Source organism: Struthio camelus, chromosome 5, assembly GCF_040807025.1.
Source record: "Struthio camelus isolate bStrCam1 chromosome 5, bStrCam1.hap1, whole genome shotgun sequence".
In the NCBI taxonomy this organism is placed as follows: domain Eukaryota; kingdom Metazoa; phylum Chordata; class Aves; order Struthioniformes; family Struthionidae; genus Struthio; species Struthio camelus.
In genome coordinates, this window is record NC_090946.1 from 7120702 (window position 1) to 7242597 (window position 121896).

The following is a 121896-nucleotide window of genomic DNA, read 5'->3' on the forward strand; positions in this document are numbered from 1 at the left end:
AGACACAGACACTTGCAATCAGGGCAGAGAACCAGCCCTGCATCCCAGCTACCAAGCTCTGGAGCCTGGCCATGAGGCAACAGCAACTGAGCAGGACAGGGAGCCCAGCACCCTGCTGGGAAGCCCCAGGGGAGGCTCTACTGCCCGAGTCCTGCACTGGCATCTCTGGGACTGCAGCACTTCAGCCTCCTCCTGGCTTTGGCTACAGCTCAGCACCTCTTGGCCATCTCTGTCCTGCTGCCCTGGCAGCATGTGGCACCTGAGATGGTGGTTGCCTCACATCTCTGCCTGGGGCACTGAACCCAGTAGCAGCCTTGGTGCCCAGCTGCGGCATCTTCCCACCACGGGCTAAGAAAGGCTCTGAGCCTCACCGCAAGGATGGGGGCACAGGATCTCCTCCCTTGGGCCACGGTGGCATCTCTCACTCTCTGCTGCTGTGCAGGCCTCTCAGGAAGCCCTCCTGGGCGCTGCCAAGTTCCTGAAATGGCAGCAGCTCACCTACCTCACCGAGACAGGACAGACAAGGCGCATCAGCGAGTACCTGGTAAGCACAGCCCCAAAGCACCCAGCCTGCATAAGGCCTGGGCCCCTCCAGGCCCAATGTATAGTGCAGGCAGCTGTGCCCCTCACTCACCTCTGGCATGCTCAGGCAACTCCAGCCCACCTGGCACCTCATCATCCCTGGGCAGCACCGGGGCCTCTGCTCCCTCCAAACCCGAGCGCTACGCGCCTCCTGGCCGGGCACCGTGAACGCCCTGGCAGGGGAAGGAAGGGGAGACTGCTCCTAGGTGGAGGTGCTGGCCAGCTGAGTGGGGAGGCTCGGCACCAGCCACCAACCCTTGTGCTCTCCCCAGCTGGCAAAGGAGAACAACAGAGCGGAATACCTGCGCCAGAGCCTGCGCTACCTGCAGAGCCCGCAGGAGCCCTTGCAAGAGGAAGCCGTGAGGTTCCTTGGTGAGCCACAACCCCTCCTGGGGTCCCTCTCTGTCCCAGGGCAGCTTGGCCCCAGCCCTGGCTTTTGGGCTGGCAGCCACAACCAGCCCCGGGGCTGCCACAGCCCCACCTGCCCCGTGCAGGAAGCCCCGTGCCTGGCAGCTCCATGTCACCTTCTCCCAGCCTTGTCCACACCAGTGGGAATAGCGGGAGCCTTGGTCAGTCCCTTACAGCCTCCTTGAGTGTTACGCTCTGGAGAGCACCCTGCAGTCAGCCCTGCCTGCACAGAGCAGGGCCCGCGGCCACGCCAGCAGGGCTGGGAAGGAGCTCTGCTGCTGGCAGTGTGCTGGGGAGTGGGATTTGTGACAGGCTGTGTGTGTGCCTAGGGCTCATTGGACGGCAGATGAGGGAGCAGGATGAGGAGAAGCTGCAGCACATTTGCAAGGGTGAGTGAGGGCAGTGGCAGGTCAGCCAGGGCTGACGGGGAGGAAGACACACCCTGGGCAGTGAGCACCCCACCCCACTGCTCTGCTCCCCTTGCGCAGCAGGGGCCTTGGGGGGAGAGGAGAGAGAGTTCAGGGGCCCTTGGGACATTCCTGGCCAGACACTTGCAGCTGAGCCATTTGTCCCCCCACTTCCTCCTGGCCATGGGAAGAGCTAGGTGGGACTAGCCCCGGCAGCAGGGGAGGGGAAGCCTGGGGTCTGCACAGATCCAGAGGGGGTTGATCTCTGCTCTGGTCCTTGCTCTTTCAGCCCTTGAAACCTTGCAGAAGAGAGCCAGGCCCTCCACTTGTTCGCTGGTGGCCCAAACCATCCTGATCCTGAGAGCTTCAAGGACAAAGTCTCCAGCCAGAGCCAGCCAAGGAACCCTCTCCTCCTGGATCAGGAACAAGTGGCAGAGGTGGCAGCGGCCTCTAAGACACAGCAGCCTTTGCTGCTGCACCTCTGCTCACTTCTGAGCCTGGCCTGCTCGGCCCATGGCGGCCACCGGAGCGTGCAAGGAACTCTGGGGGCTTCCTGGCCTCTCTGCCACTGCCAGGCCACCCTGTGCTTGTTAGAGAAGGACATGGTAACTCAGATGGTAACTAGCTTAGCACAAGTCTAACCCTTGCTTAGCACTAGCATCTCAAGTAAATGAAGCCTGCAAGCCTCCAGGCCGAACTGTCAACAAACTCGAGAATCATTGCTGACCACAAAACCACAAGGTCAGTTCAAATCAGCTAATGAGGACACACAACTACCTAATGAGGACATACAACAGGATGCATGCAGGAGACAAGACGGGATGCACCTGGGTGGTGGTTCACCTCTGAGAGGACAAGGGACCATGGAAGACAAGGACATGGCAACCAGCCGGGGATGTAGGCCAAGACCAATCAGAAAGAGAGAGACCACCAACTCAGTAGAAACTGAACGAGACCTTCCCTGGCAGGCAGGGAAATAAGACTGTAAAGAATCTCTTTGTTCGGGGTCCCTCCTTAGAGGCATCCACCTCAAGCTCTTGCTTTGCTGCACCACCAACAAATAATCAATTCCTTTTGCTGCTAGACCTGTGCGAGACTCTGCTCCTTGGAAACCTAGGCTCAAACTGTTTCCATAGCACTGCTACACTTTCCCCAAAGCAGCAGCCCTGCCTCTTCACCACATGTCGGGATCTTTTCTTGGTGGAAACTAAACGGCAGAAAACTCAGGCCCTGAAGGAATCAGGATCATCCCGAGAACTAGGACACGCACTCTTCCTGCCGGAACACACTCACACACACACACACACACAGTGTCTTTGCCACAAAGCGCCAGCTACTCTGCTGGGGTGCAAAACCAAGAGGCAAGGAGAAGAAAAGCTTTCGCGTCCCCTGCTCTCTCCAGAGACATGGTGGAGCAAGAGCAGGCCTCGCGCTCTGCAGGGCTTACCTGTCCCGTCAAAGGGTCTCTGGGGTCTGAGATGCAGCTCCAGACCTTTTCTAGCACTATGGCCTACAGCGCACAGGCCCTGGCATTGCCCATTTGTTGCCTCAAGCGCTCCATGCTGAGATGGAGGGCAACCAAGGCAGATCCTAGTGGAAACGTCCTCCCACAGGGTCAGTCCCTGTTCTAAGGGGGTCCCCCTCACCTTAGGACATGCAAGAGCATCTTTCTCCAGCTGGCCTCTGCCTCAACGCTGGAGAGGAGAAGCTGGCAACGAATTGTAGAAGGACTTTTTCCAAAAAGGGGCCGCAGGAGCAGGTGAACTGGTCATGCTGACCTTGTTGAACCATAGCTGATCTACTATTAGCCTCTTACCTTCACTGCTACCTGGAAAGCTGAGGGCAAGACAACACAGCTCTTCAAAAGCTACCTCCTTGCTGATGTGTAGACTATCTTCAACAACAAACACAAGCTAATCAAGGTTGGTTTCCAACACTAGGGAAGAGAATCTTAGGCTCAACATTTTCAAATGTTAGCTTAGATGTTTATTATGCTTCTGCCATCATCAGCCCCTCTCAAAGTAGGCTTATTTACAGATGTCTCCAACCACTGCCACTTTTAGGGCTTCCAATGCATGTTTCCAGGACCTAGCCCCTACAAGGACAACTCCTTAGCTGACGTTTCAGACACATCACTGCAGAGGGTATTCAGCTAGAGACATACATACAAATACACACCCAGAAACCAAGACAAACAACTTGAAATGAATACAGAGAGCTTGTTTTCTGCTCGTTAACATGTATCCTGGAAGAAGGACTGAGGGTGCCAGCACACTAAGCAAAGCTTCTCTACCAAGAGAGAAGTCTCAAAGCATGGCTGGGTACTAGGTCACAATATCTCTTCCAGTGCTGCCTCCTTAGCAAACAGGAGAGAATACGCCCGTTTTCCCCCCCCACCCCCCCCAGGGAAGAAGTCCTGAAACAAAGAAAGTTGGATTATTTCTTACTAGAAAATTCTACCCAATGGGGCACGTTTGGCTGAGAGCGCTCAGTTCCAGGAACTCGCTTGCATTACTTTTTGGCCTTAGTACTCACGTACACTAGAGGATAACACTATTCCTTTTCGCTTTAGGGCTAATCACCACCAATATCCTTGTATGGGTGAGAGAAATCTCATCGGAATACTTTCTACTAGTAGCACTCAAATTTCACTGCACCTATTACCATCTCACTACTGCCCCCTTTCCCAAAATTCCTCCACAATGCCTTCCAAAGGAGAAGGCACAAAGAAAGTTAGCTGCTTTACTTATCACACAGCTTGGAGCCCATCTGTGAAGGATGACCAGGGGTCAGAGGATCTTCCCCCCCCCCCCCAATACACGGGAGGAATGCTGTCAAGAGAAGCAGAGACTCTGCGCCCTTTAGGGCTCACAGGAGAGGATGGAGTGATTTACCATAGTTTTGGCCAAGGAGCTAACATCACCTCAACAACAAAGGACACTGCAAGATGCCTTTGTTCTAGACAAACTGCCTACATCAGCTAAGTGTAAACACTCCTCCTGTAACTGCCTGGCCCACTCCTTCTAGGTACAGGCAGCTATTGATGACTCTCAACACACTGAAATATAGGCCCAGGACAACAGCAGTGGCTTTGAGAAGCAAAGGCACAGAGTACAACTTAGAGAAGTGCAGGCCTGAAGCGATAAGGGATGGGACGCAGACTCGGCACTGGAGACCTCCTGGCTATAAACTACTCAGCCAGGCGAGGATGGGGAGCGTATACGTGATTCAGCCCAACATGACGTCTACAAACCCAACAAGGAACAAAGGAACTCTGAAGAGAGCAGCAGGCTTGAGCTGCTTTCAACCCCCATTTTCCTTCCTGGCCACTGGACACACTCGGTGTCGCGACAACGAGGATATTCTAGAGACCGGTCAGGAGACTGATGCTGGGATTCAACTGGATATTGCAATTGCTGTGCTCTGCTAAGCGTATATTGTTCTTTCAGTGCACTGCTGGGACACTGCGCTCAATCAAAATCCTGTGCGACTTCAACACAATTCAAATAAGTACACTTCCTATTAAGCATTAAACCCTCCACATGTGGAATATTAAAAAAAACCCAGAGCATTGGACTCTGACATGAAGTCAGAAGTGTGCAGCTGCACCCATCTACAATCCGATTCAAACACGTACTCAGGCTCAGAAATGCTCTCAGTCATGATCGGGGCCAGTTTGGAACAGGTTACACATCAAGTAGCACGCTCTGCAAAACCCCATTCGGCTCTAGTAGGGTCACGGGGGCGTACTGGTCCCAATGACTGATATGCTTTCCATTTCTTCCGTTCCAGTTTGGACCGCCTCTTTGTGTTCTCATTTCCACCCCCAGGGTTTGCCTTCCCATAAGGGCAAACATAATGGACAAGCACTAAGAGAAAACCCAGGCACACGCTTCCTCCAGGAGCCTCAAGCTCCCATCAACTGTTGCAACCTCCTTCCTTGGTTGGGCCATTTGCAGCTCTCTCATTTTTCTGGACGCGTCTGGAGGAATCCCTGCACTGCCCACTATCCACCAAGGACCTAAACATTTGACTCCCCTCCTTGGTCCCTGACCATTTTCAGGTGGAACCTCAATTTCTGCTTTCTGTAGTGCTTGCCACACTGCTGCTGCTGCTGCTTCCACCCCCCCACACACACTTTCTCAGGGGAAGGTCCTCCCATCAGAACATCATCTCTCTATTGGTGCAGTTTCCCATCTGGAGGCAGTGCGACTGTCTGTACAAAGTTCAGCAAGGGCAGCAGGAGCAATCGTGGGGGAATGCTTGTCCCCCTCCTTGGGGGGGTAGGGGGGGGTCTGGTAAAGGTATATTGCATTCCCTCCCCAGGGAAGGCCAACTCCTCTTTATCCTCTTCCTGCAAGGGGACCAGAAAGAACATCTCCTTCCTGGCTAGCGCCACCATCCAGGGGCGTGCAGCTGCTTGTAATAGAGCTGTTAACTCTGCACTATTTGGTCCAGCAGCTGTTAAGGGGGCCCTGATAACTCATTCCCAAACACCACTTCCCCTCTGCTTTCCCAACTGGCCACAGAGGCGGGTCATATGGGGAGTGGGCTTTGGAGATCATTTGTCCTTTCTCCAAATCAGCTCTGGCTTCAGAAATCCCATTGCGCGCCGCAGCAGAGACCGGCTACTGTTGTCCGTCAGCGATTTCTCAATCGGAGAGCGCAGGGCTGGGCAAAGTACACACACTACAGCCTCCCTCTTTCTACGGGGCTTAGTACCCATGTTTGAGCTGAAGGAACACACACCACCAGCCGGCAGGCACCACGTTCATCCCTTTAAAACATCAAAAGTTCAAATATATTCCAAAAAAGCAAGTAGTCAACATGCGCCTCTTGCCCGGGAGCCATGAATTAACCCTTGGCAGTTTGGCACACAACACTCGCTCCCTTCACACCAGTAATTCTAACTCTGCCCTCTGGGTCACACACCCAGCTCCTAGGCACCTTGTGGGGTCAGTATTGACATTTGTGCTCCTGTATCTATTACAACTTCACCAATTGTCCCTGAGGACCAACTGCAATCTAGATACATGGGCCATTATCACTTCTCCACTCATAAGCCTCCCCTTGCCCAACAGGCAGACCCAATTGCCTTCTGGGCATTGCTTGGGGTTTTCCCCTTTTTTCGTTTTTTTCCTCTTTTCTTTTTTCTTTCATGCCCTGCAATTCCTCCCTAGGGGAGGTCTCTCTCTCTGGGAGCTGGCACTGGAGGAGTCAAAGTACACCCCCCCACACCTTTGGCCATTCTCTTGTTTCTGGGATGCTTCAAGCACACTCCAGACAACGCCAGTAGGCCCACCTTGAATCCTGAGGCTTTCCTCCACAGCCCATTGCTCAGTTCCCGATATCCTGTTCACGGGTCTGGAGGCTTATTTCCCTTTGACTTAGTTCCTATTCCCAGGGGGTGCCTATATCACTGGTCTCACCCTATGAACTCTTCCCCCCGGGGCTTCAGGTTCCCTTTTTTAGCTGTTAGATCGGTCCCAGCCCTTTTCATGCCTGGGCTTAACCTTGCCATGCATGAATTCGGCCCATGCAGGGAGTTGCCTGGGCGGGTATTCTGCAGCTGTTCAGTTGTCAAAGGCAACAACAACTCAGCTGCCTTCCTACCTTCCAGTTCTGTCTTTAGCTCCTGCTCCTTTCTACTCCTAGTCTCCCTTTCTGGATATGCAGCTTCTAAACAGATACCTCTTGCCGAGAATGCCTCTCCCTTGTCTATCCCTTGTGTGGCCCCTAGTTACCTTCAGGTATTCTTCAGCAGCTTCCCAATTCTGCTCCTTGCCACCGAGCCCACTCTTCTGAGAAGGGACTTGCGTTCACTCCATACCTCCATCAAGAACTGGCGATACTACTGCCCCGTGCACATATTAGAAAATAGCTGAGCACACCTTCCCGCGTCTTCCCTCAACCCGGGCTTCTTGCTTCCCTGCAATGCTAAATCACTCGGGCTCCAGCCTTGCTTAGTAAATACAGGCAGCACTGGAACAGGTGGGGGAGCTCCCCCTGCTACGCCCAGCTATAACGCTGCCAGATTAGGTAAAACATTGGGACCCCTAGGGGAGAGTCCAGCAGCTGGCAGAGTAGAAGTAGGAGAAAGAGAGAGAGAGCAAGTGACAGATAAATCTCTAGGAGGTGAGAGCAAAGGGGTATAGGGTGGAGCGGTTGCTGTGGGTACATTGTGCGGGATACTGGCGCCTACTATGGCCAGAGTCACTCTTTGCGGGGTTCCCCTCTTCTTTTGCCTCAGGTGCTGGCGGTCCCACGCCCAGTTGTCCCACACGGACCAATCCTCCATTGGAATGAATGAAACATATGGAACAGCACTACAGACTCTTCCCATCAGTTACTCAAGGGTCGATGCAACAGATCAGTCTGGTGCTACGCTCCCCCTGCTGAGCTCACACATCCCCAACACACTACTGCCAAAACTACAACATTTGAAAAGTACTGTTACCTAATAGACATTCATATCATAACAAACAAAACTCTCAACATGATTGGCCACATCATCTTACCATCCTTTTTTTCCCCCCAAAGAGATCCACAACTGCTTCTTCTGATAAGTTCATGCAACGAGCATCAACAAGTAGCTGGGCAACTGGACTTCACCGACAGAAGCTTGAGCATCAACAGCATATCCAATGATCTCTGCACTCCTCAGTTTCTAAAGCTGGCTACTCTGCCACACTGCAAAGACATCCATGGACAATAAGCACATACAAGTAGAAATACAGCAAAGCACACATGCTAACTCTATTGCATGGCAGCACTACAAACATTCTCAAAGGTCATCCAAGCAGCAGCAGCACAACTCACAAACTGGGCTGTAAGAAAAAAATAATTCACACCTAGAGATTACATTTCAGAGAAGGACATCACTTAGGGTAGACTCAGGACAGGTCACACGTGGAACAGAGGGAAGCCATCTTGCGGACTCCAAAGCATACCAATTCTGCCCAACGCTTGGCATTTCAGCATCTCGAGTCGAGCTTCTCACATTACTCCCCAACTAGCCTTGCAGTGAATAAACACGGTCCCACAAAGAGACGTTAAACGTTCCTTAACCCGAGAGCTTCAGGTCTTTCAGGATAACTGAAACAAACAGAGCTGGGAAGGAGCCACTCAGAAGGTTCACCAGGCTTACCTCAAAATCCTGCTACAGTAAAAGAAAGCTGGTATAGCAATTAATGCGCCAAGTCACACTTACAATTCCTTGCAGTGGCTTCGAGGACAGATGCCTCAAACTAGGGCATCATTTTAAAAAGCAAGCTATCGGATTCCCTGCGCATAAGGAACCTTTCCTAGTTACTCTCTTATTTTATAGTCTAGTCTTCTAGCTTAAAACGTCAGTCTTGGCCACACTAACATGCTAGGAGGGAACAAAGAGTCATCGGAAGGCTGCACATAAACGCTCCCTGCATTTAGTGGTGGGGAAAAATCACCACTTCCTCTCTGAAGGACAGGTCAGGCTACTGAAGCTGAAACATCAGCATCCCGAGAATTAAACAACTCGACAGCATGGCATTAACTTCCAGTGCCAAACTCACAGCACTCTATGCTTTTCAAATCTCTTGTTTAGCTATGCCTTACTAAAACTACTAAACGGGAGCCACCTTCCTCAAAACCGACCCCGTTCCTCCTGGCCACCCCTCTACGGCCAACGGATCACCCACTGCATTTTTCCCACCAAAAGAAAACACTGATGACCCTCATGCTGAGGAAACTCCATTTCCTCCAGCACACATTCCTGGCTGAAGGCTCAGCAGCTCCTGCAGCTCCTCCATCCTCCATAATCCTGCAGCCTGGACCTCTCTAGCCTTTGCCTCCAGCTTCCAGCAAGGCAAGGCAAGGCAAGTTTCAGGCTCCACTTTATACACCTCGGTGGAACCATTCCCCAATTAGACAGGTAAAGGCACAGCACGAAGCTTTTATTAAGTCTCCACCTACTAACACAATACACACGTTGCCTCTGATTTACAATTACTAGCCTGCAGATTCATAGTGGCACTTCAGACAAAGCTGGAGGGCAAAAGAGGCTTCCTACATCCATTCACAGTGACAAGCACTCCTGCCTCAGACCACTGCAGGAGCAGCTACACGGACAGATGCCTTCTGCTCTAATGTTCATCTCCCACCTTCGACAGGCACCAAAGACACGCACAGGAACCGAGGTAGGCATCTCAAAGCACTTCTCAAATTGTTATGCTCCACTTCTCCTAACATTTCACTGCACCAAGCTGAGGAGGCCTACCTGGGAAATCAACTCTCTTATCAAGCAAAGGGCAAAAGATCACTCACACTCAACTCTCTCCAGTCCTGCCTACTCAATACAACCTTCTTCAAGAAGCATCATTACAGCAGCCAGTACAAAAAATCATTAGATTTGCATGGGAAAGTACTCACGTCCTAAACGCAACCCTGTTCCACAGGGGGGGGGCACAAAATAAAGCCTAATTGGCAATGCGTACCTATGCACATGCTCAGCCTCAAGTCCACCCAAGTATATTTCCACTACTTACGTTCACCAGCTACACTGACTAGCCAGGCAATCCCAGATGCTAGCTTGATAACAGCCAATATTTCCCTCTTCTGCCTTTCCTGCAAATATTTACCTGCTCTAATACAATTGGCACCCTGCACACAACTCTCTGAACTGATAAGAACCATCCTGCCATCTAGTCCTCACCTCCTCATGCACTCATACCAGCACCATATACATCTCCAACAGAGTTTCACCAGGAAGCCACAGTATTGCAGAAGTTAGTCCTTTTTTTTTTTTTTTTTTGGTACCAAAATAATTTCCAGCAGAATATGAAGAATAAAACCCCCACAGGAAAGCAGGAAACTCTCTCCTGGACAAAAATAACTACTGGTAGCTGCTGTTAAGACTCTAGCGAACCTCACCTTGTACCCCCTCCCTGACAAAGCTACTCTCATGCAACATCCATACCCTTCAACCAGCACTCACTTTCACACTACTACTCACTGAAGGACTGATCCCCTGCTGAAGGAAAGTTCTTCTAGCCCCAAACACCTGCTTTTTTTTTTTTAATTTTATTTTGTCCTGCTCAACAACTGACCCCTAGAGACCAGCAGAAACGAGGAATTTCTATCAAGCCCTTGCTGACATTACAAACAAACACTACACAAGTTGTAAACCAAGAGAGAGCATTCAGGCAGAACTAAGGTGAAACGCAGGCATGTCACTAGTCTGCTTTCAGGCACAGTCATTTCTTCCAGAAAGCCTGCACAAATGCCTAGAACTACAACAACATGCTATTATGTCTATTACATCCAATGAACCTGAGCATCAAGTGGCAAGTCATGCATGAGGCACCTGCAACCTCTCTAGCCCATTAATAAGGCTTCACACCTCCATGTCCTCTCTCCCACGCATCATCTTCAGAAGCTGCTACAAAACTCTACTTTAAGACGATACGTGCATGCAACAAGGCAGCAGTTCAAAAAGCAAGGCTCAGCCCTCAACATCCTTTCTTTACTTTTCTCCCTCCCTACAGGTAAAGCCACTTAGGTTTCATAACTGCTAGCCAATGGAAATGAGACAACAACTACAACCACCACCACCACGAACCATGCTTTACATGGGTAACTCACAGCTTACAACCACTAAGGCAGCAACTGTGCTTTAAGGCTTCAGTCAGGTCGCTTCAAGGCCTGAGAGTCTACAGCACTACTTCCCTACTCTCCCACATCTACTAACATGTCATTTAGAAACTGCTTCCAACCTACCTACTAGCCAAACACTGCTCTGAGAAGCTCACACTTGTCAGGCAAATCCTCCTGCATTTACTGCCCCATGACAAACCCAATATGCTACCTTGGGGTCTTGGGTCATACAAACTTTGTACTTCCACTACCATTAGGAGAGCAGGAAGAGAGGAGGGAAAAAAAAAAAAAGGGAAACATTTTAGTTTCTCTACACTATAAAAGCTATAGAGAAACCTCTAACCCACAACAGACACCTTCAGCTATAGAAAACTCAAAGTAGCTCAAGTTCTGCCAGTGATATAGCCACACACCTCTCTTGCTAGCAGTTGACTTCCCCAGGAATCACAATTCCAAAACCAACATCTGCTAGTGTCCAAACAGGAGAAGCATCTCATGTTACACCAGGTCACACGCCTACAGATCTCCAAGAACCTTGACCCCCTTTTTAAAGCCAGTCCTGAAACTTTTTCTTCTACCTTAGGGCAATCCAAATGTTTACTACAGAGCAATGTTTGGCAGCTCTTACTTCACTAGAACCACAGGTGAAACCACTAAAAAACATCGAGGGCAAGTATTTCATTTGTGACTCGCTAAAACTGATTTCTGTTCAACAATGACAGCACTGGGCAATATCTTAAAGTTACTGCTTTTACACAGGCCAGTATACTCAAGTAACACCAGGAGACAACAGTCCTGTCTTTCCAAACAAAGTCTAAATAGTTCCTGTCACATTAAAAAAGCCAAGAGGAAAAAAAAAAATTGTTGCCTAGCTACAATACTAGTTCCTAAACCATTTCAGCAGCTCTAAATCCTGATGATAGCCTGCATTGACTCAGAGCAAGAATAGTACATGCAGCTGCTAGTCATTGGCTGAGACAGAGCCAACTCTCACAGGATCTCGCCCAGCAAACCCCAGTGAAACTCCACAATGGCACAGGAGACAGGAAACACCTAACAGCAAAAGAGTTCCTCTAACATCATAAAGGGTAAACGCATTTTAACCATTCCAGATCTCTGCCTTTCATCCACGATGCCTAACACACCCTTTTTCAGGCCATTTCCACATTCCAAGCCCAAACCGCACATAATCTGCTCCAAGTTATGAACACTGACTAACAGTCGCCAATATTCCATTCAGGTTTTCCTCGGAAAACACAAGCAACTGCTTCAGCATTGCTTCCCTTTTCACTCCTCCTTCCCATACAAGGAGCCCATAGCTAACAAACACAACATATTTGCATCACCCACTGTGTGAGTGGGTAATGTGTCAAACACAAGCCAGCTTGCTTGCCTATTAGCAAGTCATGCTCAAAAGCAGCAGATCTAGAGACCTTCATTCCACCAATATCGCAATGGAAAGCTACTCTACTCCCAAGACCTCAAGTGAAAGATCCATTTCACACCCAAACAAGCAGCAAGTTTAAGCCAGTCCAAACTGGTCCCCTACTGCAACTTCCCAAATGGACACAAGTTGCTACACATCTTCTCTTAACCTTCCAGGAAAATCAGCTGCTCCCCTCAACCCTTTCCACCCAAAACCTTCCTCCTACAAAACACAGTTCTGCAAGGATCACAAACACAAAACATGACCTAGACACACCAGGTGCAAGCAACAACACAAAAAGACTCCCCTTAGTCATTGCCTAACTTCTTGGCCTTCAGCAGTAAACACATTGCCTCCACTTTCTTGGGCAGGCACACAAAGTTCAACTTCAGAAGGGTCTTCCAGAAAACTAGTTCTAGCACAAACCCTCTCTCTAGCCTGGCCTTACTTCCCCTCTATCAGGGAACACACAACAGTAATCAAACCAGGTTCAATCCCCCCCATCCCCCCACAAAAAAACCCCCCAACAGACAAAGTAACATGACCCCACATCAGGAATAAGCCTCTCAACTCCCATAGGCCAAGCACCACTGCCCACCCCTCACTTCCAGACACAGCCACAGGGCAACCACAACTACTCCACTGCCTTCACCCAGAACCTCCCTTCCCCCCCCCCCCACTAAACAAATGCACCTGACCCAGCTCCCTCTCAGCTCCACCCATTTCAAGTCCACCAGCTGAAAAGCAGCCCCCCCAGACACCTTCCCCATCACTTCAGCTCACCTCCTTTGACACCTAGTCCAAAGGCATCTTCCACCACATGTACTTGCACACCCTCTCCCACAAACTCCTGCTCACTACTGCACTCGAGGGAGCAACATACACCCAGGCATGAACAAGACACGCTGCAAGAGCTCTTGGAGCAATCCTAGGCAGCACCCTGACAGAGCCAGTTTCAGCCATTCGTTATAAGCTGCAAACACTTAGCCAGTCCCTTCCTTTCACCAGCATCCATGCAAAGCCTTGCCCAAGGCACACACCTCTCTGCCATCACTACTCCCCTCAACACCAAACATCACATCAGCTGAAAGCACCCACTCCACTGCTGCTCCTCAACTCCCACCAGGCAACCGAGCTCAAACAATGTCATCAGGCACAGTTCAAACCAACACACCCCCATCACAGAAGTACACACACAAGAGGCAACACTGCTAGCACGCACCAGTCGCGCTGTGTCGACCTTCAGAGCTCGACGCACCAGCCACCGCTAAAGGTGACTAGCTGGAAAACCCACCTCTCGCTCCAGCTTACCCAGCTCTGTCTCCGGCGCACACAAACACCACTTCAACACCACCCACAGGACAGGCGAGCTGGAGCCAGGCCACACACGCTCACGCCGCCCCCGCCCCGCCCCAGCAGCCCCCAGGCCGCCTCCTGCCCCCGCCCCGCCCTCCCCACCTCGCCCTTCTGCCCGCTCTCCTCCTCGCCCGCTCCGCTCCGCGCTCCGCCTGCCCGAGCTCAGCAGCTCCTCGCCGCCCGCCCCCCGCCCCGCCTCGCTCTCCAGCCTCCCGCCGCCGCCGCCTCCCGCCCAGCGCCCCGCAAACGCCCCGCGCTCCCACCCCCCCGCCCCGCCCCGCCTCCGACCCTGCTCCTACTTCCCCCACCCCTTTCCCTGCCGCCCTTCAGCTCCCTTCCCCAGGCGCCGGGCGAGCAGGCGGCGGACGCAAACGCTCCCCCGTCCAGCGGCGACGCACCGGCCTCCTCAGCCGGGCGCCGGGCGACACCGAAGCCCCGCTCGGCCCCGGCCCCGGCCCCGGCCCCGCCCGACCGGCCGCCGCAAACCCTCCCCGGCCCGCCCGGCACCGACCCCGCCGCCTCCCAGCACCAGCACCAGCACCAGCCCCGCAGCCGCCAGCACCTTCGCGCAGCCTCCCGGCGCAGGCGCCGCCGCCCTTCGGGCCCCGAAAAGCCCCTTCGCCGCCCCCCGCCCCCTGCCCCTGCCGCTACCGCCCCCGAGCCCTGCCCGCCCGGCTGCGCCACGACCCACCGCGTGTCCCGCAGCCTGCCGCTCTCCAACTGCGCCGCGCCGCGGGGCCGGACGGGGCGGGATGGGGAGCCCTCCCCTTCCGCTCCGCCATCTTCGCCGCCGCCGCCATCTTCGCCGCCGGCCACACCCTTCCGCCCGGCCAGAGGCGGGAGCGGGGCGCCAATCAGCGGCGGGCGGCGCGCAGGCGCCCTCCAATGGCCGAGAGGCAGCTGGCCCGGCCGGCCAATCCCCGCGGCGGCCCGGGCGGAGGGCGGGAGGGAGCGGAGAGAGGCCGGAGATGGCGTCCGGCGGCCGTGGGCGCCGCCGAGCGGGCGGGCGGGCGGCGGGGCGGGGTCTGCCGGCGCCAGGGACGCGGTCCCCGCTGTCCCCCCTCAGTGTCCCCCTCGCTGTCCCCTCGACCCCGTCCACCCCTTGTGCCCGCCCGCCTTGTGCCGCTCGGGTGCCTCGGCGGAGCTGCGGCTCTGGTGGGGGCGAAGGGCGAGAGCGGGCCGAGGGGCCCCTGGCAAAACAAGTGGGCCGGGAGCTGCTGGGCTCGGGGGTTGGTGGCCCTGGGCGAGGCGGCCAGGAGAGCAGGGCGGTCGGCTGTCGGTGGCGGCAGAGGGCAGCGGGGAGGGCAGGGGCTGCGGGCAGGGCAGGCAGGAAGCGGCGGTGGCTGGCGCGGGCCTGGAGCGGCCGGTGCCGGAGGCCAAGTGCTGGGAGCAGGTTGGGCTGTGCGCAGGGTGCCGCCAAGCGAGGCGGGAGGGTGCGTTGCGGGGGAGCGCTGCCCCCGAGGCGCTGCGTTGTCCCGCGAGGCCCGAGGGGGTGGGCTGCGCGAGGCGGGGTGTCGGCGAGGGCGGCGAGGCTGGAGGAGGCGCGGGTCGGGGGGCTGCTGTCCACGGAAAGGCCCGGCCGTGCGAGAGGGTCCCTAGGAAAGCTGCGCGTGGCCTTGTTGTGCTTGGTTTTGGCAGGGGGTGCGGTGAAGCGGAGCGCTTGGAGGGGGAAAGGCGGCGTGTGGAGCCTGTGGAGAGCGGGTGCCGGAGAGGCGGAGGCGGCGCTGGAGGTGCTGGTGCTGGCAGGGCCGTTGAGGGCAGAGGTGGCTTGAGGTGAGGTGGGAAGCAGAGGAAGAGGCTGTGGCTGGGTGTGGGACGTGTTGGGCTGTAGAGCTGCATTGCCATGTTGCCTGCTGCCTGGAGAGTGGAGGTTGGCCGTGCTGATGCGAGGGCTGGGGGGCAGGGGCAGTGTGGTGCGGGGCGTGGGGGGGCTGATGGAGCCTGGTGCCAGGCGTGGGGACTGGGGAGACATGGTACGGGCTGCTGCCGGGCCTGGTGGGCTAGGGAGAAAACTCGGCCGGGGCTGAAACCACTCCATCAGGACTTAAACCACTCTGCCGAGCCTAAAACCACTCCGTGAGCCCGAAAACCACTCAGTCAAGCCTAAAACCACTCAGTCAAGCCTAAAACCACTGTGTCGGGACTGAAACGACTCCGTCGGGGCGAAAACCACTCGGAGACCTAAACCACTCTGCCGAGCATAAAAAAACACTGTCAGGGCCAAAACGATTGCGCCAAGCGTAAAAAAAATCCATCAGGTGGAAAACCACTCCGTTGGGGCTGAAACCACTGTGTCAGGCGGAAAAACACTCCGTCGGGGCCAAAAACCACTGTGTCGGGGCCAAAAACCACTGCACCGAGTCTAAAAGCACTCCGTCGGGGCAGAAACCACTCCACAAAGCCTAAAGCCACTGCGACAGTTCAAAAACAACTGCGTCGGGGCAGAAACGACTCTGCCAAGCCGAAAACCACTGCGTCGGGGCTGAAACCACTCCGCCAAGCCGAAAACCACTCGGCTCACCTTAAAACCACTGCGTCGGGGCCAAAACCAGTGCATCGGCCAAAACCACTCGGCTGACGTTAAAGCCGCTCTGCCAAGCCTAAAACCACTGCGTCGGGGCTGAAACCACTCCATCAAGCCGAAAACCACTCCGTGGTGGCTGAAACGACTCCGCCGAGCCGAAAAGCACTCTGTCGGGGCTGAAACCACTCCGCTGAGCCTAAAACCACTGCATCAGGGCTGAAACCACTCCATTAAGCCTGAAACCACTCCGTCGAGGCTGAAACCACTCCACCAGTGCTGAAACCACTCTGCCGAGCCGAAAACCACTGCGTCGGGGCTGAAACCACTCCGCCGAGCCGAAAACCACTGCGTTGGGGCGGAAACAACTGCGCCGAGCCTAAAACCACTCTGTCGGGGCGGAAACCACTGTGCCAGGACCAAAACCACTCCGTCGGGGTGGAAATTGCTGCGTCAGGCCGAAAAGGACTCCACCAGGGCCAAAAACACTCCGCCGATATTAAAACCACTCCGCTGAGCCTAAAACCACTGCGTCGGAGCTGAAACCACTCCGCTGAGCCGAAAAGCACTGCGTCGGGGCTGAAACCACTCCGCCAGGCTGAAAACCACCCAGCTCACCTTAAAACCACTCCGTCAAGCCTAAAACCACTCCGCCGAGCCGAAAACCACTGTGTTGGGGCTGAAATCACTCCGCCAAGCCGGAAACCACTCCTTGGGGGCCGAAAGCACTCCTTGGGGGCCTAAACCACTCCGCCGAGCCTAAAACAACTCCGTCGGGGCCAAAACCACTGGGCCGAGCCTTAAACTACTCCATGAGGTCGAAAACCACTGCGTCGGGGCTGAAACCACTGCGTCGGGGCTGAAACCACTGCGTCGGGGCTGAAACCACTGCGTCGGGGCTGAAACCACTGCGTCGGGGCTGAAACCACTGCGTCGGGGCTGAAACCACTGCGTCGGGGCTGAAACCACTGCGTCGGGGCTGAAACCACTGCGTCGGGGCTGAAACCACTGCGTCGGGGCTGAAACCACTGCGTCGGGGCTGAAACCACTGCGTCGGGGCTGAAACCACTGCGTCGGGGCTGAAACCACTCCGTCGGGGCTGAAACCACTCCGTCGGGGCTGAAACCACTCCGTCGGGGCTGAAACCACTGTTCCAGGGCCAAAACCACTCCTCCGACAGTAAAACCACTACATCAAGCCTAAAACCACTGCGTCGGGGCTGAAACCACTCCGCCGAGCCTAAAACCACTCTGTCGGGGCTGAAACCACTGTGCTGGGGCGGAAACTGCTCCGTCAGGCTGTAAACCACTGCGTCAGGCCGGAAAGCACTCCAGCAGGGCCAAAACCTGAAAGCGTTCCACCAGGGCTAAAACCACTCCGTCGACATTAAAACCACTGCACCAAGCCTAAAAGCACTCCGCCGAGCCTGAAACCACTGTGTCAGGCCTGAAACGACTCCGCCGAGCCTGAAACCACTGCGTCAGGCCTAAAACCACTCCGCCGAGCCGAAAACAACTCCGTCGGGGCAAAAACCACTCCACCAGTGCTGAAACCGCTCCGTCGGGGCTGAAACCCCTCTGTGAAGCCGAAAAGCACTGTGTCGGGGCTGAAACCCCTCCGTGAAGCCGAAAAGCACTGTGTCGGGGCTGAAACCCCTCCGTGAAGCCGAAAAGCACTGTGTCGGGGCTGAAACCCCTCCGTGAAGCCGAAAAGCACTGTGTCGGGGCTGAAACCCCTCCGTGAAGCCGAAAAGCACTGTGTCGGGGCTGAAACCCCTCCGTGAAGCCGAAAAGCACTGTGTCGGGGCTGAAACCCCTCCGTGAAGCCGAAAAGCACTCTGTCGGGGTTGAAAGCACTCCGCCGAGGCCAAAACCACTCGTCTGACCTTAAAACCCCTCCGCCGAGCCTAAAAGCACTGCATCGGGGCTGAAACCACTGCGCCAGGGCCAAATCCACTCCGTCGGGGCTGAAACCACTCCACCGAGCCTAAAACCACTGCGTCAGGTGGAAAACCACTCCGCCGAGCCTAAAACCACTGCGTCAGGTGGAAAACCACTCCGCCGAGCCTAGAACCACTCCACTGAGCCTAAAAGCACTGCATTGGGGCTGAAACCACTCTGCCAGGGCTAAAACGACTGCGTCGGGGCTGAAACCACTCCATCAAGCCTAAAACCACTGCGTCGGGGCTGAAACTACTGCGTCAGGCCCAAAATAACTCCGTCGGGGCCAAAACCACTCCACCAGTGCTGAAACCACTGCGCCAAGCCTGAAACCACTGCGTCGGGGCTGAAACCACTCCGCCAGGGCCAAAACCACTCGGCTGACCTTAAAACCACTCCATCAAGCCTAAAAGCACTGCGTCGGGGCCGAAACCGCTCCGTCGGGGCCGAAACCGCTCCGTCGGGGCCGAAACCGCTCCGTCGGGGCCGAAACCGCTCCGCCGGGGCCGAAACCGCTCCGCCGGGGCCGAAACCGCTCCGCCGGGGCCGAAACCACTGCATCAGGCCGAAAACCACTCCGTCGGGGCTGAAACCATTCCGTCGGGGCCGAAACCACTGTGCCAGGGCCGAAACCACTGTGCCAGGGCCAAAACCACTCCTCCGACAGTAAAACCACTACATCAAGCCTAAAACCACACCGCCGGGGCAGAAACCACTCCGCCGAGCCTAAAGGCAGTGCGACAGGGCTGAAACCACTCCGCCAAGCCTAAAACCACTGCGTCAGGTGGAAAACCACTCCGCCAGGGCCGAAACCCCTCCGCTGACATTAAAACCATTCCGTCAGGGCTGGAACCACTCTGCCGAGCCTAAAACCCCTCCGTCGGGGCTGAAACCACTGTGCTGGGGCGGAAACTGCTCCGTCAGGCTGTAAACCACTGCGTCAGGCCGGAAAGCACTCCAGCAGGGCCAAAACGACTGCGTCGGGGCTGAAAGCGTTCCACCAGGGCTAAAACCACTCCGTCGACATTAAAACCACTACGCCAAGCCTAAAACCACTCCGTCAGGGCTGAAACCACTCCGCCGAGCCTGAAACCACTGCATCAGGCCTGAAACCACTCCGCCGAGCCTGAAACCACTGCGTCAGGCCTAAAACCACTCCGCCGAGCCGAAAACAACTCCGTCGGGGCCAAAACCACTCCACCAGTGCTGAAACCGCTCCGTCGGGGCTGAAACCCCTCCGTGAAGCCGAAAAGCACTGTGTCGGGGCTGAAACCCCTCCGTGAAGCCGAAAAGCACTGTGTCGGGGCTGAAACCCCTCCGTGAAGCCGAAAAGCACTCTGTCGGGGCTGAAAGCACTCCGCCGAGCCTAAAAGCACTGCATCGGGGCTGAAACCACAGTGCCAGGGCCAAATCCACTCTGTCGGGGCTGAAACCACTCCATCAAACCTAAAACCACTGCATCAGGCCGAAAACCACTCCGTCGGGGCTGAAACCATTCCGTCGGGGCTGAAACCACTGTGCTGGGGCGGAAACTGCTCCATCAGGCTGTAAACCACTGCGTCAGGCCGGAAAGCACTCCAGCAGGGCCAAAACCTGAAAGCGTTCCACCAGGGCTAAAACCATTCCGTCGACATTAAAACCACTACGCCAAGCCTAAAAGCACTCCGCCGAGCCTGAAACCACTCCGCCAGGGCCAAAACCACTCCGCCGAGCCGAAAACAACTCCGTCGGGGCCAAAACCACTCCACCAGTGCTGAAACCGCTCCGTCGGGGCTGAAACCGCTCCGTGAAGCCGAAAAGCACTGTGTCGGGGCTGAAACCCCTCCGTGAAGCCGAAAAGCACTGTGTCGGGGCTGAAACCCCTCCGTGAAGCCGAAAAGCACTCTGTCGGGGTTGAAAGCACTCCGCCGAGGCCAAAACCACTCGTCTGACCTTAAAACCCCTCCGCCGAGCCTAAAAGCACTGCATCGGGGCTGAAACCACTGCGCCAGGGCCAAATCCACTCCGTCGGGGCTGAAACCACTCCATCAAACCTAAAACCACTGCATCAGGCCGAAAACCACTCCGTCGGGGCTGAAACCACTCCACCGAGCCTAAAAGCAGTGCGTCAGGGCTGAAACCACTCCGCCAAGCCTAAAACCACTGCGTCAGGTGGAAAACCACTCCGCCGAGCCTAGAACCACTCCACTGAGCCTAAAAGCACTGCATTGGGGCTGAAACCACTCTGCCAGGGCTAAAACGACTGCGTCGGGGCTGAAACCACTCCATCAAGCCTAAAACCACTGCGTCGGGGCTGAAACTACTGCATCAGGCCCAAAATAACTCTGTCGGGGCCAAAACCACTCCAGCAGTGCTGAAACCACTGTGCCAAGCCTGAAACCACTGCGTCGGGGCTGAAACCACTCCACCAGGGCCAAAACCACTCAATCGGGGCTGAAAGCGTTCCACCAGGGCTAAAACCACTGCGCCAAGCGTGAAACCCCTCCGTCGGGGCTGAAACCACTCCGCCGAGCCTAAAAGCAGTGCGTCAGGGCTGAAACCACTCCGCCGAGCCTAAAAGCAGTGCGTTGGGGCTGAAACCACTCCGCCGAGCCTAAAAGCAGTGCGTCAGGGCTGAAACCACTCCGCCGAGCCTAAAACCACTGCATCAGGTGGAAAACCACTCCGCCAGGGCCAAAACCACACCGCTGACATTAAAACCATTCCGTCAGGGCTGGAACCACTCCGCCGAGCCTAAAACCTCTCCTTCGGGGCTGAAACCACTCCACCAAGCCTAAAATCACTCCGTCGGGGCGGAAACCACTGCGCCAGGGCCAAAACCACTGCGTCGGGGCTGAAACCACTCCACCAGGGCCAAAACCACTCAAGCGGGCCTGAAAGCGTTCCACCAGGGCTAAAACCACCCCGTCGACATTAAAACCACTACGCCAAGCCTAAAAGCACTGCGTCGGGGCTGAAACAACTCCGCCGAGCCTGAAACCACTGCATCAGGCCTGAAACCACTCCGCCGAGCCTGAAACCACTGCGTCGGGGCTGAAACCACTCCGCCTAGCCGAAAACCACTGCATCGGGGCTGAAACCCCTCCGCCAAGCCGAAAACCACTGCGTCGGGGCTGACACCACTCCGCCGAGCCTAAAACCACTGCGTTGGGGCTGAAAGCACTCCACCAAGCAGAAAAGCACTCCGTTGGGGTTGAAAGCACTCCACCAAGCAGAAAAGCACTCCGGCGGGGTGGAAATTGCTCCGTCAGGCCGATGAGGACTCCACCAGGGCCAAAAACACTCTGCCGATATTAAAACCACTGCGCCGAGCCAAAAACGACTCCGTCTTGGCCGAAATCACTCCACTGAGCCTAAAACCACTCCGTTGGGGCTGAAACCACTCCATCAAGCCTAAAACCAGTCTGTCGGGGCTGAAACCACTCCGCCGAGCCGAAAACCACTTGGCCGACCTTAAAACCACTCATTGAAGCCTAAAACCACTCCATCAAGCCTAAAAAAACTGCGCTGGGGACGAAAGCACTCCGCCAAGCCTTAAACCACTCCTTCGGTGCCAAAACGACTCCGCAAGGCCTAAAACCACTCCGCCGAGGCTAAAACCACTGTGTTGGGGCTGAAACCACTCCGCTGAGCCGAAAACCAGTGTGTTGGGGCTGAAACCCCTCCGCCAAGCCGAAAACCACTGCGTCGGGGCTGAAACCACTCCGCCAGGCCGAAAACCACTCCGTTGGGGCTGCGACCACTCCACCAAGCCTAAAGCCACTGCGTCGGGGCCAAAACCACTCCACCAGTGCTGAAACCACTGCGTCGCGGCTGAAACCAGTCCGCCAGGGCCAAAAACACTCTGCCAACATTAAAACCACTCCGCCGAGCCTAAAACCACTGCGTCAGGGCTGAAACCACTCCACAAAGCCGAAAACCACTGCATCAGGGCTGAAACCACTCTGCCAGGGCTAAAACCACTCGGCTGACCTTAAAACCACTCCGCCAAGCCTAAAACCACTGCGTCGGGGCTGAAACCGCTCCATCAAGCCGAAAAGTACTCCGTCGGGGCTGAAACCGCTCCATCAAGCCGAAAACCACTGCGTTGGGGCGGAAACCACTCCACCGAGCCTAAATCCACTGCGTCGGGGCGGAAACCACTGTGCCAGGACCAAAACCACTCTGTCGGGGTGGAAATTGCTGCTTCAGGCCGGAAAGGACTCCACCAGGGCCAAAAACACTCCGCCGATATTAAAACCACTGCGCCGAGCCGAAAACCACTCCGTCGGGGCCGAAATCACTCCACTGAGCCTAAAACCACTCCGTTGGGGCCGAAATCACTCCACTGAGCCTAAAACCACTGTGTTGGGGCTGAAACCACTCCGCTGAGCCGAAAACCACTGTGTCGGGGCTGAAACCACTCTGCCGAGCCTGAAACCACTCCGTCGGGGCTGAAACCACTCCGCCGAGCCTGAAACCACTCCGTCGGGGCTGAAACCACTCTGCCAAGCCTACAACCACTCCATGGTGTCGAAAAGCACTCCGTCGGGGCTGAAAACACTCCACCAAGCCGAAAAGCACTGCGTCAGGGCTGGAAGCACTCTGTCGGGGCTGACACCACTCCGCCGAGCCGAAAACCACTGCGTCGGGGCTGAAACCACTCTGCCAGGCCAAAAACCACTGCGTCGGGGCTGAAACCACTCTGCGAAGCCGAAAACCACTCCGTCGGGGCTGAAACCACTGCGTTAGGCCAAAAACCACTGGGTTGGGGCTGAAACCACTCCGCCAGGCCGAAAACCACCCAGCTCACCTTAAAACCACTCCGTCAAGCCTAAAACCACTCCATCAAGCCGAAAACCACTCCGTCGGGCCTGAAACCGCTCCATCAAGCCTAAAACCACTCCGTCGGGGCTGAAACCACTCCACCAGTGCTGAAACCACTGCGTCAGACCTGAAACCACTCCACCAAGCCGAAAAGCACTCCGCCAAGCCTGAAACCACTCCGCTGAGCCTAAAACAACTCCGTCGGGGCTGAAACCACTCCACCAGTGCTGAAACCGCTCCGTCGGGGCTGAAACCCCTCTGTGAAGCCGAAAAGCACTCTGTCGGGGCTGAAACCACTCCGCTGAGCCAAAAACCACTGCGTCGGGGCTGAAACCACTCTGCCAGGGCCAAAACGACTCGTCTGACCTTAAAACCAGTCCGCCGAGCCTAAAAGCACTGTGTCGGGGCTGAAACCACTCCGCCAGGGCCTAAAACCATTCCGTCGGGGCTGTAACCACTGTGCCAGGACCAAATCCACTCCGTCGGGGCTGAAACCACTCCACCAAGCCTAAAACCACTGCATCAGGCCGAAAACCACTCCGTCGGGGCTGAAACCACTGTGCCAGGGCCAAAACCACTCCGCTGACATTAAAACCACTCCATCAAGCCTAAAACCATTCTGTCAGGGCTGGAACCACTCCGCCGAGCCTAAAACCCCTCCGTCGGGGCTGAAACCACTGTGCTGGGGCGAAAAATGCTCCGTCAGGCTGTAAACCACTGCGTCAGGCCGGAAAGCACTCCAGCAGGGCCAAAACGACTGCGTCGGGGCTGAAAGCGTTCCACCAGGGCTAAAACCACTCCGTCGACATTAAAACCACTACGCCAAGCCTAAAACCACTCCGTCAGGGCTGAAACCACTCCGCCGAGCCTGAAACCACTGCGTCAGGCCTGAAACCACTCCGCCAGGGCCAAAACCACTGCGTCAGGCCTAAAACCACTCCACCGAGCCTAAAACAACTCCGTCGGGGCCAAAACCACTCCACCAGTGCTGAAACCGCTCCGTCGGGGCTGAAACCCCTCCGTGAAGCCGAAAAGCACTGTGTCGGGGCTGAAACCCCTCCGTGAAGCCGAAAAGCACTGTGTCGGGGCTGAAACCATTCCGCGAAGCTGAAAAGTACTCTGTCGGAGCTGAAACCCCTCCGTGAAGCCGAAAAGCACTCTGTCGGGGCTGAAAGCACTCCGCCGAGCCTAAAAGCACTGCATCGGGGCTGAAACCACTGCGCCAGGGCCAAATCCACTCCGTCAGGGCTGAAACCATTCCATCAAACCTAAAACCACTGCATCAGGCCGAAAACCACTCCGTCGGGGCTGAAACCACTCCGTCGGGGCTGAAACCACTGTGCCAGGGCCGAAACCACTGTGCCAGGGCCAAAACCACTCCTCCGACAGTAAAACCACTACATCAAGCCTAAAACCACTCCGTCGGGGCTGAAACCACTCCGCCGAGCCTAAAACCACTCTGTCGGGGCTGAAACCACTGTGCTGGGGCGGAAACTGCTCCGTCAGGCTGTAAACCACTGCGTCAGGCCGGAAAGCACTCCAGCAGGGCCAAAACCTGAAAGCGTTCCACCAGGGCTAAAACCACTCCGTCGACATTAAAACCACTGCACCAAGCCTAAAAGCACTCCGCCGAGCCTGAAACCACTGTGTCAGGCCTGAAACGACTCCGCCGAGCCTGAAACCACTGCGTCAGGCCTAAAACCACTCCGCCGAGCCGAAAACAACTCCGTCGGGGCCAAAACCACTCCACCAGTGCTGAAACCGCTCCGTCGGGGCTGAAACCGCTCCGTGAAGCCGAAAAGCACTGTGTCGGGGCTGAAACCGCTCCGTGAAGCCGAAAAGCACTGTGTCGGGGCTGAAACCCCTCCGTGAAGCCGAAAAGCACTGTGTCGGGGCTGAAACCCCTCCGTGAAGCCGAAAAGCACTGTGTCGGGGCTGAAACCCCTCCGTGAAGCCGAAAAGCACTGTGTCGGGGCTGAAACCCCTCCGTGAAGCCGAAAAGCACTGTGTCGGGGCTGAAACCCCTCCGTGAAGCCGAAAAGCACTCTGTCGGGGTTGAAAGCACTCCGCCGAGGCCAAAACCACTCATCTGACCTTAAAACCCCTCCGCCGAGCCTAAAAGCACTGCATCGGGGCTGAAACCACTGCGCCAGGGCCAAATCCACTCCGTCGGGGCTGAAACCACTCCACCGAGCCTAAAACCACTGCGTCAGGTGGAAAACCACTCCGCCGAGCCTAAAACCACTGCGTCAGGTGGAAAACCACTCCGCCGAGCCTAGAACCACTCCACTGAGCCTAAAAGCACTGCATTGGGGCTGAAACCACTCTGCCAGGGCTAAAACGACTGCGTCGGGGCTGAAACCACTCCATCAAGCCTAAAACCACTGCGTCGGGGCTGAAACTACTGCGTCAGGCCCAAAATAACTCCGTCGGGGCCAAAACCACTCCAGCAGTGCTGAAACCACTGCGCCAAGCCTGAAACCACTGCGTCGGGGCTGAAACCACTCCGCCAGGGCCAAAACCACTCGTCTGACCTTAAAACCACTCCATCAAGCCTAAAAGCACTGCGTCGTTGCAGAAACCGCTCCGCCGGGGCCGAAACCGCTCCGCCGGGGCCGAAACCGCTCCGCCGGGGCCGAAACCGCTCCGCCGGGGCCGAAACCGCTCCGCCGGGGCCGAAACCGCTCCGCCGGGGCCGAAACCACTCCATCAGGCCGAAAACCACTCCGTCGGGGCTGAAACCATTCCGTCGGGGCTGAAACCATTCCGTCGGGGCTGAAACCATTCCGTCGGGGCTGAAACCATTCCGTCGGGGCCGAAACCACTGTGCCAGGGCCAAAACCACTCCTCCGACAGTAAAACCACTACATCAAGCCTAAAACCACTCCGTCGGGGCAGAAACCACTCCGCCGAGCCTAAAGGCAGTGCGACAGGGCTGAAACCACTCCGCCAAGCCTAAAACCACTGCGTCAGGTGGAAAACCACTCCGCCAGGGCCGAAACCCCTCCGCTGACATTAAAACCATTCCGTCAGGGCTGGAACCACTCTGCCGAGCCTAAAACCCCTCCGTCGGGGCTGAAACCACTGTGCTGGGGCGGAAACTGCTCCGTCAGGCTGTAAACCACTGCGTCAGGCCGGAAAGCACTCCAGCAGGGCCAAAACGACTGCGTCGGGGCTGAAAGCGTTCCACCAGGGCTAAAACCACTCCGTCGACATTAAAACCACTACGCCAAGCCTAAAACCACTCCGTCAGGGCTGAAACCACTCCGCCGAGCCTGAAACCACTGCGTCAGGGCTGAAACCACTCTGCCAGGGCCAAAACCACTCGGCTGACCTTAAAACCACTCCACCAGGGCCAAAACCACTCGACTGACCTTAAAACCACTCCGCCGAGCCTAAAACACTGCGTCGGGGCCAAAACCACTCCGCCAAGCCTGACACCACTGCGTCGTTGCTGAAACCACTCCATCAAGCCTAAAACCACTCCGTCGGGGCGGATACCACTGTGCCAGGACCAAAACCACTCCGTCGGGGCCGAAATCACTCCGCTGAGCCTAAAACCACTGCGTCAGGCCTGAAACCACTCCGCCAGGGCCAAAAGCACTCGGCTGACCTTAAAACCACTCCATCAGGCCTGAAACTACTGCGTTGGAGCTCAAACCACTGCGTCGGAGGTGAAATCACTCCGCCAAGCCTGAAACCACTCCGTCGGGGCCAAAACCACTCCATTGGGGCCGAAACCACTCTGCCGAGCCTAAAACCACTGCGTCGGGGCTGAAACCACTGCGCCGAGCCTAAAACCACTCCATGAGGTCGAAAACCACTGCGTTGGGGCTGAAACCACTCCGCAAAGCCGAAAACCACTCCGTCGGGGCTGAAACCACTCCGTCGGGGCTGAAACCACTGCGCCGAGCCGAAAACCACTCTGTCGGGCTGAAACCACTCCGCCGAGCCTTAAACCACTGCAACGGGGCTGAAACCACTCTGTCTAGCCTAAAAACACTCCATCAGGTCAAAAACCACTTGGTCTGGGCTGAAACCACTCCGTCAGGGCCGAGTCTAAAACCACTGCGTCAGGTCGAAAACCACTCCGTCGGGGCTGAGACCACTCCGCCAGGCCGAAAACCACTCCATCGGGGCTGAGACCACTCCACCAAGCCTAAAGCCACTGCGTCGGGGCCAAAACCACTCCACCAGTGCCGAAACCACTGCGTCGGGGCCAAAACCACTCCACCAGTGCTGAAACCACTGCGTCGCGGCTGAAACCAGTCCGCCAGGGCCAAAAACACTCTGCCAACATTAAAACCACTCCGCCGAGCCTAAAACCACTGCGTCAGGGCTGAAACCACTCCACAAAGCCGAAAACCACTGCATCAGGGCTGAAACCACTCTGCCAGGGCTAAAACCACTCGACTGACCTTAAAACCACTCCGCTGAGCCTAAAACCGCTCCGTCGGGGCTGAAACCGCTCCATCAAGCCTAAAACCACTCTGTCGGGGCTGAAACCGCTCCATCAAGCTGAAAACCACTCCGTCAGGGCTGAAACCGCTCCATCAAGCCGAAAACCACTCCGTCGGGGCTGAAACCACTCCATCAGTGCTGAAACCACTGCGTCGGACCTGAAACCACTCCACCAAGCCGAAAAGCACTCCGCCAAGCCTGAAACCACTCCGTCGGGGTGGAAACCACTCCATCAAGCCTAAAACCACTCCGTCGGGGCGGAAACCACTGTGCCAGGACCAAAACCACTCCGTCGGGGTGGAAATTGCTGCGTCAGGCCGAAAAGGACTCCACCAGGGCCAAAAACACTCCGCCGATATTAAAACCACTGCGCCGAGCCAAAAACGACTCTGTCTTGGCCGAAATCACTCCACTGAGCCTAAAACCACTCCGTCAGGGCTGAAACCACTCCATCAAGCCTAAAACCACTCCGTCGGGGCTGAAACCACTCTGCCGAGCCGAAAACCACTGCGTTGGGGCTGAAAGCACTCCACCAAGCAGAAAAGCACTCCGTTGGGGTTGAAAGCACTCCACCAAGCAGAAAAGCACTCCGGCGGGGTGGAAATTGCTCCGTCAGGCCGATGAGGACTCCACCAGGGCCAAAAACACTCTGCCGATATTAAAACCACTGCGCCGAGCCAAAAACGACTCTGTCTTGGCCGAAATCACTCCACTGAGCCTAAAACCACTCCGTCAGGGCTGAAACCACTCCATCAAGCCTAAAACCACTCCGTCGGGGCTGAAACCACTCTGCCGAGCCGAAAACCACTTGGCCGACCTTAAAACCACTCATTGAAGCCTAAAACCACTCCATCAAGCCTAAAAAAACTGCGCCGGGGACGAAAGCACTCCGCCAAGCCTTAAACCACTCCTTCGGTGCCAAAACGACTCCGCAAGGCCTAAAACGACTCCGCCGAGGCTAAAACCACTGTGTTGGGGCTGAAACCACTCCGCTGAGCCGAAAACCAGTGTGTTGGGGCTGAAACCACTCCGCCAAGCCGAAAACCACTGCGTCGGGGCTGAAACCACTCCGCCAGGCCGAAAACCACTCCGTTGGGGCTGCGACCACTCCACCAAGCCTAAAGCCACTGCGTCGGGGCCAAAACCACTCCACCAGTGCTGAAACCACTGCGTCGCGGCTGAAACCAGTCCGCCAGGGCCAAAAACACTCCGCCAACATTAAAACCACTCTGCCGAGCCTAAAACCACTGCGTCAGGGCTGAAACCACTCCACAAAGCCGAAAACCACTGCATCAGGGCTGAAACCACTCTGCCAGGGCTAAAACCACTCGGCTGACCTTAAAACCACTCCGCCAAGCCTAAAACCACTGCGTCGGGGCTGAAACCACTCCGCCAAGCCGAAAACCACTGCGTCGGGGCTGAAACCGCTCCATCAAGCCGAAAACCTCTGCGTTGGGGCGGAAACCACTCCACCGAGCCTAAATCCACTGCGTCGGGGCGGAAACCACTGTGCCAGGACCAAAACCACTCTGTCGGGGTGGAAATTGCTGCGTCAGGCCGAAAAGGACTCCACCAGGGCCAAAAACACTCCGCCGATATTAAAACCACTGCGCCGAGCCGAAAACCACTGCGTCGGGGCTGAAACCACTCCGCCAAGATGAAAACCACTGTGTTGGGGCTGAAACCACTCCGCCAGGCTGAAAACCACCCAGCTCACCTTAAAACCACTCCGTCAAGCCTAGAACCACTCCGCCGAGCCGAAAACCACTGTGTTGGGGCTGAAATCACTCCGCCAAGCCTGAAACCACTCCGTCGGGGCCAAAAGCACTCCTTGGGGGCCTAAACCACTCCGCCGAGCCTAAAACAACTCCGTCGGGGCCAAAACCACTGGGCCGAGCCTTAAACTACTCCATGAGGTCGAAAACCACTGCGTTGGGGCGGAAACCACTCCGCCAAGCCTGAAAGCACTCCGTCGGGGCCAAAACCACTGCGCCAAGCCTAACACCACTCTGTCAGGTCGAAAACCACTCCGCCAGGGCCAAAATCACCCAGCTCACCTTAAAACCACTCCGTCAAGGCTAATGCCGCTGCGTCGGGGGTGAAATCACTCCGCCAAGCCTGAAACCACTCCGTCAGGGCTGAAACCACTGCGCCGAGCCTGAAACCACTGCGCCGAGCCTAAAACCACTCCATCAGGTCGAAAACCACTCCTTCGGGGCTGAAACAACTCCGCCAAGCCGAAAACCACGGCGTCAGGGGGAAAACCACTCCGTCAGGGCTGAAACCACTCCGCCAAGCCTAAAACCACTCCGCCAAGCCTAAAACCACTCCGCCGAGCCGAAAAGAACTTGGTCAGGGTGAAAACCACTCCATCGGGGCCTGAAACCACTCCGCAAAGCCGAATACCACTGCGTCAGGGCTGAAACCACTCCGCCAGGGCCAAAACCACTACATCAAGCCTAAAATCACACCATCAGGGCTGAAAACACTCCGCCGAGCCTAAAACCACTGTGTCGGGGCTGAAATCACTCCCCTGAGCCAAAAACCACTGCGACGGGGCTGAAACCACTCTGTGAATCCTAAAACCACTGCGTCGGAGCTGAAACCACTCCGCCGAGCCTAAAAAACTCCGTCGGGGCCAAAACCACTCCGCCGAGCCGAAAACCACTCCGTCGGGGCTGAAGCCACTCCGCCAGTGCCAAAACCACTCGGCTGACCTTAAAACCACCCCACTGAGCCTAAAACCACTGCGTCGGGGCCAAAACCACTCCACCAGTGCTGAAACCACTGCGTCGCGGCTGAAACCACTGCATCAGGGCTGAAACCACTCCGCCGAGCCTAAAACAACTCCGTTGGGGCCAAAACCACTGCGTCGGGGCTGAAACCACTACGCCAGTGCCAAAAACACTCCGCCAACAGCAAAACCACTCCTCCGAACCTAAAACCACTGCATCGGGGCTGAAACCACTCTGCCAGGGCTAAAACCACTCGGCTGACCTTAAAACCACACCATCAAGCCTAAAACCACTCCGTCAGGGCTGAAACCACTCTGCCGAGCCGAAAACCACTGCGTCAGGGCCGAAACCACTCCACCAGTGCTGAAACCACTCCACAAAGCCGAAAACCACCTCATCAGGGCTGAAACTGCTCCGCCAGGGCCAAAACCACTCGAGTGACCTTAAAACCACTCCATCAAGCCTAAAACCACTCCGTCAGGGCTGAAACCACTCTGCCGAGCCGAAAACCACTGCGTCAGGGCCGAAACCACTCCGTCAGGGCTGAAACCACTCCACAAAGCCGAAAACCACCTCATCAGGGCTGAAACTGCTCCGCCAGGGCCAAAACCACTGCGTTGGGGCGGAAACCACTCCGCCAGGGCCAAAAGCACTCATCTGACCTTTAAACCACTCTGCCAAGACTGAAACTACTGTGTCGGGGCTGAAACCCCTCCGCCAAGCCTGAAACCACTCTGTCGGGGCCAAAACCACTCTGCCGAGCCTAAAACCACTGCGTCAGGCCGAAAACCACTCCGACGGGGCTGAAACCACTCCACCGAGCCGAAAACCGCTCCGTCGGGGCTGAAACCACTGTGCCAGGACCAAAACCGCTCTGTCGGGGCTGAGACCACTTTGCCGAGCCGAAAACCACCGCGTCAGGGTTGAAACTGCTCCGCCAGGGCCAAAACCACTCCGTCGACATTAAAACCACTGCGCCAAGCCTAAAACCACTCTGTCAGGGCCTGAAACCACTCCGCCGAGCCAAAAAGCACTCCATCGGGGCTGAAACCACTCCGCCGAGCCGAAAACCACTGCGTCGGGGCTGAAACCACTGCGCCAAGCCTAAAAGCACTCCGTTGGTGCTGAAAGCACTCCACCAGGGCCAGAACTACTCCACCGATCCGAGAATGGGCAGCCTGCGCGTGTCGTAGACTAGGGAACCTCCGTGTGCCTTTTGGCGCCTCGGGGCAGCCTCGGAGTGTCGTTGTAGGAGGCCGGAGAGCCTCCACATACCTTTTGGTTCGGCCAGGCAGCCTCCACGTGCCTTTGTGAGCGTCCGGGCAGCCTCCGCAGGCCTTTGGGTGCGGCCGGGCAGCCTCGGAGTGTCGTTCTAGCAGGCTGGGGAGCCTCCACGTGTCTTTCTAGGAGAGCGGGCAGCCTCGGGGTGTGGTTGTAGGAGGCCGGGAAAGCTTCACGTGCCTTTGGGTGCAGCTGGGCGGCCTCTGTGTGCCTTTGGGTGCGGCCGGGCAGCCTCTGAGTGTGGTTGCAGGAGACTAGGGAGCCTCCACTTGTCTTTTGGTCCGGCCAGGCAGCCTGCCAGTGTGATTCCAGGAGAGCGGGCAGCCTCCGAGTATCGTTCGGGGAGGCCGGGGAGCCTCCGCGTGCCTTTCTGTGCAGCCGGGGAGCCTCCTCCTACCTTTGGGTACGGCCGGGCAGCCTCGGAGTGTCAGTCTAGGAGGCCGGGTAGTCTCCGTGTGTCGTTCTAGGAGGCCGGGGAGCCTCCCCGTGCCTTTGGGTGCGGCCAGAGATCCTGTGCGTGTCTTTAGGTGTGGCCGGGGAGGCTCCGCACATGTTTCGGTACGTCCAGGCAGCCTTTGAGCGTCGTTGTAGGAGAGCGGACAACCTCCATGTGCCTTTGGGGATGTCCAAGCAGCCTCGGAGTGTCGTTGTAGGAGGCCGAGCAGCCTCGGCGTGTCGGTCTAGTGGAGCGGGCAGCCTCCGCGTGTGGTTGTAGGAGACTGAGCAGCGTCTGAGTGTCGTTTTAGGAAGCCGGTTAGCCACTGCGTGTCTTTTGGTAGGGCCGGACAGCATCTGAATGTGGTTCAAGCAGAGCGGGGAGCCTCCGAGTGTCATTGTAGGAGGCCGGGCAGCCTCCACGTGCCTTTGGGTGCATCCGAGGAGCCTCCTCGTGCCTTTGTGTGCGTCCGGTTCAGCCAGGAAGCCTTGGCGTGTCGTTGTAGGAGGCCAGGCAGCCTCCGCGTGTTGTTCTAGGAGAGCGGGGAGCCTCCGCGTGTCGTTGCAGGAAACCGAGCAGCGTCCACGAACCTTGCAGTGTGGCCAGGGAGCCTCCGAGTATCGTTGTAGGAGAGCGGGCAGCATCCGCGTGCCCTTGGGTGCGGCCAGGCAGCCTCCGCGTGTCGTTCGAGGAGGCCGGGCAGCCTCCGCGTTCCTTTTGGTGCGGCTGGGGAGCCTCTGCCTGCCTTTCAGTGCGGCCAGGGAGCCTGCGAGTGTCATCCTAAGAGGCCGAGGAGCCTCTAAATGTCGTTCTAGGAAGCTGAGGAGCCTCCGAGTGTCGTTCTAGGAGACCAGGGAGCCTCCGTGTGCCATTGGGTGCGGCCAAACAGCCTCTGAATTTTGTTCTAAGAGACCAGGAAGCCTGTGAGCGTCTTTCTAGGAGATTGGGGAGCCTCCGTGTGCCTTTGGGTGCAGCCAGGGAGCCTCCGTGTGCCTTTGGGTGCGGCCAGGGAGCCTCCGCGTGTCGTTCTAGGAAGCCAGGAAACGTGCACGTGCGTTTGGGTGCAGCTGGGCAACCTGCGAGTGTTGTTCTAGGAGACCGGGCAGCCTCGGAGCGTCATTCTTGGAAGCCAGGCAGCCTCCGAGTGTCATTTCAGTCGACCGGTCCGGCTCCGCGTGCCTTTGGGTGCGGCCGTGCAGCCTCTGAACTTCGTTCTAGAGACCGGGGAGCCTCGGAGCGTTGTTCTAGGAAGCGGAGGATCCTCTGTGTGCTTTTTGGAGCAGCCGGGGAGCATCTAGTTTTGTTCTAGGAAGCCGGGTATCCTCCACGTGCCTTTGGGTGCGGCCAGGGAGCCTCCTCGTCCCTTTCGGTGCAGCCGGGGAGCCTGTGCATGTCGTTCTAGGAGACTGGGCATCATCCGAGTGTCGCCTTCGAGTCAGGGGAGCATCTGCGTGTCGTTGTAGGAGACCGGGCAGCTTCCGAGGATCGTCGTAGGAGACCGGGCAGCCTCGGAGTGTCGTAGGAGGCTGAGGAGCTTCCGACTGCCTTTGGGTGCGGCCAGGGAGCCTCCGAGTGTCGTTCTACAAGATCGGGGAGCGTCAGAGTGTCGTTCTGGTGAGTTGGGGATCCTCCGCGTGCCTTCGAGGGCGGCCGTGGAGCCTCCGCGTGCCTTTGGGTGCGGCCTGGACAGCTTCGTATCAGGCTCTGCGTGCTCGGACGGCCTTGTGGTAGGCTCTGCAGGCTTGGGCGAGCTTGGAGGGGCTCTGCGGTCTCATTGGGGCTCTTTTGGAGGTGGCCCGGCCGAGGCCCTCCGTGTGCCCTCTGGGGTGCCGCACACTCCTGGGGGTGGTTTTTGGCCCCATCCCAGCCCCCTTGGTCTGTCTGTTGTGGTGCCTCTGAGTCATTTGGTGTGCCTTTTGGGGCACCTGCGACCCTCGGGGTAGCTTTGGGGGGTGCCCAGACCCCATGTTGTGCTTTTTGCGTTGTCCTTGACCCCTCGGTGTGCGTTTGTGCCCGCCGCAGGGCTCTTCAGGTGCCCCGTGGTGCTGCCCAGACCCATCGCTGCCCCTCTGGGGACGCCCCAGAGCCCTCGTGGTGCCCGCTGGTGCTCCCCAGGGCATTCGGTGTGCCTCTGGGTGCTGCGCTGGCGTCTTGGGGGCCTTTGGGGGTGGCCCGGCCGTATGGGTGTGCTCTGGGAGGGCAGCCGGAGCCCTCGGTGTGCTTTGTGGTGTCCGCTGGGTGCCTTGGTGTGGGGTCGGTGGCTGCCTGGAGACCTTTGCAGTGCCGTTAGGGTTGCCGATGGCCCTTGGAAGGGGGTTGGGGCGCTCGTCGGAGGCCTCGTTGCCCCTTTGGGGGTGTCCTGGGCCCTCGGGGGTGTCTTTTGGTGCTGGCCAGGGCTTGTGAGGTGCGTGTGGTTGCTCGCAGAGGCCTGGCTGTGCCTTGTGGTGCCTCTGCGGCCCCTGGTTGTGGCTCTCCTGGTGGCCCAGGGAGCTCGATGGGCGTGTTGGTGCGTCGCGGGTGCCTGCCCGTGCCTTTTGGTGCGCCCAGGGCCCTCGGGGTGCGTGTGGGGGTGCCGTGGAGCCGTCTGGTGAGCCTTTTGGGGTGCTTAGAGGTGCTGAGGGTGCCTTTTGGTGTGCGCTGGGCCCCTTGGTGTGGCTTTTGGGGCAGCCCAGGGCTGTGGATGTGGCTTTTGGGGCACCGCAGAGCCATGTCGTGTGCTTGTTGGTAGGTCCCAGGGGGGTCGTTGTGGCTTTTGGGGTGCTGCGGAGGCCTTGTTGTGCTTCTGGGGGTGCCCTGGGCGCCTTTTGTCTGCCTTGCGGTGTGTCCTTGGCTGCTCGGGGTGCGTTTCAGGGTGCCCCAAAGCTTGGGTGTGCCTTGTGGGGTGCCAGCCCCTGCTGAGGGTGCCTTTGGGTGCTGCCCTGTGCCCTTGGTGTGCGTTGTTGTGCTCCGCAGAGCTCTGGCTGTGGCTTTTGGGGTGTCCCAGGCCCATTTGTATGCGCAGTTTGCTGTCTGCTGGGCTGGAGGTTGTGGCTTTTGGGGTGCCCCTGGCCCCACGTTGGGCCTTTCGGAGAGGCCTGGCGCCCTCAGCAGTTTTCTCCTGCTGCCCCGGGCTCCTCGGTGGGCGTTTCGGTGCAGCCTGAGCCCCGAGTGGGGCTGTGGTTGCTCCCCGGTGCCCCCGTTGCACGTTTGGGGCTGCCCTGGAGCCCTCGGTGTCACTTTTGGTGCCCCGCAGAGTGTTTGCCGCGTCTTTCAGGGCTTTCCTGGCCTCTCGCTGTGCTGCTTGGGCCGCGCGGACCCCCCGGTGTTTCTTTCGGAGTGCCTCAGCCCTTCGGTGTGCCGTCCAGGGTGCCCAAGGTCCCTCGGTGTGCTTTTTGGGGTCACCCAGACCCCTTGGTGTGCTTTTCAGTGCCTGCTGGTCCCCTTGCTGTGCCTTTTGGTGCGCCCCAGAGCTTGGGATGTGGCTTTTGGGGCACCACAGACCCATTTCTTGTCCTTTTAGGTATGTCCTGGGCCTGTTGGTGTGTATTTTGGGGTCCCCTGGGCCCCCTTTGGAGTGCCTTTCCTTGCACCCCAGAGTGATTGGGGTACCTTTCAGGGTGCCCCAGACCCCTCAGGTTGCCTTTCAGGGGGCCTCTGGAACCTCAGCTTGGCTTTTGGAGCACCCTACACCCCTGGGGGTGCCTTTTGGGGCACCCCAGAGCACTTGGGGTGCTCTGCAGGGTGCTCTAGCCACCTCGGGGTGCTTTTTCTGGAGCCCCATAGTAGTAGCTCTTTGAGAGCCCTCTAGGCTTCGGTTTGCCTTTTGAAGCGTCTGAGATGTTTCTGCTCGCCTGTGGGGATGTGCTGGAGCCCTGGGGTTTGCTTTTTGGCTCCCCAGAGCCTTGGGGGTGGTTTGTTTGTTTGTTTGTTTGTGTTTTTCCCCTTCCAGAGCACCTCGGAGCCCTCCGTTTGGTTCCTCGGCCCGCCGCTCGCTTCTCCGTGCGCCCCGGCTCCTCGGGTTGCCTTTCGGAGCGCCCTCGATGCTTGGATTGTCTTGTGGGGCACCCCAGAGCCCCCCCCCCCAACACTGCACCCTGCTGGCTTCACCCCAGCCAGGCGGGGAGGGGCTCGTGCAGCACCTGCAGGCAGGCAGGAGGCAGAGGAGTTTGGCAGCGATCCCCTTGCCCTGCCCAGCACCAGGAGGAGGAAGAGGAGGGAGCCGCGGTCCTGTGCCCGCGGAGCCCTCTCCGGCCGGGCAGCGCCCGGCAGCTCAGCCGTCAGCAGCCGGGCAGAGGACGGGCCACCAAGGGCTCTTGTCTTTCCCTTGCAGCCCGCCCGGCCCTGCGGCAGCGCCAGCGGAGTCAGCGAGACGGCCGGGCCCGTCCCCCAGCCCCCAGGGACCCGATCCCAGAGCCCAAGGGGGAGAGCAGCCTCCTCTCCAGGGAGAGCAGCGTTGCCGGCCCGGCCGGGCCCCCAGGCGGTGGAGAAAGGAGCCACGGCCGCTGCGGGGCCATCTAGGTCCCCGGGGCCCCGACCTTTCCGCGGCTGGACGTGGGCGTTCCTCGTGACAGCCAAGGTTTGGGCGTCAACTCGGCTGGGGGCACGTGGCCGAGCAGCGAGGGCGCCCCAGGCACAGCGAGGCCGCGGCGCTTTTTTGCCCCGAGCAGCTCCCTGGAGTGGGAGCGGCTCCAGTGGGGCCAGGCCTGCCCCTGCCCCCCGGGGGAGCCGGGCGGGTTGAGGCCGGCCCCCGACACCCACCCCTGCCCTTAAAGGCAGGCTTGGGAGACTGTCAGAGTCTTCAAGCCTCAGGGTGCTCTTCAAGTAGCTTGGAGTTCCTTAATTTCTTCCCAAGTCCCTCAGTGTAACTGGAAGACCAACCTCAGGGACTCAGCCCACCTGGGAGACCTCTCTTCTGCAGGGCTCCCAGGTCAGCTGCGTTCCTTACAAGTCCCTAGGGGCTGTCAGAGTCTTAAAGTCTCTGGGGGCTCTGAAGGGAACCAGGAGGCACTGAGGAAGACATTAAGGAGCTCCAAGTACCTGGAAGACCAACCTCAGGGAGTCCGCCCACCTGGGAGACCTTTCTTCTTCAGGTCTCCCAGTTGGGCTGAATCCCTGAGGTGGTTCTTCCAGTAACTTGGAGAGCCCCCAGAGACTTGAAGACTCTGAAAGTCTCCCAGCCCTGCCTTTAAGGGCAGTGGTGGGCGTCGGGGGCAGGCCTGGACCCGATTGGCTCCCCCGGGGGGCAGGGGCCGGCCTGGCCCAATGGGGGCCCTGGAGGCCCCTGGGCTCCCTAGCCTGAGAGACTTGTGTGGGGGCAAAAAAGCCTTGCTGAATTTCTGTCCCCACACAAGTCTCTTAGGCTAGGGAGCCCAGGGGCCTCCAGGGCCCCCACTGGCTCCCGGGGGGGGGGTGTGGCCCAATGGGGGCCAGGCCTGGCCCCCACGCCCCCCACTGCCCTTAAAGGCAAGGTTCCATGAAGAGCACCCAGAGCCTCTCAACCTTGCCTTTAAGGGCAGCAGGGGCAGGCCTCAGCCCAGACCCCCCCCACTCCCCAGCCTCAGGGCTTTGGTGGGGGCACAAAAAAGCCCTGCCCAGCAGCTGCCCCCACACAAAGCCCTGAGGCCAAGGAGCGCTCGCTGCTCCCTCGTCGCCCCGGCCTTCCCCGCTGCCTCCCGGGCTGGAGCTGGGCTGCCAGGGCCCCTGCTCAAAGGAAGGGCCAACCTGGGGGCCAGGAGAAACAGCCCCTTGGGACAGGAGCTCTCACCTACTGCAGCGAGATGGCCCTGGCTGCCGGCTGCCCCCTCTCCGCTCCAGCGCTGCAGCCAGGAGCTCTTCCCCGAGCAGGGAGAACGCAGCCTTCGGCAAGCTGCGAGCAGGCGTGAACAGAGACCGCGCACAGAACACAGCACGTGGCACCTCGCCTCAGCTGGGGCTCGCGCCAAGCTTTATTGCCCAGAGCCCAAACACCTTCGCGCGGTGCCACCGTGCCCGAGTCCCACTTGGCGCTTCCTGGGGAGCAGGACGAGCTGGCAGGCGCAGGCCGCCTTCCTGCTGCGGCAGCTCCTGGAGGGGTGCGTGAAGGCCAAAGCCGGATTCTTGCTCCTTCGGGTGGCGGGGGGGGGGGGTCTCTGGGAAAGCAGGTCACTTCCTCAGTGCAGCTGGAGTCTGAAGCTGGGGCCCCAGAGAGCTGCAGGAGGGGTGGGCAAGAGATGAAAGAGCAGCTCTTGCCAGCAACCAGCACCTAGGAAAACAAAACAGAGCTCTTAAGAAAGAGCAGGACCAGGCACTTTCCCTCTCTCAACACTCGGGCCCGACCCCGCGTCCCCCCCTGGGGAGCGGGCGCTGGGGCTCTGCGCGCTGCGGCTCTGCCTTCTGGCCTTCAGTGCATCCACAGAGCACGGCTCCTGCTGAAAACAGAGCAGAAACGCACACAACTAGTGGCCCCAAATATGAAAAAACAATAATAATAATGAAATAAATCAAAACCAGAGCCATAGCTTGTCTGGCACCTACCAGGCCTCAAAGGTCTCGGAAGGAGCCCGAGCGCCGCTGCTCTCTGCGCGGTGCCAGGGATGGGCAAAAAGCCTCTTCCTCCCATACGCAGCTCAGGCCCGTTTCTCCTCCTCCTTCGTGTGCAAGGCGACAGCGCTGAACACCAAGAGGCCTGCCTTCAGGGAGAAGGCGCCGGCACAGTACAGAAATGCCGAGGGGACACAACGTTCCTACTGCGTGGGCTGCAGGGGACGCCCAGACACCTAGAAAAGGAGAGACCCTCTCTCGAGTCTGGCACTGCACCACAGCACAGCAACAGCATCTCTTGCACACAACTCACACTCCCTCTCCTCTTTAGTGCCCCTTGCTTCACTAAAAAGGCAAGGGAGCTCCAACAACTCCAAAAAGCAAAGCCAAAGAGAAGCAAGTCCAAAGTCCTCCAGTCCCTCCTATGCTCCAGTGCACTGCAGCCCAGCCAGAGCTGTCCCAGAGAGCCCCTTCCCCTGGCACGAGACATTCCCACCGGCCTTACCTGCGGAGAGGAGCCCCGGGGAGCGTAACCCAGTCGGTCATGACCTACTGGGAACTGAAACACCCCACAGCCCTCCGGCAGCGGGAGCTGCACGCCCCAGTTGCCCCCTCAGACAGACAAAGCGGCCACGTTGAGCTGACCCAGGCAACAGAAAACACAACCGAGAAACACAACCGAGCTCTCAGTGAGCACATCAGCTCCCAGCGGCCACAAAGGAAGCAGACAGAGATCTTGCAGAGACAGGACACAGCTCCCACTACGCTTCTCAGCTCCCCAGGCAGCTGAAACCCCAAAACAGCCTCGCCAGTAAAACACATCTTCTACTTATACGCTTCACAGGCAAGAAGATGGTTTTTCCCCCTGGCCAAATGATACGCTCCGATTCCACTTTCTACAGCAAAGGCTGAAAGCTCTGCACGGGCAGACAGACAGACAAGGAAGGACCCCGCGCCAGCGCCACCACACGCCGAGCCACCACCAGGCTCCAGCGGCTCCCACAGGGCTGGGAACCAGCCTGCCAACACCCGCCCCCGAAGAAAGCCCGAGGGAGGGCGGCAGCCGCGCTGGAAACCTGCCGCCCCCGGCAGCAGACGAGCCCCCGGCGGGGCGGGAAGCGCCACCCGGCCGCCTCGGGGCCGCCAGGGAAGCCCTTGCCCGAGCGCTGCCCCCTCCCCGGCGCTCCGGACAGCCCGGCTGCCGGCTGCCAACGCTCCCTCCTCCGGCGCCGCCCGCAGCCCGCCGGGCACTCGCTGCACGGGCCGGCAAACAGCGCCCGCAGACACCCAGCGCTCCGCTGCCGGCGCTCGCTCCTCCGCGGCGCCCGCCGGTGCTGCCAGCAGCTCGCGGCCGGCACCATCGCGCACGTCCCGCTCGGTCCCGCCGCGCTGCCAACGGCGCTGCCACAACCGTTGCGCGTTGCCCAGGCGAGAGCGACCGGCCGCCCCGACCGCCTCCCCGCGCCCGGCCCGGCCCCCCCGCCGCCCCCGAGCCCGGCTGCGCCACGACCCGCCGCGCGTCCCGCAGCCTGCCGCTCTCCAGCAGCGCCGCGCCACCGCACCAGACAGGACGCGACGCGACGCGACGCGACGGGACCCGGCCGCCGCCGCCAGGCGCCACCACACAGCCAGCCACCCCGCCGCCATCTTCGCCGCCGGCCGCTCGCTCCCCCCTCCCCCGGCCAGAGGCGGGAGCGGGGCGCCAATCAGCGGCGGGCGGCGCGCAGGCGCCCTCCAATGGCCGAGAGGCAGCTGGCCCGGCCGGCCAATCCCCGCGGCGGCCCGGGCGGAGGGCGGGAGGGAGCGGAGAGAGGCCGGAGATGGCGTCCGGCGGCCGTGGGCGCCGCCGAGCGGGCGGGCGGGCGGCGGGTCCGGGCCTGCCGGCGCCAGGGACGCGGTCCCCGCTGTCCCCCCTCAGTGTCCCCCTCGCTGTCCCCCCTCAGTGTCCTCCCGCCCGTCGCCGCCCGGTCGGCTGTCGCCGGCGGCAGAGGGCAGCGGGGAGGGCAGGCGCCGTGCGCGGGCAGGGCAGGGGCTGCGGGCAGGGCAGGCAGGAAGCGGCGCTGCCTCGTGTGACCCACGTCGAGGCCCCGCCGAGCTCCTCCCGGCCCGGGTCGCCCCCGACGGGCTCGCCCGGTCCCAGGCCGCTCTCCCCCAGCTCATACAGTCCTGCCCAGGCTCGTGCGGGCTTGCGCGGAGCTTGTCCAGCCCCTCGTCCAGCCCGAGGGGCTCCTACGGCCCCGCACGGGTCTCCGCGGGCTTGTGTAGTCCCGCGTTGAGCTCGGGGGGGCCCGCGCCCGGCTCCACAGAGTCACAGCATGGTTGAGGTTGGCAGGGACCTCTGGAGATCATCTAGTCCAACCCCCCTGCTCCAGCAGGCTCCTCTAGAGCGTATTGCCCAGGATCGCATCCAGTCAGGTTTTGAATGTCTCCAGCGAAGGAGACTCCACCACCTCTCTGGGCAACCTGTGCCAGTGCTCACTCACCCTCACCGTCGAGAAGTTTTTCCTCAGGTTCAGGTGGACCTGCCTGTGCTTCGGTTTGTGCCCGTTGCCTCTTGTCCTGTCACTGGGCACCACGGAGAAGAGACTGGCCTCATCCTCTCGACACCCCCCCCACCACCACCACCCTTCAGATACTTGCACACATTGATGAGATCGCCTCTCAGTCTTCTCTTCTCCAGGCTCAACAGGCCCAGCTCTCGCAGCCTTTCTGCAGAGGAGAGATGCTCCAGCCCTCTAATCATCTTGGTAGCCCTCCGCTGGACTCTCTCCAGTAGTGCCATGTCTCTCTTGTCCTGGGGAGCCCACAACTGCACCCAGTCCTCCAGGGGAGGCCTCCTCCCCAGGGCTGAGGAGAGGGGCAGCATCACCTCCCTCCACCTGCTGGCAACACTCTTCCTCAGGCACCCCACGATCCCATTGGCCTCCTTGGCCACAAGGCCACATTGCTGCCTCATGCTTCACTTGTTGCCCACCAGCACTCCCAGGTCCTTCTCGGCAGAGCTACTTTCCAACAGGTCAACCCCCAGCCTGTCCTGCTGCCTGGGCTTCCTCCCTAGGTGCAGCACCTTGTGCTTGCCTTTGTTGAATTTCAGGAGGTTCCTCTCCACCCAGCTCTCCAGCCTGCCCAGGTCCCTCTCCATGGCAGCACAGTCTTCTGGTGTGCCAGCCACTCCCCCCCAGTTTAGTATCATCAGCAAACTTGCTGAGGGTGCACTCTGTCCCTTCCTCCAGGTCATTGATGAATACATTGAACAAGAGTGGACCCAGGACTGACCCCTGGGGGACACCGCTAGCTACAGGCCTCCAACTAGACTCTGCACCACTGACCACAACCCTCGGCGCTTGGCCATCCAGCCAGTTCTCAGTCCACCTCACCGGCCACTCATCTAACCCCCACTTCCTGAGTTTACCTGGGAGGATGTGATGGGAGACAGTGTCAAAAGCCTACGAGTTTCTATGGGCCTGAACAGGGCTCTACGGGCTCGTACGGGCCTGTGCTGAGGTCATACAGGCTCGCGCCAGGCCCTGCAGGCTCATTTGCGTCCATGCCGGGCTCTGCAGGGTCCTACGGGCCCCCACAGGGCTCCACGGGCTCGTACAGACCCACACGGGGCTGTATGGGCTCCTCCAGGCCCCCGCTGAGCTGGTGTGGGTCCCTGCCGGGCCCTAGGGGCTTGTGCAGACTTGTGCTGGGCCCTCCAGGCTCCTATGGGCCTGTGCCAAGCTTGTACAGGCCCGTGCCAGGCTCTACAGGCTTCTAAGAGCCTGAACAGGGCTCTAGGGGCTTGTACAGCCCTGTGCCGAGCTCACATGGGCTTGTGCCAGCCCCTGCAGGCTTGTACGAGCCCTTGCTGGGCTCTGCGGGCTCGTACAGACCCCCACGGGACTCCACGGGCTCGTAGGGGCCCATGCCAAGCTCGTAGGAGCCCGCGCCAGGCCCTAGGGGCTCGTATGGGCCCTTGCCAGGCTCTGTGGACTTCTATGGGCCTGCACGGGGCTCTGTGGACTCATACAGAGCTGTTTGGGGCTGTATGGGCTTGTACGCCCCCATGCTGAGCACATATGGGCCCGTGCCGAGCTCTGTGGGCTGGTATGGTCCTGCACAGCGCTCTACGGGCTCGTACGAGCCCACACCAGGCTCTGTGGGCTCGTACTGGCTCACACTGAGCTTGTTCAGGTCAATGCCAGGCCCTGTGGGCTGGTACGGGCCCGCACTGGGCCCTAGGGACTCCAACGGACTCGTGCTGGGCCCTACGGGCTCATACGGGACTGCTCTGAGTTCGTGCGGGCCCATGCCGGGCACTATGAGCTAGTATCAGTTTGCCGTTATCTTTGCTGCCTTACATCTGCCTTAGGCCTCCTCGCTGCAGTCTTTCTCCTTTCCCTTCCTCCTCTTAGACACGTCCTGTGTGGTTTCCAAGACATGTTAACCCCATCTTCTGTGCCCGTAACTGAGGCTCGAAAGGAAGGCAGACAGCAGGAAAGGAAGGCAAAAGGAAAAAAAGCGGCTTTTTGCTATGAAGCCAACAGTCTTAAAACCCATTAGGCTAGTAACTGGGGTGGAGTTATCTCATCTAACTTTAGGAAGCCAAACTTAAGGTCTGAACTGCTTCTCCAGGCTCCCTCCCTAGGCTGTGGAGAAAAACGGGCCCTTCCAGAGAGCCCTTCACCCAATCGATCCCAGAGAGCGGTGGGACTGCAGAAGGACTGCACGTCTCTAGCCGTTATGTCTGCCACCGGAGGAAAATGATAATCCTGTCTAAATGTAGTCTCACGTGTGCAAGGGGTGTATCAAAGCATCTGGAAAGGACTCTCACCACGTGGTGAGCCGAAATCCCGAATTCCAATTGTGACTCTGTGAAATACTGGGGTGCCAGAGGATTTCCTGGAACTGAGAAGGATGTAGAAAAGCATGAGCAGACTAGTCAAAGAGATGACCCTTTCCGTTAAAGGAACGGGAGCCTGGAGGAGGGCTCTTCAGGAAGGAAAAGAGACAGCTGAGAGAGGTAGGAGAGAGCTGCCTGGAACGAAGTACTGTGGGAAAGGGGAACAAGGCAAGTCTCGGTGTCCTTCAACAGCAGCTGGAGCTAGGAGGTGCCATACTTGAAGAGAGAAGAAAAGGAGGTATTCTTTCAGCCCCAAAGGGTTGGAGAATGGAAGCAAATTAAAGGGCGTGCTTGATTTGTGGCCACTTGGAGACAGGAGAGCGAAGTAGAATTGCTGCTCTAACTTGTGCTGTTGTTGTTGGTGGTGGTGCTAGAAACAGATCCCCTCAGGTGAGGCACGGCGACACGAAGAAGTCATTGCCTAGTGAGGAGAACAACAGCTTCTTTGACTACTCCCTCAAGAAAAACATAAAATAAACACACTCCTTTTATTTTGGAAACACTCTCTCATCTTCTTTTTGCTTCGAGCCTAATTAGGAATAGTAGGAAAAAATGACATCACATTCCCCAAGAAAAAACACTGGTATTTACTGCATTTGTTCCTTTAATGATTGGAGATGGGGGGGGGTGTCTTATTTAGGCTGTGTATTGGCTTTGGTACATCAGGAAAATGGCAGACCAAGCTGACCAAACAGTGTGTGTCCACTTGGCACGTTGTGAATAGCTCTCGAGATAACACTGACCTTAACGACTATGTCCCTAGTGAATAGAAAAGGGCACCTGCTCACACGCAGTTTTACACACGCACCGCCCCCCCCCCCCCCAAATTAAGATGTAAATCTTAAATCCTATCCTGGGGATCATCTTAATTATCTGCATGGCAGACAGCTACAGTTATTTTGGATGCCTTAGTGCATCATAGCGAGTGGGGAACCCCAGGGGTCGATACTGGCTTCAATCGTGTTCAAGTTGTTCCTCAGAAACTTGGCTGAAGGGACAGCGTGCACCCTCAGCGAGTTTGCGGCTGTTATGAACTGGGAGGTATGGTTGCAACCCTGGAGGGTCGTAGCGCCGTTCAGTGGGAGCTCGACAGGCTGGAGAGATGGGCAGAGGGGAAGCTCATGAAGTTCAAGCCAAGGAAGGGCAGAGTCCTGCCCTGCAGGAGAAACACCCTGGTGCAGCAGTACAGGCTGGGGAGTGAGGTGCTGGGAGCGCAGGTGGCCAGCAAGTCGAGCACGAGGCAGCAACGTGCCCTTGTGGCCAAGGCGGACAACGATCTCCCAGGCTGCAGTAGGCAAAGCATTGGCAGTAGGTTGAGGGTGGTCATCCTCTCCCTCTCCTCAGCCCTGGTGAGGCCTCGCCTGGAGTCCCGGGTGCAGGGGTGGGCTCCCCAATACAAGAGAGACATGGAGCTAGTGCAGTGAGTGCAGCTGAGGGTTCCTCAGATGCTGAAGGGATGGGGGCATAGGAGGAAAGGCTGCGAGAGCTGGGCCTGTTCAGCGTGGAGAAGAGAAGACTTGGGGGGTGGGTGGGATCTGACCAATGGGTAGAAATATCTGAAGGGAGGGTGTCAAGAGGATGGGGCCAGAGCCTTGTCAGAGGGGCCCACTGACAGGAGGAGAGGCAGTGAGCACAAACTGAAGCACAGTCAGGTCCGTCCGAACCCGAGGACAAACGTCTTTGCTGTGGGAGTGACGGAGCGCTGGAACAGGCTGCCCAGCGAGGTCGTGCAGTCCCCATCCGTGGCCATAGTCAAAAGGCATCTGGCTAGGGTGCTGGGCAACCCGCTCTAGGTGACCCTGCTGGAGTGGAGGGGTTGGACTAGATGATGTCCAGAGGTCCCTTCCAACCTCCACCGCTCTGTGAGTCTGTGACCAGAGCCCCATGGAGGCGCAGAGGCAGACAGAGGTGGCCGAGGGGCAGGCAGCCCTGCGCCCCTGAAGGGATGTGCCCTGCCCCTCCCTAGGGCGGCGGGTCACAGCAGGGGCCTTTGTGACCCCATGGCGCCCCATGGTGTTGTTGGGCACCACTATGGCATGAGCAAGGCAGTGTCCGGGAGGACGGCAACAGGAAAGGAAGGAGCACGCAGGGCTGCTGAAGGAGCCCTTGAGCGCGCGATGTCTTTCCCTGTCGCCCCGGGCAGCCCCGCAGTGCGAGGCGTTTCCCCAAGGCACCCCCAGCTCAGACCTGGGTAAGAGGGCTGGGGCTGGGGCTGAGCAGCTCCCCAGGGCCTCAAGGGGGCCCTTGGCCATGGCCATGGCCAGGAGAGGAAGGAGCAGGCAGGGTGATGGGGTGGGGCTGGAGCTAAGGTGCAGGAGAGCTGGCGCCAGGGCCCAGCACACCTGCAGCGGGCAGGGGGACGCCAATGTCCCGCAGGGAACCACCCTCTGCTGGTGGGGTTAGCGAAAGGTTTTCCTTCCAAGAACATCTTGGCAAAGCCTGCGGGCATTTTCCAAATGACACCTTTTGCATGGAAAAACCACAGCCGTGGGCTCGGCCTTCTCCAGCCAGGCTGTCTGCTAAGCCCAGGGGGACAGTGCAACTGTTTCCAGGTGCCAGGCCTGGCCTTAGGCTCCTCCATTCCCAATGTCCCCCTTTTCTTCCTCCCTGCAGGATGGAGAGGAGACCTCCCAGGCACCCCCGGGTGGCCTGGGAGAAGAAGGATGGCTCCGTCAGCCGCCCTAGGGTGGCTTTGAAGGAGAAGGAGGAGGATGGACCCCCCAGGCACCCCAGGGTGGCGTGGGAGAAGAAAAAGAAGGATGGCTCCATCAGCTGCCCTAGGGCAGCTTTGAAGGAGAAGGAGGAGGATGGACCCCCCAGGCACCCCAGGGTGGCGTGGGAGAAGAAAAAGAAGGATGGCTCCATCAGCTGCCCTAGGGCAGCTTTGAAGGAGGAGGATGGACCCCCCAGGCACCCCAGGGTGGCCTGGGAGAAGGATGGCTCCGTCAGCCGCCCTAGGGTGGCTTTGAAGGAGAAGGAGGAGGATGGACCCCCCAGGCACCCCAGGGTGGCCTGGGAGAAGGATGGCTCCGTCAGCTGCCCTAGGGCGGCTTTGAAGGAGAAGGAGGAGGATGGACCCCCCAGGCACCCCAGGGTGGCCTGGGAGAAGGAAAAGGAGGATGGCTCCATCAGGTGCCCTGAGGTGGCTTTGAAGGAGGAGGACAGATCCCCCAGGCTCCCAAGGGTGGCCTGGGAGGAGGATGAGAAGGATGGCTCCATCAGCTGCCCTAGGGTGGCTTTGAAGGAGGAGGAGGAGGATGGACCTCCCAGGCACCCAAAGGAAGCCTTGGAGGAGGAGGAGGAGGATGGAGGCCCTTCAGAGAGCCACCCCAGGAGGGCCTGGGAGGAGGAGGAGGAGGAGGAGGAGGAGGACGAGGAGGAGGAGGAGGAGGAGGAGGAGGAGGAGGACAAGGAGGAGGAGGAGGAGGAGGAGGAGGGTGGACCCTCCACCTCCACCAGGGTTGCCTGGGAGGAGGAGGAGGAGGAGGAGGAGGATGGAGGCCCTTCAGGGAGCAGCTCGCAGCCGGAGCAGTGCTCGCTCCAGCCATTGCAGCCAGGTGAGTGAGTGGGCACCCCTGGGCTGGGCAGGACCGGGGGCTGCGAGCCCATAGCTGGGCACAGGCCTCAACTGGTCCCTGTCTCCTGCCAGCCCCGACAGCTCTGCCCACTCTCTTTCTTGGTCACATCTAGGGCAGCTTCTGCCAGGAGAGGAGGAAGCCCTGGGAAGCATGCGCACCTTTCTGCGAAGCGGAGGCAAGGTAACGGCAGGCACTTGTGCCTGGGCTGTGCCTGCATCTCCTGGTGGGTGGCCCCTGCACGTGCAACGCTCAGGCGGCCCCGCAAGGGCTGCTGGCTGTGCAGAGCTGCTCCCGTAGAGGCACGCCACGCACCACTGCGTGGCCGCAAACGCTCCGGTGCTGCTGCCCATGCCTCTGGCGCACTTATGCTCTCCGTCTCTCTCCTCCTGCTGCCAGGAAGAGGCCGAGAAGCTGCAGTTTCTGGCCGACGTCTGCATCCTCTGCAGAGGTGCCAGCACGGATGTCTTGCTGCGGGTCCTGCTTTTCCTGTGCAGGGTGGATCTGGCAAAGGCAATCGAGGTGAGGGCGCAGGCCGGGGCCTGGGGGAGTGGGCAAGCCTAGCCGGGCACTGGCACACCAGGGAGGCCAGGACTGGGGTGCGTGAGCGTGGGAAGGTGGGGAGCCCTTGCTCGTGAGCGCAGCGCTGCCCACTGCAGGGCTCCAGAAGCCACCGAGAGCGGGGCAACGAGGGGGCTGCCCTGGGTGCCAGCGCTGGGGTGCGACGGGGGCACCTGGGCTCTGCCAGCCTGGCAGGCTCCTCGCTGGCTGCTGACAGCTCCCACGCCGCGTCCTCGCTGCGCTCTCCAGGTGCTGTTGCGAGAGGAGCCCGTGGAGCAGCTGAGCACTGCGGTGCGGCAGCAAGCCTTCCTCGCCATCGCTGCAATGAGATAGCTGCCCCAGCCCCTGCCTTGCTCAAGGCCTCCACAGCCTACGGACCTGACGGCACCAGCTGCAGCTGGGCGGCATCTCCCGTTCGGGGGCAGTCTGAGCGAGGCGTCTGCGGGGCCTCTGCTCTCCCCTGCACGGGCCTTGACAGTGCTGGAGACGGGAGGGCAGAGAGGGCCCCGGGGCCCTGTCCAGTGTCTCCGGACTTTGCTCACGAAGGCTGAGGCAGGAGATGCAGAGGGTATCGGGCACATGCTGCCAGACCGTCCTCTGTCCCTGGGCCAGCATCACAGGAGGAAGAGGCGCCTCCCCAGGGGCCTCCCCACCTCGCAGCCCTAGCAGCATAGGCTCTGCCGCCCACGAGCTCTGGAGGTGCCACTGTCAGCCCCCGGCTCTGAGCAGCGCCTCTCCCTCCTTGCAGCAAAGCGAAGCTGGTGCTAGATCACAACCAGAAGACAAGCCTCCTCCAGTCCTGCTTCTGCGCGGTCTTCTTCCTTCCTCCCACAGAGCACATGCAGAGCCTGCAGGCTGCCCTCTACTCCAAGGTACGCCCTGGCCGAGGGCTGCAGAGCCCGACAGTCCCCCTGGGCTGGTCCCCGGCTGCTCTGTGCCGAGAGATGAACGCAAGCTCCAAGCCAGAGCAGCACTGCAGCGCGGCTTTCCCACCCTCGTGCCTTTTCCCCCTTGCCCTGCCGATGGCCCCGTGTAGTGTCACCGAGCTGGTCCTCGTGCGGCAGCGCCTCTGCCCTAACCCTCTCCCTGGGCACCGCAGGGCCCTGGGTGTCCCCCTCAGGCTGCAGGGATTCAAGCCCCTCTCCTGCAGGCAGGGGGCTCCAGGGAAGAAGTGCCACAAGCCTCTGTCTTCCTTGCAGACGCTGGCTGCCCTGGACAGCATGCTGCAGGCGCTGGTGCTCACATGTCTCTCGCCTGCTCTCCTGGAGCTGCAGAACATCCTGCAGGTGTGGCATTTACGCAAAGAGTGGCCTTCACAGGGACTGACTGTTTCTCACCCCAAAACAAAGGGACTCTCTGGAGGGGACCTCCCTCTGCTCGGCCCCGCAGCGCTAGGGGCAGAGAGCATGCTGCAGGGAGAGGAGCGTCTCCCTCGGGGGAGCGAGGCTTCCCCACCGTGCTCTTCTGCAAGCCCAGTGTCTCCTGGCTGCAGTCAAGAGTCCTTTCTTGCCCACCCGACTCCTGCAGTGGAAGGCAAAGCCCTAACCCCTGGCCCTCCGCGACAGGAGGGCCCAGCGGGCCCTTTCGGGCAAGCAGCAGAGGCTGCAGGAGCCACGGGAGCCTGCTGCCTGCCCGGCTCCAGCCGCTCAGCCGAGGGGACTTGTCCCTAGTTGGGGGGGACTCGCAAGGCAAGAACCCACTTACGGGCTTTGCTCCTGCTCCCAGGAGCTGAAGGGCAAAGCCGAGCGGGCATCAGCAGAGCTGCCTCGCTTGCAGCAGCTGGCAGGTCACCGCGCAGACCAGGAGCTTTTCTCCTCCCAGGTCCTGCTGCCCTTCCTCCGGTCCAAGCAAGCAGCCACGCGCCAGAGGGCTGTGGGGCGCATTGCCGAGCTCACGCAGCTCCTGGTCATCCCTCCCTTGCTCAAGGTAAGCCGCCTCAGGACCAGGCAACCTCCAGCCGCCCCATCACCCTTTCGTGGTGCTCCGGAGCCTTCTGCAGCTCCGCACTCCCTCCAAGGGAAGCCTGGCTACAAGGTAGCGCACTCAGCAAGGCCCTGCCCTGAAGCTATGCTCTTGGCCATGCCTCGGTGGCCTTCCTTCTGCAGGCCCTGCTCTCTCAGACGCCACCTCTGCTCGCAGCCCTGGGCAGGGCAGCACTGCCCTGGGCACACGCTGTGGGCCCAACAGCGCCCTCCACAGCTCCCGCTCACCTGTGATCCAGTCATGAGTTAACCGTGGCCTCAGGGCTTTGGTGGCAAGCAGCACCCTTCAGCCCTGCCTCCCTCCCCCAGGTCCGCTCGCCCTTGGAAGGAAGCAGTGACGGCCCTGACGACTGCAGGAGGAAGCAGTTCTCCATCCTGGGCAGGCTGGTGGGACACGTCATCCTGTGCTGTGCCTGCCAGGACCAAGGCACCAGTCACGGAGCTGCAGAAGCTCTTCATCACCTGTACACGTTCATCCTACAGGAAGAAAGTAAGAGAAGCGGCCGCAGGCTGAGTCCTTCCACACACGCACAGAGCCAGGCAAGGGCAGGCAAGGCACCGTGCTGCCTCAGCCACTCTCCGCAGCAGCAGCAAAGCGCCAGAAACTCCTGCATTGTAGGCGCAGGGCAAGCACTGCGTAAAGGCCAGGGCTCACAGAGCCCAGGCTCAGTGTAGCGGGCCCGTAAGCAGGAGGCCATGGGGGATGTGACCTGTAGCCAGCTCTCTGGGGAGAGAGGGGGCATGCACACACTACTTAATAAACAGCAGCCACCTCCTAGACTTCACGCAGGGCCGTCAGCTGCCTTGCTGGAATCCCTCGCCCGCTTACCAACGGGCTGGAAAACCTTCAGCAGCCCCTGCTCCTCTTAGGGCTTGTGTCTCGCTTCCTACTAGAACGGCTGCTCAAACGCCTCTGCCTTGTGGTAGTCTTAAAAGCCGTTTCCCCTCCCACCTGCCTTGCGATAGGCCCAGGACTTCCCCGGAAAGCCTGCTCCCCATCCATTTCTGGCACGCCTGCTTTCTCTGCCAGCAACGTTTCTCGCTGAGGCCTGCAGGGTACCACCTCTGAGTCACCATCCTCCCTCCTAATTGCCCTGTGTCTCCCCTCCTGTCCAGGCATGGAGCTGTCCCACGATAGCCCAAAGCACCTGCAGATCCAAAAGGACAGGGAAGAGGCAAAAAGCCGCCTTTCGCCGCCCAACGATGTTAGGGAAATCACGGCGGTAAGGAGCGTCTCCGTTGCTGGGACTGCCGGCCGTGGGGTCAGCACGATGCTCAGATGGACAGAAGGACCCTTTGACAGGGGGACTAACGGGTGCTTGCCATCATCGGGCAGGGGGCTCGCCTTGTTCTTGAGCATGGACTAGCCACAAGTTTGTGGCCTGGCCCCCTCCCCCCCCACCAGAGCTCTGCTTCCCCACAGCAGCAGCAGAGGGGCACCCTGAGCCCAACCGCCCACTTCCTGCCTGGGGCCATCACCCAGCCCAGCTCAACCCCTGCTCCTGGCTCTCCTGGCAGCACAGAGCCAGCACTGCCACACGTTTCTCTCCAGAGCCGCTCTCACTGCTCAGCTGGGCAGCAGCCAGCAGCACGAGGGCACTGCGTGTGATGCCTCTCTCTTCCCTGCCTCCTTTCTCCTCTAGATGTTTGCAAAATACCTCCAGGCCTCGGAGAGAGCAGATCTCATTGTCGTAGCCATCAGGGCCATGAGCTGCTCCAGTGCCTTTGTCACACAGGCAGCCGCTCACATGCTGGATGTGCTGGTGACAGAGGACGCCTCTCAGCTGAAGCACGTAAGTCGCCTGCGGCTGGCATGGCCGGGGCTCGAGGCCTGCAGGGCATTGTTTTCCCTCTGAACGCAGGTCTCCCCCCCAGGCACCTAAGAGCCTTTGAGGCCAGCACGGAGCGGTGGGAAGGGAAGCAGTTGTCGGTGGGAGCTGGAGAAATGCCTCCCTCCATGCCATGTCCCCTGCAGGTGGCCAACATCATGAGGTGCATGTGCAGCTGCCTGATGGCCATCAAAGAGGCGTCTGCCCGGCACAGCGTGAACAGGGCTCTTCTGGAGCTGACCTGCGCACACCCTCACGAGGCAGTCCTGAGCCTCTTGTACTGTTCGCCGGCATGCAACAGGTACGGGGCTCAGCTGCCTGCAGGGCTCAGGGCCCAGCAGCCTTGGGAGCTCATGCCATGGGAGCTACCAGAGCGGTGGAGATCTCCAGGATCCCTGCTGAGGGACTGGACCCAGTGCTGGTGCATGAGGCAGGGCTGCAGCAGGCAGAGGTGATCAGGCCTGCCTGGAGCGCTGCTCGAGTGAGCCGCAGAGCCTGGCTACCTTGGTGCCTGCCTGCCCCATAAGGAACTGCAGCTCGGCCACGTGCTGCTGGTGGGGCAGGGCGCACTGGCTGTTGCTAGCAAAGGGCAGCGGGCAGAGGCAGGGCTGGTGGCCAGCCTGGGCCCTCCAGGGCAGCCAGGCCACGGCACGCCCAAGGCAGCCTGCTGACAGAGCGCTCGGGGCCTACAGCGCTGCCAAGGCCATGTGGCGGGTGATGGTCTCGGAGCCCGGCGCTGCAGAGAAGGTGCTGCCCGAACTACTGAGGCTGCTGGAGGACTCGCCAGTGGACAAGACATCCGCCTGCATCAGCAACAACGCAGGCATCCTTTCGTGGGCTGTGAGTTTCCAGGCGAGGCCTCCATCACCTTCAGGGCTGCACTTGCCTCCCCAGGCAAGAGGCAGCGCTCCCTTTCGCCTTCCCCATCTGCCCCCCAAGCTGGCACCTCCCACAGGGCACACACACCTCAGGGCCATGGCCAGCAGGGCTCTGCCCAGCGTCTAGCCTCTGCTGGGCCAGTGCACTGGGCTGCCGAGCACCGCCTGGAGCCCTGCGCGCACAAGCACGAGGCCTGCCTGGGCAGCTCTCTGGCCTCCTGGGTCTCTGCATCTCCTGGCCTTCCTCAGCAGGCTGGAAGCTTGTGTTAGGGGCAGGCTTAGCGGTGGGGGCCGGGTTCAGGGCCAGGCAGGGCCCACGCACAGCCCAAGCAGGCTGCAAGGGCTGACACAGGAGATACGCGAGAGCTGCCCCCCCCCCGCCCCAAGGTTGATGTCCATGCCCACGCAGGGAGGCTCGATGGGCCCATGTCACAAACAGGAGCTGAGCCTCAAGAGCTTCCATGACTTAGCCCTGCCCAGACAGCCAGGCCGCGCGCACACCGCGCTGCATCTGCTGGGGCACAGGGCAGCACCTGAGCCTCACGCCCCAAGCTCGGCCAGGGCAACACCATCTCACCATTGACAACTGTCTCTTGGGTGTTTGTTGCAGGCAACCAGGGCGCTGCACGAGATTCTCCATCAGCCCCTCTGCCCCCAGGAGGTGAAGCTCTTTTTCCCCCAACTCCTCCTGGCACTGCTCTTCCGCATTTCCCTCGCTCTCGAGATGCCAGAGGAGGTTGCTGTCTTCTGGGGGCAATGCCAACAGCATCAGCCTGCTGCCTCCAGCCCCACCAGGTACTGCCTCCCACTTCCCCCACCTCTGCCCTGCACCTGGAGCCAAGGCCAGGGCTCCCAGGGTGACCTGGCCTTTCCTCTGCGGGCAGGTGCGCAGCGGAGGCCATGAAAGCACTGCTCTGCTGGGCTAACTACAAGAGCCAAGTGCTTGCCATGGAGAGCAAGGGCGCCTGGGACATGCTCCTCACTGCCGCCACCCACCACTGCGGAGTGGCTTTGCTGGCCATGTGAGAGCCCCCTTCTCCCCACTGGTGGGACGCCCTATACAATCCCCTTCCTCGTGGCTGACAGGCCGGCCCCAGCTCTCCACAAAGGAGCTGCACTCTCAGCCCTCGTCACTGAGGGATGGCACAGGGGAACGGCAAAGGGCTGGGGGGGGGGGGTCTCTCTCTGTCACAGCCCAGCTCTGAGAGCTCCTGGAGGAGAGCTGGTGTTACCAGGCACAAAAGAGGGTGATGCACAGCAGCAGTCGCCTCCCCCACCCCCACCCCCACCCCGGGCAGCCCAGCAGGGAAGGGGCAGGAGGCACAGGGGAACACTGCAAGAGCCCGCGGGGTGGGGGCACGGGGCATGACTCCACAGTGCGCAGGACATGGGCTGTGCTGCAAGGCAGACTTCAGGGCAGGAAGGGAGCTTCTCCAGCCTCCTCCACCAAAACGAGCCTCCTCATGTTGGGCACTGCCTTTCTAATGGCAAGGTGCAGCGGCAAAACAAATGCTGCTGGAGCTGAGCACAAACATGGCCTCGCCCTGCCTGGCCTGGCCTGTGGGAGAACACCTAGACTGGGCAGTGCCATCCCACAAGAGGTTGGCCTGCCCTGCTCAAGGCCAACACTACCTTCTTCCCCCTGCCAGAGAGATGAGGAAGGCCCCCAGGCCCCAGCGTGCCTACATCTTCCACCACCTGCTAGAGCTGCTCAGCAGGGAGAAGCCCTCCCATGAGATCCCTGCTATGGCTTTCCTCGTCGAGGTGAGCTCAGCGGCCAGCGGTGCATCTCTGGGGTGCCTCAAACCACTCTGCTCTCTTGTGCCCACCACTGCACAGTGGGTGGCAATGAATGGAGCAGGGTGGTGGGTGCACTCCGAGCAGTACCTCCGTCCATTTCTGGTGGGGTAATGCTTGCCACTACCTGTATTTCCTATCTATCTGCTTTGTGCCTGCTCTCCCTACTCAACTGCTCCTCAGAGGCATGACAGTAAGAGGCTGCAGCAGGTGGCCTGGCCTGGAGGAACAAGCGAGCTAGCTGCACAGCATGCCCTGAGGCACAGGAAAGGGCCACAGGGGCTCTCGCAACCACTGCTGCCTTCAGGCTGGCCCTTGCCCGGGTCTGGTGGCCTTGCCCTCAGCTGGTGGTTGGATCCAGCACTGCAGGATATGGGGAGTCCTGCAGCTTTGTCAGTCTGCCACTGCTGTGTGTGTTTCAGCTGCTGGGCTGTGCTGACCTCAGAGGAGAGGACCATCACATCCTGAACCTCTTCCTGAGATACCTGCAAAGCCAGAGCTCGGTGATGCGTAGGCTGGTGTTCAGGGGCCTCCTCAGGCTGTGGGAGAGACCCGAGATGGTGAGCGAGCGGGGACAGCCAGCTGAAGCCATGCCAGAGGCCTGGGGCTGGGCAGGAGGGGCTGGATAACTCAGTAGCTTACAACTCAAGAGCTGTCCTCTTCCTCTGCCCACTTTGGGAGTCCTTTGGGACAGGGCCCTGGCTCTGCTGCACAAGGAGAAAGGCACCAGTGCCAGCAGCAGACCCTGGCCCTGCACCAAGCAAGCCACCTCCAAACCACCTCAGTCACAGGAATGCTGTGCTGAAGGAAATTGCACTTCCCACAGGCAAGGAAAATGCAGGCCCTGGTGCCAGCCCTCATGGAGAGCCTGCAGGACGCAGACACGGACATCCGCGAGAAGGCCCTAGCTCTGCTCAGCAGCATGATCCATCTCCTGGACGGGCAGAGGGCCAGCCTCATCGTTCCGCAGCTGGCTGAGAAACTCTTGCCACTCTTCGATGATGTAAGGCTCGGGGGACAGTCGGGCACCCGCTGGGCGCTGGGTCCCCCAGATCTGATGCGGATGGCCAGCCCAGGCTGCTCCAGCCACATTGAGCCCCTTGCCCATCGTGGTTTTGGAGCAGCCACGGCTGAGCTCCTCTCCTCTTCCTTCCCACCAGGAGTCTGGCTGCGTCAGAAACCTCTCCATCAACCTCCTGAAAGATACGATGACAATGGTAGCGGGCACCACAAGAAAACTGATGAGGAAGCAAGTGCAGAGGAGCCTGCTCCTCCTCCTCTTCCACTTGCACGACCAGGTCCAGAGCGTGGCCCAGGTGTGGATTTCTGACCTGACCAGTCATTGCGGGAGGGCAATGCTGACCCCCTCCCCACCTTGGCTGGGCCTCAGCATCAAGAGCAAAGGCTGCCGGCAGTCGCTCCCTTTGAATGGGTGTTACCTTGAGGCCCAACCTCCGGAGGCCCTGAGCAGGGCACAGAGCCTCCTCCCTGTCTCTACCAAGCCACCCACTGCCCTGCCTTCATCCTCCTGCCATGCCTCTTCCTGCACAGATGGACAGAGAGCTGAGGTCCCCTCACAGCCCCGCTCCCTCCCTACAGCCCTCCACCAGTGCGGGCCATAGCAAGAGCCCCGGCAGGCCCAGAGAAGCTGGCCATTTCCCAGAGCTCCTCTACCTGCTCCAACAAGGCTTGGCAGCCATCCATGGCCAAAACAGCCTAAGCACTCGAGGCCCCACAGGCTTCCCAGCTGTCCCTGCAGGAGTCAAAAAGCCAGGGTTATGCTCTCCCCATCACGGCCCTCCTCCCCTCCCGCCCCACCACGCTCTGCCCAGGGGACACACAGGTGTCTGGGCTGGGGCATGCCCCAGCTCTCTAAGGCATGACCACCACAGCAACAGAGTTCACCCTACCCATGGCCAGGGCACTTGGCCCCTGCAGAGGGGTGCAGCACCCTCAAGGGGTTGCGAGAGCCAGAACATTGCCCAGCCTCCCCCTGCCTGGGGAGGGCAGAGACACAGACACTTGCAATCAGGGCAGAGAACCAGCCCTGCATCCCAGCTACCAAGCTCTGGAGCCTGGCCACAAGGCAACAGCAACTGAGCAGGACAGGGAGCCCAGCACCACGCTGGGAAGCCCCAGGGGAGGCTCTTCTGCCCGAGTCCTGCACTGGCATCTCTGGGACTGCAGCACTTCAGCCTCCTCCTGGCTTTGGCTACAGCTCAGCACCTCTTGGCCATCTCTGTCCTGCTGCCCTGGCAGCATGTGGCACCTGAGATGGTGGTTGCCTCACATCTCTGCCTGGGGCACTGAACCCAGTGGCAGCCTTGGTGCCCAGCTGCGGCATCTTCCCACCACGGGCTAAGAAAGGCTCTGAGCCTCACCGCAAGGACGGGGGCACAGGATCTCCTCCCTTGGGCCACGGTGGCATCTCTCACTCTCTGCTGCTGTGCAGGCCTCTCAGGAAGCCCTCCTGGGCGCTGCCAAGTTCCTGAAATGGCAGCAGCTCACCTACCTCACCGAGACAGGACAGACAAGGCGCATCAGCGAGTACCTGGTAAGCACAGCCCCAAAGCACCCAGCCTGCATAAGGCCTGGGCCCCTCCAGGCCCGAGCTGTGCCCCTCACTCACCTCTGGCATGCTCAGGCAACTCCAGCCCACCTGGCACCTCATCATCCCTGGGCAGCACCGGGGCCTCTGCTCCCTCCAAACCCGAGCGCTACGCGCCTCCTGGCCGGGCACCGTGAACGCCCTGGCAGGGGAAGGAAGGGGAGACTGCTCCTAGGTGGAGGTGCTGGCCAGCTGAGTGGGGAGGCTCTGCACCAGCCACCAACCCTTGTGCTCTCCCCAGCTGGCAAAGGAGAACAACAGAGCGGAATACCTGCGCCAGAGCCTGCGCTACCTGCAGAGCCCGCAGGAGCCCTTGCAAGAGGAAGCCGTGAGGTTCCTTGGTGAGCCACAACCCCTGCTGGGGTCCCTCTCTGTCCCAGGGCAGCTTGGCCCCAGCCCTGGCTTTTGGGCTGGCAGCCACAACCAGCCCCGGGGCTGCCACAGCCCCACCTGCCCCGTGCAGGCAGCCCCGTGCCTGGCAGCTCCATGTCACCTTCTCCCAGCCTTGTCCACGCCAGTGGGAATAGTGGGGGCCTTGGCCAGTCCCTTACAGCCTCCTTGAGTGTTACGCTCTGGAGAGCACCCTGCAGTCAGCCCTGCCTGCACAGAGCAGGGCCCGCGGCCACGCCAGCAGGGCTGGGAAGGAGCTCTGCTGCTGGCAGTGCGCTGGCGAGCAGGATTTGTGACAGGCTGTGTGTGCCTAGGGCTCATTGGACGGCAGATGAGGGAGCAGGATGAGGAGAAGCTGCAGCACATTTGCAAGGGTGAGTGAGGGCAGTGGCAGGTCAGCCAGGGCTGACGGGGAGGAAGACACACCCTGGGCAGTGAGCACCTCACCCCACTGCTCTGCTCCCCTTGCGCAGCAGGGGCCTTGGGGGAAGAGGAGAGAGAGAGACTTCAGGGGCCCTTGAGACATTCCTGGCCACACACTTGCAGCTGAGCCATTTGTCCCCCCACTTCCTCCTGGCCATGGGAAGAGCTAGGTGGGACCGGCCCTGGCAGCAGGGGAGGGGAAGCCTGGGGTCTGTGCAGATCCAGGGGGGGTTGATCTCTGCTCTGGTCCTTGCTCTTTCAGCCCTTGAAACCTTGCAGAAGAGGGCCAGGCCCTCCACTTGTTCGCTGGTGGCCCAAACCATCCTGATCCTGAGAGCTTCAAGGACAAAGTCTCCAGCCAGAGCCAGCCAAGGAACCCTCTCCTCCTGGATCAGGAACAAGTGGCAGAGGTGGCAGCGGCCTCTAAGACACAGCAGCCTTTGCTGCTGCACCTCTGCTCACTTCTGAGCCTGGCCTGCTCGGCCCATGGCCGCCACCGGAGCGTGCAAGGAACTCTGGGGGCTTCCTGGCCTCTCTGCCGCTGCCAGGCCACCCTGTGCTTGTTAGAGAAGGACATGGTAACTCAGATGGTAACTAGCTTAGCACAAGTCTAACTCTTGCTTAGCACTAGCATCTCAAGTGAACAAAGCCTGCAAGCCTCCAGGCCCAACTGTCAACAAACTCGAGAATCATTGCTGACCACAAAACCACAAGGTCAGTTCAAATCAGCTAATGAGGACACACAACTACCTAATGAGGACATACAACAGGATGCATGCAGGAGACCAGACGGGATGCACCTGGGTGGTGGTTCACCTCTGAGAGGACAAGGGACCATGGAAGACAAGGACATGGCAACCAGCCTGGGATGTAGGCCAAGACCAATCAGAAAGAGAGAGACCACCAACTCAGTAGAAACTGAACGAGACCTTCCCTGGCAGGCAGGGAAATAAGACTGTAAAGAATCTCTTTGTTCGGGGTCCCTCCTTAGAGGCATCCACCTCAAGCTCTTGCTTTGCTCTACCACCAACAAATAATCAATTCCTTTTGCTGCTAGACCTGTGCGAGACTCTGCTCCTTGGAAACCTAGGCTCAAACTGTTTCCATAGCACTGCTACACTTTCCCCAAAGCAGCAGCCCTGCCTCTTCACCACATGTCGGGATCTTTTCTTGGTGGAAACTAAACGGCAGAAAACTCAGGCCCTGAAGGAATCAGGATCATCCCGAGAGAGCTAGGACATGCACTCTTCCCGCCGGAACACGCTCACACACTGCGTCTTTGCCACAAAGCGCCAGCTACTCTGCTGGGGTGCAAAACCAAGAGGCAAGGAGAAGAAAAGCTTTCGCATCCCCTGCCCTCTCCAGAGACGTGGTGGAGCAAGAGCAGGCCTCGCGCTTTGCAGGGCTTACCTGTCCCGTCAAAGGGGTCTCTGGGGTCTGAGATGCAGCTCCAGACCTTTTCTAGCACTGTGGCCTACAGCACACAGGCCCTGGAATTGCCCATTTGTTGCCTCAAGCGCTCCATGCTGAGATGGAGGGCAACCAAGGCAGATCCCAGCGGAAAGGTCCTCCCGCAGAGTCAGTCACTGTTCCAAACGCCCCCTCACCTTAGGACATGCAAGAGCATCTTTCTCCAGCTGGCCTCTGCCTCAACACTGGAGAGGAGAAGCTGGCAACGAATTGTGGGAGAAGGACTTTTTCCAAAAAGGGGCCGCAGGAGCAGGTGAACTGGTCATGCTGACCTTGTTGAACCATAGCTGATCTACTATTAGCCTCTTACCTTCACTGTTACCTGGAAAGCTGAGGGCAAGACGATACAGCTCTTCAAAAGCTACCTCCTTGCTGATGTGTAGACTATCTTCGACAACAAACACAAGCTAACCAAGGTTGGTTTCCAACACTAGGGAAGAGAATCTTAGGTTCAACATTTTCAAATGTTAGCTTAGATGTTTATTATGCTCCTGCCATCATCAGCCCCTCTCAAAGAAGGCTTATTTACAGATTTCTACAACCACTGCCACTTTTAGGGCTTCCAAATGCATGTTTCCAGGGCCTAGCCCCTACAAGGACAACTCCTTAGCTGACGTTTCAGACACATAACTGCAGAGGGTATTCAGCTAGAGACATACATACAAATACACACCCAGAAACCAAGACAAGCAACTTGAAATGAATACAGAGAGCTTGTTTTCTGCTCGTTAACATGTATCCTGGAAGTGTGCTGGCACCCTCAGTCCTACTAAGCAAAGCTTCTCTACCAAGAGAGAAGCTTCTCTACCAAAGCATGGCTGGGTACTAGGTCACAATATCTCTTCCAGTGCTGCTTCCTTAGCAAACAGGAGAGAATACGCCCTTACCCTCCCACCCCCCCCTCCCAGTGAAGAAGCCCTGAAACAAAGAAAGTTGGATTATTTCTTACTAGAAAATTCTACCCAATGGGGCACGTTTGGCTGAGAGAGCTCAGTTCCAGGAACTCACTTGCATTACTTTTTGGCCTTAGTACTCACGTACACTAGAGGATAACACTATTCCTTTTAGCTTTAGGGCTAATCACCACCAATGTACTTGTCTGGGCGAGAGAAAACTCATCGGAATACTTTCTACTAGTAGCACTCAAATTTCACTGCACCTATTACCATCTCACTACTGCCCCCTTTCCCAAAATTCCTCCACAATGCCTTCCAAAGGAGAAGGCACAAAGAAAGCTAGCTGCTTTACTTATCCCACAGCTTGGAGCCAATCTGTGAAGGATGATAGATCCGAGGACCACCCTCCCCTCCCCCCCATACACGGGAGGAATGCTGTCAAGAGAAGCAGAGACTCTGCGCCCTTTAGGGCTCACAGGAGAGTGATGGAGTGATTTACCATAGTTTTGGCCAAGGATGCTAGCATCACCTCAACAACAAAGGACACTGCAAGATGCCTTTGTTCTAGACAAACTGCCTACATCAGCTAAGTGTAAACACACCTCATTCTAGGTACAGGCAGCTATTGATGACTCTCAACACGCTGAAATATAGGCCTAGGATGACAGCAGTGGCTTTGAGAAGCAAAGGCACAGAGTACAACTTAGAGACGTGCAGGCCTGAAGTGATAAGGGATGGGACACAGACTCGGCACTGGAGACCTCCTGGCTATAAACAACTCAGCCAGGCGAGGATGGGGAGCGTATACGTGGTTCAGCCCAACACGAAGTCTACAAACCCAACAAGGAACAAAGGAACTCTGAAGAGAGCAGCAGGCTTGAGCTGCTTTCAACCCCCATTTTCCTTCCTGGCCACTGGACACACTCGGTGTCACGACAACGAGGATATTCTAGAGACCGGTCAGGAGACTGATGCTGGGATTCAACTGGATATTGCAATTGCTGTGCTCTGCTAGGCGTATGCTGTTCTTTCAGTGCACTGCTGGGACACTGTGCTCAATCAAAATCCTGTGCGACTTCAACATAATTCAAATAAGTACACGTCCTATTAAGCATTAAACCCTCCACATGTGGAATATTAAAAAAAAAAAACAAACCCAGAGCATTGGACTCTGACATGAAGTTCGAAGTGTGCAGCTGCACACTTCGAATATAATCTGGTTCAAACATGTACTCAGGCTCGGAAATGCTCTCAGCCATGTTTACTCCTCAGACACAATTAACCAAAGGAGATTGTTTCTCCCTGTTCTAACCATTCAGCTCCTGCTAGACCTATATGGACTTAACAGATCTTAACAGATCAGACAATTCTGATAACTTCACATCTCTTGGAGTCACCTCTTCCAGTTCTTATCCTTTTTTTTTTCTGCCAGAGTCCCTCATGGTCTCTCTTCCTCAGCTTGCTTGGGATGCAAAGGCATGGCAGGCTGCAAATGGTACCATCCTCTTCATAAGCCTTACCTTCTTATTTGTGTAGGTAGGCATCAAGCCAGAGCTGTCCTGAATTCTTCAGAGAGCTGAGAAAGAGAGAGAAAGAGCACTTGAGACCACATTAGGAGGAGCTGTTTAGGGGAGTGCTGGTGGGCAAAAGGGAAACAAGAGGGTTTCTATGTGTTGAGATGCTACAGAAGAACAAGCCAACTCTTATTCTTTAGGAAGCCGGTCTCTCCTACATCCTTCTGTACTTTTCCCAGTGTGTTAACTGCTACTTACTGCACAATGTCTGCAAAGGCGGTGAGCAGTGGCTTACATTGGTACTCAATGCCATGTTTGGCACACAAGGACTTCACCAGAGGAGCCACCTTCCAGTAGTTGTGTCTTGGCATCGTGGGGAACAGGCTGCGAAGAGGAGAAAGGCAAATTCTCTGCCAGTGCCCCATAAGAAAGACTATCCTTCAGATGCTCTTATGTTCATTAGTACTTCCCAGGAGTCTCACAGCCCACACTGAGCAGGGCTTTCAGTTGCTCCTGTCTCTTCTATCCCCTTGGTGGGGTTTTAGCACAAGTACTCATAGGATTCTTTGGCTTTCCTCCTCCCTTATTTTCCACTCTTTTCACTTGCATCTGTGTAACAGCATTTCTCCAAATTAAGTTATGCCATCAGCTTGGAGAATCTGCTTCCCCACCTTTCTCCAGAAGTAACCATCTCCATAGCTAAGCAGCACAAGAACGGAGTCCATCCCTCAGCTGCATATCTCACTCTCTGGAGTAACAGCATGAGCAGTTAGTACAGATAGGTTTGGATGAGTATGTCAGACTATTAATGGAGGTGCCTTGACACGGACATTTTCACATTTAAAGGCTACCACTTTGGAAAGACCCTGCTGCTGCCTGTAGGCTTTCATAGACCCTGCCCATATTGGATTTCTGCTGCTTATTCTGGTCTGCCTGCGGATCCAGTGCAAGTTTTGAATTACACTATTATGCTCTGTAGAGATTTCACCCTTCTAAAAGCTATAAACCCACTGGTACCCCAATCATTGTCTGTAGAATGCACAGCAAGAATAGGGTAAAAAAAAAACAAGAGGAAAAAAAACTTTCTCTAAGGGGCTGTACTCACTGATGTTCAATCTGGAAGTTCAGATGCCCAGTGAACCAGTCATTGAACAGGGATTGCTCAACATTACATGTTGCCTGGAGCTGGAGGAGGGGAAAGGAAAGCAAAATGAGTACAGACTGGTGTCTGCAGCCTTTCTCATTTCTCTAAAGAGCATAATATGTTGTGCCACCCTGTTCCATTGCTTTTTTCTAGCCTAAGCTGAGTCACCTCAAGGCAAGGATCAACATTCTCCTTCAGTGATGTGGACCAGCGGTGGTACGCAGACTGGCAAAGGAATTGGCTCTGTGTTCTTGTGAGCATACAGGAACAGACAGAGTCAAAAGTTTCTCCTGGGTCTTCATGGACCTATGTCTGCAGACAGAGCAGAGATGCTAGGCAGCTTCTGTGATGATCGTGCTTTACTGCTGGACTCCAGTGAGGAAAGAGGCGGCATTCTACTGGCGTGAAGGAACTCAGCCAGAGCAGGCCGCCAACTTCCATTTCTGGACATGGGAAAATGGCCCAGACAGAATGGTGTGACAACCAGGGACGTGTATATATTTAGGAAGGAGAGTTGGGACCTAGCTCCTCCTTCCCTGTTATCACAACTGAATCCTATTATTCCATTACTCTTCACTTCCCAGGCACCAACAGGTTTTTCACCCTTTATGCAATGCAGGACTTGCTGCATTGCACCTAGAATTCACACTCAAACAGCCACAAATCTTAGGAAAGGAAAATATCTTACCTGGGTAGACACCCAATCCAAATTCTTATCATAATATATATCCATTGGGATATGGTTCATTTGTGAAACCCAGACAAACCAGCTGCTCTCCAGCATCCTGTGCAGTTAGACAAGAGGCCAGGATTCAAAACCAGATAAATAAGCCCAAAGATGAGCCATTGACATGACACTGTACTCAGACTTACAAATACATGGCTAACACCTGCCTCGCTAATCCAACAACTCCAAGAAAACAGCCCGCCAGATGGGGCAGGCTTCTCCCACACATTCATCACACTGGCACGATGGCTATTACTGCTCCCTACTATTTAGCACTTTCTTATGGAACTCTTGATTATTTACAAAGTTTTGTTATGAAATTGATGCAGGATAGTATTCATCTTGTTCTACCTGCACCAAGGACCAAACTGATTAGAATCAGTAAAATATGTGAACTAAATGAAGTGTATACATGCATTTCAGACTGCTGGCTAAAACATTTGCAAGCCCACGCTAAGCTATTTCTGTTAAATATTCTCTTTCTCTAATCGGTAGTAGATCCACTATCCAAAGCGCTGAACATTATGTAAATTATGTATTCTCCAATTTGGTCAGCATCCAGCAAAACCTCTCCGCTGCTGCAGCCAACGAGCTGACTCCAAACTTGGACTAGTGATCAAGCAGAGGAGTTTCAGTTTAATTTTAGGAAATTATACCATTCAGCAGAAAGTGAGACGGTCAAAGAAAAGGTGAAAGAATAAACAAAAGGCAAAGAAAGGCATGCACACACAGATGATAAGAATATACAGGGGAAGGCGGAAGGACCTTCTAAAGAGATATTACCTGAATATAAAATAATATGCTAGGAGACTCTTTATTCCTAATAATGATCCATAAGTAAAAAAGAATCTGATATAGAAGGTCAGCATCCAGGCCAGGTCCTACCAAAATCAGAGACAACAAGAAAAAAAAAATCTTTAGAAATTACATTCACTTAAATCTTTTCCTGAGCCTCATGTCAGAAGAATGAGAAAATTTGCTGCCTTCAGCTTCTGTAGGCTTTTGCTAAATTACATAATCTAGATAAGCTCAAGTTATCACAGGCTAATAAGACTGCCTTTTCATGACTTCCTATACTAGAGGTGAATTTGAGCATTTACTCCTAGTAAGTGGATTAATTTGTTAGCAAACGGCATGCATTCAGAAACATGAGTTAAAGACTTATATCTAATCATTGTCCAGGTCTCCACAGTGAATACAGTGCTAGAGCAACAGACAACTGTATATCTCATTTTGCCTGTGGCTGGAAGTTGCTCTCTCTTCCTGCATTCATAACGCACTCAAGAGAAGGAAGAATGAAACATTAATTTTGGCTGCCCAGCATAGGGAGCTATGTAGTTCAGTGTAAAGTGTATGCAGATTGCCTGCAAATCAAGGATTTTTAAGTTCCCATAAATCCACATCCTTCTGCTCCTGACCACTACAGACCTTCTGCGTTTGCTTCCCAAACCAACGAAGTAGACAGGGCATTTGTTGGTTCTGTGAATGTGGCAAAGCAGCGCAAGTCGAAAAGGCTGGTGCTTACTTTTGTGCCTTTATCATCAAGCTGGGGAACACAGCAATGGGTTTAGCAGAAAGCATGCAGAGCCACTGGAAGTATTTCAGCAAACTGACTGCAGTATCAGGCGTAACTGAAAAGCATACAACATCACACAGCAGGGACTGAGTTCTGAACACAAGCAAGCTCCGTGTTCAGGAGAAAGGTTGAAGGCCCACACCCAATCCCTCCTAGCTGCACAAGCAGCAATACTTACCGCCCAGTATCTTTTTGTGTATGCAATATAAAATGTGTGACAGTGGAAGTAGGTAGGAAACAGGAGCGGAGGAAGAGCTGTAAGGGAGAATCCGTTATCACTGTTAATAATAATGAACTGAATAACAGACACCACACTGCAAACTGCAACCAAAGGATCCCCGAACAGTCGCTCAATATGGAGAACGTCTGAGAAGTTTCAGGGCTATGGCCTTATACAGACGTTTCTGGAAGCTATCAGTATGCCTCAAAACAGAGAAACAGTGAGTGACCTGGGAGCCTACTGGTCTCAGAAGTAAAACAAAGGTGACACAAGAAGTTCTCCAAAGCCAGATTGAGGACGGTTCCTGCTCTTTAGCATGACAGTCTTGCTGATGCTACTGCTAACATTACCTGTGGTCACAGGTAACGTTGTCTTCTGTTTCCTCGTGGGGAGCTATGGCCAAGGCTTCTCTTCAATAAGAGTGAAATGAAAAAGGGGCAGGGAGAATTCTGCAAAGTAAGGAGGCAAGGTCTCTTCACCCCTGTGCTGAAACTGTGCTAGTTTGGAAAAGGAATAAAGCTTCACTAGGTCAGGGAGAGGCAGGGGGACAAGCACGAACCTAGTGATCAGGGCTGATGATTATATTCTTCCACACAGGCACCTTAGTGCTACTCAAGTCCTGTGGCTTGGATCTACAAGCCCCATTGGTTCTTATGGCATTACAAGAGAATGGAGATACTCACTGATGAAGAAGTATTTGTGCTGATGATTGTATGGCATGTATTTTTTCTTTTTGATCCCAAGCTGTGAAAAGAAAGAACAACAAAATGCTGAGTGAAGACTAAGCAACCCATTCAGGTAACTTTCTGTTTTCCGTTCTTGTCTCCCAAGAAGCACTCTTTGTGCATAGTTCCTACAACCCTCATTACTACTGTCTCCCTCTTGTGTACCTGTCCTATTAGCTTACATACATAATATGCCTTAGAAAAGGAAAAGGAAGGGAAATCTTCAATCCAGTGAACAGCTTTAATGCCTTACAACTTGTAAAGTTCTTCAGCTACAAATAATTAAGCAAACCAGAAGCCTTTCTCCAGTAAGGGAAAATAAGTGAAATAAGTAAGTAATTGCTACAAGGTAGATCTAGATATACTCATGACAAAACAAAAGAGAGGTAATATAGCCTGTAAGAAAAAGCTAAATTGGCAGGAAGCAAACTGCTGTCACAGATACCACCATTATCTGCACTGGAAGGGAATAACGAAGCAAAAGTTATACCAGAAGCTTTCATCCATTAAAAGATGGTGTGATCTCTAAGCGTACAAGGGTTGTGATAAAAATAATTTTGAGGGTGGGTAGAGGTGAATTTTAACTGTTGAATTTCCTTGTTTTTGTATTCCTATTCCTATTACATTCATAATTCATTTGGTGCAATCTTAGATATTTCAAGATATTTCAGTTATATTACTGGTCAAAAATAGCCATAAGTACTTCCTCTGTTTTCTTTTTCTACTTCATTCTCTGATTCCGTATACTTACGCTGACAGCTTCACGCTGGCAAAAGACTTATGAGGAGAAAGACATTTCACCCCTAACTGTTATAGCTATGCTGACAGAGCCTCAAAAATTGATGGAGTTGGGCAACAAAAGGGATACAGCGTTGCCTCAGGCTGGCGCTCCTGGTGGTGGTCTAGTTGTACAAGCTGAGAATGTCCTATGCTGTTGCATGACCTCTGCCCATGAAAGGGACCTGCCAATAAACAGTTCTACAGAGCTACGTGAACAGCCCTTGGTTCCTCAGCCCTGCTGTTACTGGCTGCCTTTTGCGATAAGGCTTCTGCCTTCTCCTAGAAAGCACAAACATGCAGAAGCAGTCTATACCTCTGAGCCTCAGGCATTAGTATGAAGCAATAAGGCTTACAGGTTATCTAAGAATCATTAATTAGCGTGTTGTTATGAAATCCAATAGGTCATTAGATTGCTATAATCGTTAATAGTCCTTTTCGTGGTGGGGCTTCCACAGCACGTAAAACACATAAATCACATCTAATTTATTTACAACTACTCGTCAACTGTCTAAGCAACCTTTAAAGGAACTTACTGTAAACTATGACCTGCTCCTGAAGACTGAAGAAAATGGACACAGAAATGAAAGTAATTTTTTTTCAGAAACTGTCATCACATCTTAGTTTTAGATCTTTATGTTCTAATGTGCTTCTTGTTGACTAGCGGGTTCTTCCCATTTCCTAGCACATGGGCATGAACACACACACATACACACACGCTGACCTCCACAGAGAATTTTTTCCCCAAAGTAAACAAGAAAGGGTGCATATCAATGTCAGGATCTTTCTGGAAGCAGTTGGGCTTGGCATGATGCTGGGAGTGCAGAAGAGTCCACCATTTGGCTGAGGCCCCCTGTTAAAGTGAAAAACAAAGTATGAAGAGTACGATGATCTCAGAGCCAGTTAAAACATGCACTTTTGCAGTAAGGACATCAAATCTAATAGGCGTTTCCAGAGTCGGGTACTTACAATCAAATGGCACATCACAAACTTATGCAGCAAGTGGTTCCACTTGGTCTTCCTGAAGACTGAAAGATGACCTAAATCATGCTGTAACCAAGAAGCCTGGACCTGGAAGAGGAAAAAGGAACCACTGAGAGCAGGAAAAAGAGGAATCACAATCAGGACAGTGCCATACCCATCCTTTGCTTTGATTTATCAAGATTTACTTCTCAGCTACTTCTCCAACACCGCAAGCAGATAGGAGCTACGAAGGCTTGACATTCTTGAGGGTTCCCCTAAAATATCTCTTGCAGGAGGGAGTCACAGATTAAGCATACCGAGAACTCCCCACATGCAAACTTTCTTATTTGCACTTTCTGTAAACACATGCCACGCAAACTGTGTTTTCTAACAACTGAAGAGGAGAACTATGCCAGGTGAGGAAACGGAGGACTATGAAACTGCAATACTATTATATGTATGACAGTCCATGCAATTCTTTGCATATATGCTATGGGCTTGGTAGCTTACCTGCGAAATGGTCAGTGCCGCCAGAGAGACAATAAAGGGTATTAACGATGTCCCAAAGTAGAAGAGAATGAGCCAAGCAGCAGCATCCAGCAGGAGGATGTGAGTGAGGTGCAGGAAGAAGAAGAGTCGGTTTGGCTTCAGAAGTCCCATCTTCTCAACAGTGGCACGCAATTCACGGAAGTCTTCCACCAGCATTTTCTGTGAGAAGCACCAGTGTTAGAACATCCCTTGCTCCTAGGGCATGGCACTGCAGTCTCAAGGCCCTTTTCAACATGCTGCAATTGCAGTAGGCAACTAGGCAAAGGAAAAGTTGGGGCAGGCTAGGGGGAGTGGGAAAAAGAGAGTCTTGGACAGAGGGAAGCAGTGAGGTCCATACAGACCAAGGAACGTTTGCACACCAAGACCGCTCCTATCCCATCTGTGCCTCTCTTGTGAGGTTTTTCTTTGACATATCAGATTGATGACTCCCACAATGCCATCAACAGTGCTTCTGTGGATGATTAAGGAACTGGACTTTGAGACTGCTATAGAGGGCCCTACAAAAGGGCAGTGCCAATACAGCCTGTGAAACTAGGCTTATTTTATGGCTAATACACTCTGCCTGCATCCTCCCCCTACAGATATCTACAATAGAAGGGAGTAGTAGGGTTTGAAAACTGACTATCAGATGGAGAGAATTTCTGAATATTTGGTTAGCTCTTTCTCAAAGCAGGGGAAAGAAGAAAAGGCGATAGCTGTGATATTCGTGAGAGCAAAGCAAGGCTCTGTTATTTTGCTAAGGTTGCTGTGATAAGGAAAACTCCATCTTCAGGAGTCTCATTCTAAACCACGTAAACATGGATTCAGACTAATATTCATTTATTATTCCTAGGCAGTAGCACAAAAAAATAGTGGAAAAAAAATTAGATCCCACTGTTGCAGGAGGTATGCTGATACAGAAGAACAAGGTCTAACGTCAGAATATTCCGCTTTAATCTACTTTTGGTTTGACTGATGGGGATAGACTTACGTTCTTAGCGGGCTCAACACTGGGTTCCTCTGGTGCCAGCTCCCCAATCTGCAGTGACTTCAAGTACTTGCTCACGAGCAGCTTGTCAACATGGAATGCTACAAAGGCATCCTGCAAACGTACGAGAGTAAAGGAAGAGATTAGAAAAAGCAGCACTGTTACTAACCTCCATCCGCTGCGCACACTAACGCTAGGGAGGAGCCACAGCGGCAGAGATAGCTGGCTTACCTTTCCACCTCGTCAAGCTTTTGCTGACCTTTTTATTCTTGTCTTTGTCCTCCCCTCTCCTTAAGTGAGACCTTATTTCAGCTGACAAACAGAAGAGGTCCGACTTCCACTACTGCAGTTATTATGGGTATACAGGTGCCATAACGCAGGGTTGAATGAACGCCTAAAGCGCAGCTTAGTTTCCTTGCCTTTCTTCCCTTTCCCACCCAGTTTTAGTAACTCTTCTGTCTCCTTTGACTTTCAGGTGCTCAGACCAGCAGACCAGAATCTTGTTTGCTGTGCAATTTGTCAAAAGAGAATGTTGCCTTTTAAATCTGACTGCTTAAAAGGAAAATGCAGTTCTTCTTATTGACAGACCGGGAGGAATTTTAACCTTGCAGAAATATATCCTTCCCAGAGGCTGCACTCACACATTTCCCAATGTAATCATGCAAGAGCATCAAGACTTTTGTCATACTCCGGCTATACATAAAGAAGGGAAACGACACTGCAAGAAGCGATACAAGTTCTGAAGGAGGAGGAGGATAGGTGACAGCATCGAGAAGCCTGCCCTAGGAGAGGAAGCAGAACAATATCCCTATCTCTGGGTAGAGAACTCCACGCAGGAAGGATTTCACCAAGGACCACGTGATGCAGGGAAACCTTCTGTTTTCTCTAGTCCTTGGCGTTATACAAAAGGAAGTGAATGCAAGGATCCAGTTCATATTCACAGGTCTGGTTAGGTGCCGCTGATCTACCACAAAGAGCACTAAACAGCGATGGTGCGATAGCCTCCAGGCAGGGTCAAGGACAAAAGGGCAGGATACAGAAAGACAGGGGAAGAGGAAACGCCCTGAGAGCGTATGGAGGGGGCAGCTGAAGCCCTGAAGGAAACAAGAAGACGTGCTTGGATATGCTGCAGATGAGACTCCAGGGTCCTGGGTATGTTCACCCTGCAGCTCCATGTAGCTGTCACTGAGTTCGCTCTAAACAAGCTAGTTCAGGTATCGCACATAATCAGGCTACACAGGAGAGCACAGAAATACACATACGCTAATTTTTCCTGCTTCTGCAAGAGGTCGACTAGTGCCAGCCTCTAAGATAACTGAAATCAGACGGCTTCCTCCGTGCTGTATTACGCCACCCTGCATTGTAGACGTACCTGTAGTGAATATCCCACCTTTTCTCTCTCTCTCTCTCTCAAAAGGTTTTTCTGAGGCCAAGATTCATAGCTGGCAAGTAAGCAGAGTTCAAGATAGAGCAAGATACTCCAACATCACATGTATCAATTAGCCTTGGAACAAAACCACATTCTGAATACTGTTCCTGGTCAGATGTGATGAGGCTGTTGTTATCCAAGAGTGCTGAGTTGATGGAGCTTTACTTGCTCTTCAGCATCTCCGGAGCAAAGTTAAAAAGTAAAAACCCTTCCTATTAATTTCACTTACAGCCCTTGAGCTGCAGTTTCACGATGCGTGCTTAAAAAACAAAAGGTGGGAAAATAACCAGGCATTTTTCTACTCTGGTGCATAGTCTCTAAATGTGCACAAGTGTGAAGATATTTGAGCTGGTGTCGCATGAAACTGGCTGAAGTCTGGCAAGGCTTAATGATCTGGTCATGGCAGCAACCTGTAAGAGCCATCTCAGATCCCAGAAATAAAATATCTGTACTTTCCAAGTTTATGCATTGTCGAGTATTCCAGCATCCTCAGATGAAAGAAATTTGACCGTACTAAATGAAAGAAAGCTGACTGCAGTAAAGAAAGCAAATGAATGATGGAAAATATGGAAAGCAAGCTATAGCATTTGAAATTTAAATTTAGTGGACTGAAAATTGTTTTCACTTCTGTGAGCATCAAACATCCCCTATCTAAGGAGGATCAGGGAACTATTGGCCTTGGGTTGTTTTTCAAAAGACAGAGCAAGGAAGCAAACGACGCTTTTCACATACTGATTTATTTGTACAGAAGCTGATTTACTCCTATTTTCACACTTTCCACATGTATCAGAAGGCAAGAACTCCAGGGAATATGCCAAACGGTGTGGCATGTCCCCACAGCTTAGTAGGGACAAAAAATAGCAGTCAAATAGGAAAGGTGGTGAACGGAAGTCTTCTCACCCATGGAGTGACACGCCAGCAGTTGGACACTTGCTATCGACGTAATTCTTTCAAACAATTTTGCTCACCCCGAGGGCCAGAAGGCCAATATGCAATAACTACAAAAACTTTTCTGGAAAAACTGCTTGTGAAAGCAGGCTGTCTTTGCCCTCCCTACGTGATGTGGCGTGGCACACGACGAGCGATACCTTTCTTAAAGGTATGTTTCTGGGAGCGACCGCTGCAGCTACCAAAGGGCCGTTGCTGTACATGTGTGGCAGCATCCCCCTGCTACCCTCGCTGTAGGCACCCACTGAAGTCGCTACAGTACCTGCAAGAGCGATACTGGGAGAGAGGGAATCCCCAACACTTGAGCAGCGCACCACCACCACCCCCCCCCCCGGGGGCCCGGCGCGCCCCTCACCGTGGCGTCCTGCCCGGCGTGGCTGACCAGGAGGCGGGCGCCTCCCGGGTGCCGCCGGCAGAAGCGGCTGATGTCGTACACCTTCCTGTCGATCACCAGCCAGCGCTCCTGCGGCTCCGGCCCCCGGCCCGTGCGCAGCCCGATCTCCGCCCAGGTGAAGCGCCGCGGGGCTCCCGGCCCGCTCGGCGCTGCCCGGCAGCGGCACCATCCCCGCTGCCGATCCCGGCGCTCCGCGCTCGGCCCGGCCTTTAGGATCCTCCCTCCCTCCCTTCCTTCCTCCTTGCGGCCAGCCAGCGCCCGCGTTTGCTCCTCCCGGCTTTTCGCCGGAGCCGCGGGAGCAGGGAAGCCTTAGCCTAAAACGCGCTTCAACCCCCTGGTTGAATCGGCGAGCCGGCACCCCCCGCCCCTTGCAGCTCCGTCTGGATCCGACGGGAAAGCGCAAGTTACGCCTGACGGCAAAGCCATGCCCACGGCCCTAAGAAGTCAGTATTGGGTTTGGGAACCTGCTGAGCAACCCCCTTTCTTTTTTTTTTTTTTTTTTTTTTTTGCATTTCCAGTTTTCCAGCGCTCCCAGCAGGAACAGGGCAGGGAGGAGACGACTTCCACGCTGCTGCTACAGTGCGAAAGACTCTTCTCCCATCCCTGGGCTACGCCTGGGATGGCGCGCACAAAATGTTACAATAGATAACATGCTACCAGCATAAGTGCTTTTGTTCTCCCGCCCCCTCTTTCTTGCTTGCAAAATTGCTAAGTAAACTATTGATTTTGGGGGGGGGGAATAGAACTATTAACTTCTGGAAATGAATATTAGTTACAAAATAGCACTTGGTTCAGCTATTTTCTATCCTTCTAAAGCAGTCATAATAGCCACCTGACTTTCTTTTAGCTTAAAGATAGACCATAAAGTCTTGAAAATAATATACAACACACCTGATTCAATGATTTCTTCATTCCATACAAAAGTCCATATTAAAGTCTGCATCAGTATCAATCTGGATGGAGGAGAACACAACTAGGACAGAGTTTTCTAAAGCATTTGATCAAACCTTAAATTAATGTTTCAGTTACTACTATCTTTCAATAGTTTGTAATATTCCATTTGCATTATTTCCTATACGTTTGTAACATCTCTCTCGTCTCTACTTTGCACAGTTTTCCCCAGTGTTCATTTGCTTTTGAGTCTGCTTGGGCTAGCAAAGCGCTCTCTCGACAGTAATTCTGCAGTCTACGTTTATTTTTAGAAATGTTGATCCAAAGAACCACGAGGAACCCCATATAGTTAGAACAGTTTAAAGAGGTGTTTATGACTTTTCTGCTTTAAAGGGAGGTGTGGAAAGACACAAAAGCCCATTACTCAAGCCAATTCTGAACGACAGCCAATGAAATAAGATGCTTTAGAAATAGGCTTTATACTTGTCCTCCTTGACCTGTTTCTTTGCTTCTCCCCTTTCACAGTAGGGTGTCGGAGACAAGGGGAGACATGCTCATCCTATGATGATCACAAGCCTCAGTTTATTTGCGCACTCTTATGATTTATATAACAGAGTTAATTAGTTCATACATATTGCAACAGCCAAGCTCCTTATAGGTTTGATACAACTTAGTGCTTATCTTGCAAAACAGTTACTCTCGTGTTAACGTACGTGAGTCCTTCTTAACCACAGTCAGTTATTTACAGCTTCGTTTGTGCTGATTTAGTATTTGACCCTCCTTTCACATCTGCTTCTTCAAGCACTTCTTCAGACACGAACTTCGCGTGCTTTTTATTGCCCTTTGGCATGTAGCCATCTTGCAGTGAGACTTCCCACAGTAGGGAGTCAAAAAGCTGGTTTTCCTTCTTGTTCCTGGGCTTTGCCATCCCACACAGTCACTCTCAGTACTTTTTACAGACCTTATTTTTGTTACATTTGAGATCAGGTGTGTACTGATGCAGTGGATACGACTTAGGGGCACAGCAGAACTTGTTTCTTTTAGCTTCCCTCCTACACTGAATCCTCACTACTGAGTATTCCCCAGAGAAGGAGGTAGAACTCAGTCCACCTTGTCCTAATTTCATACCTCCTTAGCTGCTTTTTCTGACTCCAAAGCTCCCTGCAAAGTTAAATTAGCTTCCACACCACAACTGGTGTTTGGGAACTTAATGTAGAAGTATTAAGCAGCCCTGGCAACCTGGATATTTCAGGAGATAGGTAACAGCGTCACTGGAGCTTTAGATTTTGAAAAGTGTCCTTAAGCACCCAAAACGGCAGCCAGGCAATTAAGTTCTTTCACGGATGAATGCCAAACCTTTGGACAACCGAATCTTTAATTACTCAAGAATGAGCCACGCACAGCCCATTCAGAGAAGGAACTCACTGTTGTGTGGTCAGTGCACCGTTCATGACAGAGGCTCCAAACTGTAGACATTACTCTGATAGAAATGCTGATAATAATAATTGCTATTGTATCAATTGACTGCTGTTTGCAATGGAATGATATGTTTGATAACAATTCATTTATCTGAACCATAGCTGTCTATCACATGAAGTTGCCAACTACTCTTTTTTTTTTTTTTTTTTTAAACTGGAACCTCCCCCCCCCCCCCGAAGCTGAATGTATGCATTTCCAGTATTGCAGGTCTCTGTTTTCACATTTTGCAATCTGTCCTTTCATAATAAAAGATCTCATTTACTGAAAACAGAAACTTCAGATTATGACTTGAGAATACATCTACCTGATACCCACTTGTTCCCTTATATAGCCCACATTTTTGTGCTCTCTAATCCATCCTTCCCTTCCTTGCGTTGGGGTGATGTGAACCGAACCTGTGGCACGGTGCTTTCTTTCACGAAGCCTGAAAGAAAAAGTAGATTTTGAGTGGGGTTAAATGGACCTTGTATGCAGGTTAAAATCAGAACACTGATTTTCCAAACTGTGCTGTAGCACCTTATAAGTGCTTAACGTATTTGCTGGCTCCGAGGAGGAATGTTAGTTCCCTTTCCGCGAGCCATGGACCACATGGCAGTTCTTGAACACCAGAGAAACATTAACAAGACAAACGGCACCAAAGAGGTGTCTGGGGAGACCAAGCATGTTCAGGTTTGGACAGGAACTTTCTCTCCACTGATAGCAGGATCATCAATAAATCTCAGGAGCATCACTATCTATCCTCTTCTGCCATGACTTGGGAAACCAGACAAGGTGGGATCACATTCAGTTATGAATGCTGTGTGCGTTTGGAAGACAGAATGGAAGATGGTATTTGTTTCAAAAAGTTTTAGAGGCCACGATACTAAATAGCATTATTGTAGACTCCTTTTGCCTGCACAAATGCTGAAAAGCTGGAGTTTAATGTTTCCAAATGAAGTGCAACCTGGATATTGATGGACTCCATCACCAGTTTCCACACTCAGAAAATGCGCTAATGAGTAATCCTACAGGATTGGGGATGAGTAGCGCCACACTTTAGACCAAACATGTCCCTATCTGCTAGTACGCTATTTTATGGCATAGGCTTATTCTTTCACCCTGGCAGGTGAGGCAACTGCCAATATACGTGCAACTTTCTTGCCATTTACTACAATTCAAAATATTTATCAGAGGCAGAAAGAAGACACATTATTGATTTGCCTGATAACCAACATATCAGAACCACTGTGGCTTTCTATTTTTGCTATTTTGAACTACCATAACATCAATTCAGGCTGCATCTTCTGTTATAACACAGTAATATCTTTCTAATGCGTTCCTTTTCCGTCACAGTTGTGGCCAGTGTTAAGAGTTTCAGTAACAAAAGATATTATTAATTTCAACGACACAAGTTGTTGAAAGGGTGTAATCAGAGCAGCCAGCCACAAAATAGACCCCAACATCTCCATAAACAGGAATCTCTGAAAACACTGCAATGGTTTTGGGGTATTTTTAAATGGGAAGGAGATAGTATCTCAGGCCAGGAGCCTCTTAAAAGCCTGGTGGTTGTACAGCACATAAATGAGCAGAAATTTTTTCCTGTTATTAAGTGATTCAGCAAGATCTGCCTTATCAGCTAAGCTACTTAAGCATCTAGGACTTCTGCTGCATAACAGATGTGCAACCATTATCTTCCAGGTGTTTCTAAGTCTTAGGAGAATGCCAATAAGCTACCTAAATAACTGCCTCATGATTGATGCTCAGAATGAATCTCTGCAAAGAAATAAAGAATCACTTAACTTTTCCTGCTGAGTGCTTCTCAGATTGAAGTCTTCACAGAATCGGCCTCGTCATTGGCAATTCACCAAAAATTATGCCCGTCACCTCCTAGACAGCTTCTAACTGTTCTGTGCTTTTTAGCTTTCATTGTTCAGTGATCAAGCTGGCAAATATAAACAGCAATGGGCTCGGGTAAAAGTAGAACAAAACATCTCTTACACTCTTCATAGCTTTCACAAAAGCTGGTTACTTGAAGAACATGAAAATCCTTACAGATCTCATACCATATCCATAAGAAAATGAATCTTAAGCAAGCTGTTCCTTGTTTCCCTCCAGTTCAAAATCCCATAACTATTTTTGCATCCTGGGGCTAGTTAATGACCATCAGCTCCCCCACTACTTCTGTGAATGAAAGATCAAAACACCTCCTCTAAAGCCACACAGAGGAAGCACATCCTTGAAGCAATAAGCCTCTGCTGGCAAGGATCTTTAGCAAGTTTTTAGAAATTCTTCCTTGCACCTCGTTCACGGCCCTGAACACTAGCCTAGAAAAGACCCAAGTGAGCAAGCCTCTGTTAAATACGTTTCAGTGGAGTAAATGATGTGGCAGAGCTGATGCTGGTTGTATTCCTTCCAGATGTTCCCCACTGCTCCACTAGTGTGCTCCACAGTTAGCTAGCACCACGTTGAGAGGTCCTCCTGATAATGACACAGCAAAGTTTGTTAGAGCTACTTTGTGGAAATTTCTGAAAGGTTAAATAATGTGACCCAGTGGAGGTCAGCAAAGAGACAAAGAATGTGCAGAACAGCTAGAAGTTCAGAATAAAAAAAAATACGGTATGACTGGATGGGTGGCACTGGCAGTACTGTATCCTTGCATTTTCATCTGTTGCAACATGTGCTTTCATAATAACAGATCTTATCTACTGCCCCCTAAAAAGCATCAGTGTATGACTCAAGATTTGCAGCACAAACATATCTGTCGAATAGAAAAATGATATAATCTCTTTTCTGTCATAGCATGCTACACCCTTTTGGCTAGTAAAACTGATGATGTCCTATTCTGGTGATAGCTGCACCCATGATCACAGGGAGCGTGCCTCAACCCCTGGCAGAAGTTATGGAAATAGATGGAAGCATTCTCCCCCTAACTTGTCTTCTCTTTTAACTTCTTAAACTCCTTAAAAAAACCCTACATTATTCCCATTTGCTGCACTCCAGATTGCTTTTCAAAGCACCAGATCACCAGTTACCACATTTTTGTCATACTTCTACCTAAATCAGACCAGAAGTTCCTATACAGTGCTGAAGAGGCACTAAATATGCAGCCCTACATGTCTGAACAGGGCAGATGAGAGCCTCGAGGTGGAGGAGAGGCTTCCCAGAGCCATGGAAATTCAAAACACATTTACAACCCATCTGAGCTAAACTATGAATACTGTCGCAAGGACAGGGTAATGACTAGGTTACCTTACTGGGTAAGGGAAAAGAGGGACTTGGACTCTTATTTATATTCTTTGTGGGATGGTGGTTTGCGGGAACCATTGCTATACGCTGCAACTAGGGAAGAACAGCTCACTGGATACTCAGTCTGATGTATTTTTCAAATTTCTCTCCAACTCAGGCTACACAGCAAAGGAAACTGGCATTCCTCTAACAGTCTGGTTCCTGGGGGTACAGTAACATGGAATAACTTCTAATACTACTAACAGGACAAAAAGGAAAAGATAATCTGAAAAAGATGCTGGGTATGAGAAGTTTTGGGAGAAGCGTGTGCTCACATGCTTAAAGATTCTGCACAATAAACCACAGCGCAGATTTTGTAACACCAATGGGGCTGTGATTTCTCTCATCAGCCTTGTTCCTCGCACCTCAAACTTAGCAAGGCGGCTGCTGGTGTGCATCGCAACTGCAGTAGAGCACCGAAAGGCAAGACACAATAAAGGATCACACACCACCTCTACTCCAATCTACACATGAAATAAAACTAAAGTGCCTGATCACCTAGTACCACAGGAAGCATTCCTCCTGTATTAAACAACATGCAGGAATTTCAGCAACTGAAAGCTTTATCAATCTAGGTAAACTTTGCTTTGTGTTATCTTGTTCCTTTTCCCAGTATAGCTGTTCTGCAAACTGAGACACCTGAAAACCTGGAAACAGTTAAAATATGTCAAAGCCAGTCATCTGAAAAATTGAAAACATAGACTTAAGGTCATGCCCAGATCACCTTATCTTTACAGTCTTTGAGTGATTTCCTAATCTACCAATCCCCCTCTTCCTCTCCTCCTCCCCTGACTATTACTTTGTTTCAGGACAGCAAAGAGAATTAGCCTACGTTTTCCCTCCCAGGCCAAACATTTACATCTAGACCTAACCTTAAGCCTCTAACTGGAGTGCCTAAGTTAAGGGGCCAGGTGCTTTAAACTCTGTGGCCAATGCAATGAGATGGGCGATTCAATTTTAGGTAGGCCATAGTTTATCCCCTATGGATTACTATCCTGCGATAGAATTTGAACCCTTTTATTCTCTTGCCCATGAGCCTGGCACTACACTTGCACTTACCACTGGACATGAGTTACGCTGGTTATTTCAAAGGACACATGTAACGCTGTCCTCTGTACGCAAGGGGGTCAGACGGAGGGGCTCAGACCCCGTGGAGATTCTTGGCTCTTCCAGATAACCCTACGTCACAGCATTGCTAAACTGGGTTCTCACCATCCAGCTCACACGGCAAGAGTACCTGGGATATTCTCAGCTGATTTCCACTGCATACTGCCAGTCTGGCGGGGAGAGAGGAATTAATATATTGTCACTCTTAATGTCACAGTTCTGGGCTTTCAAAAATGTGGTTTACAGCCATAATTTCTCCCTTTCCTAATCTTCAGAAGTTGCTGTTGTGCTGAAGGTAGTATTTCGAAAAGGCCCAAGATACAGTCTAGCAACTCCTATGTTTTAGCAACAACAAAATCATTGCAATTACAAAAGCAATCTCAAATTACATTATGGAGCAAGTGAAATATGTCTTTTATTATAGGCCAATACAAAGTCAGCAGAGAGACAATATAACATTTAGAAGTTATATTGCCACGGACCAATGACAGTGGCAGGGAGAATACAGAGAAACCTGGAATCACACACACCCCCAAAGCAAATTACAGAGAAACTTGTGGCAGCTTTCCACAATAACTGAATATATCATCCAGAAAAAGAGAAGGGCATTCTGTATGTAAATGCTACTGCACTCTTTCTTTCTCTTTTTCCTATACAGCAGCAGCTGTATAGGCAGCCCAAATTTAAGACTAAGATAAAACTGAAGTTCTTGAGTTCTACTCAGATTCTCTCTGAGCTCCTTCCACTTGTTTTGGACAGTTACCAACTTACCTGCTAACATTCTCTTTCATAATTGAAATTGTACTTTCAGCTCTTATCATCAGGTCTCCTGTTGTTGTTTTATTAACAATTGAAACATATTTTAGAAAAAGTCTAAAGAAGCAAGTAAATTAGAAAAGCAAACAATCAAAAAAACCTTTTGCAGACCATATATATGAGTAACCAATGTGCATTCACCACCTCTCACCTTTAGTAATGAGCCCATACGATACTTCTGTTTTTCCCAAGGGAAACAGAAAATTAAAATATTGGTCAATTATTCAACCAACCTCAACTGAGATTGGGTGTGTTGCACACTTAGAATTGTCTTACAAAATCCCAGACACCCCCTCACTCTAGGGGAACATTCTATTCACTTTTATTTGAGGGAAAGGAGAGGGAGCAAAAAAGGGCAATATAATTAATTCTGCCAATTAGCAACCAATCAGCAACCTCAGCAAGTTTGCTGATGATACTGAACTGGGGGAGTGGCTGACGTGCCAGAAGACTGTGCTGTCATTCAGAGGGACCTGGACAGGCTGGAGAGCTGGGCGCAGAGGAACCTCCTGAAGTTCAACATAGGCAAGCACAAGGTGCTGCACCTCGGGAGGAAGAAGGCCAGGCAGCAGGACAGGCTGGGGGTTGACCTGCTGGCAAGCAGCTCTGCCGAGAAGGACCTGGGAGTGCTGGTGGGCAACAAGTGAAGCATGAGGCAGCAATGTGGCCTTGTGGCCAAGGAGGCCAATGGGATCGTGGGGTGCCTGAGGAAGAGTGTTGCCAGCAGGTGGAGGGAGGTGATGCTGCCCCTCTCCTCAGCCCTGGGGAGGAGGCCTCCCCTGGAGTCCTGGGTGCAGTTGTGGGCTCCCCAGGACAAGAGAGACATGGCACTACTGGAGAGAGTCCAGCGGAGGGCTACCAAGATGATTAGAGGGCTGGAGCATCTCTCCTCTGCAGAAAGGCTGCGAGAGCTGGGCCTGTTCAGCCTGGAGAAGAGAAGACTGAGAGGCGATCTCATCAATGTGTGCAAGTATCTGAAGGGTGGTGGTGGTGGGGGGGTGTCGAGAGGATGAGGCCGGTCTCTTCTCCGTGGTGCCCAGTGACAGGACAAGAGGCCACGGGCACAAACTGAAGCACAGGCAGGTCCACCTGAACCTGAGGAAAAACTTCTTGACTGTGAGGGTGAGCGAGCACTGGAAGAGGTTGCCCAGAGAGGTGGTGGAGTCTCCTTCGCTGGAGACATTCAAAACCCGTCTGGATGCAGTCCTGGGTAATATGCTGTAGAGGACCCTGCTTGAGCAGGGAGGTTGGACTAGGGAGATCCGACCTCCCTAGGTCCCTGCCAACCTCAACCGTTCTGTGATTAACAAGATTAAAAGGGAGGAACAGTATTTTGTAGCTGGACCGGTTTCTTGCACAACATGCGCCTAGCACCTACTAGTTTATCTGATTGCCTCGGTTTACCTGAGGGGATTGGATCCATATTTCACCACGACTCATCTTTTTGGATCTTCTTCCATCTGTTTCCCCACTAGGTAGAGAGAAGCAGAAACAGGAAGTTAGCTACTGTGTTAGTCAAACTATGCAAATTGTTATTACTTGCCAAACACAATTTATTGGGTTAACTGAGATTTTGGCACACAATTGCATTTGGAGAAGTAAAGAAAAGAAGTCACAAATCACCCTTATCTGTGCCTTTGAGAATGTGTAATAATAGTCTATACCTCTTCGGAAAGATTCTTACATGTTGATAATTATAATAATGTTTAGTGTTCCTTATGTTCTATATTTTGTTCCTTTACAGTCCAAGTGTAGTGCGCCCTGGCACACAAAAATCAGATAACAATTCACTTATATTGGTTTTTCAAAATACATTAAGAAAAAAAGATAAATGAATTTTGAATTGCAATGGCTCCTTTTAGAGGATTATTATATTAGAAACATCCTCATACAAGAGCAGGAAACGGTCACACGTTGTCACCTGTGCTCAGGGACAAAACAAGCACTTGCATGTTTTTCAGTTAAGGTCAGAAATTTTTCAACATAGGTTGACGTTTAAGGAGATATATATATATACATATATATATACACATATATAAGAACCTGAATTCTGACCATGACCCAGTCATCTATGTATTCTTTGAAGGTTAAAAGAATTAAGACCTATATAGCTTTTGCTTCAGATCCAAGCTCTTTTGATGCCAAGAAACGCTTGAAAACATGGAGTGTAACCACTGTAGCATCTCAGAAGTGTGAAGTGCATCGAGGGAATCACCTCAAAGCTAAATGTTCAGGAAATTAGTTGAACCACCACCAGCATAGAAAGGTATTTTGCAAAAGCAACCGAACATGTAGGGATGGCAGACAGTAAATAGAATTTATTATGAGAATCAGTAATACAACAGCTATAGCTCCTATTAGACTGTGTTTATAATTAGTTCCATACCTATTGTGGTAAAAGTTTTAATTTGATGGATGTGCTGCCAGGACCCTTAGGATGAACTTCAAGCATAAGCCGCTTTAGGCACAGTTTAGGCTTAGCTCCGTATTCCAAACCCCTGTGGTTTACCACCTAACATATTAGGAACATGGGATGAAAGATTGACAGGTCTCAAACCGGTGTCAGAACAAGCATTCATAAATCATGACAAATACTTATGTATTTGCTTGCACAATCCTTGCATAGCCTCCAAGGATCAACTGTGCGGTCTTTTATGGATGTCATCAGCACCAGCTGGCTCAAGAATCTAATCTTTTGATTTACATACATAATTGTTCAAAGTCTAAGTCAATAGTCTCAGGACTACTGTTATCAGAAGATTATTTCATGCTTTTATATTTTTGTCAGAAGATTATTTCATGCTCTTCATTTAAAGCTGACCTGCTTTGTTGAAAGAAAAATTGGCACAAGTGCAGGAGTTTAACTGCTCCCAATTAAGTTTTACTTCAGCTTTTACAAATTACAAGTCAATGGAGGCAGCAAAGAGAAACTGTTTATAGGAGTTTATTCAGCGTATCTTGATTTGTGGGTGTGTCACACGGTAAGACAAAGGAGAAACGGGGAAAAACTAAGTTTGCAGGAAGTACCCCTGGTGATAGTTTGAGAGCTGAAATGAGAATTGTGAGCCATGATCTAAGGGAACCGAGGCACTAAGGTTGGTCTACAAGTGGAATCAGAGTTATTAAATCGATTTGTCTAGGGCCATTCTGTCCTCATTTTGCAAATGGCTGTAAACATGGACAATAAATAGGTGAAATCAAGCAAGCTTTCTAATATACCTTTTGGAACACACGAGGCTGAGAAAGCAGGGCTAGGAGCTATATCCTAAGAAGGGCACTGCACTGTTGGGAGAGACTCCAAGCTTAGATTTCCATACCTCCAGTCAATAGAAAGGATGTGATTATTGAAGAATCATGTTATTAAAGCATGAGTAGGGAGGTCAGAATATTATCCTGGGAAAATCTAGATGACAATCTGATAAGCATGAGAAAACAGGTTTTTCACTCCCTGCCTCTTTTGGAGAATACCTTTCACTCCTACAGAGAAGAAGGCTGCCTCAAGTTATCCATCTTCTTCACAAAGTTAGGTACCTAACAACCTCTCCGCTAATTCTGTTACTCCAAACTTGAAAATAATCACCACACACACTTCACCTGTATCGTAAGGCCTTGAAGAACTCACATGGTTCCAACAAAAGTCGCCATACAATCACCTTTCTAAAGGAATCGCCAGTTCTTCTCCCATCTTTCTTCAGTTTTCACTACGCGATTGTGTAGCAGGGGTGACCTCAAGTTCTGACACACAGCTCAAGTCTTGATCTGTGTTTCATCAGTTTTTCTAACAAATATATCCCTAAATCAAAACTACCTCTCTCCTCATTCCCTTAATATATTTCATACTATGCTATTTCACAGAAACTCGGTACTGCCATTTTCAAATCCTCTAAGGAGCTCGTACCACACCGACAGGAATACACCACGCAGACCATCCTTATTACTGAACTTGGGAAACTGTATGCAGTTCTGCTCTGGTATGCTTCAAAATGGGTGAATTCGACCCTGGCCATGTACAGAGAAGGGACACTGAGCTTCCTTGCAAATATTTGGAGAAGAACACCACCACGCACATGAAGACACTCCAGGTTGGCCTCACCAACACCCTTGTTATACACCCCCTTTGTGGGTTGCAAGCATCGATTCACAGATTGAAGACTAATGGACTAACTCACATTACTTCCTATGTAACGTATATCAGAGTTTTTAGTTAGTCCTTCACTGAACTCCAGTCACTGGCCTACAGTCATTTTCGTGATGGTTTTACACCTTTGCAGTTGATGGATCGAGAGCTATCCTTTCCTAACGGAAAGTGGCTCATTGAGGCACAGACCCTAGATCTTTCTGTGGATTTGTGGACCAATTACATTGGTCAACCAAATAGAATGCTTTTTCCTTCAGCATCTGTAAACACTAGATTCTAATACTGCATTTTCCTTGGGTGTCCTGTCGATCTGCCTGGATGATTAATCTTGGGAGGGAATAGACTGTGTTTTGAAACTACATATGTTTTGTAAGCGCTTTACACCACCCCAGCATGAGGGATGTAAAAAGATATCACGCAACTATCACCTATTTTTTTTCCTCTCTCCGCTCTGTTCATGAATACAGGATTTCATCTATTTTTGTGACTGCCAGGAGCTGACCTGTTAAGAAAAAGAAAAATCCTACCACCTAGTTGCTCCTAATCTTTGACTGGATAAACAGAGACCTCGGACTATGCCTGTGAGATACCTCTGAAAATCCAGGCAGAGTACTAATCATTTAATCTTAGCCCTGGGTGGCCACTGGTTGCTTGTATACTGATTGTTCCGTGATTATAAGTCTAAGGAGGCAGCGATTTCAGAAACGCAGCGTGCTTCACAATACATTGGCTGGCCCAGTGCTGCAAGTGCTGCCTTTCAGATATAAAACAAAGCTTGACAGCAGCAGGGATTATCCCTGGGAAATCTGGATCTTGAAATATGACCTTCCACAGCAAGACCTCCCAGTGTTGTGGAACAGAAGGCTGATGGCAACATAATTAAATTAATTTGAAACTAAAGGGACTGCATCAGGGACATAATGCAATTACATCTCCCTTCGCAGGAGGCATACAAAGGCCTCACGAGCTGCAGATCGAGATAAAGGAATGAGCTCCGTTAGCCTCAGCTGTCGGAGTCAGTCCCAACCACTACTAGACCATCACAGAGATATCAGACAGAGCGAGCAAAGGATGCAACATACTCCTAGGCTATGACACCACATCCCTTCTTTTCATAGGCAGTCACTAGACACAACCTAATCTGAAGGGGACTGAAGAACTTCTGCTACTTCTAATGCCTTGGTATTTATCCCAAGACACTGACCTGTGCTTGCTTTCCTCTGCGGACGCATTTCCAATGGTGGTATCAGTGCTTGTTAGTGCTATTGTCAGCCTTGCACTTGTAGGTCCTTTTCTTGACAGGTCAGCTCCTGGCAGTCACAAAAACAGATGAAATCCTGTATTCATGAACAGAGCAGAGAGGAGAGTGTCAAAAAAGGTACAATAAGTGTTGCCTTATGCTTACTCAAAAAAGCTTGAAACCTTGACCTCAGTGCATAAGAGGAACCCAGAAATCAGTGAGTGGTCAGAGAAGTTTTTGTGGGGAGGAGAGGGAGGAGAAATTCATTTGTTTTTCATTGTTTGTTTGTTTGGCTAAATACACTTTAAGCACTTTAAAGTAATTCTTAAAATACAGTTGGCACTTGTAGGGTTAAAAAAACCCCTATACTCTCCACTTAATTCCACTACTTGAATTTTTGAGTTTGACAGTCTGATTTTATATATATTCTGAACAAGGTCCCTTTGTCCTGCACGGCAAGTAGGACCTACATTTGACAGCAAGATCCTTGATTTCCACATCATTCACAAGTCAGCTTCAAACAGGTTAATAAATTACTATTTTACCACATCAATCCTGAAAGCAAACACCTGCTACAGTCACTGTGATGCTCCCAATAGTTTTCTGCAGCAGACCAGCTATTGGTAGCCTGCCAGCATCACACTGCAGGGAAGCTTTGGACCCAGCCACGACCCAAGCCCATGTCACCTCAACCTTTACCTGTTATTCTCCTCTCCTCAGCCAGGACCTTTATCTACCCTGGAAGCAGAAAGCCAAGCACTGAAGGACAGGCACAGTAGTCACAAGCCGCTGCCCTGCTTAAGTACTTTGTGCTAAGTCCCCATGTGCACTTTTACCGTATAGAGCTTTTAAAATATTCACCTCCGTTTCCACTGCAAGCTGAGAGCTTACACAAAGCAATTAGCTGTGGGAAGTGGAGAGCAGAGAGTCAGACTGTTTGCTCATGCCCTGAGCCACTTCTGCATCTGCTGATGCACAACCCACGATCCAGTCGGAGCCTTCAGTCTGCTTTGCAAACATTAAAGCCATGCAGTTTTGCAAGGGACACTCAAACAGGGGAAGCAGGGAGCGTCCCAAGGAAGCAAGAGGTCAAAAACAGCAGACCTAGCTGCTTTGGCTGGACCTGAGAGAAAAGGACTAGCCTTTTTGACCTTTTCTGTTTCATCTGAAAAACAAATCACAGCTTGTAAGTCACAAACACCTTCAGCTTTTTAGCTTAGTTTTTCCAAGAAAATGAGATTTACAAAGTACCTGTTTCTCAGCTCTCTCTTCCTTCCAGCCAATAACATTTGAACTCACCAAGGCCTCTATCTCGTTTCAAATTCGAGTAAAATGGGCCTAGGATAACTTTCTACAGGAAAAAAAAACCAAAAAAAATAAAAACACAAATAAAAAACCCCCACAACTTTCAACCAGAACTTGCAACAGTTAGAGGAATAACAGGGTAACAATAATAAATAAAGTTATTTATAATAAAGTTACAAGAAACTAGTCTATGTTAGTTAGCACTCATCAAAATACATGTGTTAGAGTAGAGTCATATCTTGGCTTGTAGATTTATTTGTAATTGGAAATGGGCAGAATAACTAAATATTCACTCTGGCTAGACTGACCTTGTTCCTGAGTCTTGCTTTCTCCTACGGTTTCAGATACAGATTTTTACTGTCAGACTAAGATTGCCCCTTTCCCTTTCTGCAAGCTGGACTGAAAGAAGAGGCTATTTGTGTGAGAGGCCCTGGAGTCATTCCTGTATTCCACTTCTTGGAGAAGAGTTTCTGGAGGAGTCTTGTGGTGCGGAGGGGAACGCAGGGACCCTGACCTGGCACCCAGACCCTGGGTCTGGGTCTTCCCCTCAGAGAAGGGGGCACCATAGGTTGACAGCCAAGAACATCTTCTGTGGTCACTGACTTAGTTTTCTCAAAAACGACATACCTTGAGGGCGCGGGCAGATTCTTTTTAGTATCCAAGGCTACGTCCAAAAGTAGATGCTAGACGAAAAAGGCCCATTGGTTGCTCCTTCCTCTGTGTCACGGTGAAAAGCAAGGATAATAGCGCATGAGGCAAGAAGGCTGATCTGCCTTGTTTGGGCTCGCAAGCAGTAAGGTGTGTAGGCAGGTATCTGTCACGTCCTTTAGTTTATGAGCAAGCTTGAATTGTCCTCTTAATTTGTGGGAAAAAAATGTGGGATTACACTCAAAGGACAGGACGCAGAGAAGTCAGCACACATCTACAGAAAAGAAGTGCAATAAGGCATTATTGTGATATTCACAGTGTGTAATTTTCCACGTGGTGACAGTTTTCCTTGCTGTACAGGAACTGCTCTCAAGAGGTAGTTTTTGGCTTAAAGCCATGAATTTCAAGTCCCTTCTAATCCTAGCTTCCAAACAGCCTGCTGTTATCAATTAAGCCACAAACAAAGTTAGTGTTTCACCTCGTCTTTTCTCCTTTTTCAAGCTCCTTACAAATCGATACCTTAATCGACACCAGGCTGCAGCTGGCTCTAGATCCAGCACACGTGGCATTTGTAGCTTGTGCATTGTCCTGGAGAAACAGGTCTTTCGATGTTGTTAGCTGAAGCATTTCATGCTTCAGAAATACCTAACACAAGCGATAACAGCAGTAACCCGGGGGGAACATGTTATTTCCATTGCCATTACGTTTCTTTGCCTAGCTTTTCCAGGTTAAGTGCGCGGGACTTCCATGCAAAAGTACTAGAACTTGGACATTTACCTCGGACACGGATGTTAAGCCTGTCTCAACAGCGGGCAAAACTGCATTCTGTCTTTGTCATAGCTGAACGATGCTGGCTGGCATTGAGAGCGACCGCTGAAGTCCTGAAAGGCCAAGGAGGAGCTAAGCAGTCTGTTCTGACCAGAGCTGTTCCAGCCGCTGCAGTAAACAGAGGAATTTGCAGAAGAAAGAAAAAGAGCTTTATCCAGCTCCAGGATAAACAGCCTGACAGTACCACAAGGGGGCAAGCTGAGATTAATTTTTCCCTAGAGTTTTTCCTTGAGAAAGGATGCACCTACAGTAGTCTAAACTGTTCTGGAGATTTTAAGAGAGCATTTTATCACGGTTGCAAATACTCAGATTGCAAATAAATTCCTCCCATGGAAATCATGCTGGCAGCTATTTGCGACAGTGCCCCATCGCACAGCCTCCAAGCAAGGCGAGCAGGGCAGGCCCAGGGACGTTCAGCCGGGAGTCCACATCACCAGACAAGTTTGCGGTGATGAGGCAAGTCCAAGGTCAAGGTGGGAAGTCAATTCACAGCTCAGGGTCAGGAGCAGGTCTGGTGAAGGTAGCCAGGGTCAGACGCAGCCCAGTAACCTCCAGGCAGGCCCACGGGCCAGGGCGGGGGGGGGTCCGTCTGTTAGTGCCCTCAGGGCCCTGACGTAATCCACCTTATTTTAGGTAATGGATAGAGGAAGAGATGCCATTCATGGTGTGCATAACAGCCTAATGGCTAAAAAAAACCCCTCACCCCAAACTGTGCCTCCCCACTTTGCAACCCGCTCCCTCCCAAGCTGGAAATAAGAATCCTTTTACTCTCTGCCAGCAAAACCCTCACTGCACAGCAAAAGGTGCAAGGCGTACTGAGCCAGAAAGAGACTAAACAAGTACAGAATACGCTAGGTCACCAGTTAGAGACTTGAATCAATGACTGTTTAATGCAAAGACTATGTATGACCAGTCCTGATAAAGGTATCGCAGACTATACCAGTCAGGAGGCAAGGGTGATTTGGGGCCCCAAGCTACGTAGCTCTTTATAGGTTCTACGTAGTAAGCCGACGCTCCTAAAACATAGCCAAGTTAAATGATGCGACTCTCTCAACCCTGCCAGCTTTCCGATGATCACATTTTTGATCTACTCTAGACTTTCTCCCACTAGTTTTCTGCACGGGAGTCAATTGTAAACCTAGACATTTCTCCCTAGAGGGCGAAAGCAAGAAACAGCAGTTTTTCTCCAGAGCTGGATCTAGTCAAACCCTTCTTTCAAAACCCTTTGCAAACAAAAAGGGTTGATTTGTCTTCAAGTCATAAGGGGAAAAAAATCTGATTCCAGCACTGAAGTAAAATGTATCCAGTGCACTCCAAAATAAGGTGACTGATACATTGCAAACTATGTCACCACATTGTCTAAAAATTGTCTCCTCAAGAAAGGTCCGAGAATTTATGCACGAAAATCTAAGGAGGAGCAATCTTTCTCCCCAGCGCGCCTAGAATGCTTCTCTCTGCAGAGAAACGCGATCCTGTGGACAACTGTGTTGATATTATTAACCCTGGCCTCTTTTTCCTATAACTTTCCTATAACTTTTTCCATTTTTTGTTTTGTTTTCTTTCTAAGCTTAGCGTACCTTAAGTAGCATCCCGGCGTGTGTGGTATACAACGCATTTCATTTTCACTGTGACGCATTTGCCACTGGAGGGAGCACACTGCCACGGTTACTGTTTAGCCTTAGTGTGCACACGAGCTAGAGATTCTGGGGCTGGCAGGTTCTGCTGCTAGTTCCAGATCAGGATTGCTTGAAAAGTAGCAGGCAGCGACCCAAAGGACAAGTTCAGCTCACCTTGAGCGCAGAGTGAGTGCAGGCTATAGGGCAAAAGGGGTTAACGGGGAATTAGAGAGATGGGAAGATGCAGTCGCCAGTAAATAACAAGGGGTTATCATCAGCTTTTCCTGGCAGTCCTACCCTGCAACAATTCATTAAGATAGCTTAAGCTGTTAGCAAAGAATTAAAGAACAATGTTAGCAAGTTCTGAAACAGGAGAGGCAAACTGTGTTAGGCGAAGATGTGACAATTCCTTCAGCTGTTGATCTCAGACCCACTACATGGAACGTTACCCAGATCTGAAGCTCGCTAATCTGAAGTATATAGAACAAAGCGGAAAGGTTCTTTCTCTCTTCCGCAGAAAGGAGAGAGCCAACAGAAGTCAGATGAATTAACAACAGCTGTCAACAGAAAAATCCGAAAGCCAGTCACAGCAGGAGCAGTAAGCTCCCATCACCCTAAGAGCAACGATCTGTAGTTTAAGATTAGTGAATGTGGTCAATAATGAAGCATTACCTAATAGAGAATAAATAAGATAATGGTTTGGACTCCTAAGGTCTGTATGACACTGCATGCAGGTCTCCATGCACAGTAAATAAAATTCACTGACAATGTTTAGACTTACAAGCTCTAGGTATGCCTAGAAAATTTAGACTTCTCAAGGCTCATACAGGACCTGGAAGACTGGGAGCTCAACATTGGACTTGCATGCTTTCACCCCACCTATCCATCCCTCTTTTTTTATCCTTCATGCAACATATCTTGGAGACCGCTAACTGCAAGTAGAGTATTTCCACTTCGAAGGATTTTCTACTTTCCATTGCTTCAAAAGATTAAGGAGCAGGGGCTTAAATCCAACTTTAATTGGAAGCTTTTCATCATCCACTTTATTTTATAAATCTAAAATAAATGGAGGATGCAATTAACTCATCCTAAGGAACATGACATCTGCAAATGTAAACCTGCCAGATAAGACACTCCAGGCAAATAGGTAGGACACGTCATGTTGTTGCAAAACCACCACAACCACCTTGTGTTAAGAAAGCTGAGAAAAAAGTTACACATCTAAGAATTTATTCTTTCCCTGTAATCCAGCCTGCCACTTTAAACTCTTTTGTCTTTCTTACACCCACAGCGGCTTTTTACCCTAAGTGCCAAACTGGTAAAAAAAAAAAAAAAAAAAAAAAAGTTAATATTTTGTAGTCTGCCAGGGCAGAAAAGGAGGCAGGAATAAATCATATGCTGCTCGATTACAAGTGAGCAGGCTCCAGTTATCTGTGTTTAACACTGGACTTCACAATAGATTATAACCTTTTCTGCTCTTGACCATTTGTGAAAAATTCATAATTCACTGTTAATTCAGTGTTTCCCTGAGATCCGAGTCCAGAACACCAAGCAGAGATTAGTCCCCAACCATTACTACATCCACGCTTTTAAAATAAACGCATGTATACATTTTAACTTGACATAGAGCAGAAAATAAAGGGGAGCTTAAATAAAGAGTGATTGGATTGGAAACTTAGCAGGACATTCGCTGTCTCTACTTCAGGTTCTCTTTATTTGTTGCCTTCTCTGTGAGCCTTTAGGTTATATTCAATCATATTGGAGCAAGAGAGCTTGAAAATAAAGACAAGGACTAGAGAGCTGATCTTTTAAATTCCAAAATAAGATTGGAACATATTTGTATGATTATAGATGCTGCAACTTTAGGAAATTACTAAATGTTGTGATTATCATGACTGTTTTGTGTTAGTAAATGAGAATCTAGCATTAAGTATAGCTCACCTAGCATAAACTTATTACAAGATTAGTTGATTATATTTGACGTTAAATTACATGGAAACTGCTGAAGTGAGATGACAATTTTAAATGTGTATTCACACTACATCTAAATTACATTTCTTAACTGTGTTTCCCTCTAAGCATCCTTAACAAACGTGGTGCTACAATCTAAAATGGTATAAAAATGGTAGCTCCCCTGAAGGCAATGTAGTGTATGCCTGTTCAGATCAATTCAGGCACAGTCCCAGCAAGTAATCACGATAAAAGTAGTATCACCTACCTGTTTTGCGTTTGGGCTGAGCCGAACAGAGCGCTGAGCGTTCGCCTTCGTCTCCTTCAATGAGACTTCCACACCTCTTGCTTTGCTCAGAACCTTGTTGATTTTGATGAAGGTCAGGAAAAAAAAAACACACACACACACACAGGTGTTTGTTTTTTTCTTTTCAAAAGATTAACTCAAAATGAACTGCAATCTAACGAAGTAAAGCCCAGAGTCTAAATTTTGGTCTTTCATTATCTGCATTCTGCAGAAAAAGAACTATAAATGGAGCACCGATACCATTAGCAACATGACCAGAGTAACGTGTTGCACTTGCTAAGAGACTGAAAATCAAAGCTGAGAGTCTTTGACTGCTAATACTTAATCCAGTGTCCTCTGCTGCTTAACTCAGAGCAGATCATTAGCCTATTCATCTCAAACAGTCTCAAATGTCAACGAGGAATACAAGGTGAAAAGCGGTTTTCAGAGTAGATGGAATCAAACCTTTAAATGCTTACGAGATTGATGACAACTAATATGATGTTACACATGGAAATGGGGCAGATAACAACATACGGAGGCAATTGTATTCCATCTAGAGATGCGCAAGGTGTTAAACTCGTACATATCATCAGCTTAACCAAAAGAAGTCAAGTCTAAGTGCTGCATTCAACTCCTTAACAACAGGCCACTTAAGAAAAAGTAAAATAGTGTTAGATTCAACTCTTTAATAGCAGACTATGCTTGAATTCCCAGCATTACCAGCTCCCTCCACATCATCCGAAAGATTTGCAGTGTTTCCTCAGTTTAGATACAGCCCACCTTACCTTCTTCCCTCAAATATTCTAATCTACAGGTTAATACATTTTTACTCTTGTGGTTTCAAGTTCTCATCAGACGCTCAAAGGTTAATAAAAAAAAATTAGCATGAAACAGAACACCATCTCCCATCGTCAAATGAATGCACAATTTTCTGGGGTGTACCGAATGCACTGCCAGGTCCCTAGAACAGGTTGGTAGTGGTAGAATGAAGCGCTGCCTTGAGATGTACTTGTGGAGAGTAATTGTGCCTCTTAACAGCTGTGCAGAGGAAGGAAATAACTCTCTACATAGATACGCAGCCTGCTTCTTTGCGTGTGGCTGAGCAGAAGCATAGATCCAAGAAGCACAAGTGGGACATGGCCTTCCCTTCACATCTCTCCAGAGAAATAGGTCCTAATGTGCTATAACAGAGTAGACCTCCTGCTGCTGTTTGTGTCATAGCCCTTATACAAGGGGAGAGGGCTGGGGGCTGAAAAGCTCTTAGGACAGTTCTAGCATTGGCTAGATGGGATCGACCTGCCAAAGCTCAGAGAGCAAAACAGCCCTTTCCCTGTGTATAACCCTGTGTATAATTATACACAATAGCAGAATAGCAGTGTTTCACCTCATTAGCTGTCAGAACATCATGGCTTCTTACTGACAGCATTTTATTTAAAAGTTTATAAGGGCAATCAGAAGTAAATTAATTTTAAAAGGATTTAAAAGTACCCTGAGAACCTCTCTTTCATTTTCCTACACCCACACAGCTTGCACCTTTATTTGTAGGATCAGGAAACTTGCATCATCATCCCTTAGGTTGAGCAAATTTTGTATCAAACTTCTAGCAGATGTCCCACAGCTGACAGGTAAAGCTGTTACACCAAGCACTTTTACAAGCGGTACATACCTGCTTGCTTTGCTCGTTCATGTGCACGGCTGATGTACAAAAGCAGTTCTGATTCAGCAAATGGGAGCTTCATAATGGTGTGCTGAAATAGTGCATCAGAAATCTCAACAGGCCCTAGTGGAATAGCAAGATAGGACAGTGTGAAACTGGTCAACTCCGCGCAGCTTGAAAAAACAGGGATAATACAGGGAACTTGAGTTTGAAATCACTGTTTTTATAGCATAGCTTACTATTTTTAGGTAAGCTCCTACTGCGATGTGGTAGCTAAGAATGTGCATTCTCTGAAGGCACAGTCAGGAAAAATCACACAGAAACACAGAGAAGGCTTTTTCACATACACTATTACTGTGATTTGTGTGTATGTGTGTGGCTCTAGTGCCCACTTCAACAAATTTTACAAGGCTGAAACAAACCCCTTTGCAGCCTCAGGAGGAACTGCAGCCTGGAAAGTCGATTTCTATTTTAATAGACTAAAATGGCTCAGGCTATTTCACAAGCTCAAGAGGAGCATAAGAAGATTAGCCTTTGGCATTCAGCATGAAGGTGGGATTTGCAAAGGTCCTAGTAGGTCAATGGGAGTGGGATGAGTAATTCCTGAGAACAGTTACCCTTTAAATCACTGTCAGCCACTGCCTCAGTTCCCAGAGCTGTCATTATTATCCTTCCCGCATTGGATACATCACTGTGCATCCAGTTCATATCTGAAAATAAAAGACATAATCATTAATCCTTACTGAATCTGCTTTCATATCCTTCTTCAGGCATCCACTTCTGGATACTGAGCTAGCTGGAACACTGCTCTGATCTAATGCAGTCTCTTGTATACCAACTCCTGCTTTTTTGATATGCCTATTTAGAACATACAAATCAGATTTCTGAAGATATTTAGTCACCTAAATAGCAGGATTGACTCATAAATATCTTTTAAGATATAACTCAAAATTCCTTGGGCCCTGAACTGACCCAAAGACTGACTCAAATGTGCATGCTTAGGGCTTAAACTACACCTGGAAGCCTAAAAGATTTGTAAAGAATATATTCAATGTATTGAAAATCTAAACACCTAAGAGCGTATATTGACTATGGAAAGATCTCCTCAGCTAGACCCTTCACTGCAGAAGTTGAAGGAATTACTCAAGATCAGTATAACAAGCATAAATCAGCACGTTATGCCTTATATTATGTAGTAGTGAGAAGTCAGTCACTTAAAATCAGCTACCATACATTAAGCTGTAAAATACTTTACATTAAAATGCAATGATGCTAGCAGTGCTGTTTTACAAATGCATCTACCTTTATCACACACACACTTTTCAGTGTCTAGTATGAATAGTGTTCTCCACGGCCAGGCAGGCACAAGTAGACCTGTCTATGTGTCAGTGATATAACACGTTGTAAGTGGGTAGGCAAACCCACATAAGCAAGCCTTAGTTACATATCGACTGGTTTGCATCCGCCACGCACAGCTCTGTTCACAGAAGTGGAATTATGAGTCAGACGGAAGATTACAGTCATGTAGACGTCTGTGCACAATGAGTCTTACAGAGTACATAGGCTTTATTTGCCTAATTAGCTTGCTCTTATTCAATGTTTTCCATGCTGCGTTGGTAGAATATCAGCATAACATTTTTGGCACAAGAACCGTGCTGCAGTGGTAACCAGACAATCCTAAACTGCCCAACAGTTCTAATACTAGATACCTGAATTGAAGCAGGGTGAAGCTATTCTCACAGTCGGGCACGTAGAGAATCAGTTTGAGAGAGCCTCTGAAATCATCTGACATGAGGAACAAAGTTTCCGTTTCAGCTTTTCCTTGCACAAGGACTTTCACAGTCTCCTTAGCACTCATTTGCCTAGTCTCACCCCTTTCGTGAGATAGAAGTCTTTGATGCCGTTGCTCTCCTGTCAATTTTGATAAAGAGCAGGCAACACGATCTTACAGGTGAGGGAACGCACGATCAGCAGTAATCATACAAGGGTGGCTTCTGCAGGAAACCTGGCTTAGAAAACAAATCCAAGATTAATTCACACTGGAGTCTGATGCTGGAGGTTCTAAAGGTTCATGCTGGGTTTCTTGGGTATTATATGCAATAAGCAAAACCAGGAGGAAAGGAATAGCGTTTTACAAATTTTCCCTTATTTTTTTTCTCTAACGTAAGTAGTCTGAATCTCCCCTAACCCATTTTAGATCAGAATAACAACTCCAGTGGAGACACCCTTGAATCAATAAACTTGATTAATTAGCATAAAAAAAACATCGCTTGGATCACCGTATATGTCTCCAACTGAACATACTAATGTTTCAACACATCACTCCCAAAAACAAAACCTCAAATATCGGTTAAGAACATAATTTAAACAATTACCACTTAATCTATGAGAAATCATCAAATGATGTTTCGAGTCAAAAGGACTGAAACTCACGTCATTCAGTATTTTCATTAGTGATCTGGAAGGAAGCATAACAACCCTGCTGACAAAATATACAGATAGTATGAGTACTAGGTGAGTGCAAAATATATATAAGGTTAGGGCTGTCAGCAGAGAGAGTTTTAGATCCCAACAGAACCTAAACCACCCCCAAAAGTTTGTATTTTCACATATATGTATACCTGTTTTCAAATGTTGAGTGATACTTTCAAGAAGGAATACAGACCACATCAACAGGGAGGACGACTGTATCTTGGAGAGCAGTGACTCAGAGGAGTAGTTGTTGCGCACAGACAACGCACGAGCTCCCGAATTTTATGCTGTGGCAAAAAGGCTAGCCTGATCTTAGGAGGCAAAACAGAAGAGTAATAAGTAGTAGCAGACAGGCGACCTCACCAGTGCATATGGCAAACCTAACATCGAATACAGAAGAAACTAAAAACGTAGCGAGAGTTTTTAGAATCATTCAAGGGTTGAGGAAAACACATTCCATGGAGACCCAAACAACGTGGTCTGTATTCGCTTAGCTTGATTACTGACTATAAATAGCCTTCCTGCGGGGAGAGGGAAGGGGCGACAGGTATTAGACTGCTCTTTTCTCTGCTACAAGAGCCAACGGAAGGACCCTGACACTAAACAGAATTAAAGGTGAAATGAACACTGGGAATAGTAACCTACTCCCAGGGTTAGAGACAGAAGTACGCTTTCAAATCAAATCTGCATGCTGTTTCGGAAGATTTCCAGTTTTAATCAAACAAAACAATTCAGCACAAAACAGATATTTGCTCTACTGTTGTTGTTGTTTCAGCACAAAACAGATATTTGCTCTACTGTTGTTGTTGTTATATAACAATAGAGCAAAGGTGCACAAGGCAAGCTAGGTAGTTCCTTCCAGTTTTAAACTCTTTGAAGATATACAACATACGCCATCTTCGAGCTCAGAAACTCGAGATTAAAATGGCTCAGAAGTGGGCCCTTTCATGAGAGGCCCACTGAAGGAAAACTAAAAGAAGGACTTATACCCCCGCCTTTTCCATTGAATTGAAACAACTCAAGTTTAACCTGAAACATCTAGGAATCGAAATTCAAGTATGATTACAGAGCATGGCCTCTTTTACTACTGCTGCTTACCTGCCAGAGTGATCTGCTATGATTCGTCCACGAAGGAGAGCCAACGCGCCTAAATGAGCTAGAACAATAGAACCAGTGAAGCTATGTGAGCTGACTTTGTGTGTACATATACGTATATGTGTGTGCATATACATATATCTATTATACATAAATATATATATGAATAGTACCAACAGAGCAAATTTTCTGTGTTAAGAAGCAAAGTTTTATTATTTATTTTATTAACTATCCAGGCACGGATAATCTACCACTTCCCTGGTGAAACGAACCGAGTCAAAATACATTTGCATCAGCTCACTTAGGGCGTTTCTTTACAGAGGCATCAGCTTATTAGCTCTATTCTACGCAGAAGCTTCATAAAAATTAAGATTACCGCACAATTAATCTCTGTTTCTCACTCAGAACCTCTCCTGTGCTTCTGCATGTAACTGATCCCCCCCTAACACTCAAGGCACCTTGTTGTCTTATTCTAGATGTTAGTAATGAGTACAACGAGGGCACAGGAGAGATGCTCTCCTCATTTTAAATTATTCCTTCCTGGTATTAGAGGCCTGTCTTGGAGCTTCCCAGCCTCTGCGATGTGTGCACAGGGCATGTCCTTTGATAGAAAGCTCCTCAAAAAGGATACCAAAAAAACAACGTTTGAACAACTGGCTCAGTCCTGGCACACGATTTTCTAGTACCTTGTGGAGTCGGAACAAAAACAGTTTCCTTGTTCCAGCCCAGGCTGCCAAAGATAACGGCAGTTAGATACCGTAGGAGGCTTATGGGTGCAGTTCTGAAGGACGGAAATGGCTTTTGCAATTATCAGCAACCACTGAATCTAAGGTGTAGAAAGCCTCTAAAACGGGAAGAGTATTCTTGCCCAAGAAGCATTCTAAGAACTAGACTAGAAACACCAGAAGACAGTTCTGCCAGTCTTTAATTCTTTGTTGGACGGTGGTACAGCCTCCAAGGCGAGGGGAACATATCACTATCCAGTCCATACGTGGGCGAGAGGTAGGGAACATGGCTTTGAGTCGCTTTTGCTAGGGAGAGAAATGAACCTACGCAATCACGCTGCCGTAACCACTGCATCGTACTACGAAAAAAAAGCAGAGCAGCTCTTCCAGCTGCATTTTAGAAAGAGAATGAACATCATAATTCTCTGAGAAGCACAGTCCTGCCAGCGTGTCGGGAGTCTTCTGAGCATGCCTATGGCATCAGCTCCCACAGGGGACGCGGCAAACAGGAATAACTAGCATGCCCCACCTGTGGTGGGTGATAAGAAACAACACTGAAAACTTCTAATAATTTTTTGCAGGGGCGCGTGAGAAGAGGCATCAGTCAACAAGTCTCGTGCAGGAATCATTTTATCCTTTGGTGGGAGGAGAGAAGAGAGGTGCCGAGTTGCAGTCCTGCCACACAGAGCAGGACGCCAGTAGAAAAGGGAGTTGTTCTTTCCATTTCTAAATTCCTTCAGTCATCTTCCATCCAAACCGTCTTATCTAATTACCTCCCTCAGTCTAGAGCCTGAGCGATTAACAAAAGCAAAGACACATACTTAGGAGAGGGAATGCAACTACTTATACCTCCCTTCATAATGAAATAAACTTTGCTCAGCCAAGCTTAGCCTTATCTCCCCAGAGTTTCACGCTCCTTTTTCATCTGTGTGGTTTATTTGCTGCAGCTTCATTGACATTATTAATCCGTACAAATAGCCACCAAGCCAGCATCCTTGAAATCTTTCAGAGAACTTAAGAGAAGAAAGTTTGGAGTCTGATTAATCATGAGGAGATAGAAATATTCACCAGTTGAAGGCAAGAGAGAGATTGATGGAAATGCACTTAGAAAAGTATTAAGGGAAGCAATGATTTAAAAAAAAAAAAAAGATCAACAAAGAGATCGAGGGAAAAGCAGAGAAGTCAAAGGGAAATACAAGAGTTGGGTAATAGGAAACGAAAGAAAGTGGAATAGAAGGGACAACAGATTTACAACGTTCTTCCTCCTTTTACTATAGCAAATTATACTTACAATTGCCTAAACAGTATGTCATGTAGGTAAAGGATTTGATGATGGAGGCGGGAAGACAGGCTCAGTGTCCATTACCAATTTGAGAGAGAAGCTGCTTGTGAGAAATGACCTTGCTTAGTCAATTGGGAGAAGAGATAATGGAAATTTAAGAGACTTAAGAGTTGGAGCGGAAAGAGAAGGAATATAAGCTCTCTCCACACATCACTTTTAAAGAGTCCTTCTGGAATATTTTGCTCTGGTCACTTTAAAAGTGGAGAGACTTCCAGACACATGACCTGAATCGTCACCCTTCTAACAGTTTTTGCACATTTTTGTTTACTCTCATCTGTAAGATTTCTGGAAAGGCACATCCAGGAGACTGGCTTTGGTTTGATTTTTCTTCAAAACCATATTTTACTAGAGGTTAGGCTTTTGATTATGTTTCTTCTCAAAGGCCTCTGGTTTCTTTGAAGTTATGACCATTCAGAAAAGCAATGCCCGGAAACATATTTTTGTTATGAAAGTTTTCCTCATGCAATTCTGATTTTGGAAAGAAAGTAGCCTTAATTCAAACATGAAAGTCTTTATAGGGCTCTTTATAGGAAGGTCATTTCTTCAAAAAGGCAAGTGCTTACAAATAGCATCTGTGCAGTGATTATGTATAGATGAGCTTCATAGTTCAGTCTTCTACCTCCAAGGATAGTCTCCAGCTACCGAGGCACTAGCTTTAGGAGATGGCTGCTATGCTAAAATAGTTATTAATACAGAGACAGGAAGCATAGAGAATAAAGACACACCTTTGGGTTCTTCTGCACCTATGTACAACAGATATTTAAGAGAAACTGAACTGCTATTTCTGTAACAAAGCCTTACCAGCCTATAAAAGCCATTTATAAATGCCTCTCCAAAATGCCTCAAGATGCATCATCCCGGCTAGTACAGCTGCCAGAATGGTCAGTTAGAAGCACCGAAATTTCTAATGCCAATGGTATCCTGGAACGGCACATCTGTAGCTCCTTCACTGAACAGAGCAAAGCCTGAAACATGGGATTTCCAAGGAAGAAAACCCGAGACTATCACAATCTGCTCAGGAGAAAGGTACATCCAGGCACTGCACTGAAAGCACTTCACCTCCTACTCAGGCTTTTTAGGGTCTCTCACTCCCTACTCACACACATAAACCTTCTCGTTTCAGTCTCCCTGATCTTCATGCACCTCAAAACATGAGGTTAGTGGTAACGCTTCCTAATTCACTTACTGCCAAACATAGCTAACGCTCAGTTTACCTCTCACGAAATCCCTTGGTCCTGTTGCTCTCAAGCTAAAGCGCTACGGTAAAATCTTCCAGTCCAGACAATCTTTTTCTCCAGGGAAAGGGCAAGAAAAACAACTTATTTCTAAACCACTCTCCTCTCTTTAGCTGCTTGTTGCAATCTGGCTACAGTCTTTTATAATCCCGTTGATTGAGCTGACGAGATATCTCAGGTGCGTGTAGCTTGGGCATCGTTTCCCTTTGCCTTTTCCCTGCTTTGGGGGGGGGGGGGGGGGGAGGGGGGAAGAAGCTCACTCAGCACAGGACAGGCTGAGTAACTGTGAATTTAAAATGACACAAAATGATTGTATTAAGGCAGAGGAACTTTGGGAACGCAAATACAACTGGGTATACAAGCCAAACGATATCAACTTCCCATTTATTTCGATTGGAACAAAGCATTGAATTAAGCTCCAAGAAGCTGGGCATAGGATTGCTGCATTAATAGAAGCTGCATCATTCTACATAATACACTTTATTTAAATGAGCAGAACCCGATTCCTAACAATTGACAATGATTGTGCCACATTTCTTTTGCTGTGCTGTTCTTACATAACTGTACATATCGTTCTAACTCACCTTGGTTTTAGGAACACAGAACTATTCTAGGTACTAGTTAGAGGGGATTTTCAAGTGACATTCAAAGCAAATTTTGAATAATGGTACTTTTTAATCAAAATCATCTTCAGTAATATCTATCAGCCTCAATGACAGCTGATTATTAGGAAATCACTGGAACAATGTTATTTGTAGCTCCACAGACACACATAAATTATAAGTAAAGGGAATAAATGGAGATAGTCTTCAAAAACAAAAGAAAAAATAAAAAGTCCAGACTTCTACTTTGTGTGCTGAGATATTTAACTGAGGGGGGGGGGGGGGGCTGATATTATTTGTTGCCTAGAAGAACACTTGTTGTCCGTAGCTTGTAATGCATATAAAGTTGTTCATCAATGGATTGCAGCTGGATCAATTTATTTGTCTGTGGGGATATTTCACTCTAGGATGTTTCACCTTCTCCTCCTCGAGTGGTTTGTCCACTGAAGGTTGGGGGCACAGAGTTCTGGATGTGAATGCCACAGGAGGAGAACTACTCTTCTTCCACGTGGTCTTCACTCTTCTGAACAAATTTTCTGATTTATTTAGCGTAACAGCCTACCTTCATGGATTTAGGTCAGTTAGGTGAAAACAGTACAGTACAGGTATTGCCAATACAGCTCAACCTTCTTATAATGGACTATGTCATCTGCGGGTCATACAAGAAAATGCTCTCACTGAATCATCATTCATTTGCAAAAATCAGCAAGGTTAATCAGAGGTCATAAATTCTTTCTAAAACAGGTATTTGTCTTTTAATCTACAATCTACATAAAGAGGCACCACCATATCTTCTTGAAAATCAACCCATCCCTTCCGAAGATTAAAGCACCCATTACTTCAGTCTTGCAATCAGGCACATTGCATCAGGCACGCTGACTGAACACAGAAAGAAAAAGGGTAAAGAAAAGAGCACAAAACAGGTGGAAAACCACCTCGTTCATCTACATGAGACAGGAAAAAATGGGATTGGTCCCAGAACACAGTTAAAAGAGCTGAAGGCTTAAAGACAAAAAGATGATGGAGCTGTTTTCACCAGTGTTATGCCAAGTGCTATGTCCGGTTTGGCATCTGTAACGTTGGTGTAGCAAACGATAAGACACCAGGAAATCCAGTAAGGCTAATACTCAAATAGATCGCACAGTACATGCCCTCTTGGGGTGTGTTTTGAAGGCACATCATGCAACAGAGAAAGACCAGCAATGTACTGGCTGATGCGTGTCTATGGATACACAGCCCACTGGCTTCTGCTGGTTGAAAGGTTAAATTCGTTTAAACAGTACCCTAAACCCTAACGCTTCTACAACTGAATTAAATTTGTCTTCAGCTCAGATTAGGAGCACCTTACGGTCCATGGGCCAAAAGTCCCAAATTCTCTCCACTTAACAAACCATTCATTTGTACAGAGGTTCAAATAGAACTAAGCTGCAGGTAGCCACAGATGGATTACCCTTTTGCTTCTTTAGGAACCCATACAGGAATCCTGAGTATGGGCTTTCCATGTTTCTGTCTCTCCTGACTATCAGTAATTGGTTCAATAGCAGTCAGAACTATGGCACTGCGGAAACAGCTGGCAGAGACTCCAAGGGAAATTACAAATCTGCAAGTAACCCAGAGGCCTTCACCGTAAAAGAGATGCACAGGGTAGCTTTCCCACAGAACATGGCATGGCTGTCACATCCACTTGCCTGGGGAGGGGAGTAACCTGCATTTTCCAGGTTCCCTACCTCAGCTAGGGTCTCTTCCAGTTTGGTCTCTTTTTCTCATACTTATTTCTACAGAACTCTTGTCTGCATCTTCTCCCCCTCATCCACATATATACATTTGGGGGAACATACATGTTTCCCCACTCCCTCTTGGTTTGGGCACTTCTATTGCCATTGTTAACTGCATATAGATATTTGAAAATGTAGCACCTACACAATTTCTTCTTATTGCCTCTACGTTTCAAAAACTCCCCTGTTCTCTAATCTCACACTGTCTCAGCTTTCTTAGCTCATTCACAATGACAGCCATCTCACAAAAACCTATGTTAGATAAGAGATTTTCCTCCTATATGCTCAGTAAATGAAATATCAGCAGACAGAAAGGTATCTGTTCCCAGCCTCAAAGCCGCTTCCAGCTTGATAGAGCCTCCTCTGTTCTACTTTTCGTTGTAGCTCAGCACCAGAGAAGAGGAACGAAAGAAGCATGAGAAGAATTAAGAACACATCTTAAAAAAAAAAAAAAAAAAAAAAAGTCATATTAATCACTTTCATCACTGGAATTAAGCTGGGGCATCTCCCCACCTCTGGCTTAGCCAGTTCTCTCTCCTCTGTGAGGTATCTTCTTGGCAATGACCACAGGAGGCAACAAGGGTGGGGAATTCCTCTGTAAGGATCCACTGCTTTTTATTTATGTAGATAAGCATCAAGCCAGAGTTCCCCTGAATCTTTCAGAGAGCTGCCAGGACATAAAGAGAGAAGCATATTTCCTTAGAAACAAAATAATGAGATATTGGGGGTGAGGGGGAGATTAAATTCTAGGGAATATAGACCCATGGGGAGAAGTCCTATCTTTGGATTGAGCTAAGGAGATCCTCAGATACCAGGTGATTTAGACTACAGCTCCTTGGAAAGACAAAGGAGGAACAAATCCCTGGGCCTACACAAAACAGACTGGACGGCTAAAGCAAACAACTCAAGTACAACCACATGACTTTTCAAGGGAATAAGAAATGTCCATGGGAGGGGAGAGAAGAAAGAAGAAAAAAGAAAGAACAACTGAAAGTTGAGGCTTGTCTCTATGAAAACACCTCTTTCCCTAGAGCATACTCAGAGGGAAAGGCACCAGACCTAATATCCCACTGACAGAGAGCAGAGGTGATGAAGAGGAGCTCTCCATTAGGTCATTCATACTGACACCTTCTGCTTGCTGATACTGAAACCAGTACTAAGGCTGAACAGTTTCCCAGCCCCTTCCCGTAGTCATCTATGCTATCTACAGCCATTCACAGAACTCATCTGTGAATCCAGCTGGCTGCCTCTCCCCTTCCAATGTCCATTGCTTGTTCACTCTGTAATACAGGACAACCCTTCACCTAGGGAACGCTGTGGCTTGATACATACTGCACAATGTCTGCAAGGGCGGTGAGCAACGTTTTGCACTGGTACTCAATGCCATGTTTGGCGCACAGGGACTTCACCAGAGGGGCCACCTTCCAGTAGTTGTGTCGAGGCATTGTGGGAAAAAGGCTGTGGAAAAAGAATAAGGTGGTATCAATGGCATCAGTTATCACCCCGCAGAATTCCTGCCCCTCTTCTGTGCCTAAACCTAGACATGTCTCAACCTCCCCTTGTGATTATAGCCATCAGTGCTGTGTAACGGTCCCTTCCACCTCGCTTCACTCAACACTGGTACTAACCAGGAGGCTGCGTAACTCTCACTCACTCCCGTGTCATGCTACTCACATCTGAAGTGGTATTGGTGCTCACCAGCGCTCCAGAAAGCTTCCGCCCCATCACTTGGGGTTCCCACTCCATTCCCATACAAAAAGCACACAGTTTCCCCCCTTTGTCTTTGTATTAGCTGATAGAGAGATGGGGACCTTGGAGGCTCTTCAGGCCTAGAGTAACTAGCACTCCTTGAAATTCCCTTGCATCCCTGTCCCGTCCTTCAACTCACTGGTGTTCGATTTGGAAGTTCAGGTGTCCACTAAACCAGTCATTGAATAGGGAGTGCTGAACATTGCAGGTTGCCTGGAGCTGAGGGAAAAAAAACAGATAGCATTCAAGTGTTGTTCTAGGAATGCCCCTTCCCTTGCATTTGTTGGACACGATGGCAAACAAGTACCCATTCCTTATCACCACGTGCCTTCTGATTGAATACATCAGCTCCAAGAGTTATAGGACCCAGTCAACACAAGAAGGCCATGCTGCAATATACAGTCATTAGCGATACGGTTTAGGAGAACAAATCTGACTTCCCCAGTAAGACATGTCATAACAACCATGAGAGTCTTTCCTCTGTGCAGATCCCCTCATACCTCTCACTTAAAAAGCTGAACAATGTCTTCAGAAGCAAAATAAGAGAAAGCACAAAAGAGAGCACAAGAGAGATGTATCCTTCACGCATGGGAAGACCTCTACCTGAAGAGCATTGCAGCATCTCCAGTTCTTTTCCTTGAGGCACTTTTGTTCAGCATTTGAAGCTTCCATCTCACTCCTGCACCTGCTTTCTTTGCACTAGTCAGTCATTTCACAAAGTGAGGACAAGTTGCTTATGTTTTCCTCTCTCAACTCCCAACACTTCTGTGATCACCCGTCTTGGGCATTATGTACCCTGATCTACAACTCCTCCCATTCAGGGCATCAGCTCTTTGGAAAGAGGAGGGTCTTACCTGGGTGGAGAACCAGTCCATGTTCTTATCATAATCGATGTGCATCGGGATGTGACTCATTTGTGTAACCCAGACAAACCAGTTACTCTCTATGAACCTGTGCATACAAACACACACAAAACCATCACTGCCTTATGCCACAACAAGTCAGTACAAAACACACACCCAAGCTAGTTGTCACTTGATAAAACGAGTGCCAGGAACCCCAAACGTTTGGCCAGCAGATCAGGCTTACACAGACCTTCTACATTCCACACAGACACTTTTTACCTTCTAAAGACACATTTCCGACAGAGAACAACCTCTCTCTTGCCAAAAGGCATAATGGGACAGAAGAACAGGGAGTAGATGGGAAGGATAAACAGAAGGCTGTGGAAGAGTTGACATGAAGGATCAATGAGAAATAGGTAGAGGAACTGGAGGAAAAATAATTTAAACGATACCTGACTAACAGAAAAAGCCCCAGGATACCTTTCACCTCCAGTAAGAGAAAGTAGGTGAGAAAGAATCGGATGTAGAAAGTCAGCATCCAGGCCAGGTCCTGTAATGAAGGGAACAAATAAAACTCAGTCAAGAAGAATTAGTGGCTCCCAAATTTACAGTCCTCTCTACGTGGACTCCCTCTAAAACCTCCCATAGTATCTTCCATTGATAGATTTTCCTCCCCAGCCCCATCACATGCAATCTGAAACAAAGCCACTCCCCAGCCATCGCTGTGCACTCGAGTTATCTTCTTGTGTTTTATGAGCCCACCATAGGTCAAACACTAGAGAGGACATACTCTGAAGCACCACATTTTGTCTGATTCTAAAGAGAAAGCAAGCAGTGCAGAAAGCAGAAAGCTAGCCAATGAAAGGGATAAAGAGCTCTAATTCATGTCCATCTCACTCTCTTTGCTCCTCTCTATATTTCTTGTGGTCTCTTATTTTCTTCATGATCATTTTCTCCCAGCTATCCCTATCACCAGACAAGGATAGAACAGCTTAAGTGACTGGTTTCCAACCCTTCCACGTCTCAAAGAAGAGATATCTCTTTTGTGCATTCCTCCTGAAGTCTCTGGAAACCACACTATTCCTCAAGATTCTGTATTTTCCCCAAGCAAACTCTCTTCCTAACAACTCCGCAAGTCCACTACATCCACTCCATTTCCCTTTGTTCCACTGCACATTGAACTGCTGGAGGGGTTGGCTATAGGCTACCAAGAGAGGCCCAAGACCACAAAGGGGCAATGAAAGAGCTATCTCATGGCAGGTAGATGGGGCAAGGCTTGCTACAAGGGAGAGCAGGCTTTTGCAAGATGAGAATCTGCAGCTACAAATCTCCGCGTTTCTCCCAATAATGCTTCATTTCCTGCACTGATACAGATCCATAAATCTAGGAGAAGTCACCAGTGGCAAAAGGGAGCTGACTTACCACCCATTGTTTCCGCTGCACCACAAAGTAGAATATGTACCACTGGAAGTAAAGCGGCACCAGAGCTGGGGGACCAACTAGAGTGGAAAAAGAGATTGTAGAGACATTAATCTGGCCCCTTTAAAGTGAGCTAAACTGGAAGAGGAAGTTGAGCAAATGCTGTTCATAGAACCACGCAAGGGTAGGGTTACTCACTGATGAAGAAGTACTTGTGCTGGTGGTTATAAGGCATGAATTTCTTCTTCTTTACACCAAGCTGTTAAAATAAGCAAATTACTCAGGCCACAAAGAAAGCTAAAGACCTGCACATTCACCCGCTACTTACTCTGTCAAAGAAATGCATATTTGGACACCTCCTAACCTTTGAAAGGGATGTCCTATCAAATCATGCCAGCATCCATCATGCCATTGGCTTCATCATCCCCTGGAACTTCCCTCTGCGACTTCTATGATAATTTTCCTAAGGAGAGTCTCCTTACTCTGCCTTGGATGCACTATACCCTGGGTAGTCCCTTGCAGCACAAATAATATCAAAGTGCACTGGAAGCTTTTCTCCTACAGAAGGCGCAAAGCCTCGTTGCCAAAGGCATATCATTTATTACTCCTATGCCAATGCTACTAAGAGGCTGAAGAGCTGGGTGAAAGCCACAAACATCAGAGGACACACAGTGATATCTAGTAGATGTATACAAGGCCTACACATGACCATCCACTTGCATGACCAATTTCCTCTGGGCTATCGGGATTAACTCATACCAGTCAGCAGGCCATGAACGTCAACACCTCCCCAGGGTTCGGACCAAAGGCGTGCAGCCCACCCAAACCGCAATACTGGAGTTTGTGCGACAGGAAGGTTTTGCCGCTCTCTACAAAAGCTTCTCATAGCCAGTCTATAGCTGGCACTAGCTAGACCTTGTTTTCATGGATCAGGGGTCCTACGAAGAGGTCTGTCCTCATGCCACCAAGAGAGAAGTCAAGTAAAAAAATGTCACCTGCAACTTCTTTTCCTCATCCTGTTATCCGCCTTCATTTTCCTCTTCTTTCTGATTCCCTTCTCTAGCTTGTCTGCCTTGCTCCTCCATTACTTATAAAGTGTTGATTTTTCTTGTTTACTCATTAGCTTAATTTTAAGTCTGTTAACACATATTTATATCCATTCTATGCTGCCTGTCTGAAATTGTAATTCTGAGCTTAGGGTTTTCATTTTTAGTCATCTTTTTGTGTTGAAAGTGAGGCAGGTCCCTGACCAAATCTGGGGTCATTAGTCTCCCAGCTCTCTAAAACCTTCTGAATCCTAACGCTGTAACCTCCGCAGACCTCACTAGGACTCACCTCCACAGAAAGTGTTTTTCCCAAAGCAAAAAATAAGGGGTGCATGTTAATGTCAGGGTCCTTCTGGAAGCAGTTGGGTTTAGCGTGGTGTTGGAAGTGGAGGTGATTCCACCAGCTGGCTGGTGCTCCCTGCAAGAACGGATGAGAACAGAGTGACAACAAGAAGTTAGGTCTCATGCCTTTAGCCCTCCCTCCTTAGCAGTTCCATTGCTTTCCCTTCCTTCTTATGCTGAGACTGTTTGGGACTGCAAAGTCGCCCTTGCTAGTCTCTGGCAGCCACTCTCAGCACTTCACGCTCACCTTCAGATGGCCGATCACAAACTTGTGAAGCCAGTGGTTCCATTTGGGCTTGCTAAAGACTGAAAGGTGTCCAAAATCATGCTGGAGCCAGCCAGCCTGGACCTAGAAGGGGGGGAAAAAAAACACTGGGAAAAAAAGACAACTCAGGAGACTTTGCATCTGAAAAGGTGTCCCTCCTCTCTACACTCACCGTTCCCACTCTCCCCATAACATACCCCCAGCTAGTGAGAGCACATTCTGCTGTTGCAGAGAATTATTTCCACTACTAATATCCAATCCAAAAACTTATCTTTAACTAAGTCATACGAATGAAATCCAAACTCAGTCTAATGACTGTTAGTCCCAGAGAGTTGTTTTCCCAGGGAAGGAAAAAAAAAAATGGAAAAAAAGATCAGGGAGCTAAGAAACAGAGCATTTATTCTTTTACTAACTGAGCTGAAATCAGCAACAAAGTATCCTTTAAGGAGCAGCTTGCTTCCTCGGAGTACTTGTAATTCCAGGGGGATTGCAGGAGAAATAGCTGGGGCTTTCAGAGCTGCTGTGTCCTCTGGGCTAAGTCACTGCACGTTCCCATGGGAACACGAGGGCCTGGCTAGTGCATAGCGCCTTAGAGCTCTGCCCCAAGAGATCTCAGAAGCGTAGCCTGGTTTTCAGTATGTGAAGAAGGCTGAGAGTAAAGAGGGCTTGGACGGATGATGGGAAGCAACGACCAGTTTTGAGCCCGCTTTACCAGAAAGCACGTCATGGTACTGTAATTTTGCCCCTTCAGCGGAGCCCAGGGAGGAGCAGAATTATGAGGAGCCCAAAAGGATCGACATTTCTTCCACGTTTAGGGTAATATGAACCTAAATCTCAAAGGACTGGCTTTTGGCATTTCCCAGGATTGTTTTTACCACTTGCAATGCCTAGCTGCTCACCTGGACAGTGCCTAGAAGTACTGCAGAGAAGAGGAAAGGCACCATGGATGATCCAAAATACCAGATGGTGAGCCAGGCAGCAACATCCAGCAGCAGGATGTGACAGAGATGCAGCATGAAAAACGCGCAGTTGGGGTTGAGAAGCCCCATCTTCTCAACAGTTGTACGGAGTTCTCGGAAATCTTCTACCAGCCTCTTCTGTGGGGAGACCCAAAGCTGTACATTTGCTGGTCTGAAAACACCCCAGGAGCCCCTGAGAAGCTCACGTTCCCCTCTAAAGGAATTACTGTAGCAATAGGGAAAAACGGAAGGTCGTTTAGAGAGGCAAATTCGCAGTAGCTATATTATGAACCCTGAGGAGGCAAATAACTTGATGACACTGAAGAGTTTCTTAATAGCTGATTGCATTCACCCTCTCGACTCCCACCCACAGGTGATGGCTGCTGCAGGAAAGTAAATCCTTTGCCAGTCTGATTTACCCTTTCACACCTGTGATTCTGGACAGACTCTCTACTGTGCCTTGGTCCCACACTAAACGGGGAGAGCTGAAAAACAGAAGGTAGCTAAGAGGCCCTAAAAACACAAACTAGTAAAGACACAAAGGCAAGGAAAAGCTTCAGACTGACGAGGTGATTCCATGACATTTATCATTTTACATAAAGAAAATTCTGGCTGCCGCTAAGGAAAGCGAGTAGCACAATTTCAACCCAAATAACCAAGTTTTTAAAGGCACTTACATTCTTGCTGGGCTCAAAGCTGGGTTGATCTGGTGCTAGTTCTCCAATCAATAGCGGACTCATATACTTTCTGACCAGTGCCTTGTCAAGATGAAATGCTATGAAAGGATCCTGAAATACAGATATAGAATCAGGATGAGAAAAACAACACTTTGGGGTGGCGGCAAAGAAAGATATTTCATGGTATCCTGGACTCAGCAGGAAGCAATCCAGCGAGTGGAGCTGGATGGACCTTTCTTTTTTTTTTTTTTTTTTGGCCACAGATCTTACTGCTTTCTTCACATCATAAAATATTATTTGAAGTTGAATTCTCTATATCATTTTCTAGCTGGAGGCTGTTATGTTATGGTGGGCTGGGCGCCCACCAAGAAACGTGGGCTCACCCCCCTCTTCTGAATCTGAAATTTTTCATTTTCTGTTGAACCCCAAGATATACCATCTCAAACTCACTTTCTCCTGTCTCTAGTTCCTCTTAAGCTTCCGTCTTATCTGTCCTCAGCCCAGTCCTTCTCAGGCCCCGTACCCTGAAACGGGAGTCAGACTAGGAAGGCAGACAAAATGGTAGCACAAACACTGAACCAGCTAGCTGAATGGGTCAAATAATGGGGTGAGAAGGAAATAGGTCACGGGAGCTCACCCACGCCAGCCTCTCAAGAGCCCCAGGTTGTTGCAAAGGTGTCTTCTTGTCCACCTCATCCTTCCACATCTTCCCAGCTCAGCTCTGCTTTCTTGCTAGCTGCCTCCCGTTCTCTATCTGCTTCCACTCCACCATCCTGAAGAGTCCCCTAATTACATCTCGTTTCCTCTTTGTGGTTCAAGAGCTCCCAGCTAGTGAAATCGGTTACTTCCACCAACTAAATGAAATGTCAGTCTCCAAGGCAACCAGGCAGCCAGGTACTACATGTATTTGTAACCAGTAGGGATTATCACTGTATTTAGATTCTATCTCACTGCCGAGACCAGCTTCCCTGAGCACACAGGGCAATTTGGCATCTAATTCCCGTTTATCTCCTTTGGCTTCTTTCTCTGCTGGCAACCTTTGCATATGCTTTACAATCTCCCTCAGCTTAAGGGTGCTTTTTGTTTTTTTTCTTTCCTGAGCCCAGAGCTGCCACTGCACCAGATCAGCAAGTTCCCTGCACGAGGTGCTGTTCAGCCGTGTAACTACCGGCTCATCTTTACAAGCTTTTCCAATGAACTGCCCCTTTAAAAGCTCTCCGGTCAAGAACCGGGTTTAAAAAACAGCTGATCCAGCCAGCTCGGGGTTCAGTCCCATTCGTACTCCAGCAGATCTAGCATCGTCTCCGCTCAGAGCTATCTGAATACAGGAGGGAAGAGGAGAGAGGGATTTACATTTGCGTCTTCTCACTGGAAGAGGAGAAAAAAAAAGAAAACACGAAAAAGCGGGAGGAGAATGTGGGCAGAGCATCGGAGGATGGTACCACAAGTTTAGACCAATCATTACAATAGCAGCTGAAAAATCTGGCAGTGCAATCTCAACGGGAGGTTGAGGGACTTCCTGCTGCGCCTTCTAGAAAATCCAGCGCTGTAGCAGTGCTCAGCAAGCACGGAGGAAGGGTGCTCTTTCTTTACCTTCTGTCCTTCTGCTTTTTCAGGAGCCTGATTCTTTTCCTTTCCTGAGCAAAACTATTCAAAACGAAAGCTGGAATTTACTTGTCTCGGGTTCCCAAGAGGTCGGCAGTTCAGTTCTACCCCAAACAGCGGCACAGATCCTAACGCCTGAAGGATGCAGCCGGTTACGATCCAACCATCTATCTGCGTTCGCTCCTACGTACCAGCGGTCCCTAGGACCAACGCATTTCTGATCAAACAGTGGCGACGGGGCTTACAAAAAGCATGGGCTTATCAGACCTCACAAAGGATGCGTACGTACGTGTGTTATCTCAGGCTTTCCTCTATACGCACGTTACGAGCTAAAGGAAAGCACCAGGTCTCAACTTCCATCCTTTTTCTGGCCCGTGACTAGCATCAAAAGGGACAACGTTAAATTGAAATGTAGTCCCTCAAAACACCCTGGAGTTTCAAACTGCATGCCTGCCCTCGAGTCCAAGTACTAAATTTGGAAAAACGTAAGCTTTCCCTATTATGAGAAACCCAAGCAGCCACAGGAAGGGAACCACCAGTACTCTTTGCTCCTGCTCGCAATTCTAACACCGTTTACTGAAGTTTGTAACAGCAGCAGGCGTATTCAGACAGGACTGGTTGTGGTTTTTTAAAGATCAAAACGCGGCTATAACAATACTTCACACTAGTATCATCTCTTAGAAACGTTCTGCAGGAACGTTTAAAGTTAGAGGAAGATGGTTGCGGCCATATACTGGCCAATAACAATTGTATCCGCGCGCATGCTGGCGTAACTATGTACGCAGCAGGTATCTGTGTTCAGATCTGGCCAGAGACCAGTTCCGACTGGGCGCGTACAAGATGTGAGTATTCGCACTCGCTGCACGCGTGCAAAGATGCTTGCTTTTCCCCGGATCTGTGAGCCATTACGCACGCCGCATCAGCACACGTTTCGAGTTACTCCTTCCAAGATTTCACTTGCTCCTCAAAGCAATCAGCCCGGGACAGAGTCCCAGAACTAACTTGCATCCGGGGACACTTTGTCTCCGAATATAACTTCCCTCCACACACACACCCCTCCTCTCCCCCCCCCCCCACCTTTTCGATCCTGAACCTCCGCATGCAGTGGGCAGCGGGCAGGAACACACACACACACGCACGCACGCACCACCACCACCACCCCCCCTCCCGCCGCGCGCCCCTCACCGTGGCGTCCTGCCCGGCGTAGTGGCTGATGACCCGGGCGCCTCCCGGGTGCCGCCGGCAGAAGCGGCTGATGTCGTACACCTTCCTGTCGATCACCAGCCAGCGCTCCTGCGGCTCCGGCCCCCGGCCCGTGTGCAGCCCGATCTCCGCCCAGGTGAAGCGCCGCGGCCCGCAGTCGCCCATGGCCCGCTGCTGCTGCCGCCGCCGCCGCCGCTGCTGCTGCTGCCGCCGCGGCTCGGTGCTCATCGACCGACAGCCCCCTCCTTGAGAACCGTTCCGCTAGCTCGCCTCTCATTGGCTCTGTGAGGCGGCAGGCCCCGCCTCCGCTAGAACCCGCCGCGCCCATTGGGCGCCGCTCGCCCGGCCCCCGCCCCGTCGGGCCGGGGAGGCGCCCGCTGCCGGAGGCGGCGCGCCCGCGGCCCGCTGCCCCGCTCGCCCCCACGGCGCTCTCTTAAAGCACGCCGGGACGTGGGGAGGTTTAAACGCGCGGAGTCAGCGTGCGCCCGGCGCGGACAATCCGCAGCCTCGCGGTTGGACTTTGGGAATCGGCCGCAGCAGGCGGCCGCCGGCCTCGCGTCTTCCCGCCGCGCCGCGCGGGGCCTGCGAGGTTTCGACGCCGCAGGCGCCAGCCCCGCAGCGCGCGAGGGCAGCTAGCCGGGGACGCCCTGCGGGCCTCAGCTTTCGGGTCGGCTTCGTCTGCCTTGCTCAAAAAGTAGTTCGGAGCCAAGGCGGTTAGGCGGTTGCCATCCCCCAAGGGGTCAATACGGGTGCCAGGGCTATTTAACGCCAAATGGGAGAGACGCACCTTGATCAGGTTGGCAGATTATATCACATTGGGGAAGCGGCTCATCCACTGGAGGGCAGCAAATGGTGCTCAGTCAGAGAGTCCTCAGCAAGCTGGAGGACCAGGCCAGCAAGGACATGAAGAAGCTCAAAAAGCGCAAAAGCAAAATCCTGCCCTGGGGAGGTGAGAAAACTGGCTTAGAGAGATGACCACAGTGTTTGAAGACAGCATAGAGAAAGTTCAAAATAGCAAGCAGCCGGTCCTAAAGTAACCTCCTAGTTGAGCAGGACAGAGGGTAAGTTGTCAGCGTCACGTGCCGGGGGTGCCTGGAAAATGATATAATTCACCCAGACGGCAGGCACCCAAGCATCTTCCTTTTTTGGCCAGTTTTACAACCCGTAAAAGGGGTTCCCCTCCCAGGAAATCTTTCCCTCTCTTATCGCCATCCGGCCTCCTCCTTCAGCTTCCCCATGGCTACATTTGGCTGCTGCTGCCTAGCCATGCAGCCAAAAGGAGGCAAGGGAAGGATAGCCCATAATATGCCTGTTTGATAGAAGAGTGAATTACGCTAAACCAAAGGGACAGATCCACCTGTGCGGGACTTTGTCCGCACAAATTAGGAACGTACGTTAAAATGCCTTTCTCCACATTCAGCTCTCACCTGGCCTGGAGAATTGGAGCTGCGAGAGCAGTTAGCTGGGGTTTTTTCTAGCAACAAAGTCTTTTCTCTGAACTCTCACCACCGATTCCAAATTTCCTCGCTTCGTTTTTTGTTCATGCCTTCGAATCTGACCTACTTAGAGCAATTCAGGAGAAAGTAACCATAGAAACAAACAATCACTAGACTGCATCCCTTCTTCTGAGCATCACCCAGTCACTACATCAGTTCTTTCTAGTGTGGTATAGTACGCCTGCAAAACACTGAATCAGACATCTTTTTTTTTTTTTCCCTTCCCTTTATCCAAAACTAATGCCTGAAGTAAGGCATCTCATACATATTTGCACTGCCATCCATGAAGGAAAAGGTTCTCTCCTGATCTCTACAACAACAACAAAATCAAAAGTTGCTTTGTATGTTGACTGCAGATCATCTCGCAAACAACCATAAAAGGTATTAATGAATAATATTTAACATCTTCTTTTTAAATTTAATCATTATATTCAAATTGGTGCAGTAATTATTTCTATAGGCTGATTATCCATTGTGCAAAAAAAAAAAAAATTGTCCTATACCTAAGTGATATTTCCAAATTGATTTTTCATCATGAACCCAGCGGGGGAGACTGGTATAAAAAAAAAATTAAAAAAAAAAAAAACTAACTTTCTTCCTACGCAAGTTAAACCTTTGAATACTTGCTTTAAGGGATTTTTAACACTAGTCAGCACCACTGAGCCTGAAAAACTCTGCACTTCTTTGTGGCCCCTCTCATTTCAGCAGGACTACAAGCTAAAAGGGGTGTTAACACCTCAGTGACCCGACTTTTCAACAGACGTTGTATAACGTACCTGGGGAATAGGCTCAAAGTTTCTTCTGGTATAAAATCTGTGACTTCAGGTTTTTTCACCTCGGTGATGATTCAGCCCAAGGAGGCTACTTGAATCATCGAGCTTGAAGCAGTGAAAGGTTTAGTGTCCTGCTAGATATTACAGGCTACATTACAAGCTGCTATTTGTCAATAGCGGCTGGTTCTCCTGCACTTGCCATACTCAGGATCTCAATGGGCCTCACATAGGCAAGAATGAGGTCTTTGTAATAAAGGCTGCAGGGGAAAAACAGCTGCCATTATACACTCACTAGCATCCTGCATCCAGCTGTGACTATTTGCATTAAGAGAGAGTCAATCCTTGTTGAAAAGCAATTAACTACGTAAAACCAGACCTGACCACTCTGCTCTTCCAGCAGCTTTACTTCTTTTCAGTCCTCTGGCTCGTTGTTTTACCTCCACTACTCCCATTTCCGTTTCTCCTTGTTCTGGCTGCGCCTCAGCTTCACCAGCCCAAGCTCTCCAGGATCGCTGAGGGGAGGAAGGAGGTGGTCTTTGTCTCACTCCTCGGATCTGGCTGCCGCTGGGTGTTAACAGCCTAGAGGCCTGAGGATCACCAGAAGCTGGAGGAGAAAAAATAAAAACTCCTTACATCACTCCCGTGATTTGGCCGCGACCAAATTTCGGATATCGAAGCAACCTGTGTGGCAAGGGACTACTAAACATTGCCGAGGGTGGCGACCAAACCAGTAATAAGGAGAAATAGAAGAGATGGATTGAAAGCCTTGCAACCTTTTGTCTTACCAGCTCATAGCAGGGAAAAAAAAAAAAACAGTTAGAATAACAGACAGACTGGTGGGGACTGAACCCATGGAAAATAGGAGATTTTGAAGGGAAAGTCGCCAATACTGAAAAACAGTTTGAAATAGCAAAGTGTAACAAGAAGCATCTGTTCTCGTCTTTTGCTCAGCCTGAGAAAAGATTAAGATGCAAGGCACACGGGCGTGCAGCAAGGAGGCCAAGAACGGGATCAAGGAGTTAAGGGAGAATACACGAGGATCAAGAGCTGAAGAGCAGAACAGAATGAAAAGCTGAAAACGTACCGGATACGGGCTGCAGCCAACGCAATTAAAACAGCTACTCTACTGAAGTGAATGCAGGAGGAAACCATCAACTTCAGCATCACAGCCCTCCTAGGGAAGGGCTTTAAACTCTCACAATACACTGTAATACCACTCCTCCCTCAGCCTTAGGATTCACAGGAGCATTGGGAGGGTGAGCATAAACATCAGAAAAAGGGGTAGGAACTAGAAAGGTTGCCTTTATCATTGTCACCTCTAGCATTATTGGGAGTGAGCTGCAATAACTGAATAATTTGGACTGGAACTGTCAGTATTGTACCTGGTTTAATTATAACCATTTGTTTGGAGAGCTAACACTTCAGTTATACTAACAATAAATTCTTGGTTTTGCATATAAGGTGTGTTTCTTCAGCCCACATAAACTGCACGGAGCGTTTGGTCTAGTACTCTACCGAAAAACTGACTGTTAAAACGTAGAAGTAGCAGTTGTACAAGGCAGAGGGAAAGAATGAATATATTGCAGCGTGGACGACTGGATGCAGACAGTGATTTGGGAGGAGTTTACTTCTTGCCAGAAAAAGCAACCAGGAATCAGTCTGTGTAAGGATAAAGGAGAAGAGATAAAAATAGGCAACGTTTCTGTCCTCCGCGACTTAAGTTAAATTGAAGCCTGAGAGTAGTGACTGAGGGCGTTAAGGCAGTGATTTTAGAGGTGTTCACATTTCAAAGCAAAATTGGAGGAAAGGGAGAATGAGAGAAGCTACTGATGCCAGCTGCTGGTAACAGGAGGACATAAGGAAGATGGACATTTCCTTAGAAAGCACTACAAATGAGGCTGTACTGAGCAAAGGCAATGTTAAGAACGGGGTCCATCTCCCTCTTTCTCTCCCAATCCCTGTCCTGACCGATACTTGCAACGTCCGCCGTTTCCTTGAATAAATAAGGTAAATGTGGTTATGTAGTCTGCTTCCCTGGCATCCAAGGCCATTTTGCACCCTGACCCTGCTAATCCCACATCCAAGACCCACTGTGGAATGTGAAATTCTTGCCAGCAACGGCAGCACAATGGGAGTTTCTGTGTTTTTTTGTTTGTTTGGCTTGTAAAGTTAGTCAGCTCTCAGCCAGCGTCCCATGACTAGAAAAAGTGTCGCCAAATCTCTTCAGAATGGCAGAATATGTCAGAGGATAATGTCGCGGACACCTTTGATATAATTTTGTCTTCATTTTAAAGAACGTTAAAATACGTCAACTCCGTGACCCTTTATTAGCCAACTCTAGTAGTGCATGGTCATGAGCTACATAAGGGACCAGAGGAAGCAAAATGACCAGTACTATACAGAATATCTGAAAAATTTATATTGAAAACTAAATTCTTCAATTGGCATTTTTCCGATTCCAGATGCATTCCAATGCCATGGAAATATAAAGAAGATTCAACCGTGATTCTAAGACAATCATATCAATCACATTCCTTTCTGGAGATTTTAAAAGTCAGAGGACCTTTAATGACCTATATGATAAGAAACAGAAACTCATCCATTTAATCACCATAGTAAGTAACATTTGATTAAAACAGGTGCTGCAGAAAAGCATGTAGCCTTGACTCAAACATAATGCACTAGCACTCTTAGTATATATTCTGCTTTATTGCCTAAAGTTTGCCTGATCTCGACTTGAAAACACTAGTTTTTGTTTTACAGGTCTCTGCTAGGCTAAAAATGACTGATTCCAGGTCAAAATGGAATGATGACTGATTCCAAATGTAACCACGTCATTTCCTGATTTTTATTTTCCCTTTTTAGAGTGTAAAAAGAATGGCAGGTAGACTCAGAACACATTGTGCAACAACGGAAATCTTCGTTGGTCCTCGCACAACTGCACTTTAATGTTGCAATATTCCATACCACGTTTCATCCACAAGTCTTTACGCGTCTGTAACTAAATATCCAGGTTAACAAACACGTTTACACACAAAAAAAGTCTCGTACAGCATGGAATCTCAAGGACTTAGATGTCAATAAAATGGTTCTGCTAGGACCGATGGTGAAACGCAGCAGGGCTCCAAAGGCGGTAAGAGACTGTTAAATGTGGTATGAAACTATATCCCTCCTCTCTAGTTATTTATGAACTTCATATTTTAGCGCCAAAAACCTCGGTCATGGCACCATTTTACAAGGTGCAGTATGAATACCTGTTCTTAAAGAACTTCTAATCAAAGTTCAAGAGAAGAGCTAACATATGGGTATTTGCTGGCTGCCGGGAGAACAGAAGGCGATGATAAGACAATAGCAGTGATAAATATTAGCAGTGACATTTAAATTCTGAACTGGGATCACTCTCACTAAGAAACACTGTTCTTAACAAGCTAAACTTCTTGCGGGCTTCCTGTTGCCGTAAGAACAAGAGGTGGAGTAGCTTAAGATGCCTAAGTCATTTTGTGAATGGCAAGCAGTTTTCCCAAACCACTTTCCAGATGGAAAGGAGGTTGAGAGATTTTATTACAGCCTGGGAATTTCATTTTTAATTCAAAATTTACATTCAGTGTGACTGCAGACCAAGGGGTCCAGAGGGAGAGAAAAACCATCAATGTGCTAAATTTCTTTATGTACACATACATTTTACATTCAGGAGGGGGAAAGTCTTTTTCCCTCCACTTGGAAAAGGCAAACGGAGTTCTCTTTGGGTATACAAAGAATTATGAAATGTTCGAAGATGGTGCAGTTTCTCCTTCTTCTGCAGGGCCATTGCAGCCCATTGGCACCGATTACTATTTTTGTTTTCTTTTGGGCAGCGAAACTCCACCCAGAGAGCCCAAGCCAAACATCCAGTCTTCATAAGTGAAATTATAGATATAAGTGAAATTATAGGTTCTTACCTCTAGGAAAACTACCACTCATCGCTTCAGTGCCTTGGGTGTCTTCCTGCTTGACTCAGCCTCCTAGTCCTCTGATGCAGAACTGCCCATACCCCGCTTCGTTGTCCATCTGTTCCACGCAGTGACAGTGAAGCACGTTTTCCTCCTCAACGCCATTAACCGATTCTTTCTCAAGCAGTAGAAATTCATTTCAGGTGGGAGGCAGGAAGAGCTTGTGCCTGCACCTAAGGGATGGAGACGCTTATTTCTGTCGTTAAAGTGATGCTGCAAAGATGTACCAGCCTAACCGCTTGGTTCCCTCACCTGCAGCTCCAGCATGTCCCCTGTCCCCAAGCCCGCTCAGGACGTCCTTCGAGCTGTTTCCCACTGCATTTGAATGCGTTATTCACCCATCTCGGCCCACGTTCAGCGCTCCTCAACCTTTCCCTCTAATGAAAGGGCAGGAACAGCCTAGTGCCCCTTTAGCAAATACAAAATTGTGGCAGCGGGTAATATTTGGCTTACGTTTCACAACAAGACTTTAGGAAAACGTTGAAAGCTCTTCCTCAATTTGAACTCTTTCTGGAAACGCGCACTGATGCTGTTCCTTCTCTCTCTGGAGCCCTTGGTCTTGCAGCCACACGGAACATACCACGAACAGGGCAAAGTCATATTATCAGTAAACAGACATAAGCACCAGAGAACACAAGTCCACTTAAAAGTCTACCTGGCCTGCCAGAATGTGTAGGCGCCACAACTGCGAGCCAGAAATAATTAGCTCTTCTCTCTCTCTCATTTGCACCCCAATGAAAAAACCTAACAACAAAAAAAAAAGTTTATAGGCTTTTCAAGGAGCACTAGCAGGAGGCTATAAAAGTCACCTTCCAGGTATTAATAGGGTTTCCAATCCTTTCCAACAGGCAGATTAAAAGACTCTTATCTGGTGTCACCAACTCCTATGTAAAAGTCAACAAAGGAATGAAAAAGACCACTGCAAAAATTGTCTTTTCTATTAATTTTTCTTCAATCATGTCATCGGGATCTCGGTTTCTTTCCTTTACGTCAACAAATCAACGCACGATATAGCATGGAGATACCCGAACCACCTCTCTGTGCACCACACCGGCTGATTCGCCCTTCCCCGTTCCCCGCTAACCCAGCAAGACGGCCTTGGCTTACTCAAGCTAGCTTCTTAAGACGTATTTCTGTGTTCCTCGTACAAAACCTCTTTGGCTGTGCACTTCTTTTCCCCCTTTCCCAGACTCTCCTTCCTGCTGCGCTTCTCATCTTTTTTTGACCCCCCCCCCCCGCCTACCCCATTAATCGCACGGCCTCTGCATCTGTTACACAAGCTCTTTGTGCTGTTAAAACTACAACATGCAACAAGTGCAGCCTTTCACCTAATTGGCCCCGGAACAGAGTCACTTCTCTTCTCACTGCCCCAGCTGCTTCGTGCCCCGGGAGCCCAGTGAAACCTAGAACAAGGGCCACATAAAGCCTTGACAGTGGTACAGAGCGAGTTGCATAAGGATGATATCACCGATTTTTTGATAGGTTCCTTCCAGTGATTTGTGATTAAATTATGCAGTAATCTATGTGAACCCTCGGGAACATCAGAGGAAAAGTTCAGTGCGTAGACTTTATATCTGTGTACAGCAGCCGTTTCCAAAACGCACTTACCTTCTTACCAGGTCATCTGCCCTGAGAAAGAAAGTGCTCAGGCAATCATACACTTCCAGCCTCGAGTTTGTATATTTAGCCTGCTCTGCTTAGGATATCCACCGCCTTAAGATATCAGCTCTGAAGCGTGAGCTTCCGTGGACTGGCAGGTCAAGCTTTTTATGTACAAAACTCTGACCAGTTTCAGTAACCTTAATGTATTTCTTTAATGGACCAGTCACCGGATGGACTATGACCATAAACTTGTACTGTGAATTACAAATAATCTATATCTTTATCTCTACAAGGTCATAGAAAATCATGGCTTTGAATCTAGCTCTGGACATAGAGGACACAACCTTCAATGAGGACACTGAATGAGCAAAAATTTTCCATGGGTTAGCAAACTCAATTCCTTCCCAAAATCTGTCTTTGTAGTTGATCCCTCCTACTTTCTGTCTGCCAGTAAAGTATCATTAGTGAAGTATTAAAAAAAGCATCCTAAGATATCGAGTAGTACAATGTTTTCTCATTCCCGTCTCTGTCTTGGTCAGTGGCCCTCTCCATCTTGTGAGACAACTCTGTCTTCTTCACCTTTGCCATCTCCTTCTATATACAATCATAGCTTGTGGTTTTCAAGTCCCAAGGCCCCTCACTTATCTTGCTGCCTATCAAAGCTCCAGACAAGCTGGTGTGAGCTGCCTAATACACTTTAGAGAGCTGCTCCTGTTCTTTACCAATGTCTACTGCAAGCTAGAAGATGCCATGCTGCAAGCACATGGACAAGGTTCATGTGTCCAAATTTTTACACATCATTACAATATTTCTTCCATTTGTACGCATTTCCTTTTATTAAACAGAAATACCTTAAATATGATACCATGTAAATGCAAAATGAACGCATCTGAGGTGTTCTTGTTCGTCCCTTTCATTCAGCTTCCTTTATGCCACCAGACTCCATCACAGCATCCTGCTTTTCAATGTTTCATTCCCTCTGCAGCTTTTCTGGGACAGGCTGCTCTCTTCATGAGCTCTCAAGTCTTACCTAGGCTTCCCTCTCAGTGTGTAGTGCTCTACTGCATCTCTGCGTCAATGAGGCTGCTCAGCCTTTCACTTTATCCAGCACCAAATCCTTCAGCCTACACAGATAAGTGATTTGCTGGCAAAGTTTCTTCCCACAAAACAGCAAGGATCAGTTTTGCTTATAGTGTGATTTTGCAAAGGATGTTGCACAAAGAAAGTTGGAACAGACTTACGTGCACAAAGTTTTGTTTAGCAGGGTCCATAACTGATGGCATACATAGACTTCAAAGTTACCAGGGGTAGGGGGGTACGGGAGGAGGAGAGAAGTGAGAGAAAAAGAGAGAAAAAGAAAACTCTCTTCCCAGTGGTCAGCCAGGGAGAGAAGCAAAAGATTTTCCAGATGAGTGTCCTCTCCTGGGCATCCTCTCCAGTAGAGCAGGAGGTCCCTAGGACATTTTCCGCCACAGTAACTATGTGGTTTTTCATCAAGACCTGCTCAAAGTCCCTACAGGTTATTTCTGCCTAAAAATTAAGTTATTAGCACTGACTGGAGCAGGCTTGGGCAGGTGCAGGATTTGCATGCTGATTGCTTGTTATGCTTTCTGTGGGAATATCACTGGGTAATATATATTGGATTTTTACATGACTTATCTACTATGTTATTTACTAGGCTCTAAAGCTAAAAAAAAATTAAAAGCTTTCTTAAAATAAAAGCTACAAGGCAAAG

At 51.4% G+C, this 121896-nt stretch overlaps 2 protein-coding genes and 1 long non-coding RNA gene across 5 annotated transcripts; all 3 read right to left on the reverse strand.

Moving 5' to 3' along the window:
• Nucleotides 1-37863: 37863 nt before the first annotated feature.
• LOC138067390 (uncharacterized) lies at nt 37864-40172 on the reverse strand. Its single transcript, XR_011141251.1, has 3 exons — nt 40050-40172; nt 38482-38723; nt 37864-38209 (listed from the first exon to the last, which is right to left on the reverse strand). It is a non-coding gene; the product is annotated as an uncharacterized lncRNA (long non-coding RNA).
• Nucleotides 40173-59350: 19178 nt separating this feature from the next.
• On the reverse strand, nt 59351-100100 carry LOC104139318 (acyl-CoA (8-3)-desaturase). Of its 2 annotated transcripts, XM_068944433.1 has the most exons (24): nt 96516-100100; nt 95567-95728; nt 94655-94954; nt 93563-93655; nt 92955-93068; nt 91268-91360; nt 87383-87541; nt 86585-86879; nt 85904-86003; nt 84617-84749; nt 80679-80745; nt 74403-78628; nt 72609-72670; nt 68950-69060; nt 67941-68138; nt 67437-67538; nt 67192-67320; nt 65649-65709; nt 64924-65000; nt 63953-64050; nt 63131-63227; nt 62404-62483; nt 61557-61682; nt 59357-61360 (listed from the first exon to the last, which is right to left on the reverse strand). In XM_068944433.1, exons 13-24 carry the CDS (start codon nt 72627-72629, stop codon nt 61309-61311), a joined length of 1152 nt encoding a protein of 383 aa, XP_068800534.1. In that variant the 5' UTR covers nt 72630-72670; nt 74403-78628; nt 80679-80745; nt 84617-84749; nt 85904-86003; nt 86585-86879; nt 87383-87541; nt 91268-91360; nt 92955-93068; nt 93563-93655; nt 94655-94954; nt 95567-95728; nt 96516-100100; the 3' UTR covers nt 59357-61308. The 2 variants fall into 2 exon arrangements, with proteins under 2 accessions (XP_068800535.1, XP_068800534.1); XM_068944434.1 differs by lacking the exons at nt 72609-72670; nt 74403-78628; nt 80679-80745; ... (8 more) ...; nt 95567-95728; nt 96516-100100 and adding an exon at nt 71679-72053 and having other exon boundaries at nt 59351-61360.
• Nucleotides 100101-100179: 79 nt separating this feature from the next.
• On the reverse strand, nt 100180-119102 carry FADS1 (fatty acid desaturase 1). 2 transcript variants are annotated; one of them, XM_068944429.1, is made up of 17 exons: nt 119013-119102; nt 118509-118732; nt 115008-115174; nt 113729-113860; nt 113089-113242; nt 112284-112546; nt 109494-109604; nt 108757-108954; nt 107840-107941; nt 107540-107668; nt 106403-106463; nt 106208-106284; nt 105238-105335; nt 104795-104891; nt 104080-104159; nt 103524-103649; nt 100180-102858 (listed from the first exon to the last, which is right to left on the reverse strand). In XM_068944429.1, the coding sequence occupies exons 6-17, from the start codon at nt 112527-112529 to the stop codon at nt 102807-102809; spliced, it is 1377 nt and encodes a 458-aa protein (XP_068800530.1). In that variant the 5' UTR covers nt 112530-112546; nt 113089-113242; nt 113729-113860; nt 115008-115174; nt 118509-118732; nt 119013-119102; the 3' UTR covers nt 100180-102806. The 2 variants fall into 2 exon arrangements, with proteins under 2 accessions (XP_068800530.1, XP_068800532.1); XM_068944431.1 differs by lacking the exons at nt 113089-113242; nt 113729-113860; nt 115008-115174; nt 118509-118732; nt 119013-119102 and having other exon boundaries at nt 112284-112585.
• Between the last annotated feature and the right edge of the window lie 2794 nt (nt 119103-121896).

What these genes read in the sequence shown, in the direction of transcription:
- LOC104139318 (XM_068944433.1), bottom strand. Translation starts at nt 72,629, where the DNA reads ATGAAGAAATCATTGAATCAG. An exon ending in TGAAGAAATCATTGAATCAG is followed by an intron (nt 69,061 to 72,608) that starts GTGTGTTGTATA and finishes GTACGTTTGCAG; the next exon opens with GATGCCTTTGTAGCATTCCA. An exon ending in AACTTCCAGATTGAACATCA is followed by an intron (nt 61,683 to 62,403) that starts GTGAGTACAGCC and finishes TCCTCTTCGCAG; the next exon opens with CCTGTTCCCCACGATGCCAA.
- FADS1 (XM_068944429.1), bottom strand. Translation starts at nt 112,529, where the DNA reads ATGAGCACCGAGCCGCGGCGGCAGCAGCAGCAGCGGCGGCGGCGGCGG. An exon ending in TACTTCTAGGCACTGTCCAG is followed by an intron (nt 107,942 to 108,756) that starts GTGAGCAGCTAG and finishes CCCCCCTTCTAG; the next exon opens with GTCCAGGCTGGCTGGCTCCA. An exon ending in TGGACTGGTTCTCCACCCAG is followed by an intron (nt 104,160 to 104,794) that starts GTAAGACCCTCC and finishes TTTTTCCCTCAG; the next exon opens with CTCCAGGCAACCTGCAATGT.